At 35.3% G+C, this 144,179-nt stretch overlaps 1 long non-coding RNA gene across 1 annotated transcript; it reads right to left on the bottom strand.

Annotated features, from left to right (window-relative positions):
• Positions 1–55,774: 55,774 nt before the first annotated feature.
• Positions 55,775–116,648, bottom strand: LOC147913004 (uncharacterized). The gene is made up of 4 exons (XR_015549208.1): positions 115,596–116,648; positions 61,382–61,488; positions 59,754–59,865; positions 55,775–56,021 (listed from the first exon to the last, which is right to left on the bottom strand). It is a non-coding gene; the product is annotated as an uncharacterized LOC147913004 (long non-coding RNA).
• Between the last annotated feature and the right edge of the window lie 27,531 nt (positions 116,649–144,179).

The following is a 144,179-nucleotide window of genomic DNA, read 5'->3' as shown; positions in this document are numbered from 1 at the left end:
GAGGGTAGAAAAAGACAACTGAGAGAGACCCCGCAAAGGAGAACAAGGACTTTGCTGAGTTCACGGCAGCAGTCCACAGAAGGCAGTGTAAAGACCAAGATAGCCTTGAGAAATCCCTCTAAGCACACAAAGACTCCAATAACTGAAAGCAGCACAAGAAAGGCTCTGGCAAGGCAATAAGATTAAGAGAGACATCCTGAAGTACATAAAGAAAATACCTGAGTCGCTCCGAAAGGTGGCGACTGGGTTGTAAAGAAGAGAGATCACTGGAATTTGGCCAGTACTCAGAGTTCAGTCTTTGCCTAAAAGAAAATTTTGATTCCATCTCAAAACATTTGAGACCAGTGATTAACTGAATCAAGGTAAATTCGAAAAGCAAGCAAACAGAGCTAACTCAACCATAAGTTAAGTTGACTTCTTCTTCTACCCAGACAGCCTGACAGCAGAAGACCTGAAACCATAAATATTTTCTACTTAAGTCTCGACAGTTCTTTTACAGGCACAGAACATGCGGAGAAGCAGAAACACGAGACCCAGGACCAAGAAATAAGATAGCAATAGAATCCGGGGTGCAGAAATTAGAATTAACAGAAAAGGACTGCTACAAAAATGATGTAAATACATTAAATAAACTAGTGGACAATTGGTGCATCATGTGGACACAGATGGGAAACCTTCAAAAGGAACCAAATAAATAAAGGAAGAATTCATTTGATGGGGTTAATGAGAGATAGGGCACAATGGGAAAGAAAAGACAATGAACTTGAAGAGAAGTCATTAGAAATTAACCAAAGTAAAGCACCTAAAAAGAATTAAGAGTGGGTCTGAGATCTATGGGGCAATACCACATGTTTAACATATTTGTAATTAGGGTCCCAGAGAGTAAGAACAGATTAAATCATAATGGACCTGAAGAAATATTTGAAGAGAAAATGGCCAAAAGTTTTTACAGAACTGAACATTCAAATATTTACATATAAGAATATATATTGAAGAAATTTGCTACATATTGAAGTTGTGTGCATATACACATATATATTCTCAGCAAACTTATATATAAGAATATAGCCATATATAAGACTATATGTCATATTGATATATGAGATTACGTCACATATAAGAATACATGTCTTATAGATGTATATAAGAAGATATATCACATGCATATATACATATATGAATATTTTAATGAGGCTGCCTTGATCTGATAAAAAGCATATACAAATATTTACAGCTAACATCAACTTAATTTGAACATATTGAGTACTCTCCTCCTCTGATTAGGGACAGAAATGTAAGTCTACTTCCATCATATCCATTCAGCAGTTCACCGAAGTCTTACCTAGTGCAGCAGAAGACAAATAAATGAAAGGCGTAAAGACGAGAAAGGAGTAGGAAAACATTTTAAATAAAATTTAATTGCATATTTTAGTGTATATTCACATATATGTACACTGGCGTAGGTGTCTGTGTTCAAAATCCCAGATATTTACAAAAAATACTGAAACTAATAAATGAATGCAGCAAAGTCTCAGGATGCAAGGTCAATATAAAAAATTAATTGGGGGCCGGCCCGGTGGCACAAGCGGTTAAGTGTGCATGCTCTGCTGGGGCAGCCCGGAGTTCGTCGGTTCGGATCCTGGGCGTGCACCAACGCACCGCTTGTCAAGCCATGCTGTGGCGGTGTCCCATATAAAGTGGAGGAAGATGGGCACGGAGTTAGCCCAGGGCCAGTCTTCCTCAGTAAAAAGAGGAAGATTGGCAGATGTTAGCTCAGGGCTGATCTTCCCCACCAAAAAAAAAAAAAAAATTTAATTGTATTACTATATACTAAAAGCAAACACAAAATTAAATTTTTAAAATATTATTCACTAAAACATCAAAAATTATCAAAATTATAGCAAAAAATCTAACAAAAGACATGCGAGACTTTCACACTGAAATAAAAAAACCCATGAACAAGAGAAATATTTTAAAACTATATTAATAAATGGAGAAGTATACTGTGTTCATGGATTGCAAGTATAAATATCGTTAAGGTATCTATCCTCCCTAAAATGATTTGTAGCTTCAACAAAACTTTATAAAAAATTCCAGTAGGCTTTTTTTTGTAAAAGTTAGCAAACTGATTCTAAATTTTATAGAGAAATGCAGACAATCTATAATATCCAAAACAAACTTAAGAAGCAAGAGCAAAGTTGGCAGACATATTTATTTTACATATTACTGTAAAGACACAGCAATTGAGGCAGTGTTTTATTAGCATAACTGTAGACAAATTGATTAGTGGAACAGAATAAAAAATCAGAAATAGACCATCTCATATATCACCAATTGATTTTCGACATAAGTACTAAGGCAATTTGATGGGGCAAAGAAAATCAATTCAACAAATGATGCTGGATCAACTGGATATACACAAGTGGAAATAAACCTTGAACCCTATCTTAATACTAAAAATCAAAAAATAATTCAGTATGGATCATGGACCTGAACCAAACTAGAGCCATAAACCTTCGAAAGAAAACAAAGGAGCATAAATTTTGGATCTTGGAATAAGCAAGCTATTTTTTGTTCAAGTAAAGAAAAAACACTAAACATAAGAGAAAAAAATGATAAATTTTACTTAAGCAAGATAATTTCTAATAATCAGGGAATATTAAAAATAGAACAGGTAAATCTTACCATAAGAGAGAATACCTTCAGTACCTATATTTCACAAAGAATACGTATCTATAACATGTAAAGATTCCTACCAGTCAATGATACAAACACACACACATACAAAATTATAAATTGTCAAAAAGATCTAAAAAGGCACTTCACAAAAGAAGATGTACTAATGGCCAGTACACACACGAAAATGTGCTCGATAATAATTACAAGATGAAAATTTAAATTACAATACATTGTGATGCCAATTCCTAGAATACGGAAAAGAAAAGGTTAACAATACTAAATATTGCCAAGTTTGTGGAGCAACTGCAACTGTCGTATATTTCTGATGGGAGTATAAAGTGGTATAAACACGTTACAAAGTTGCTTGACACTTGCTCATAAAGTCAAAAATATATCTACCAGATTACCCAGTAAACCCACTCCTATATACTTACATAATAGAAAGTAAAATATAGGTTCACAGAAATTCTTGCACAAGAAGGTTCCTAACAGTTTTATTTATAGTAGCCAAAAACTGGAAGAAACCAAATGTCAACTTGTGATATATTCACATATTCATGCAATGTAATACTGCATAGCAATAAAAAGTACAAATACAGATACTTACAGCCACAGAGATGCATCATAAAAAAATAACATTATGGTGAGCAAAAGAAACTAGACACAAAAGAGCACATGCTACATAATGCTGTTCTATTAATTCAAGAATATGAATAAAAGAAACATGAGTGAACAATCTAGAATGAAGGCAATCGCCTGTCTCAATTGGGATGGTGGTTACATGAGTGTGTATACAATTGTCGAAAATCATTTATGTTCACTGTTCACTTAACATCTGTGCATTTTATTTTATTCATACCTCAATAAAAATTTATATCATTCTGTGACATTTTTATCTCTGACTTTAAATTTTTAAAGAATTTATATGAAAGTGATTAACTATTAAAAGTAACTCCAGACTACAGCAATTCCATTTGGGCAAGATTAAAAAACACCTTCTTATCACTTGTGTGATGGCCTGGACATTTTTTCAGTATTTACATTGCAACAATTATATTTCATTAATGAGAATTCCTCATTACGTGTATCAGTATCTGTCACAGATACTGTGCTGTTTGTCAGGAATGTGGCAGTGATTATGAAACGATTTCCATTGCTTTGGGATATTAGTACTGAGGGGACTCAAGCTATTTAAGGCAATAAGAACTACAGTCTAACAAAAGCAATTATTAAAAAAATTGAGGCAACTGAGGCATGCATACCGATGTTTTAAAATGTGTTTTAAATTATGCTGTTAAAAATATCTTTTTCTGTGATGTAATATTATTTAGCTCTTAATCTGCTTTCCAAGGCATTTAAAATTTACATGTAGCTTAAATAATCTCTCTTCAAAAATTACTCAATTAATTGACCTTCACATGACATTTAAAAAATCAATCCAATAGGGAAAACTTTAGCAAATAATGGAAAATTTGAGAGAAAGAACATTATAAGCAGGTAGATAAGAACATTAATTATATCCTAGATCAATTCAGATAACCAATATGTTAATGTTAATAACATGTATAAAGTGTTGTTATAAAAAATAATACTTATTCTTTTTTAATAAAAATGTATTAAGCTGTGGAACTGAACTAGGTTCTATCTTAATCCATATTAACTATCATCGTCTGACCACTCCCTACACAAGAGTTTTGATAAGGTTTTATAGTCTCTTTGCTGAAACATTTAACTCGTACCAGAGTGCCAGTCCAAAATGTTTATTTTAGTATTTCAAAATTAGCCTTACATACAGCACATTTAATTATAAGTCCACAAAAACAAATCAGTAAAAATGAAATTTATTGGATTTACCAAAGTAATTCAAATTCCTTCAGGTTTTTGTTACAATAGTTTCTGGTCCAATTCTTGAAAAGTACAATTATAGAAATATAGAATTTTGACACAGTTTTACTTCCTTGTAGCAACACTCGGATTCCATTTATCATTTTAATCAAATGGCAGGGAAAAGAAAAGCCAGGGAAAAACTGTTGAAATCGTGACTAATATTCTGCCTTCAACATGCAGTAATCATCTATGTATTTTTATAAGCCTGCATTAGTTTCCTGTGGCTGCTGTAAAGAATTACCACAAACTCAGTGGCCTCAAACAATAGAAGTTTCTTCTCTGACAGTTCTGAAGGCCAGAAGTCTGAAGTCGGCATCACTGAGCTGAAATGAAGGGCCCAGGCAGGGCTGGGCTCATTCCAGAGACTCTGTGGGAAAACCTGCTCCTTTCCTCCTTCAGCTTCTGGTGGCTGCCAGCGTTCCTTGACTTGTGTCCCCATCACTCCACTCTCTGCCTTCATGATCTCATTGCCTTTTCGCCTTCTTGGTGTGTAATCTCCCTCTGTCTCTTTTATAAGGCCATTTGAGATGTCATTTAGGGCCTACCGGAATAATCCAAAACAGCCCTCTCATCTCAAAATTGTTGATTTAATTACATCTGCAAAGACTCTTTTTCTAAATACAGTAACATTTGCAGGTTCCAGGGATTAGAACTTGGACACCTTTTGGAAGGGCCTTCTCCCGCATCCCACTTTCTGCATTCTCTTACTTGCTTTCCTAGGATCACTTCCCAAACAAACTGCCTGGAAGTGAGTCTTGTTGCAGCATCTATTTGGGGGACAAACCCACCTAAGACAGCTAGCTTGGCTCTAACTAAGAGTATGGACAGTTCCTATACATGACTGGAGACCATGCAGAGCGTGAACACAGACACGTAGAAGGTGTGTGGGAGGGAGAAGCTGTGGTACGTTCCCGTCCAATTGTTTCTATTTTCTCCTTGAAATAGGAAGCAAGGGATATGCTGAGTCTGAGGATATGTTTGAGTTTAAAGAAGAGAGGAGAATATTTAAAATAGCCAACTAGAACAGTGGTAGAAAAAGTGGATTGGTAAAATATGGTATGATTTCTGAGAAACAGGAAGGACCTACATGGCATCAGTGATCATTAACCATAAAGAAAATCTGAATTATATTTCCTTTAAATCTAGGCTGCTCACTCTGCCTGGAACACTCAACCATTCACTCCCTTTCTAATATCTACCATCAAATATCCTTTTTAAAATTATGTCAGTTATAACGTTTATAGTTGATGTGGTATGATCTTCACATCCACAAATCCCTGACTGGCGAGAAGAGACAGCAGAAAACTGCTTTACGAGTTGTTTTAACCAACCCTCTTACTCCCTATCACTGTACTGTAACCAGTAGATAAGAAATAACGGGGATATGTGGAATTTTTTTAAGACTTTATTTTTTTAGCAGTTTTAGTGGTTGGTGGGGGGATTTTTAAATCTACCGCAAGGCCTAGCCCCCTCATGAGCTTCAATTTATTTTCTATCTATTTATGTCATTTTTCTTATATTCTTTTTATACTGCCATAAAGGCTGCTGAGAAACTCACCAGTGACACATTCTAAGACAGCAAGTCTCTCCCACAATTTGGAGTTTTCCAATTTTATAGTATAATATCAGTATTCTAAAGGTAATATACTTAATTAAAACAGCATGTTCCACATTAAAAATAAGAAAAGGAATATTAATTTGATATTTAATCATTCAATACACCAGTATTGCTTACCCTCATGTGTTAAATCCATTAATTAAGAGAAGTATAACAATAAATATGGCAAGGATCATCTTGGGTGATGCCTTAATACTAGCAAAGACCAGAGGATACAAGAAATGGAATACATCTTTAATTATGAATTTGTGAAGTCATATATTATTATAAGTTTCTCTTTTGTTGAGGATATTCCGGAGCCATACATATTCTTTTCAGTCATTCCATAAAGCACATACTCTCAATACATTTGGTTAGTCATTGACTGCAGAATAAGTTTGTCTTTAGTGAGATATGAACTTTCACATTTGCTCCTGTTCTGCATCAGCTACTTCCCTTTATATTCAAACACAGTTTTAGAGAAAGTTCTGGACTTTATCAGAAAATGCGGAAACATGCATTATATCTCATTGTACTCTTAACCAATACAGAACTGGGTATAAAGTTTGTCTAGGTTCAACCAACGAAAGATTTTCAGATGTTCTTCGATGTTCCTGAGATGGAAGATGGGTTCCCAAGAAGATTCTCTTGGCCTAAATTCTTCCTAGCCAATGGATTTGATTAAAGTGATAACAAACTACAAAATCCTTCTGTTACAGAGACTATACGCCCCTTGTGTAGCTTTCTCTGCTTATAGATTTTTTTACTATTGTATCAGCTTTTGTTTATTCCTTGCTTGTAAAATTATGATCATGATAATACTGTATCTTTCAAATAAACAATCCTAAGGACGGGAATTGGCATTGGAAAGAAATTCTACAGTACTTATCACCTCTAAAAATGATGTGAAAATAAAGTAAGTGACATGAGTATGTCATCTGCTGTTAAGAGCATATATAATGTTTGATGTTAGTAGATAGTGCTATATTTAAAAATTATATTTGAAAAATCTGGTTTTCTATTAGATTTTAAATTAACCACCTTGTGTTTTACATTTTTCTTCACGGCCTTGGTGCGTAAAACCAAGAACTCCATTCTGTGATATTCACAGAGGAGTTAATTATTCAGGAAGATTGTAGTTTGGGCCTTATATTTGTCTTCATAACAAGCTCTATTCTAGTTATAATTTTTAAAAAATCAATTGAATTTACAAAAGCATTTTAAGGTTCCAGTTTTCGTGAATGTTAATCTCAGAATTATTGCCAGAACATAAATTATGCACATAGATAGATAGGACGTAATTAGTTGTATTAATTTGGCAAGGGCTAATTGTTCTCACTGTTGTTGCAGGTTCAAAGGAGACTGGGTAAATGTCACTGTTAGGACTTAGGATACTAAGAATATCTAAGTTCAAAAGATAAAAACTGACTCCCTGTGCTCCTTGAATTGACCCTCCACACCTTGTGAATATTTAAAACAGCAAAGGTAGAGCTATTTAGTGTGTTTTAATCTTTTTCAGAGAAGCCCCCTAAACATTAATAATTCCAAGAAGTCACAGTATAGTAATTTTATAATTACACAGTTATAAATTATTTCATATGATGTTAAGACTCGGTTTTAATATTTAACATCACAAATAATTGTTCATGGTTCATTGCCCCACAAAATAATAATTTTAGTTACATAAAGGGAACTATACATTTAAATAATTGTGCAAATGGATTTCATTTAATTATTTCTAAAACAGTTCAAATTCACAGCTCAATTAAAAGGTGATGGATTGCACATAATTTGTTCCCTTTTTATGGATTATAGATTAGAGATAAAATTACCTCATGAGGCTTTTTTTTCCCACCTGTGGTTTCACAATCTGTTATTCTAAATGTAAACTGATTGAACCCCAAATTCCCTTTTGTCACAGCAGGTTTCTGGCTTTCAGTGTTTTTCTGCTTGTATAATTACATATTTTAAGAAGATATGTTAATCAGTAACCATATTCAGGAGTCTCAGGGTACATAGGAGAAATTTCTTGCAGATGCTATATTTTAACCATTTCAAAGTCAATACTCACAGTTATAGGCTGAGGTTACTTATTTGGTACAAAAGCCAGTTCCAAAAATCTTTCATTCACTCATTTGCAATCATCTAGTCCTATATGATCTTACACAGAATCATACAAATTTTTAATCGGAATCAGAAATCACGTAGTACCACCAACTCATTTTCAGCAGAAGGAAATGGAGACTCAGGTTGGGGGGAAGGAGCAATTGTGTTGATAGAAGATTCTCATTTCAAATCCTAAATTTATCACTTACTGGATAGCTTACTCTATTGGTTTCTCATTGTTCCTGTAACAAATAACTACAAACTTAGTGATTTAAAACCACACAGATTTATTCACTTACCGTTTTGGAGGCCCGGAGTCCAAGATCAAGGTGTTCCTTCTGGAGGGTTCAGCAGAGAATCATTTCCTTGCCTTTTCCATCTTCTAGAAGCCACTTTTATTTCTTGACTTGCAGTACATCACTCTAACTTCTGGTTCTGTCAACACATCTCCTTTTTCTAACTTTGATCTTCTTGCCTCCCTTTTATAGAGAACCTTGTGTTAATATTGGGCTCAATGGATAATCCAGGATTATCTTCCCCTCTTAAGATACTTCACTTAACCTGGTTTACACAGTCCCCTTTACCATGTAAGTTAACAGACTCACAAATTCCACAGATTAAGCCTTGGATATCTTCGGGAGATCATTATTCAGCCTACCATGATTATTTCACATCATCCGTGAAACAGGCATGAATGCTATGGGGCTATTTTGAAGCTCCACAACACTCTCTCTCCATTAGCACAGCTTTTGATCATTTCTCATCCGGACTATCGTATTAGTGTAACTGATTTTCCTATCTGTAGTATCATTCCTCTCTAATCCAGACTTTATTTATACTACAGTTATAAACAATTCAAATGTGTTCATGTTATTCTCTTGCTTAACACATTCAATGGCTCTCCATCGCTTGCTTTAAAAAGTCCACATTCCTCGGAACAGTTTCTGATCTCCTTCACGACAAGGATGGAATCCAGCTGTTCAGATTGAATTTCATCACCTTACCCTACGATCCACATGCTAGTTAGCTTATCCTAAGTGCAGCAAGTTTCTTTGAACATCCAGACCTTTACATAAGTTGTTTCCTCTGCTGGAAATTCCCTTAGCTAAACACTTTACTGTCTAGAAAAGTTCTATTCATCCTCCAAGACTTACTCCATCATATCCTCCTATGTAACAGTCCCTAGAGTAGACCTCTACCACACTTGGTTTTTATCTCTACTATTGCATTTATCGCGTGCTATTGCAATCATAGTACATTTTCTTGATTGTACACTCTAAGTTCTTCAAGAGTAGGGCCTGCGTTCTATTCATCTTTTCACAGTCCCAGTATCTAAATGTTTAATCCAGTCATTATTAACTTTTATTCTCTGAATTTATCCCCCACTTCCATCACTCACTCTTACTTTTGGCTTCAATTATAAATTTTCTTACTTGATAAGACAAGTATAAGGTATACTGATAGTGCTGATCTGAGAAAAAGAGTTCTGGCCTAAGCAATTAACATCCTCTAAAACAAAACCAAATTAGGTGAACCCAATCAAAGTGGTAAGAGTCTATAACCAATTTCACGGTCTGCCTTTAAATCCCTAACAGTTAAAACAAAATGACAGCAATAACGGGCCCACCGCACTCTGCCCAAATGCACAGAAGCTGCTTCCTAATCCAGCCGGAGTTCTCATCTCCTCCCTCCTCCTTAACCACGTCCTAGCTTCCAACACCACCACGTCCTACGCTTAGCTCCATTTAATTCTTTCTTTCTACAGTCATGTAGACATGATGTGCCTAGTGTATAATAACTCATTTTCGGTGGCAGTGGAACAGAGTATTCTTTGCAAAAGCTGGAATAGAGACAGTAATAGACAAACAGGAGCCCTGGAAGCGATGATGGAAACTGTGGTCATTCTTACACTCACCTACAGAAGTTACATCTGCAAACTATACGTTTCTGGTATAAAGAATCAAAATGACCAAGTAGGGAAAAAAACTAAGCCGTTTATTAGAGACACAGGTCATTTAATATACCTCTAATTTTCAAAAAGATAAGCAATATATGTCATAGCAAACAGCCTAGAATGTCCAAAAGACTGAGAAAAACATCCCAGGGAGAAACCTTCACCCTTCTTTTAGGAAGTTTGTCGGAAATTACATACTAAGGTGCAGAGGAGAGGATCTGCAACATGGAAGATTGGTAAAGAGAGGTCCTACAGTCAGAATAGGGAGTGTGCGTGTGATTAACAGAGCTGCACTATCTTTTCTTTGATAATATTCGCCAGATAACGCTTTTTCCACCCTTTTGGATTAAATTACTTTGAGCTAGGTTTCCATGCTTTGCAATCAAAAAAGCACACTCCACTTCATCTATTTGTGGATTAACAAATAAAAAATTCCTACTAATTATATAATTTAACTACATAATTAAATATATATTTCTCAATGCCATTTTCACGTAAAAACCTATTTCTAAAACTGTGATCTCTATTTTTAACTGTGATCTCCACAATTAAAATATCATAACATTCTCTTTTATAAATTTGAAAGTTTATAGATTGATAAGAAATCCTTCAGCTCTGACAGTGAAGTAGTTCTACAGCTGCATTTAGTCTGTTAATAATCTTATTGACTGCATAAACTTCATGATCAATACAGAGAAGGGCTGATGCTTAAGTATGACTGGTGGCCCATGAACTAATGCTGGTCTCGAAATCTTCTTCAGAAACTCTTTCAAAATAATCCACTTCCTGGAATTACAATTTACTGCCTAGAGACCATAGTTTGGAGACTGACATATTCCATGTAAAAATGTAAAGAACAGGTAATTATATTAAATGAACTTTCTTTGCCAAAGACATAAATAGCCCGAGGATAACATTTCTTAAGCAATTTTCAGCTTTTGAATTATTGGAAAATTCTGTAGTACTGCAGATTGCAACTTGAACTGCTTGCCACAAATCTTTAAAAAGAAAGTGTTTGTCTTTGCTCAGCTCACAGTTGAATGAATATGAAAGACAAAATGCAATTATATTTTGCACATCCAAGGGAAGGATTGCTCGGTAAAACTTTCCATGTTAGACTAAACTAAGTAAAAGTACTTACAGCTGTATCAAATTCTACTAACAACCAGCTTAGGTAAAGTTAGATAATAGACTTGTGCATGAAAGTTTCTGCCATGGAGTCAGGTTCAAGTGACTAGACCCTAGTGGATTGTGGATTAAACTAATGATCTACGTCTTTTCAGGAACCTTTTTCAACGTTTCTATATATGCTGTGACCAAGAGGACAGAAACCTTCTCCTCAGCGTGACTAAACCTTAGACAGGCTTCTTTTTGGCTCTCAGTCCCTCACCTCCCTTTTCTTAGAGCATTTACTTTAAAAACTTGCAATTGCAAAGTCTTTCTCGAACTCTTTGAAATATAAATCTTCTCCCAGCCTCTAGGCAATTTTAGAACTCAGAATGCCTTTCTCAAGGACCTGGGAGCCACCCCTCAGAAGTGTAATCATCTAAGGAGATACTGCCCCTAACTCTCAATCTCCGCGGGAGTTTGGCAGTTTACAAGGGACACGTAGCCAACACTGATGGTCTAATCACATTGACCAACCTACTCTAATATCCTCCAGGACTTTTCCATTAGCTCACCCTAGGGTTAAAAGATCTTTTAGCCTTTTATTTCAGGGGAATTGAGTTCAATGTCTCTTCTCTCTTACAACAAATTTGAATGAAGAATTCCTTGCCTGGTTAACTCTTTATAGTGCAATTTTTCTTAGGCAACTGAAGAAGCCCTACTATTTTCAACTTCAGTGAATGCCTCCACAGCAATAATGATTGGGCTAACTTGGATGATCTCTGGCTCCATGCTTTTTTCCTCCCTCAAGCAAAATGATATGTCTAATGGTTTTTAAAATTGATCTATAACTTAGTCAGCAGCTCAAAATTTTATTTTAGTGATTTTGAATAATATTTTTTTTAAAGTTACTGCTTTGGGGAAATTGAAATGCCCTTTCTGTGGATGCATGGAACAACCTAAAGGAACTATCCCCTGTTAACTTGTGTTCAGGAAGTTCAAAATTAAAACTTCACCCCATGTACTGATGCAATAGTGTGCTGCCAAAAGTCACCCTGGAAGTCCAGCCCTGAGTACAAACATATGCCTGGCTGACTTGAATTTTTAATTTCTTTCATGCCCTTAGTTCACCTTCTAGCTAAAAGTGCTAATAAACAGGAAAAAATTAAATGTAGGCATTAAGATAAGGAAAAAGAGCAAGATCTGTGGATAAAATAATTTTCAAATAATAGAAGTTCACTACATTTAAAGTAAAAAATAAGTGAAACTAAAAATTAATATACATATTAATTTCACACAAATTCATTATTTCACTTGTCTTTTTTCTTATGCAAATCTGTATCTTTAGTTAAACAGAAGTATACATTTTATGAAAGCTTTAAAAAGTTAAAATCAATTAAACCAACTTAGCTGAGGAAAGAGAATTCCTTGGAATTTGACTAAAAATATCCATTTTTTTTGTTTAATTGGAAAATACATAATTTAATTGCTACACAGCCTAGCTTACAGTGAGAATTCAATAAATATTTTTTAAATTAGTATTGTTATCTCTATTATCATTATTAATTACGGCATTGAGATGTCAAAAAGTAGAACCCAAGTTTGAATTTTGGCTCTAACCATTACTTACTTGGGCCAGTTGCATATGCTCTCTGACCACTTTCCTCTTCTACAAAAACATGTGCTCCTTTCCAATCTTTGTATCTAATATAGAAATAGCACTGAATCCTTTAGTCGTGAAGGGAGTTAAAAATAAAAATAAAAATAAATTATTATTAAATGCTCTTCAAATTCCCTTTGCTTCCACTTTGGTAGAGGGGCTTTAGCACATTTCTTCCTCAATTTCTTCCTGATCTACTCCAGGCCACACCCCTCACACCTCAATGTGGCGCTAAGGTCCCTGTAACAGCTGGGCTGGCCCCAGATATTATCTTTCTTCTCTCTTAACCATAAGTAGTAGTCCAACTTCTTACATAACAGAGTAGAGTCAGAGAGAAAGAGACAGAAAGAGAATGAAATGGAGAAATTATACTTAAAATACTTGATTGTTAAAATTTATATGAATTTTTTACTATATTCTAGTGTTTCTATCTAGTAGGAGAAAAAAATTCTCTGGATTCATATATACACAGACACAAACACACCCCCACGTACACATATGCACACACTCAATGCTTTACTAAATAAAACGGAAAAAGGAATAATTTTGGTATAAGACCTATGTCAATGTGAGATTTGGGACAGAAATTCTTTGATATTCTGAAGGCAAGATTCCTTTGGAAAGCTGAGTGAAAGAAACAAGCTAACTGTGTTTCATGCATTAAGCACATTTTAGAGATTTGAAGTTGAACCCTTCAGGATTGAATGATCTTATGATTTATGTTCTAAAGTTGGAAAATTATTGCTTAAATGCAGCAGCAACTTTGAAAAAGGAAAGAAATGCTAGCTAAATAAAATGTAAAATATACAAATATCAGAGTTGTAAATTTATATGTATTGACTATATCTAGCCTTAAGCAGAGAAGCAAAAAAAAATACCCAAAAAGGAATGTTCCATAATCCACATCTTTGCCATGACAAATATAGATGCTAAATCAATTTTTTATTAATACTGTTGACTTTCAGGGTTCATATGAGATGAAGTACTTTCAATGAATGTCAGATAAGTATTACTTAATATATGTGCCAATTAGTCAAATAAGTGATGTTATTGCACCTTGTCCTTTTGGGGAACAAAGTTTCTGTAAAGAAGTTTCACATTTAAAAAATTATGTCTGATACACACTTGACATTTCTGTCATAGAAATAAGCATGGAAGCAATGGAACACTTCAGGACACAGTATTCCACCAATATTCAAGTGAATTTGGTCGGGAATAAATGGGTTGGAGTCTCCATAGTTAGGAACTTGCAATACCTTTGCTGCATGTATTTTTAAAAACAGGTAGCATTGTTGCTGTAGCTACCTACACGGGAAGATGAGTTCAACAAAATCTATTCTTTAGAAATAAATAAACAAACAAGAGGGACAAATGGGTTAGAAATATAGGTTATGTAGATAACTCAAGTGAAAGTTACTACACATTCCTAAGCATATTTTTTGTTAGTAAATAATTTCAGGGTATATTTTAACCATTCCACATGAAAGTTTCATATGTAATGTCTTACAGAAAAATTATAAGAGTAGTGGTTTGCCACATAACTTGAGTTTATTCACCAGCAAACTTCACAGGGTCCTCCTTGTTTGTAGCATTGACAGAATCTGTAGCAACATTCGCTTCCTTTCGGGGCCTGTCTCAATTCTTTGCAATATCTTAGACCATTCAATCAGAGATTGTAAGAGCTAATAAGGACCTTAGAGATCAAATAGTCCAACCAGTTCAGGCTAGAGTTAGGACAGTAATGTAGAGAGATTTAGGCCCAGATTAATATAAATAGTTTGGGGAAAATCTAGAAAAACCCACAAGGTATATGGACTCCTGTTCCAATAATATCTTTAGGGTGTTACGCTGTCCCATTCACCCTGCACTCTTGTGTATTTCTCACTGAAGTCTTTTATTGCTGCAGAAAAGAGACTGGTGACATAAACAGTTGTGGGAAGCAGTCTAACAGTTCCACCACTGCCCGGGAAAGTTGATCAAGAGCAGATGGAAGTATGTCAAGCACTAAAGCTAAGTTAAATAAGAAATGGGCAAGAGGCTGTTAACAGGATACTTTAGTCAGTTTAGAAGTTCTTACTACAGAGAAAACAAAACAAATACAAGAATGAAAATGAATACAGATAAGGAAGAATAAACATTCCAGAAGAACTACTTTTCTAAGGCAAATAATTTCAAGGAAATCATTCTAGCTGTTTAAAGAAGGGTTAAATAAAGTCAATTCAAAGCACAAAAATTGTAACTTGGAAAACCTCAATGTTTTTAAATGGATTACTGAAAATGTGTCAGCAAGCAAAAATGTGTCCTTTGCAAAATAAAGAAAATGGATCGCATAAATAATGAATGCAACCCAATGCCTTTACCATTACTATATGAATATGTTGCTCTAAAATATTGAGTCGAAAGCTGAAATTGAATGAAAATATGAATATTTAAAATACAAAACATACTATATTTAATGATACAATGCTTTTAAGAGTCATATATGAACTAGTCGAAGTGATTGTATAGATTGATATAATAGAAATTTCACTGCCCTGCATGTCACGAAACCTATAATCTAAACATACCTATTCAGCAAATGGGTTTTATGCCTTGAGTAATCACTTAATTTCTACTAGTTTCTGCTTTTTATTTGCCCATAAAAGTGCCTTACTTTTATTTGGTGCTCAATCTATACCAAAAAACACAGGGGAGGCTAGAGTTCTGGTTTATAAACAGTGTGCTGAGGAGCCCTGTGGCACCTCAGAAAACTCATAGAGACACCACGGTTTACTTAAATTTTTGAGGGAAGAACAGCTATATCTTTCGCACACCACATAAATTAGTATTATTATATCCTTTGGACATAGCTACTTTAAAAAGAAAATTCTTAGATATTTCTTTTGGTTAGGGGGACTGTGAGAAAACTGTTGAGACACTAAGAACCTAGAAGGTTTGGGAATTTGGGAAGTATATGATTTTTGCAGTCCTGTCCAAATCTAAACCTGGGTGACTAATTAAAAGTGGATTTAGTTCTTTGAAATGCAGTATGTCCATTTTAAGTGGGAAATTTGCATTTATTCCTGAAGCTGGGAAATTAACATTTCCTCAAGAAATGTTATATTTCTCAATGCATATTTCATATTCCTCAAGAAACAAGATCAGAGTAGTTCTTTAAAATTATTAACATAAAATTAAGAAAATATGTTTCAGGTAGGTAAGATCTAAGGCATATTATATAGCCAAAGAATCATTGCAATTGTAACCATAAGTTAGAATGTACCAAATGTCATTGGCCAAGACATTTCTAGTGCAGACAAAAGTAACCTTATTTTAAATAAAACTGTAAAATGAAAGGGGAAATGTCAATATACAGAGCAGTTTATTTATTTATTTTTGTTGTTGTTCAAAATAATGCCTTTATTATAAAATATTTCCAATCAGTTTTGCTCCGAAACTCTGCCCATGCTGCTAGGACTCCTGTGGGTGACACAGCACCAGTGAATTGAGAGGTTGGAGGTTATGTGACTCCTTTTCACCTTGCAGTTGCTTTGGAAATTGTTTTTTTACTTAATGTTTTTAAATTAACAGTTTATTTTATTTCCAGCTTTACTGAGATGTAATTGACGTATAATAATGCATAAGTTTAAGGTATAAACGGTAATGATTTGATACACATATAAACTGTGAAATAATAATAAGTTTACTTAAGGGGCTGGCCTGCTGACACAAGTGGTTAAGTGTGCACGCTCCGCTACAGGAGCCTGGGGTTCACAGGTTCGGATCCCTGGTGTGCACTGACGCATCGCTTGTTAAGCCATGCTGGGGCGGGGTCCCATATAAAGTGGAAGAAGATGGCTGCAAATGTTAGCTCAGGGCCAATCTTCCTCAGGAAAAAAGGGGAGGATTGGCATCAGATGTTAGCTCAGGGCTAGTCCTCCTCACAAAAAAAATAATAAGAAGAAGGTTACTTAAGACCTCCATCATCTCACATAATTACCATTTTTTATTGTGGTGAGAACATTTAAGATTTACTTTCTTAGCAACTCTCAAGTATACAATACAGTGTTGTTAACTATAGTCACCATGCTATACATTTGAACCCCAGAACTTAGTTGTCTTAGAGCTGGAAATTTATATTCTTTGATCAACATCTCCCATTTCCACCATCCCACCTCCATCTCCTGGCCACTGCCAATCTACTCTGTTTCCATGAATTCAGCTTTTTTAGATTTCACATATAAGTGAGATCATGCAATATTTATCTTTCTCTGTCTGATTTATTTCACTTAGTATAATGCCCTCAAGTTTCATTCACTTTGTCACAAATGGTAGGATTTCCTTTTTGTGTATGGTTGAATGATATTCATGTGTGTGTGTGTGTGTGTGTGTGTGTGTGTATGTGTGTGTGTGTGTCTGTTTGTATCCCATTTTCTTTATTATTCTTGCATCAATGGACACAGATTGTTTCCATATCTTGGCTATTGTGAATAATGCTGTGATGAACATGGGGGTGCAGATATCTCTTCAGGATACTGATTTCATTTCCTTCGGATATATACCCAGAAGTGGGATTCATGGATCATATGATAGTTCTATTTTTAATTTGATGAGGAATCTCCATAATGTTTTCCATAAAGGTTATACCAATTTACATTGACATCGACAGTGAACAAAGTTTCCCTTTTCTCCACATTCTCCCTAGCATTTATCTCTTATCTTTTTGATAATAGAAATCCTAAGAGATGTGAGGTGATATCTCATTGTGGTTTTTATTTGCATTTCCCAATGATTAGTGATGTTGAGCAAGTTTACACGTACCTGTTGGCAATTTGTATGTTTTTTTTGGAAATATGTCTATTTATAGGCCTATTTTTAATTGGATTATTGGAGAGATTTTTTTTTTGCTAGTGCATTGTATGAGTTCCTTATATATTTTGGATATTAATTCTTGATCAGATACATAGTTTGTAAATATTTTCTACCATTTTGCATCTTTCCCTTTGATCATGCTGATTGTTTCTTTCACTGTGTAGAAGATTTTCAGTTTGATGTAGTCCTACTTGTTTATATTTGCTTCTGTTATTTGTGATTTTGGTGTCATATCAAAAAAATCATTGCTGAGGTCCATGTCAAGGAAATCTTTCCCTCTGCTTTATCCTTGGAGTTTTAAAGTTTCAGGTCTTATGTTTAAGTCTGTAATCATTTTGACTTATTTTTTGTGAGTGGTGTAAGACAAAGTTCCAGTTTCACTCTTTCGCATGTGGATATCCAGTTTTCTCCATACTATTTACTTATTGAAGAGACTATCCTTTCCTCATTGAGTATTCTTGGCTCCTTTTCAAATATTAGTTGACTGTATATGCATGGGTTTATTTCTGGACTCTAGATTCTGTTCCATTGGCCTATGTGTCTGTTTTTATGTTGGCAACATACTGTTTGTTTACTATAGTTTTGTAATATAGTTTGAAATCAGGAAGTGTGATGCCTCCAATTCTGTAGTTCTTTCTCAGGATTGCATTGGCTATTCGGAGTTTTTTGTGGTTCCATATGAATTTCAGGAATTCATATGAAATTCCTGGAAATTCAGAAATAAAATAGAAATGTTATCTATTTCTGTAAAAAATGTCATGGGACTATTGATAGATATGCATTGACTATAGATGGCTTTGGGTAGTATGGACGTTTAACAATAATAATTCTTCTGATCCATGAATATGGGACATCTTTCCATTTATTTGTGTCTTATTCAATTTCTTTTATCAATATCATATATTTTGATATATAGATATTTCTCTTCCTTGGTTAAACTTACTCCTAAGTATTTTGTTGCTTTTGATTCTATTGTGAATGAGATTTAAAAAAAAATTTTTTTTTCAGGGGCCGGCCCGGTGGCGCAAGCGGTTAAGTGCACGTGCTCTGCTGCGGCGGCCCGGGGTTCGCCGGTTCGGATCCCGGGCGCGCACCGACGCACCGCTTGTCGGGCCATGCTGTGGCGGCGTCCCATGTAAAGTAGAGGAAGATGGGCACGGATGTTAGCCCAGGCCAGTCTTCCTCAGCAAAAAAGAGGAGGATTGGCATTGGATGTTAGCTCAGGGCTGGTCCTCCTCACAAAAAAAAAAAATTTTTTTTTCAGATACTTTATTGTTAGTGCATGGAAATATCACTGATCTTTGTATACTGATTTTGTATGTTGCATCATTACCGATTTGACTTATTAGTTCCAACAACATTTGGTGGAGTCTTTAGGATTTTCTATATATTAGATCACGTCATCTGCAAACAGAGACAATTTTCTGTCTTCCTTTCCAATTTAAATGCCTTTTACTTCTTTTTCTTGCCTAATTGCCCTGGCTAGGACTTCTAATACTGTGTTGAAGAAGAGTGGTAAGGAGGAGCATTTTTGTCCTGATCTAGATCTTAGAGGAAAAGCTTTCTACCTTTTACTGTGTAGTCTTAGCTTTGGGCTTATCATATATGGCCTTTATTATGTTGAGGTACATTCCTTCTATACCCAATTAGTTGAGAATTTTTAATCATGAAATGATGTTGAATTTTGTGAAATGCTTTTTCTGCATCTATTAAAATGATCAAATTATTTTTATTATTCATTCTATTAATGTAGTGTCATATTTATTGATCCGCATATGTTGAACCATCTTTGCATCCCACGGATAAATGCTACTTGATCATGTTGTATGATCCTTTTAATGTACTGTTGAATTCAGTTTGCTGTATTTTGTCGAGTAGTTTGGCTTCTATATTTATCAGTGTTATGGGCCTATAGTTTTCCTTTCTTCTAGTGTCCTTATCTGGTTTTGGTATCAGTAACGCTGGCCTTGATCAATGAGTTTGGGAGTGTTCTCTTCGATTTTGGAAGACTTGAGAAAAATTGGCATTATACTTCTTAAAATGTGTGGTAGAATTCACTCATGAAGCCATCTGATCCTGGGCTTTTCTTTGGTGAGAGGTTTTTGATTACTGATTCAACCTCATTACTCTCATTGACCTGTTCAGATATTCTATTTCTTCATGATTCAGATTTGGTAGGTTGTATGTTTCTAGGAATTTATCCATTTCTCTAGGTTGAACAATTTTGTGGCATATAATTGTTCATATTAATCTTTTATGATCCTTTGTATTTCTGTGGTATCAGTTATAATGTCTCCTCTTTCAATTATAATTTTATTTATTTGAGTCTTTTTTTTTTCTTGGTTATTCTAGTCAAAGGTCTTTTAATTTCGTTTATTTTTAAGAAACCACCTCTTAATTTTGTTGATCTTTTCGATTGTTTTTCTATTCTGTATTTCACTTATTTCTGCTTTAACTTTTATTATTTACTTCCTTCTGCTAACTTCATGCTTAGTTTGTTCTTCTTTTCTTAGTTCCTTGATTGTAATATTAGGGTATTTGTTTGAGAGCTTTCTTTTCTTAATGTATGCATTTATAGCTATAAACTTTAGGGCAGCATATAATTAAAATGCTTTTAAAAATTAAAGCTGTTTATATGCAATAAAAGGGGAATACAGAATTCAAATAGAAGTATAGAAAAAGAAATACTGTACTGACCATGCAATGGGCCTAATACTCTTGATAATTGAAGTAAATATGAAGCCCAGTGCAAAAAGCATTAATAATATTGATAATATAAGAAGTATGTTTTGGCCCCAATGTTAATTTTGAAAAATAATCTGTAACACTGTCCAGAGAGTTATAGCTTAGAGCAGAGTTATGCCAATGCCTCTGAGAAATTTTTGAAAACATAAACCTGATAACAGAAGACAAGAATAAGTTTTATATCTCAGGCAGGGGCAGTTTAAAGACAGATTCTCTATAGTCCCTTTATTTACAGAATAACGTATTGACTGATATATTGATAGTTTAATTTAAAATTATCTCAATGATTATGGTCTAAATCCTGCCAAAATTTAAAGTCAGATTGACACTACTCAAAAAATTGATATACCTTATATATGTCGAATAATATCAAGGCATAATCTGAAATCCACGTTAAGATTACAGTTACATGCAAAACTGTGAAAATATCTTAAGCTTATTATAGATGTTCTAGGTTGAAATATTTTTTTAAGGGAAGATTGCAAAGCCTATTTTACTGATGGAGTCTCAAAGATGACAAAATAAATAAATGTGTTTATAAGCTAGTTATAAAAGTAATTACGTAATCAAGAGTGCCTGTAGGCTTTGATGCTCACATTTCATCTCTAATAATAGGAGTCAGAAAAAAAGAAAGCATTTTATATGGAAATATACAATTTTGCCATATTTTTACATAGAGCTATATTTAAAAGAATTCACGAACAATAACTGTGGTATCTCTATGTCACTGCCATTCCTTGAGAGAGAACATATTTGAATGTTCAGAAGAAAATGCTCTTTGCTGTTGATATGGAAGAGGGGATTGATCTCTTGAGTTTAGAAATAAAAAAGTCTTTTGCAAATGTCTCAGTCTTTATGTATTTGAACATCATGGCAACAAAAGCAATAATGATTTGCAACTCTTGTATTTGACGTATTGATTTTTAATGATGAAATGTTACTTGTAATATTGGGATGAAAATATATGAGTTTAGAGTATATGTTTCCTACTATTTTTACACTAAATTATGTGAGCCCATATGGTATTTGCACTGGGCAATGATAGTGTAGGATCTTTCCATTTATTTTTAAATATTTTGCTCTGGTATTACTTTTCGCCAATTCCTTATTTTCCCAGTGGAAAAATTGCAGGACTATTTTGATTAAGGTTTTGCTATCTCATTGTATTTTACTTAAATCAATGAGAATAATGAAAGATTATATAATTATTGTTAAAGACCTATGCAAAATAATGGAGCACAGCTAGTCTTAACTGATATTGTAATTAAATGTTCTGCAATTATTTTATTTACATTATTCTTCAGAGACTAGAAAGATTAGTCTATTATCATGTCAGCATTATAAAGACCTCCCTCATAAGGAGGGAGGCATGAATGAACATGACATTCTTAAACTACTTCAAACTGTTAGAAATGGCCACATTAAGTGTTGTGTGCTCTTAGAGGAGGGCAAAAATACCAAGGTTGAAAGTAAGTTAGCCCTATCCTCAGCTTCCGATTTTTAGGTTAATGTCATCATCACTATGTGCTTTCACTCAAGCTATAATGTGAGAATCATTATCAACACTTCCTTTTCTTTTCCTAATTTCAGTCTAATGTCATTTTGTAAACACTCTACATGTAGTTGTTGCTTAACATTTGTATTAGCTTCAGGAGCTACAATAATGCCACTGAACAGATATGCTACTCCGATATCTAACATGTACTCAGTCATTCCTCACTTTATTTCTAAATCCTGACCTTTTAGTCCATATTCTCCTTTCTTTTTAGGACTATTGGGTTAGCTCTGCCTGCACTTATTGATCCTTACCTATCATAAAATCAATGAGTCCTACACATTATTACTGATTAAATCTTTTTTGTGTGTGTGTGAGGAAGATCAGCCCTGCACTAACAGCCATGCCAATCCTCCTCTATTTTTGCTGAGGAAGACAGGCCCTGAGCTAACATCTATTGCCAATCCTCCTCCTTTTGTTCCCTTTTTCTCCCCAAGGCCCCAGTAGAAAGTTGTATGTCATAGGTGCACATCCTTCTAGTTCCTGTATGTGGGACGTGGCCTCAGCATGGCCGGACAAGCGGTGCGTCAGTGTGTGCTGGGATCTGAACTCGGGCCGCCAGTAGCGGAGCACGCGCACTTAACCGCTAAGCCACAGGGCCGGCCCCTAATTAAATCTTTCTTGAATATAGTTCTGATCATCTCATTGACCTTAGAAGAAATGTTCAATAACATTTTTTTCCCACCAATGTAATAACTCATAAACTATTTTATATTTATTTCTCAATAATATATAAATTTAATATAATTTAATAATATCTTAAGATATAAGATTAATAATCTGATAGAAATAATAACCTATGTGTGTGGGAATCCTACAGTATAGAAATCTTATGATGTAGGCTCCTACGGCATAGGAGTAATAGCCTATGACAAAAGAATAATAATAATATCTTATTTCACAAACATTATACTTTCTATTCTCCTGAATTTTTAAAACCCTATGCCTTTGTTTTGCTGTTCTTTTGCCGAGTCCAGACTACCACCTCACAGTCATAATATTCCATCAAAACTCTGTAAATCAGGATGTTCTACAGTTGATACAAAGAGTAAGCTACCAACAAACTATTGTTTTAATAGATAACAACTATAAACTTAGACTAAGTATTTGTACTTAGTCTGGAGGGAACTCAAAACTTGGAGCAAGTTACCATCATGAAATGAATTTCCCATTTTTATGGCTTTTCCTTGAGAGAAGACAGTTACAGCAGCTACAGCATAGAATAGCTAAATCTTCAACAGAAAGCCTACCTTCTTCCTGTGGCAGGAACCAGAGAAGAAGTCTGGAACAACCAGGGCCATCTGAGATTGAGGGAGGTATTCTGGAAAAGACATTGCCAAAGAAGGGAAAGCTAAATTCTGTGCATAAACATTGCTCAAATTTCTGGTAATCTCTGAACCACATATGTGTGAAGCAGATTAAAAGCCACAGTCCACTGCAGATGTTACTGAGTTTGAGGTTTGAATATAATGAAATTAATCATTAGCAAACACATAAATATTAACATTATTTCAAGTACTATAACAGAATACCAAGTCTCAATAACATAATACCCAGAGTGAACTAAAATGACCCGACATGAAAAAACAGAGAAAGGTGAACACTTCTCAAGAGAAAAGACAACAGACTCCAATCTTGAAATAAAGCAGATGATGGAACGATGACTATCAGACTTGGATACTTCAGCAACCATTTTAACTCTGCTCAATGTGTTAAAAGAAGATACACTCCTAAAGAATGAAAAGATAGGAAATCTCAACAGAGAAATAGAAAAAAATCTATGTATACACACACACACATACATATATATGTATATGTCTGTATATCCACAAACAAAACAAATGAAATATTAGAAATAAAAAAATAGGAGCCAGCCCTGTGGAATAGTGATTAAGTTCAGTGTGCTCTGCTTCGATGGCTCAGGTTCACAGATTCGATCCCAGGCGTGGCCCTACACCACTCACTAGCAATGCTGTGGTGGCAATCCACACAAAAAATAGAGGAAGATTGGCATGGATGTTAGCTCAGGGCGAATCTTCCTCAGCAAAAAAAAAGGAGTATTGGCAACAGATGTTAGCTAAGGGTAAATCTTCCTTGGCAAAAATAAATAAATAAAATATATGAAATTAAAAAATAATCATACGGACTTAACAGAAGATTGGGTATGTCAGAATAAAGAGGCAGTGAACTTGAAGACATATCAGATAAAAATTATCTGATTTTACTGAGAGATAATAACAAATATAATAAAGAATATGAACTAACACTCAGGGCATGTGGGGCAACATCAAAAAGTCAAACATACAGGTCATTTAAGCCCCAGAAAGAGAGGAGAAAGAATATGACAGAAAAATATTGGAAAAAATAATGGTTCTAAACTTCCCAAATTCAGTGAAGAAATAAAATTTATGATTCGAAAAGTTCAACAAACCCCAAACAGGATAATTACAAAATATATTTAAGGTATAAACACATAATAGTCAAACTGCAAAAGAAAGAAGGGGTGTGGGGGGGAGAGAGAAAGAGAGAGGGAGGGAGGGAGGGAGGGAGGGAGAGAGAGAGAGAAAGAGAGAGAGAGAAAGAAAGAAAGAAAGGAAGGAAGGAAGGAAGGAAGGAAGGAAGAAAGAAAGAAAGAAAGAAAGAAAGGAATCTCAACAGCTAGGGAATTAATCTACATTAGAGGGAAACAACAATTCGATTGATCAGATTTCTCATCAAGTGCAATGAAGACTAGAATACGGTGGAATTACATATTTCAAATGCTGTAGGAAAAAAAAAATCTGTAAAGCACAATTTGTTATCCAGAAAAAATATTCTTCAAATATGAAGACAAAAAAATTTTCACATAAAGGAAATTTGTGAAAATCTTTGACTCCCAGATTCACAATAAGAGACATGGTAGAGCAAGATCTTAAGAGGAAAATAAATACGAGCAGAGTATGGCTTAGATTTTTAGAAAGGAATATATAATATCAGAAAGAGTACGTATCTGAATAAATATAAAAGCCTATTTTTCCTCTTTTAAAATGTATGTGGCTGTTTAAAAGCAAACTCTTAACTACAAGTTGTGGGGATAAAAATGTATATAGATGAAATTCATATGCCACTTGTGCATAAAGGTTGGTTGGGGAACAGGAATAAAGGACCTGTAAAATTTCCATTTTTACTTGAAATATTATATAAACTATAAGTAGAATCAAATATCATTGATGTATATTGCAATCCCTAAAGCAACCACTAAACACAAAAGGTTAGAGCTAAAGGCCCAATTGTTAAAACAACGTAATACTCTAAAAAAAAAAAAAAAGTCCAATGATCCAAAAAGGAGCCTAAAAGGGAAAAATTGAGAAACTAACAAACAAAATACACAGGGGAAAAACTGATAACAAATACTAAGAAGAGTTCAAATCCAATCTAATCAACAGTTGCATTAAATGACAATAGTCTAAAAGGTTTAAATAAAGCAGTTAAAATTAGAGATCAAAAAATGAGTTAAAAAAACAAGCAAGACCCCAAATTGCTGCCAATAATATTCACATTTTAAATAGAAAGACACATATAGGTAAATAACAAACGTACGTGAAAAGATATTTACTTACATTAAAACAGTAAGTAAATACAATGGAATGCTAATCCATGATAAAAAGAATGAATCGTTGATCCATATAACCACATGGATGAACCTGAACATGATTATACCGACTCAAAGAAGCCAGACACAAAATAACACATAATGTCTAGTCCCACTTACAGAAAATTTTTGAAAAAACAAACTAAATTAGCCTAATAGAAGCAGATCAGTGGTTGTCTGCCGTGGCAAGTACAAAGAGGAAAGGATCACAAAGTGGCAGAAGGGATCTTTTGTGGGTAATGGAAGTGGCCACTATCTTGATTGAGGTAGAGTTTCCACAGATATATACAGTTGTCAAAACTGACCATCAAACTGTAAACTACATGGATTCAGATGTTTGTATGTAAATTATACCTGAATAAAAATGACAATTTAAAAATAAATAGCTAAAAATTTTTTAAATTATTGATATTTATTGTTAAACCCAAATTTCACTCTCAAAGACTAATCTGATTCCCCAGATATCTGGAAAGACTCCTTCCTCCGAATCCCTTTAACAGCTGTTATTATTCTTTTAATATTTACCTTCCTCTATATTTTGAACAATTTTTTGAGTCTTATCTGCCCTATATCCTACCCCATGAATATACATGGTAGCTGTTGAGAACGGAAACTACTTCACCCAATTTTATGTTTCTTCAATGATTAGCTCTTTAATTTTGCTGATAATTGGTACATAAAAACTTTGTTGGAGCAAGTGTTATACATGTGCAAATGTATACGTGTGTGTGTGTGTGCGTGTGTATTTCCACTTGTCAATTTTTATTGATTGTATAGTTTTTGGTGAGTTATCAGTTTAACCAGGGTGAGAAGTAATAAAGCGTAAAGTGAGGCACAGCATGCATGACTGGCTGCCTCTGTCTTGGTTTTACTTTGCCGATGAACTACTCTTAGTGACAAAGAAAGAATAGAGGATGGTTACAAAACTGGAAGATAAAAATATTAATGAATAATTCTTAGAATCTTGGTAACACGTAACAAAGAGAAACATACCCTTCACCACTACATACCTCAACCACACCAAAAGAAGGGCAGATTCCACATCAATGTCATATAAGTAATGTTTTCTTAGAGTTAGGGTGATTTTTCATGCTCCCAAATCAATATTTTTGTCTTTATGTTAATTCAGGGGCTTAATAACAACGCCACTCAGTGACAGATGGAAGATAGGCAACAGTATATTCCATCCTAGCATAGAAAATTGCCAGCAGAGTGATGTCACCAAAATGGCGGGGTAGGAGACTCCAGCCTCCATGCCCCAACAAAGATGAACCATGAGACAGCTATCTGTGAAGAAAAATTCCAGAGTCCACCTAAAAAACTTCAGCAACATAGTGGAGCAAAAAACTTGAGAATAACCACACAAAAAGTGAAGGCAGAACAGCTTCATTTTGCCTGCATCATCCTATTCCTCAAACTAGCATTGCTCAGTGACAAGAGAGGACTCCCTAGCTAGAAAGAGTTGCCCTCACCAAGAAAGAGAGGTGAGTGACCAGTTTCCCCAGCCTTTTAAGGCACCATATGAAGGAGTCCCTTCAGTTTTACCCTACCCAGAGACCCGCAAAGCTGAGTCACATAGAGATGGCTACAAACAAGGGAGAAAAGCAGGGGCTACTAATAGTAGCCACACAGTAGGAGTGACTGTAGTTCCCAGCGATTGGCTCCGCAGATGATCCCAGTAGCTTTAGCCACCAAAGAAACCAATGGCCAGAACAGCCAATGCAAACTCCCTGCAGGTTCACTGCTTTTTACCCCATGGGTATATGCATTTGTTGCCACCCGACTCACTCCCCATTTCCTCCCCTCCTACGTCCACCAGCCAGCTCAGGCCTCTGCAGCTGTGCAAGTGAAAGATACCAGCCTAGATCCCTGCATCTGACTCCCACCACTGTGTGTGTACTTAGGGCTAGCCACGCCACCTGTGCACTTGCATGCTGCAGGCCTGATGCCTGTCACTGGCCTCCATTGTCATGTGTACACCTGTGACAAGATCCTGCAGCCACAGAAATGCACATGGATAGCCGAGCCCCCTCTCCCCCATCTCCTGTCACTGGCCTGCACCACTTGGTTGACCTGACACTAGCTCTCTGAACTGTGCACCTGCATGCCTTTGGCCTGACTCTCAAGACTGGCCTCCAGTGCACCTGCAGTTGGCCCCAGCCCTTGCTGCTTGCCTTGGACTTCACCACGATGTGTTTCTGCCACTACACAGGCACCTACCTGCAGCTGGCCCGCAGAGCTGGGTGTGTGCAACCTCCAGCTCCATCCATCACTGCTGCCTTCCCTGCACCCTACTGTGGGAATTAGATGTGAACCTGAGGATCCTCAGAGCCCTTTAGCCACTGTGGACCCCCATAGCACTCACCAAGGATACACAGCTGTTAATGCTGTGGACCCTAGTGGCCCAAGGTGATGAGTCACCACTCGTCCCCCACACCAGGAACCCCCACATAGACCCACACTTGTCACCCTGTTCCATTAGACCTGGGGTCACAGAACACTCCAGCAGGCCACCACCTGCAGATGAAAGTCTGTCCTTACTCAAGTCACCCCATAAAGTTGTCCTTGAGAAATAAAAGTGAGATCAAGACTTTCCTTAATAAACAAAAGCAGAGGGAATTCATCACCACTAGACCTGTCTTACAAGGAATTCTGAAAGGAGTTCTTCAAGCTGAATTGAAAGAATGCCAATTAGTAACATGAAAATATACAACACACTGGTAAAGGTATAGTATATTTAGTCAGATCTGGAAAAATCTAATAGTCAGATTTGGAAAAATCTAATAGTATAATATGGTGGTGTGTTAGTCAAATTTGGAATCTAACTATAGTCAGATTTGGAAAAATCTAATACTGTTATATGTCAGATTTGGAAAAATAGTCAGATTTGGAAAAATCTAATAGTATAGTATAGTCAGATTTGGAAAAATCAAATACTGTAATATGATGGTGTGTTAACAACTTAACTATAATATAAAGGCTACAAGAAAAAAGTATTAAAAATATCTGCAGCTACAATAATTGTTTAAAATATACAATATAAAAAGATGTAAGTTGTAACATCAAAACATAAAATATGGAGGTGAGAGTAAAATGGTAGAGTTTTTGTGTGGGATCAAAGTTAAGTTAGCTTAAAATAGAAGGGTATATATACAAGATGTTTCAGTAAGCCTCAGAGTAACTACAAAACAAAAACTAATATTAGATACAAAAAAGATGAAGAGAATCAAAGTGTACCACTAGAAAATCATCAATTCACAAAGGAAAAGTGCAAAAAATGAAGAAACAAACAAAAGAAATAAAGAAAAACCTGAACACAATTAACAAGATGACAATAGTAACTCTTTACCTATCAATGAGTACTTTAAATGTAAATGGATTAAATTGTCCAATCAAAAGACACAGAGTGGCTGAGTGGATTAAAAAAAGAAGACGACTCTACTATATGCTGCCTACAAGAGACTCATTCCAGCTTCAAGGACACACATAGGCTCATAGTGAAGGAATGGAAAAAGATATTCCATTCAAAGGGAAACCAAAAAAGAGCAGCAGGGGCCAGCCCCGTGGCTTAGCAGTTAAGTGCGCGGGCTCCGCTGTTGGTGGCCTAGGTTCGGATCCTGGGCATGCACCGACGCACCGCTTCTCCGGCCATGCTGAGGCCGCGTCCCACATACGGCAACTAGAAGGATGTGCAACTATGATGTACAACTATCTGCTGGGGCTTTGGGGGACAAAAAAAAGGAGGAGGATTGGCAATAGATGCTAGCTCAGAGCCGGTCTTCCTCAGCAAAAAGAGGAGGATTAGCATGGATGTTAGCTCAGGGCTGATCTTCCTCACAAAAAAAAAAAAAAAAAAGAGCAGGAGTAGCTATTCTCATATCAGAAAAAACAGACTGAAAGTGAAAAACTGTAACAAGAGGCAAAAAAGGTCATTATATAATGATAGAGTGGTCAATTTATCAAAAAGATATAACAATTGTAAATATGTATGTGTACTCAATATCCAAGCACTTAAATACATTAAGAAAATACTAACATATCTGAATGGAGTAACAGAAAACAATAAAATAAGAGTAGGAGACTACAATATCCCACTTCCAATAATGAATAGATCATGCAGACAGAAAATCAGTAAGGAAACGTTAGAGTTGAACTATATTTAGACCAAATGAACTTAAAGACATACACAGAACTTTCCATCCAAAGGCATCAGAATACACATTCTGCTCAAGTGCACACTGAATGTTCTCCAGGGTAGATCATATGTTAGGTAACAAAAGAAGTATTAGCAAATTTAAAAAGATTGAAATCATACCAAGTGTCTATTCATCATGGTGGTATAAAACTAGAAATCGTTAACGTGAGGAAACTGGAAGATTCTCAAATATGTGGAAATTAAATAACATACTCCTGAACAACAAATGGATCAAAGAAGAAATCAAAAGGAAAATCAGAAAATATCTTAAAATAAACTAAAATGGAAATACTACATACCAAAGCTTATGGGATGCAGCCAAAACAGTTATAAAAGAAAAGTTTATAATGTTAAAGCCTACACTGAGAAAAAAGAACGATCTCAAATAAACATCCTAATTTTACATCTCAAGGAGCAAGAAAAATAAGGACAAACTAAGCCCAAAGTTAGTAGAAGAAAGGAAATAACACAGATCAGAGCAGAAATAATGAAACAGAGTCCAGAAAACAATAGAGAGATCAACAAAACTTTCTGTAAAGAAAAGTAACATTGAGAAATCTACAGGTAGACTTACCAAGAAAAAAAGAGAAAGGTCTCAAATAAATAAAATTGTAAATGAAGAGGAAGTGCTATAACTCATACCACTGAAACACAAAGGTTCATAAAAGACTACTATAAACAATTATATGCCACCAAATTGAACAACCTAAATGAAATAGATAAATTCCTAGAAACATATATCCTAGGAACTCTGAATCATGAAAAAATAGAAAATCTGAACAGACCAATAATGACTAAGGAGATTGAATCAGTAATCAAAAACCTCCCAACAAAGAAAAGTCCAGGACCAGACAGCTTCATGGATGAATTCTACCAAACTTTTAAAAAAGATTTATCACCAATACTTCTTAAACTCTTCCCAATAACTGAAGAGCAGGGTATACTCTCAAACTCATTTTATGAGGCCGGCATTACCCTGCTACCAAAGCCAGATAAGGACACTACAAAAATTTATAAAACTACAGGCCAACATCCTTGATGCATATAAATGGAAAAATTCTCAACAAAACACTAGCAAACTAAATTCAACAGCACATTGAAAGGATCTTCACCATGATCCAGTGGGATATATCCCTGGAATGTAAGGATAGTTCAGAATATGCAAATCAATAAATGTGGTACACCACACTAACAGAATGAAAGACAAAAATCATATGATCATCTCAGTAAATGCAGAAAAAGCATTTGACAACACCCAACATCCTTTCATGTTTAAAAACTTTCAACCAATGGGGGATAAAAGGAACACACTTCAATATAATAAAGGCCATATATTACAAACCCGTAGCTCACTTCATACTCGATGGAAAATGTTGAAAGCTTTCTGTCTAAGAGCAGGAACAAGATGAGGGTGGCCGTTCTCACCCCTCTTATCAAACATAGTATTGAAAGTCCTAGCCAGAGCAACTAGCAAGAAAAAGTAATAAAAGTCATCCAAATTTGAAAGGAAGAAATAAAATTGTCTCTATTTGCTGATGATCAGAACTTTTACATTAAAAATTCTAGACCCTACCAAAAAACTGTTAGAACTAATAAAAAATTCAGTAAAGTTTCAGAATATAAAATCAACGTAAAAAAAACAGTTACATTTCTGTACACTAACAGTGAACTATCTGAAAAAGAAATAAAATTATACCATTTACAATAGTTTCAAAAACAATGAAATATCTAGGAATAAATTTAACCAAGGAAGTGAGAAATCTATACATGGAAAACTATAAGACATTGATGAAAGAAATTGAATAAGAGACAAATAAATGGAAAGATATCCAGTGTTCATGGTTTGGAAAAGTTAATATTATTTTAATGTCCATACTACCAAAAGCCATCTACAGATTCAATGCAATCCTTTCCAAAATTCCAATGGAATTTTTCAAAGAAATAAAAAAAAATAATAGTAAACTTCATATGGAACTAAAATGACCCCAAATAGCCAAAGAAATCTTGAGAAAGAATGAAGCAAACTTGAAAAGAAGTTGCATCAGGATTCCTGATTTCAAACTATATTACAAAGCTATAGTAATCAAAACTTCATGCTACTGGCAAAGAGCAGATACACAGACCAATGGAACAGAACTGAGAGCCCAGAAATAAACCCATATTTGGCCCACTAATATTTAACAAAAGAGTCAAAAATAGTCACTGGGGAAAGGATAGTCTCTTCAATAAATGGTGTGGAGAAAACCAGATATCCACATGCAAAAGAATGAAATTGGACCCCTATTTTATACTGCCCACAAAAATTAAGTTGAAATGGATAAAGCACTTAAACATAAGATCCCAAACCATAAAACTCCTAGAAGAAAATGTAAGGAAAAAATTCCTTGACATCAATCATGGCAATGATTTTTTTTTTTGATATGACACCAAAAGCACAAGCAATAAAAGCAAAAATAAGCAAGTAGAGCCATATCAAACAAAGAAGCTCCGAACAGCAGGAAAGAAAAACAATCAACAAAATGAAAATCAACCTACTGAATGGGAGAAAATATTTGCAAACCGTATATCTGACAAAGGATTAATAACCAAAAAATATAAAGAACTCACACCATTCCATAGCAAAAGATAGACATTCTGATTTAAAAAATGTGCAGAAGACTTGAACAAACATTTTTCCAAAGAAGACACATGAATGTCCAAGAAGTAGATGAAAGGTGCTCAACATCACTAATTATCAAAGAATGCAAATCAAAACCACATTGAGATATCACTTCACACATGTTAGAATGGTTATTATCAAAAAGACCAGAGATAAATGCTGGCAAGGATGTAGAGAAAAGGGAATCCTGGTGCAATGTTGGTGAGAATATAAATTGGTACAGGCACTATGGAAAACAATATGGAGGTCCCTCAAGAAATTAAAATAGAACTACCATATGATTCAGCAATCCCACTTCTAAATATTGATGAAATCACTATCTCCTTTTGGGGGGTGTGGGAAATAGGAAGATGTTGGTCAAAAGGTACAAACCAGTTATAAGATGAATAAGTTCCAAGGATCTAATGTACAGCATGGTGACTATAGTTAACAATACTGTATTGTATACTTGCAAGTTGCTGTGAGAGTAGAGCTTTAATGTTCTCACCATAACAACAACAAAATGATAACTATGTGAGGGGATGATGTGTTAACTAACCTTATTGTGGTAAACATTTCACTATATATATATATCTATACATCACATATATATGTATATCATATACATGTATCATATCATGATACATTTTATATATATACATGTAATGTATCAAATCATCACATTGTACACCTTAAACTTACACAATCTTATATGTCAATTATATCTCAATAAATCTAGAAAAAGAAAAGAAAAAAATATTGCCTGCAGACTGCTTTAAATTATGAAGGAATGAAGTATTTTGAATAGAGAGAAAAAAAGAGATTGCACCAGCAGATGCTGTACTAGGTAAAGTCATATTAAGCATTTAAAATTCTGCTATTCAACTGCCCTAGAGAATATCCCCACATCTTATAATGGAAGATTGAGAAAGGTATGTTAGCAGTACCTACGTGTAGATTAAAAAAAAAAGAAAAAGACCAATGAATCCAAATTCTTTTCAAATAGCAAATATTAGATCTGAAAGGTCTAATAGCCTTTAAAAAATGACTAAACAAGAAATAAAATGTAAAGCATTATGAATAGATTATGAAATGTTGCAAAAATGATCATTGTTCTGAAGATATAAAAAAGCGCAAAACTAAAAAAAATTACTCTTACTAAAGAGTAAGAGCGAAAGGGATAATTCGGCACATGTGTGTGGTGATGGGTTGTAATCAGTATTTGGGTGGTGAACATGATGTAATCTATGCAGAAATAGAAGTATAATGATGTACACCTGAAATTTATACAATGTTATAAACCAATGTTACTGCAATAAACAAAAAATTAAAATAATAAAAATAAATGAATAAATAAAAAATAAAATAAAAAAAGAAAAACATTAAATTATCTATTTTCTAAAATTGAGCTGACATGAGCTGATAGTTTTATTTCATGCCTGAAATTGATGACACATTCAATTTTTTAACACTAAATAGTTACAGACAGCAGAATGAAAAAAGATTTTATATCTCCAAGATCCTTGTAAAATATTCAACAATACTTAATGAATGTTACAAAATATGAATGGTATATAGTAAAAGCATAAATTAAAGACTAAATATATTAATTTAAAAAATAATTGTTAAAGTCCCTAATAAGAAGATAAACCTCTGATTAACTAAAGAAAATTTTAAAAAGAAAGAATTTTAAAAAAATTTTAAAAACCTAAACACATTGGAAATTATAGGCCAGGCAAATGCCATAAATAAAAAGAAGAGGAGAAAAAGTTAAATTAGAATCCAAGAGTATTTTAAAATTTATGAAAAGTGAAATCTAGAGAAAAGATGGAAGTAAAATATTTTTTTCTTTTGTTTTGTTTTTTTTGTGAGGAAGACTGGCCCTGAGCTAACATTTCTTGCCAATCTTCCACTTTTTTGCTGAGGAAGATTCACCCTGAGCGAACATCTGTGACCATCTTCCTCCATTTTGTACACAGGACGCTGCCACAGCATGGCTTGATGAGCGGTGCATCAGTCCACGCCCAGGATTCGAACCCGTGAACCCCAGGCCACAGAAGTGGAGTGTGCGAACGCAACCACTACACCACCAGGCCAGCCCCTAAAAGTAAAATACTTTTGACCCCCAAAGATTCTAGCAATAGAAATTAAAAACATTTTAGAAATGCAGAGTAATTTAATAAAACATATAATTTGGTTATATAATCTCCCTATACAGGTGCTGTCTATCAGGGTTTAAATAAACAAGTAAAGGAGGGCACAGAGAATTTAAAACCAATATTCAGTCGAGCCAAAATGCAAAATTATTGATAAACTATTTCAAAAAGCTGAGAAATAAATTATTGATAAAAAATATTTTTACTTCTACAAGCAAAAACAATCTCTAAATAGTCATAAAGTACTACCACATGTTGCCCTAAGTTAGGCTACATAGAAAGGCAGATATTCCAAAAAATTAACAAATGGACTAAAAACAGAAATAAATCAACAAAGCTAAACACTGACAAATCTAACAACATCATAAATTATTTTCAATTTATAGTAGCTTAAATTTATGTTATAAGTACTAGTACTTAAAATAAAAATTTCTGATGAAATGAAAAAGAGAATTTCTAATCAAGAAGTAGAAAAATAGTATTAGGAAAAGTTGAGAAATTAAAAATATGATCAGTAATGATTTAAAAATATACAACAGTAGAATTGATAATTAAGACAAAGTGTTTTAAAAATTAAAATTAGTGTGATTACTTAAAAAGTAAAGAAATTGTTAACTACCAGGTCTATTGTAGTAGATTTGAAAGTCTGAATCAAAAGCTTTTGAAAATGCAATTTTTCATAAATTATCATGTCTTAAATGTTCCCTATCATAATATATTATAAAAATGTCATAACTGAAACAAGAAGAGATAATGAATTACATAGACCAACCAAAATGGGAGAGAGAGAAAATGAATCCTGACCAAACACCATACTGAGAGATTTTATTGGAGCATTCTGCCAATCTATTTTATAGAGTGAATTATCCTCATGTTACACAAATTATTTCAGCGCATAGAAAATGATGGAAAACTCTTCGAGGGGACCTAGTGGTGAGTCCACATGAAGGATATGTCTGGACTATAAGTCTCCCAGACACAGTTACACAGGTAAGCTGCATGTGTTCAGATGAACAATGCTAACATTGAATTAGTATCTTGCCTCACTAAATGTGTTCCGATATGTCTTGTTACAGACGGGCAGGTCCCAGGAAAGATCCTATTAGATGCTCTGATATTTTGTGATAAACAGTCGATAAGTAAATAGCTTCAGTGAAACCAATTTTAAGTGAAAAATCTATTGAAATCCGCATCCACTTCTCCAAGGGCTGAATTATTTCTGAAATATTTAATGGAATGTGAAAATAATCCACAGATATCCATCAAGACCAACAATGACTGCCAGACTCTAGGTGATCTATAGATTAAGCAATAAAGCCCATAGATCAGGGAGTTCATGTGGAGGTTATGTCCAGACTCTGAACCTTTAAAGGAACATGTCCATATGTGTAAATAAGATTGACTATATACAGCAATGTGAATGGGTTCAGAGTGAAGTATAACACTGATAAGTATCTCAGTGAGTACACCTAAAACAATACTGCTGCCACTATAGCCATTTCAACGTGGCTATTACGCACTTGAAATGCAGCTTAAACCACATTAAGATGTGCAATAAGTTTAAAATACACACCTGATTTTGCAGGCTTACTATAAAAGAAAGGAAGAAAGGAAGGGAGGGAAATATGGTATTGAGGGAAAGAGGGAGGGAGGGGGGGAGAAAGGAGGAAGAAAGAGAGAGAAAGAATATTTCCTTAGTAATTTGTATATTGATTACATATTAAAATAATAATATTTTGCCAAGTCAGGTTAAGCAAAGTACATTGCTAAAATTAATTTCACCTATTTATATTACTTTTTTAATGTTGCTATTAGGCAAATTAAAATTAGGTAAGTGAATCTCAATATATTTCTATAGGAGATCAGTGCCTTAGAGACATTGGTCACTAAATCAGAGATTCCCTCAGAGTTTGTCAAGTTTCTCAAGATTCTCTGCCCCCCTCATCCACATCTAGCATGCATGCTATATGTAGACTTCCTTTTAATACCTTGTCTCTAGTCTGACTTTCTACTTTTAAGTCTCAGGATGTAGATCGTTAGCTGAGCCAATAAGTGTGTGATTTGTATCAACTCCAAGTGACCCTATCCATACGTGTCCCTTATGCCCTAGGGGTGAAGCATTAATCAAATAAAATTCCAATTTAAGTCTATGGACTAGATTCGGTTAAAATTGTGTTTTGAAAATCTTAAATAAAATACTAACAAGTACAACTTGGTCATATGAGAAAACACTTATCAAATGTTTCAGTAACATTTCTCTCATATTGGAAAGATGGTTACATATTAGGAAATCTATTACAATTATGAAATCAATGGAAAAACTATTTAAAGATTGATCATATCATTAGTTATCAGAAAGACATAAAATTCAATATGTATTTCCTGATAAAGTTATTAAGATTAGAAATAGACTACTTTCTTAGGTATTGAAAATAACATTTATCTCAAACAAAATGGTTCTAGCATAATGAAAGCTGAAAAAATAGAAGTATTTCCATAATATCAAGAATGAGAAATAAACACCTACTTTCTCATTTAATACTTAACATAATCTTAGTCGTGATTGCCAATTAAATAAGTGAGGATATATAAAACAGAGAAAAAATTAGATCCAAGTAGGAAAATTCGTTATTACTTGTGGATAACATAATAAAGAAATACAACTGAAGTATTTTATGATAAATGAGTATTCAATGGTAGCTACACATAAGTTAAATATACAAATATCAATAGTTGTCATAAATTTTGACAATAACTTCTTTCATTCCTCAAAGTAACAAAAAATTAATATATGGGAATGATTTTAGAAGAAAGGTAAAAAACTTTGATGAAGAAAGTAAAGTTAAAAAAGAAAAAAAGAAAAAAGAATATTGCCATTGACTGCATACAGGTCTTCGAGAAATAGAAAGTCCTGTCTACTTAGTGAGTAGGAACATATCATATTATAGAGACATAAATTCTTGCCAAAATAATTTGCATGTTGATGAAAATCTAATAAAATATCCATTTGTCTTATTTTAAGTTAATTCTAAAACTTTTCTGGCAGAATAATGGGGAGAATACCCAAAATAAATACGGTACTGAAAAGAATTAAGCAGCGACTTTCTTTACCACATGACAAAACACGTCATGATAGTTAATTGGCTTTGTCTGGCAGAGATTACTAGTTTTCCTTCCAAAAATTGTTCTCTGATTCTTGTTTAGCACCAGGAATTTTATTTAGGTACATGGTCGTTCAGCTTAATATGCAGTTCACATCTTCTCTTGTAGCTAGACCTGTCTCCGTGACCAGATTCTGGCCAATGAGTTTTAAGAGGTGAAATGCCGTTCCTGGGTTGTGCTCTTAAAAGCAGGAAGCTCGGCAGCTTTTCTTGGAGACAGTTGTCTTAGACTTCCAGTATGAAGCCATTTGCTTGGGATGGTAGAGCAATAAAACAGACAGCCTGGACGTCCAATATCATAGAGATGGCGTATCAGCTCTGAGCTGCTTACGCAAGTACCATTATAGGAGTGAGCAATAAATTTCTCTATTTTAAAAACCTCTGTTATTTGGCCTTTGTAACTTGATGCATTATCTTAATTAATATAGAGTGACATTAAAAAATGAAATAGCTTAGCTCAGAAGTTTAATATACGATAAATACAGCCACATATATGTGCGGTGAGATGTTTATTATAGGGAATGATGTTTTTAAAATAAGCTGTTTGGCAAAACAAGAAAGTTGAGTCCATATATCATATCATACACCATCTAAATTCAGGTAAACAAAAAGTTAAACATAACATATGAAACAAACAAGATAGAAGATAGCAAAGTTTCTTTAGCTATCAAGAGAGAACAGTTTTTGTTTTTATTTTAAATACACAGAAGGAATTAAATATACATATATCTGATTTCATAAATATTAAAATTTGTTGCATAAAAATCATATACGCAAAATTAGCGGACAGAGAAAATAGAAATGTCCCAGCAATCACTAATATCTTTGCATTATAAAAATAGCTGCTTATTATATAGAAACTCACAAAACAGGAGTCAGAATCCCTCTACGCCTCCCTATACATATAGAAATCACCATTTACAGTAATTTCAAGGACAATATTTTAACGATTCTCCAATAACATTTGCTTTGGAATAAACAAATAGTTCACATTAAGGATCATATGAAAATATTGTTTGATCAGAGAGGAAAGAAGATAATGAGTTTTATGATTAGTTGGGCAATGTGAAAATGACATATCATTAAGTTAAAAAAATTATAAAATGTTAGAAAGAACTTCAATATTGTTTCATTGTTTTCAGAGAAAAAAGGCAAAATGGTAAATGTATGCATAGTCTATGTTTGCTGCATAAAATATCTGATTTATTTATTTGCGTAAATACAGTTGACAGTGCATATATTGCATTTTACCATTTAGCACTTAGTATTCCTCTGGATGTTTTTAAATCTTTTGGCATATTAAAAAATCAATTTGTATAGAATCTCATTATTTACCCAACAGTGTATTAAAAGTCTTCATATTTAAGCTAAGTCAATAAACATTATAAAATAAATTTTTACCAAACAAATTTGTAGAATAGGAAAGTTTATTTTTCTGTAAGACATTTTTCTGTTAATATTGTCTATTTGCTTAAAACTAGGATATAACTGAAACTAATGCATTCTTAAGGTTGATATTGAAATTATTATATCCATATTATCAGTAGCAAAAATCTTTGAGTGAAATGGTCAATATTTTTCCAATAGAAAAAAATACTAGAATATGCCTAATGTCTAACATGCTCCAAGATCATTGTGTTAAAGACCTATCTTCCTACACTTAAAGCTAAGTGGGAGCAAATTTTGTTGCTTTTTAAAAGAGAGAGACAAAAGATAGAAAGATGGTCAGGGAATAGCAATTTGTTTTCACTTGTGACAGAGAGCTAATACAGACTACTATAATTCAAGTTAGAGGTTCGTACATTAACACTCTTTTTTAAAATCAATGTCTCCTCCGCTCCCTGTTCAATAAGTATTTGATGAAGAAACAGATGACTCAAGGAAGGGCAGGAGGGAATAAGAGCAGGGGAAGGTGGAGGAAGAAAGCAGGGATTCATTTAACAACCACCTAGGAATACTAAGAAAAACAGTGAATTTAACTTTAGCTCTGTTATTAACACTAGTAAATATTAACCCTATTAACACTAGTTACTGGCCATGGGGGCACTATCTTCATTTGTTTAGTGAGGATACATGGAGTTTTTTTTTTTTTTTTATTGTGAGGAAGGTCAGCCCTGAGCTAACGTCTGTTGCCAATCCTCCTCTTTTTGCTGAGGAAGATTGGCCCTGGGCTAACATCCGTGCCCATCTTCCTCTACTTTATATGGGACGCTGCCACAGCATGGCTTGACAAGTGGTGAGTCCTTCCACCCCCGGGATCCGAACCTGCAAACCCTGGGCCGCCTAAGCAGAGCACTCGAACTTTACTGCTAAGCCCCTGGAGTAGTGTATTAGAAACAAGCAGAACCTAATTTTTCATGTTATCTCAAAAAAACATTTGAATTTGTTACAATTTGTGTCAGAACATCTCATCATTTACCTCTTGGGGGGAAACTTTTTGAGTTAATAGAAAACATAATATAATTTTCCTTTAAAGTAAATTTCAACCTTCATGGAATTGTCAGAGAGGTAATCTGAGGGCATTAGTAGTTCAAGAAAATATGATGACTTGGTCCAAAATTTCTTTAAAAATTACATATTTCTTGAAAAACTCTGAGCAACAAATAAGTCAGTCAGTGCTCATTAGCAAGGATTTTCTTATTTGTCCTAGTGTTTTTTTCTTTGAACATTATTCTACTAATTAATAGCATTTCCTCCTTAATATGTAAAAAAAAGTAAATACACCCATTGTTTTTCTTCTCAGAAGTACATTACCTAAAATCTTATTTCAGCTGGTTATTTCCACTAATTAGTCTTCCAAAAATCTGAAACAATTTTCATTTACTTACAAACTTATAAAAGTAGTTCTTGAATATTCTCCAAGATCACCATATGAGTACTAAGCAAATGGCCAAGGTTGCATAAAACAATACAACTAAAAATTCATAAACAATAACAACAACAAAATAACTGTAATCCTACTTTAGGATGCATTTTCCCCACACTTCCTTTCTATTAGATAGAGTTTTATAACTCATCAGTCTTTTCTTTCTTATAATGCAAATCTTAACAAAAAAGATATTTTACTTTTAAAACAGTGCTGACTACAATGTAAATAATTCATGCTTTTTAACTATCAAATTCTCTTGTGTGAGTAATTATTTCACGTATTTTTTCACCCATTAAAAAAGTCTAAAAGATGCCATATTTGATCATATCCTTGTATCATCTAAAGAATGTACGAATTTTATCAGCACCCAATGAATGTTAATAAAAGACATAGTTGGCACTCAAGACAGCAAAATCAAGATGCAAGGAAGTCAGTGGAAAAAAAGAGATGATTTACTTCGTGTATAATAAGGGCCAGAACTTATAGTACTGATTTTCAGAGCATATTCCATTAAATTCTCACAATCAACCAATTAAATTACTCCTCTAATGGGTGGAGAATAATTATCTTGCCCATTATCACACAGTTAATATGAAGTAGAGCTGAGATTCAAACTTACATTTATTAAATTTCACTCTCTCTCATAGCGTGTGTGTGTGTGTCGATATATATACGGACTAGATGCCAAACAACAATTTATTTCAACCCTAAATAAGAATTGATGCATACAGGATGAATGGCTAATACTTTACATTATTTTTAAATATTGCACTATTAACTAAATTTATTTTACAGAAAATTATTTGAGCCTCATTTAGAATCATTAGCACACATTGTAACCATTGTGTACTTTTACCCTGTACCATATTTCCCAAGTTTCTTATTAGCTATGTAGAACTATTGTAAAATTCAGTCCCGTTGGATTGATAATCAAGTTTATATTCACCCTAATCACTGCTTGGATTGCTAAAACGTTACCATGTTCCCTACAAACTTCACCAGTCTAAATGGAGGGACTCAAATTATGTCTTGTCCCATTTAGTTTATTACAGTCTCAGAAAGAATTTAACAGCGTTGGGAAAAAATATTTTCTGTACATGTGCAAGCATCTTTATGGGTCAAGCGTCCTTATTAAGAATACCTGGACTTAGACTCTGCTGCACCATGAGATCTGATAAGTAAGATCTCGTGACGGTGATGGGAGGCCTCAGATGCAGACCACTTACCAAAATAAAATTTCTCAGAAGAATCTCGAATCTCAGAAGCCAAACCTCAGTTTAAAGCGAGATCCACAACTGAGAATTCTGACACACTTCCTAAGACTACAGATTTTACCTTCTTTTACTGACAATCAGACATTTTTCTATGATGATGATATGTACCAAATATAACATTTTGCTAGATTAGGTGTAATGTATATCAGAAAATAATCCGAAAACCAAAGGATAGAATTTTTATGCAGTGAATTGTCATTTTTTTACATGTAATTGGCTTTAAATGTTAACATATATTCTACATTTTAGAGTTGACAACAGGTTTCTTTTTCACAAGAAAATGTTATTATTTATTTATTTTTTTTTGTGAGGAAGATCAGCCCTGAGCTAACATCCATGCTAATCCTCCTCTTTTTGCTGAGGAAGACCGGCTCTGAGCTAACATCTATTGCCAATCCTCCTCCTTTTTTTTTTTTTTTCCCCCAAAGCCCCAGTAGATAGTTGTATGTCATAGTTGCACATCCTTCTAGTTGCTGTATGTGGGACGCGGCCTCAGCACAGGCGGAGAAGCGGTGCGTCAGTGCGCGCCAGAGATCTGAACCCCGGCTGCCAGTAGCGGAGCACGCACTTAACCACTAAGCCACGGGGCGGCCCAGAAAATGTTATTAACTTTGCTCTGGGGCAGACTTACAACGTCAAGGAATTTGTATTTCTATATAAAAGTTCCTTAGATTAAAGATATTCATGCATATATAATAAAGATATAAAATAATGACAAAATAGTCTATGAAAAGGACAATGCAATTATATATTTTTGTCTCATTTTTAAGTATCATTAAGTGAATAGAATGATATTATGTTTAGTTTATGTTCACTTGATGAGACTAAACACCTGTCTGTAAGCAAACAACAGATGACACTGAGCCATTACGTTAGATCAGCAGAGACGATCACGTCTGTTTTCATAACTGACATCATGAAACTCGAACTACAGGTTTAAACTGAATGAGAATGATCTGTATCAGCAAGGACCGGGTGAGAGAGGAGCAGGAACAGCTTCAATCATAACCAAGTGAGTGTATTCACCTAATTTTTCAATTAAAATTTTGTCAAATTATATTACAGCCCTAGCACCAGCCCTCAGAAACTACCGCTTCATTCCACAGATAGTTGGTCTTTCTACAAAAAGATTTTTCACATCGTCCGTTAACATAGTAACTCCCACTATTAGCACGTGCATTTGACTCTTGATTAGTTCAAACGTTGACTATATTGCATGGATAAGTTGGGGGTGAAGGGTTGAGAGAACAGGGAGCCAAGGGGAGAAAGAGATCTCGTCTCTTATACCCTGAGAGACAAACAGTTTCCTTTAAGCAGCGGTCAGTAAATTGTTTTGGCCATCATACCCTAAGTAAAAACTGTAGATTCACATCCTATTCATTATATTTATTTGTCAAGTAATTATGTTTACTTTATCAGTAATAAATATCCAACGAAGAGTGTCCATACATAGCAAGATTCACGATGAAAAAGAGGATGTTAATTCATATTTCTAAAGGTTTTCTTGATCATTTTATTTTTCTTGACCCATTTTAATTGGAGATTATATACCAAGATCAGGAGAGGTGTTATCTCTGTCTGCTTGTTGTAACGTGTATTTGTATAATCAATGTTAGCTTCTAGTATTATATTCATTTCAGCTTTTTATCACAGAATTTTTTAGCCACTAGTCAGTATTTTAGTTCACAACAAATTTTGTTGTTAGTGCCCTGGAACTGATTCCAACTCCTAGTGACCCTGTGTACAGCAGAGCGGAACACTGCTCCATCTTTTTGCACCATCCTCTCATCTTCCAGGGCCATGTCAGACAATGCTCCACTGCTATTCATAGGGTTTTCAAGGCCAATTTTTCTGGAAGTGGGTGATCAGGTCCTTCTTCCTGGTCTGTCTTAGTCTGGAAGCTCCACTGAAACCTGTCCACCATGGGTGACCCTGCTGGTGCTTGACATACTGGTGGCATAGCTTTCAGCATCACAGCAACACACAGCCGCCACAGTGTGACAACCCGTAGAGGGGTGATGTGGTTCCCTGACAGGGAAAAGAACCTGGGCCACAGCGGTGAGAGTGCCAAATCCTAACCCCTAGACTACCAGGTCTGGCTAGTTGACAATAAATTACATGGCCCTTCATCTACTTGCCATGCAATGATAAAAAACAAAGATCTAATGAATCAGCTCCCTCAATAATGTACAACTCCCACATTTCCCTTAGGATACTCCATAAATAGTATGTTTTTTGTGTTATTCTGAAATTTGGACCCCAGCATGTAGCACCACGAATTGTCTTATAAATATTAATAAAGGCTTTTATTTTACTTTTTAGAAAAAAATGTAAATACCTGAAATTCACTGGATTGTTCTGAAAATCCTGAGTTCTTTGTACATCATTTTAGAGACCATTACTCTGGAGCCAAGACAAACTACTGCTGGTTTACTCATTTATCTATTCAATAATTCATTCATTCAACAAATATTTAAGTGTCTTCTGTGTAATAGGCACTGTTCTAGGCGCTGGGAATACAGAATTTAAAACAGCTAAGATAATTTTCTCTCATGCGGTGTCACTCTAGTAGGGAGGTACAGATGATAAATAGGTACGTGTGGTAAATATGTATATATATCTTCCAAATGTCAAAAGTCCATGGATAAAAATAAGGCAAAGAAGAGATGTTGGGAGTGAAAGGGAGGGTGCTATTTAAATAAGAAGACTGTAATAACCTCATCCAGCAAGTAACATTGGAGCAGAGCCTGAAGCAGGGAAAAGAGGGAATCATGTGGTTCCTTTGAAAACAAGCATTTCAGACAGAAGAAACAAAATGCCAAGCCTCAATTGTGTTTGGTGTGTTCTAGGTAAAGGAAGAAGGGTAGTGAGTCAGAGCAGTGGGAGAGAGACAGGAAATGAGGGCAGAGAATTTGGGGAAGGAGGTGAGGTCAAAGGCGAGTTTGCGGGAGATTACATGGAGATTCGGGTTTTACTCTGAGTGAGACAGGGTAGCAATTGGAGGCACTTCAGAAGAGGGTGAAAAGATCTAAATTAGATTTGAAAAGGATTACTTCAGCTACTGTGTTGAGAATCATCTGTAGAGCCAGTGCCAACGCAGGCAGGAAGTAGGAGGCAGATGATGGTAGCTTGGCTGAAGGTAGTTGTGATACAGGGAGAGAGAATTTTTCAGATTCAAAAGTAGAGCTAATGAGAAATGCAGATGGATTGCCTGTGGGGCATCAAATATAGAGAAAAATCAAAGACGGCTCCAAGGTTGCTCTCAAGCTATTTGGCTGGAGATATAAATTTGAGAATTGTTAGTACGAAGATGGAATTTAAAGCAGTAAGACTGAGTTAAATCATGTGGATACTGGGTAGAGTTAAAGAAGAGAAAAAGTCCCGAGACAGAGCTTTTGAGTACTCAAATGTTTAGAAATATAGGAAAGAATTAGGAACTAGCATTTCCCATTTCACCTTTTCTGTTTGGAATTGATAACCTTTTCTTTCAAAAAAGTTGGTACTTCAGAACCCTCAGCGTTAAACCTTCCCTTCCAGCTCACATGCTATGGCTCTCCATTATTTTTGCCGTTTTTTTTTAATTGACATTCTTTATTTTTTAAAATAGTACTGGATTCACAGAAAACTTGAGTAGATAGTACAGAGTTCTCATATAACTCTCACCCTAACAAACAATTTCCCTGAATATTAACTTACCGCATAACTGTTACAATTGTTAGAAATAATTAACCAACACTGATACCTTATTGTTAACTAAAGTCAATAGTTTATATTAAAATTTGCTCTTTGTGTCTTAATGGTTCTTTGGGCTTCAGCAAATGCCTAATGATATGTACCCACCATTACTTTATCACAAATAATTGTCTCTAATCATTTAAAATTGTAGTTTTTATTTCTCTTTAGATTAATTTAAGAAATTATATTAATCGCATATACACTAAATATCAATAACAGCACAAAAAGTAACTGAATTTTTGTCAACCCTGACTATTGTTCGGTATAGATCTCATCAGTAGAGGAGTATGTGCACTAAGTAAGCGCGGCTCAGGAATGAATATAGAGACTTCTTTACACTGTGTTCATTGTTTGTAGGGGCAGACCTTGATCAGACTTCTATAGTCCTATAGTCCTATATATCTATATGTCTATTGGCTATAGTTTGGCCCACTAACTATGACAGGTAAATATGCTCTAACTGTAGGTCATCCTCATTCCTTAGAATAGAAATGTTCTTGTTGTGAGTCTGTTATTGGCTATATGAGTAAGGAAGGCATTGTAAGTTATCCTCTAATCTTAAGACATTAGACAAAGCACAATTCTGATATTATTCATTAAAATTGGTTTGTGACAAGTTCATTTTCATAATCTTGAAGCAAGCCTATGGCACTTCATCCAAATAAAGGAAAATAACTGAACTGTAGAAATCTAAATCTTAAAGAAGCTGATTTTTTTCTAATTGTCTGACTTACTCTGATAAGGTCACATAACATTGGATTCTTTATTTAAAAAAAAACTAGGGTCTGGCCCAGTGGCGCAAGCGGTTAAGTGCGCACGCTCTGCTGCGGCGGACCGGGGTTCGCCAATTCGGATCCCGAGCACGCACTGCCGCACCGGTTGTTAAGCCATGCTGTGGTGGCATCTCATATAAAGTAGAGGAAGATGGGCATGGATGTTAGCCCAAAGCCAGTCTTCTTCAGCAAAAAAAAGCGGAGGATTGGCATCAGATGTTAGCTCAGGTCTGGTCTTCCTCACAAAAAAAAAAAAAAAAAGACTATATTGCATCAATTCAAAAACTAGGATCTATTGTGAGTAAAGATATACCTTTTTTCCTACATCTTGTTTTTCTTGTAATCAATTATAATATACATTCAACAAGACACTAAACAATATGCAGATATGAAAATATAGACAAATTTTATCAGAGGTCAAGAACTTATAAATATATAATACTTTTTCCATTGCAAGTTATGTATGTTAATATTTTATATAATATAAATGATTTTAACCATAGGTAGGTAAGAAAATTATAAGGAAATGTCAACAAAGATTATTAGGAATTCCTCATTATTGTCATTTTTCAGCACAAACTCAAAACATTATTTATTAAGAAAAACATGGCTTATGGTCTTAAGAGTGTTCATTTAAGAAAATGAAAGAAAATATTTCCTACATTTCCCTTTTCCAGGTACAGTAAGATTTTAATCTTATTGATAAAACTGGTTATGTTAAAAGTTTGAGAATATGACTTTAGTCATCAATTTAAATATATTGTCTAGTGCTCTAATGACAAACTCTTGAGATTTTTGAACTTCATCTTTTATAGGAATCGTGTCCAGCCTACACTGGATGAGAGAAGCCCTGTGGAACAGTGAGGAGTGGCCCCAGATGTAAATATAGAGTTCTTTTTAATTTTTTTTTGTTTTTTGGGGTTTTTTAAAAATGCTGTCTTGACTCAGTTGTGAGGCCTTGGTCAGTCCCCCTACTCAAACAGCTGGTTAAGTCCACACCCAGCGACTACGCTCACAATGCTATCACACACCAGACTATTATGCACCCACCCTAATCACTCCTGGAGCCTGGTATCTGACAACTGGGAACAGCCTCTATCCCACGAGCCTGCAAAATTATTCGAATAAGCTAGTCCATAGGGAGCCCATGACACCTAGCTAACCCCACATGGCTTGCCATCCATCCGCTGCCCCTACAGCTCCTGCTTGCTGTTATCCTGCCCCCAGGCGCAACCCCTTGTGTGGCCCTGCCTGGCAGCCTTCTCTCAGAGAGTTCTGCCTTTCATCTATTCAAGTGTCATGGTGCTATGTCCTGCCATCAAAAGAATCTTTAAATCTTATTAAACACTAGACACTTTGATTGAAGTTTTGAACCACTAGTAACTGTGAGACTTTGGGTAAGTTATGTAACTTTTTGATATCTCTTTTTCACAATCTCTTCTGAGAAAGATTAAATAAGTTCTTTCTTAAGTCTCTTACTCTTCTAATCCTCATGAAATTATTTTATGTTGAGCAAGTACTTCCAATGCTTCTACCAAAGCAATTGTATGATTCTAATAATGGAGGAAAAAGAAGAAATGAACATAAACTCTTGCCCCACAATCAAAATTTTTGGAAAAACATCTTCAAAATAATGGGGATTTATCACATTTCCCCATCATATTGCAGTTAAATTACTGAAGTTTTGTTTTCATAGTTGTATAATATTGACTTCTTATAAAGCACCAGTGAAATCCAGGACTCTGATTAGCTCCCCGGCCATTACAAAAGACTGCCACAGGTGTATATTCACCTTCCTAAGCAAGGTCCTTTGTGGATCTTCTTGCTTGTCCTTTAAAATGTCTTGTGTAATATTATCATCAGCATCAAACCGACCAAGATACAGAGGTTATATATGCTTTGCTGTCTTAAGCATTAAAGGAGTTAGTCTGCAATGAAAGCTTTGCTACTCAAAACTTGGTTGATATTAACATTTCCAATGAGCTTCAATAGAAGCAACTCTTTGTTGTGAAGTGAATTGCACAGAAGGCAACACAGCCTTATTGAAAACCTTAACATACCCACAGCGTCTTGTCTTTCAGGATCACCATTTTATTAATATAGCTATGTATCGGTTTAGGTTTGGCTTCTGTATTGTCTTTACCGCCTATATTTGAATAGTAATCTAATACCAAAGCCTGGAACAAGTTTTAAATTTAAATATTTTAAATTTAAACACACTGTTTAATATCATTGTGCCCTTCGATTTCCAAGAACTCATTACCTAAAGTATTGATAGATAATGGGGGCCAGAATTAAACAAAGACACTACTAAGAGAAGATTCTGAACTATATACTGGCTTATAGATAGGGAACTGGCCAGAGTCCAATGCTATATAAATGCTGTGCAATATTTTGTCTAAGATTGAAGACCTTGGATGCCTAACATAAAAAGAAATAAAGCCATCTCCGTGAATAGCAGGATATCCAGTCAGAGTGTGCACACACACACACACACACACACACAAACACACACACACACACAAAGCAAGAACAGGAATGTTATATGGACGAAGGAAGTTGTAGAGCAGGAGATGAATTCAAATCACAATCTATTTTTCCTGTGAGATTTTTTAAGCAATTAATTTTAGAAAATTATAACTTGAACTATTTTATAAAATTTCTTGCAAAACCCTTCAGAATATGTGAGATGACTATAAAAACATTTTTTTCTTTTAGAGTAAACTATTTCAATGGTTTTCAGGACTGCATAGGCTAGGTTGAAAAGTTTTAATATTTAAGGCTGAATTCCAAGTCTTTTTTCTGCACCACCCCCATGAAAATCACATATAATTTTCCTAAGAATCGCCACAGATGTCATACCCCTAAGTTTTCCCACCAATCCCCACACCCTGCTTCCCCTACCCTTCCTTCTACTAAGTGTATGTCATCCCCATTACTCATGCCTGATGAAATTCTAATCATCTTTTTTTTAACAAAACATCTTCCATGAAAATTCCCTTTCTTCCCATAAGACTAACTGCAGCATTTGTCCTAGTACCAGGCACATGGTGTGCAGTGGATAAATGTCTGTTGAATCAATGAATCCATTCATTCCAGGGACTTTGTTCATGCTCCAAGTAGAGGACTTAAAACACTGTATTGTGATTTAGAGTATATATTTATAGTGTCTGCATTGTTTGTGAGCATTGAGGACCAAGACTGTGGCCTATTCAGCTTGTTTCCTCCATGTGTATCAATGCCTAGGATATTATGGCACCTAGTCACAACAGATTTACTTTATGACAACTGGCAATTTGCTTAACTACTCAGAGCTTTAGTGTCCCTCATCTTTATTCATCTATATGTAAGATAATAGTGTTACATATAATTGAATAATCTTTAAATTTGTATCCCGTTCTAAAAATCTGTGAACTTAACACTATCATAAGTTATTTGACTTCAAGTCAGAAAAAATTGTACGAGTTAAAAAAAGAAATTGTGTTAATAATTGAAGTAGTTAGAATTTGGTCAAATGATCTCTATTCTTTTCTACTGTAAAATTTTGAAAACTGTAGGTAAATAGCTTAGTTGATATAATTATCTTGTACTCAAATTCCTGTGAAAATAATATACTATTTGTTATTGACCTATGCAGCATTTTTAGCAATTCCATGATGAAGTGGATTAAACTGAAGTGTGGAATATCACCACATCATTAATGGTCAAATGTCCTATTGAAATTATGGCTTTTCCAAATATAAAATTATATCAGAATGCTCTATCTATCATTTATCTCTATCTATCTATCTATCTATCTATCTATCTATCTATCTATCATATAGTGTCCATTTATATATTAATTTTTAACTCAAATGCTGCAGAACATAGATTATAGGGGGAAAAAACTTCATCCATTGCTCTCAATATCAGTCTCTTCAAGGAATGATGTAGTTTCCATATGTCTTGATAATCTCTGGAAGATTATAACCAACTTGGATCATATTTTTTCTCTGTTTCACGGGCCTATAACATATTTTTATTTCCTTAGGTACATGCTTTTACATAACACATTTTGCAGATATATTAAAACAAACATATCAATTTTTTATTATAAATTATTTAGTAGGAAAAATAATATGTTTATTTTTAAATTCCAGTCTTTTGGGTCTAGTGAAATATTTAATTCGCATCAAATTAAAGAGTTTACTATTAAAATTCGTGCTGTATTTCTCTACATATTTATAATTCAAACATTTGACATCTTGAACTATTTATTCTCCGTTATTTTTGTGTGTGTGTGTGAGGAAGATCAGCCCTGTGCTAACATCTGCCAATCCTCCTCTTTTTGCTGAGGAAGATAGGCCCTGGGCTAACATCCATGCCCATCTTCTTCCACTTTATCTGGGACACCGCCACAGCATGGCCTGACAAGCAGTGCGTTGGTGCGCACCCAGGATCCGAACCGGCGAACCCCGGGCCGCCGCAGTGGAGCGCGCACACTTTACCACTTGCGCCACCGGGCTGGCCCCTAGTCTCCCTTTTAATTTTCATAAATTTCTACATTTCTTTTTACATTATTCTATTTAATGCATTTCTGTAATTTCTTTTTTCTTTCATATATTTGTATGTGTATTACTTTTAGTTTACTTCCTCCACCTCTACCTTTCTGTTATAAGATAAAATGTCTAATTTCAAAGCCCCATACTACCTCATATTCTTTGTTGATATGTCTTTGAAAATGGGTATCTTCTAATTAGTTATTTTTAAGGTGACAGGCTTAAGCAATATAAATTATTTTAATATTTCCCGTATTTCATCTGGACATTCATTGTTAACCTTATTTTCCATATAAATCCATGTCATCCCAGAAGGGTTGTTAATATTTAGGTACTGACAGATTTCAACTCTCTTGCTATACTGAAGCAACAGCATTTATTTTTCAATGTAGTCAAATCTATACCAGAATAAAATAAATATTCAAATGTTTATCAACATAACTACTTCAATAGTCCAATCTTGGATTAGGACTGAGGCAAATCATCACATGATAAAATAAAATATAAAAAGTAAGCCAAAGATCACTAGCAAAAGAAGAAATGTCAAAAAAATAATAGAGGGTAATGCTTTCCCTTTAATTAATTAAATAATTACCTCATTCCATTAATTAAAATGCATAGAATCCTTATCTAGACACCAGTATTAAGCTATTTGAGAATCCAAGACCCAAGGTTGGACCTAGGGGGATATTTTGAAGAATATGATAAAATATGACTTAATCACGCCAAAGAGCACTTCTTTAATAAGAAGAGAGTATTTGTAACTCATGTGCTAAGTTCTTTCCCTCAGAGAGTACTGGCCATATACACCCTAATTTTGAATCTGTAACCCAAGATTCTTTAGTGTGATCACTCTCTTTGGTAGCACTGCATTTTTTTTTCCAAAGACTTTAAACTTATTTTAGAATAAACAGTCTTACACATTACAAGAACTCTTTTTTTAGTATCTTTTCCCTTATCCAGGGTTCAATGAATATACTGAATTTCATCCATTCCTTACACTTTGTAACTTTTTTTACTATCAAATCTTTTATTCTATGTTTATAAATAGACGAAGCAAGAAGAGCCTCTAATGGTACCTTTGTAAACAACTGTGACCCATCCCCTATGTTGAGTAAAATAAAAATTGAAAGGGTGTAATTAGTTTTTAGTTAATCCTTTAATTATTTGAAAAACCTTAATTGAAGTTGTTAGTATTCCTAAAATTGACTTGTAAGAACAGCTAAACTGGTCCAGTACCTTCGTTAATTACTAGTTAATTGATTATTTAAAATGTATGTATTGGTGCTGAACAATGACATATATTGTTTTCATGGGTGTCTATATTTTCTCCTTATACTTCCTTTACATTTTTTTTTTCACAAGTATTTATTTACTGTTCAGTAAATACTTCTTTTAAATCTCAGTGTGTTGCATTTAAAACTACTTAAAATGTTGATATTTATCCGTAAATTTTCTTTCGTTGATGAAGCACTGTAAATCATACTATTTATGCCCTCTGGGAACTACCCAACATTTTTGGTTTTCCTACTTTCAAAGCACATTTTCTGTTTTTGGGTTATAATTTCACAGAGTAGCAAACATTTATGGTTTACAAAACAGAACGTTGTGACCAGGAAGCAGTTGGCATTATTATTAATAATTGCCTGAAACCCTGATAACATAACTATAGATTACTAGGGAAAAAAGCATGTCTCTCCATGAAATAGTTATTTTTCAGTTTTTTTAATCCCGTAGATAAGAAATAATCGGAAATTTTTGTAAATAAATATGAATATTTGGGAGCAAAATACTTGTTTGCCTGACTTTATTACTATATTAAGGTGAATAAGTAGCACGTACTTTAGTGTTAAATTTAATGAGCCTTCTGCAAAAGTGGTTCAGAACAGTCATCTGTTAATATGTAGAAGGGATTATGGGACTTGAAGTTTACCTTCTGCTCTCACAAATAGTATATTTTTATGTTAAATGCATATTATATTTTTCAAATACCTGCTAGAGCCTGGGATAAATGTCTCTTTTTTTAAGTCTTTGATTACCAAGGATAAAAACTCATGCCAACTTATACCAAAAAGAGAAAGTCAACAATTGAGAGGTTGTAGACTAACGTTTTTGTATGAGACCAAACACTACACACTAAAATAGGTAATTTTGTGAAATGAATGGATGCCTTAACCAACCTTATTGTGGTAATCATTTTGTAGTATATAGGTATGTGTCTCAAATCATTATGTTGTACCTCATAAACACCCGCAATGTTTTATGTCAGTTATATCTCAATAAAGCTAGAAAAAAACTCTCATAATTTGTAATGTCACATATCACCTCTCTTCACATTTAATTCACCAGAGCAAATCAAATGGCAAAACCTCGAAGTAAGGAGTCCAGGAGGTATAATCCCTCCTACAGGAAAGGACAAAGAACATTCGACAGCAATAAAAAAATCTATTATAATGTTTATAATTTTATTGTGGTTAAAGGAACATGGATTATATTATATTGTTATCTTGAGAGAGCTGAAACTTATTTTGTAATCAAATAAATTACATTCAACTACATGTGAATTTGCTCTTATTGGTGCAGAATATTATGTGCATTTTAGATTAACTAGATGAAATCTCACATAACCTTGCTGTAGTCATTTATTGTGTTCTGAAATGTGTATTAAAATATGAATATATATGTGGATTGGTCCAACTTATAATAAAATTATGACTTTTTTACATTGTATATATTTGTATATGCAGAGGCCATATTTGTTGATATCTAATATATATGCACTTATTTCTATCATAACATTTTGTGTTTTTAATTTGCCACTTTTTAAATTATTGTGTTTTCATTTCTAATCTTCTCTTGGATTGACAAAATGTTTTATTGCTCCCTCACCTTTTTCTTTAATCTTTTGCTCTTTGGAAGCTTGGAATTTTCTTTACATTACCTTTCTTTCTTTCTTTTTTAGATTTTCCCGGGCAGGTTTATTTTTAATCAAAGAGGTATGTGTGTGTATGTACCCATTCCCCCTTTCTTTCTAATCTTGAATTGGAAATTTATAAGTGTGACTGAGAAGGGGCAGTTCTTACGGAGAAAGCCATAAGAATCATCTATCACAATCAATATAAATTCTTCCTAGATGGAGATAATATTACCCTAGGCCTCATTTATTCCTACAATGTAGGAATATACCATCCCATCAAGATTAAGAATAACCAGTAATCTTCTTAGGGAAATCTGCCTTAGATGGTTGCGGTAAGGATAACATATCCCTATTTTACAGGTAAGAAAACTGAGGCAGGGAAGGATTAAGCAATTGACTCAAGGTCCCACAGGGTTTGATGGTCCCACCTAGATGGTTTGACACTACTCAGAGACTGCCCACTCCATCCTTCTTCCATACAGCTCTGCAGGGGGCCAAAGCATACTTCTCATCTGTCTCAAGATGGCCTAAAGTAGAGGTTTCTGAAAATACTGTCCAGTGTTCTACACCAGACAATTCTTGATTTAGATGCTTGCTGTACTTTCATTTTTGACTCTAAGCCTTACAACGAATGCTGGCGACACACGCTTAAGGTGTCCAGATAGAGGGTGAGTACATATGGACTTAGGCAGAGAGATTTGCATGGGCTGTGTTTTCATCAGTATTTATGGGTAATGGGTTTCTGTCCCAACAGGAGGTATTTGTAGTTACTGTTTCAAAAAATTGAAATCATTACTTAAAAAAATAACCAGTAATATATATACAATGAGACTAAAGACATAAATAAAAAACAGCAAAAATAAGAAAAAGAGATGAACAACACAAGGAAATGCAATATTTGATTTTCAGACATTAAAATAGCTCTGATTAGTTTATCAAAGGATATAAAAGACAACATTGTGTATTCAAGAAGAGAACTCTGAACAAACAAAAAAGAATACAGAAACAAGTTAATTTTAAAACTGAATTTAAATATCTGAACCTAAGAATCAAAAGATATATTTCAGTTCAGATTAGGTGCAAAAAAAGATAATGAGTGAACAAGAAGAGATCAGAACAAAATATCTAGAATAATGCAAGCAGAAAAGAAGGGTGAAAAACACAGAAGACAAAGTAACAGATAAAAAGAATTCAGGAGAAGGCCTTATATATACATAATGATGTGGATGAAGAAGAGGAGAGAATGGGGCAGAGGTTTGGAAAAGTATTATCTAAGAAAGTTCAGAAACGAGTGAACATCAAGCCACAAATTTAAAAACCAAAGAGAACCCCCAGAAAAACAATTTAAAATATAGTCACACCTAAGGACATCATGATAAATTGCTGAAAATCAGAGATAAAACAATCCTATGGACCGCCAAAAATCCAGATTACCTTCAAGGAAGAAATAATTTATACTGATGGCTTATTTCTCAGTAGACACAATGGAAACCAGAGTATACTGTAACAACTTTAAAATGCTGAAGAAAATGACTGCCCACCTAGGATGCTAAGCTCAGCAAAAATATGCTTTTCAAGAATGAAAGTTAAATGAATACAACTTCAGATAAATAAAGAGTAAGAGAATTTGCAACCAACAGATCCACAAAAAAGAAGATATTAAAAGATATTCTTCAGACAGAAGAAAAAGTGTTCTAAATGGAGGGTTCAAGATGTGGGAACAAAGTACAATAAGTATGATAAATATACGGGTGCACGCAAATTTATTTTGACTGAATAAAACAATAATGCATCATATAATTCATGGGCCAATGTGTGATATCGTCCATAAAGATTTATATAATGAGTAATGGACAGGTACTTATGTGCTGTTTATTTTCCAATCTGTGCGCATGAACAGTCTTCACAGCTTCCGGGCAGCATCTCTTAGTTTTCTTTATTCTCAAATGTCCCCCTCTTGTCTAATTCCAATCGTGTCACTCCAAGCTAAGACCTGCAGGAAATAAGAAAATGGTGCAACACTAATACTTGCAATACTATGGCTCCTTGGAATCTGTTTGTACTGAAACAATGTAAACCTCCTCGCATCTACATTTCCTTAATACCAATTACTTAATGCTGGTACATTTTTACTCATGATGCTACGTCATCTATGGTTCTGCCTGTGAATACTGGCTTTCATGACTCTCTCAAAGATTACTATTGAGCTTGCTTAATGCTGATCGCATATGCAAGTCTCATCCAGAAGGAAAACATAAATAATAATTTGTTCTCTATTTATGTCATATTTACTGTTTAGAACTTTATAGCATAGACGTAGAACACACTATGAAGCTATCTTGTAAGATAGAAATATTGTCACCCTTCAGAACAAAGGGCACGGATGCTTATTGTTCGTTATAACAGGTCTGTGGTCCCTGCGTGTGTAGGTGTCCTCTTGTCTTCTTTGTGCACCCTGCAGGAATTGGAAATCAGTCAGGGAATTGACATAAACATTTATATACTCATGCTGCACTCTGTGCTGTAATAAAGATTTTTATCTCTGACCGAGGAGTCTTGTTTTATTTGCCACCATCCTTCAAATAGTAATAGACTAACTTATTAGCTCAAAAGTAGAATAAAATGTCAGACTCTTCCAGATCGTGACAGTTTTCTTTTGAACTCTTCAGGCCATAGTCGCTGCATTCCTGGAATGAGATCTCTTTCGATGTTGACTACAGCATTGCCTTCCACACTACCATCAGTGGGGAGGATAGACAATGGGGCCATGGACTGTGATAGGAGCAGTCCTTTTAGTGCAATAATTGTCCTTCACTTTTTTAGCGACTCTTATGAGCAATCCGTGAGAGCTCAACAGCATCATATAATTTGGAGGCAAGTGAGGAAATTAATCAGAAGGGCCTGCTGACATCGTCAAGCAGTATTTTTAAAGACTCTGAGAAGATCTAGGCATGGCCACTCCTAATGGACTGTCTGACCCTGTGCTGCAGAGCACGAGGAAGGTATAGGGTGACCTCCCTATGTGTCCGTGCTGGCATCTACAGGGTAGAGAATGCCTGCAGCCACTCTCACCACTATCAGGAGCTGTAAACCAGAGTTGGCAATTGAGTTTAAACATGGATAGGCAAGAGCTGATAAACGGGCACCCACATACAGCTTAAGCCCAAGATTACCTTCACTCCTTGGGTCTAGGGTTCTGGACCATTGGTAGTCCACAGCACTGAGGTCATCCTGTGTTTGACATGAGTGAGGGTCATCCAAAATCAGTGTGTCAGGTTAGTCTAGCAGCCCAATCCTCCACAAGCTCAGACAGAAATACCATATCAGCTGGCAAGAATGATCTACACTCTAAGGCACCCTGTACCACTAGACATAGCCCTAGGGGCCTGGGGCAACCTTGTAGACATGAGTCCTGCAACTTAGATACACTTGATTGACCCTAGACACAGATGTAGGTAAGCAAGAACCCTGAAGAGGAGAAACTGGGATCTGTGTCCACTTGAGACCTGGTCCTGTTTGAGGTACCCCACCTGGAAGGCACTGCCAGCTCCCGTGAGTCCCAGGCAGAGTAAAAGCACTTAGACACTTTTGAGGAAGGCACTGCAAACATGAGGGCCCTTGAGGTACAGGGCCAAGGCAGGAACCCACTTTCCTGGGTCTAAGAGTGGTATTGTGAAAAAGCTAAATCCTCATTTTCTATAACATGAAGTACTAAGAGAATAATTAAAACAGTAAAAGAGAAAAAGAGAAAAGAAATCAATAAATAGTAGCATAGCAAGTTATTTAGAAATATAAGGTAAATAGCACAAGAAGCAACTAAACGTCATTCAAAGTAGTTGCCTCTTGAGAGTAGAAGTTGGAGGAAGAAAGAATATGAGATGGAGAATGCTCCTTTTCATAAGTTTAGTTTTTTAAAAAAATTTTATATGCAGTTGATAAAAGTTAAATATCAATTCAAAAGTCTCAATATTCACATGAATATAATTTCAATTAATAATTGGTGGCTCTTTGTCTTGTTTTTGGCAAGAAAAAATGAAATGATTCTAAGGTGGTATGTGAATCTTTATGTCGAAAAGGAAGGAAAGACTATCAAAGTTGCTTTTAAAGGCCACACTAAAAAAGAAATAACCCTTATTTCAGAAACACAATTGAAATATGTGCACATTTCATCAAATGTCCAAGGGAAGGATGACTGTCAATTGTACATTAATAATTAACAGGTCAATAATCAATAAATATACAAGTGGTAAGAGGAGAGAGAGAAGAGTCAAGGAAAAAAAATTGTAATATTCTGAAAAGCAAGTGTATACTTATATTATAATAAGTAGTACAAACTGTAACTGAAATGGAACTTCTTGATGTGATCTGGAGCAGTTAAGGAAAATCCCAGAATAAAAGAAGCAGCTTCAAAAAGGATAAGATGTGTCATATTTTAAAAAGTATTTTTCTTATTATTCACAAAGGTCATTTTATTTGTGAAACATTTATACAGCTGGTCTTCTTTATATCTTTCTTAGTTTTCATGCTCCATAAATTCTCTGCCATATTTGATACTGTTGTTTATTCCAATCTCTTCAAGTTCATCTGACTTTGCTAAGAATGCATTATTTTGTACTTCTATTTCCTTGGCATCTTTCATCCTGTTTTCATTACTAGACTCTAAATGTCCTATTTTTATTTTGTTTTCTTCTCTGTACATTTCTTGCTTCAGTGATCTCGTCCTTTCTCTTTTTTAATGGTCATCACTTCTAGCCAGATGACTCCCATATGTATATTTAAAGTCTGACTAAAATCCCTAGTACATACAGAAGTGTTCGAGAATACTGTAGAACAGAGTAATTATTTAATGGATACAAATTAGTGAAGGCTAAGAGTATTAGGGCTAAAATGTAGATATGATGTTATAGGTAGAACTGTTTCTGAGTGAGTCATTTTCTTCCTATCCCAAAAGCTCACGTTTTAGACAAATAGATTATCTATAACTTCACAGTTGTCAACATTGCTTCATCTGATTTTTGGGGGATGGTTTTTATAAAAATCAATTTGATTCATGATTGTAACTGTTACCGGACAGTGAGAAATAAAAAAGATATAGATACTTCTTGTTGAGTGTCTATCAGACTAGGAGTTTATCATCGATTAAATTATCTAAACCCTCAAAAACTTTGAAAGATAGGTATTTCTAACTTCATTTTTTTACATGTGAAAAACAGATACTAAGAGAGAATTGTTTGTCAAAAGTAGCAAAATTTGGAAGAAACAAAGACAAGGATGAAGGCCACCCTTAAATTTTCATTTAAAGTATAACATCCTACTTCCTCTGATCTAAAAAGAACAAGTTTCAAAAAGGTTATTACATGAATAATGTACTAATTATCATTTTAAACTGTGACACCTAATTACCTAATGTAATTAAAGGCATATATTAATTTGGCCAATTCTTATTCTTGAAATTAATGGAAAATTAGATATTTAACATATAATTATGTGAAAATTATTAACCTCATTCTTCAATGTCTTTCCTTTTAGGAAAATCTCTGCATATTGATTAACCAAACATATCAGTGAAATCTGTAATGGAAAATAAAAATACAATAACTGACGTTTGTATAAAAGTTTGTAGTTAACCAAAAGTCTAGTTGTTAAGATCTTCACACTACTAGAAGAGAATACATTCATCAGGATAGGTTGATATCTATAACACACAATTCCAACTTCACAGTACCTTTACTCATGTTACGAGGTAGATTACAGGGAGTTTCAGCCCCTTGCAGTCAAGGATAAGATGGTTTCCATTTGTGGTACCACCAGCTTTTATGTAGCCTCTAAGATGAACCCTAAGGTGGAAGAGAAAATAGCAGGCAAGTGGAGGTTGGCTCAGTCCACGAATCAGGGGAGTAAAAGGGCTTGATCTAACACCAGCAATTTCTGCCAGTCCACTCTGGGGCCACCAAATAATCACTTCATTCTTTATTCCACGTGTAGAGCACACTCCTCCACAAGGGAGAAAATCGAAAATACCACCATTCAGTAACTTCCTTCAGCTACGGTCCAAGATCTCAAGGAGAACATGCAGTACTTTCTCCTGCTAAGTCAAAATGGGATTCCTCTCGGTTTGCTCAATCTATGAGCCCCCCAGATCTCACTAATATACTATGGGATAGAGGGATAGAAGAATTGTCATAAAAACTTCAATCAGAGAGGAGGAGATGGGAAGGTTTTCAGCAGTTCCACAGAATTCCTGGGATCTGTAGGGGTCACCACTGGGTTCTTGCCCTGGCAGTGGGGGACATTCTCTGATTAGCAATGTTTCTGTTCTTTGAAAGGAAGTCTTTTTCCATTTTTTTCATGAACTCTAATGCTGCCCTTTAGGGAAGGGAGTGCCTCTTTCTTGACACATTTGAAATTGATCTTGAATGCCGTAGATTTTTTGAGTCAGAATTCTAGAAACTGGACTCATAGTTTCTTTGACAATATACTTCCCCTCAGAACTTAATGGGCTTCCCATCTACTTGTTCTCAGTCAGTTCCTGGTGCCAGTAACCATATATAAATACCTCTGTAGGCATATTCCTGAAATCTGCATCATTTATTTGCATCCTTGCCCAGCATTTATCTCTATTAACTTAATGGCTCCTACTTTGAGGCTATCTAATTTGAGGGGAAAAACTAAAAGCCTGGATCTTAATAGGCCTTTGCTGTTTTCTCAAACTTATTTCCATTTTCTTTTGCTTAAAAGCACACAAATTTTCTAAGACTTCAAAACCAGAAATTCGCAGAGGATTTTCTCCTCTGGGTTCCTTTCACTTTCTTATTGCACTGTCTGTCTCCAAGCTTATCTCCTTCTTGCCAAATATAGTTAATAACTGTCAACACTAACGTTTTAATTCTTGTCAACCGTTTCTCCTACAGCTCACAGCACAGACTTTCTTCCAGGTTACTGCATGTGATGGTGTCACCAAAAGTTTTGCTCCAATGTAACATGGATCACCAATTTTCCAGCTTTGAAAATCAGTTTCTTCACTGTCCAGTCTCTGATCACAAAGCCGATGTCATGTAGTCAAAGTTTTTGTTACACTGGGAGACTATTCTTGGTATCAAACCTGTATCAGTCAGGGAATGCTAACTGCTTAAGACACCCCAAAATCTCAATGGCTCATCCCAGTAACTTGCTCTTGTGACAAACCACTGTGATTGACAAGGGGGCTCTGCTCAGCAGTCATTTAGTTATCCTACTTTCTTCTATCCTGTGGGACCATTATCTTTAGTACATGATGTTCAAGATTGCTATGAAACGTGAAGGGAAAAAGAGAAATAGGACACATAGTACACAGCAGAGATCCATGGGCCACACCTGGCATGCGTGTACATCATTTTTGCCAAGATTTCATTGTCCAGTACTCAGTCATATGATACTGATCTTATTTAGGATGAATGGGCTATTCAATTGATCTCTGTGCACTGGAAGAAAAAGAAAAGAAGGATATCAGTGAACACTGGCAGTCTTTCCTATGAAGAAGTCTTAGAATCTGCTTCATATTAGTTATTTGAAAGTTATTTGTTGACTTCAATAGATAAAGTAAAAATAAGCAAAATCAATTACTTATGTTATGGGTTTTTCCTGGTCATTTTTTAAAACTTCTCTGCTTAGAGTTTTTATAAAGTATACCTTCTTCCCAGCTTGTCTTTTATCACTGGGCATTTTAGTGTAGCAGGACCCTGATTATACAGGGACCCTCTGGAACTCCAGCATTCTGTAGGACTGCTCCTCTTCCAGTGTTACCTGTGTGGCTGTCTTTATAGTTACCTATGTGAGTGGAAGGCACAACCACCCACTCAAATGTCCAAGAGAAGATTAGGGTTTCTTTCTTAGCTCTTTCTATTCATATGCACCAAATCTCATTAATCACTAGGTCCTCTTTACTGTCCCTCACTAATAGCTCTTGAAACCACTCACTTCTCTTATCCTCTCTGCTGCAATCTCCTAACTGCTCTCCAACACCTCCGCCTCCACTCCTGAGCAACTATGCAAACAGGATCACACTGCTCCTCAAATTGCTGCTGCTAACCTCAAGATGAAGCGTGAACTATTCAGCATAGCATTCACATTATTGTTGTGTGTCCAGACCCCAGTGCGCTCTTTATTTATTATCACTCCCCAAATTATATTCAAACCCCTGGCTATTGCTCCAAGAGGCTGACTTTTCTCTTTCTTTTTACGCCCACATTTCCCGTATTTCTACACTGTATTTTACTTGTCTTCTTGTTTGTCTCCTCAATAAAACTTGCCAGATCCTTGAGGACAAGAAAAGTGTTTTATTTATCCTTTCATCACCAGTCCTTAATACATTCCCAGGCACACTGTAGGCACTCAATACTATGTGCTGAATGATTGAATGGAAGCAAATATTAGATTCTAGCCGCTTTCCACCTCACCTCCATCAGTCACCCATGTATTGCAGGGCGTAGTGGACACCTCTCTAACACAGGGCTCTTTATAAACGTCCTCAAAATGCACTGGATGCACAGTTTGCCTAATGCACATAGCCCGGAAACGAGATTTAAGTACCGCAGAACCTCAAGGGCATTTTGAAGTATATATTTGGACCTCAGACTAGAAAGTATCTATATCAGTGTGTGACAGCCGCTAAAATAGAAACTTCATGGCAGGATCTGTTAGCAGGCAGAGAGAGAGACATTTTTGTTCTTTGTTTCTATTGAAGAAGAGGAGAGGGAGATGAGAGGGCTCCAATACTTGAAAAGAACAGAGATTTTTCTACCTTGCTTTTTGCGCTTCTCCCTAAAAATGATTAGTGCACATTTAGAGGCTAGCGAGCATGCGGAGTAGCAACTGTGGATAATACAAAGGGTACGTCTGAGCAGGCAACCTGCATTTCTAGAAGAGAGGTATATTGCTAAAGAGCCATCACAGCTGAAAACCAAATGGCGCTGGTTCTGAGGTTGGTTCTCAAGGTCGGTTCTGTCTGGGCTTGTTTTATACAAGTTTCTGAACCCACACTCACCATCAACACACATCATCAGAGCAAACCAACACAAAGCAGAGCACAAATTCAAGTCCAGTACGCCTGAAGGTGACCCACAGTCAGTATTTTTAAATAAGTATCCCAGGTGATTTTAATGTAGTTGGTTAAAATCTCATTTAAAATATGCTGGTGTCATATATACACATGTGGATGGAGTTAGCCTGGTGGGGTGGAAATATCCCAATTACTAATTTCTTTTTTTTAGGCAAGTATGTACATCTCAACCTTAAATGTCCTTTTAGGCTCAACTTTATTTGTGACTTGGAATATTCTAAGCACATTGGTCACAAAACACTTGATGATTCTTTCTCCACAGTTCACCAACTTACCTATTTCTCACCAGAACAGTGATCTGTCTGTGAAGGAAGGCAAGGTGCTCATTTCACTTGGCCAGAATATTTAAATTTTTGTCTCTTAATGAAGACTGAGAAAGGGTCGTAATTATACCAAATAAAGTATCTCCCTGCTTACAAAGGCCAGCTTCGGAGAAGCAGAGCCAAGTGGGGCTAATTAACACTACCTTCTCTATCAACCAATACAGAGCACATTACACTTTTTATCAGCCAGGAATTCTGAGATACTAATCATGAATTGCCTTCTCTTTTTCCTATTTTGCCTTTTGCTGAATGAAACAATTCAATCACTGAATTTCCCTTTTTTAGTGACAGAGGACAAAAAAGGAGCATAATATGCCCCTCCTCACTTTTTCCTGTTTCACATAGAGAATTGTGTATATTGATTAACATGTTCTTTTTCAGAGTCTCAAATTAAGGTGTGAATCACCAAGACAAGGATCCATTAGTTATCAAATACCAAATTATAATTAATTTTTGATTCTTCTCCCTTTAATGAGTTCAAATGGAATAATAAATTATAAGTATCTGAATTAAGACATGGTTAACTACCGAGTATCAAATTTGCAGATTACGCATGGCAAATATTTACTGAAGAAAAAAATACTGGAGAAATATGAGGGTGGATTTGGAGTCAGTTCCTTTATTCACAATTTCATCTTCTCTGAGCTAAACAAAAACAATTGTAAAGTTAACCTACTGGCACATGTGTTCCAAGAAGATATATTAAATTTTAATATTTTTTCTTAATCCTTAGAAAAGCTCTGAATAATTCATAGAATAAAATGAGGGTAAAGTGAATGGATGTTCACAGGTTGGCTTTTCTACTTTATTCGTTTATTTATTAAACATTTCTTGAGCACTTGCTGTGTGACAAACTCAAAACCAGATTTTACTGAAACAGAGATGAATTGGGTATGGAATTACCCTCTTGAGATTTCAGTTCAGTATAATTTCAGTAATTCAATTTAGTACAAAACAGTGAGTAAGATGAAGTTAAGCAGGTGCTACAAGCAGCATTTTGAAGTCCTTGTTCCAGGTTCTACAGTGAGGCTTCATTATACTTTCCATTAAATTTTTTATTGATATAGTTATAGATGCACATGTAGTTGTAACAAATAACACAAAGAGATCTCTTGTATAATTTTCCCAGTTTTCTCCAAAGGTAATATTTTACACACCTGTAATATAATAGTATAACCAGAGTATTGACATTAATACACATGCAGTCATTGCGTGTTTATTAAATGCTATACAATTTTATTACCTGGTTAGCTCCATGTATCCAATGCCGCAGTCAAGATTCTAGACAGTTGTAACATCACAAGGCTCCTTCCTGTTGCCCTTTTATAACCACATCACTTTCCAGTCCACTTTTCATCCCTAACCCTTGGCAGCCACAAATCTGTTTTCTGTGTCTATAATTTTGTCATTACGAAAATGTTACATAAATGGAATCCCATAGTATGTAACCTTTTGAGATTAGTTTTTTTAACTCAGCATAATTCCCTTGAGATTCATCCAGGTTGTTGTGTTATTTCCTTTTTATTGCTGAGTAGTACCCCATGGTATACATGTACCACAGTTTCCTTGACCACTCTTCATAAGTTGAAGGATACATAGATTGTTTCAAGCTTTGGCCTATTACCAAAACAAAACTTCTATAAACATTCCTGTGCAGGTTTTTGTGTGGGCATAATTTTCATTTCTCTGAGATAACTACCCAAGAGTGCAATTGTGGAGTATATGATTGGTACGTGTGTTTAGTTTTTTCAAGAAACGACCAAACAGTTTTCGAGTGACTTCACAATTTAAGATTCCCTATAGCAATGTCTGAGTGACCAGTTTCTCTGCATCCTCACCAGTATTTGGTGCGGTCACTATTGTTATTCTAGCCATTTACGATGGGTGTGTAGTGATGTCTCTTTGTGGTTTTAGTTTGTAGTTTCCTGATCGCAAATAATGTGCATATATTTTCATGTGCATATTTGCCCTTCTTTTTCAGTGAAAGTTCTATGCATGTCTTTTACCATATGCTAATTGGATTTTTTGTCTTGTTATTGTTAAGTTTTGAGAGTATTTGTATTTTATTCTAAATAGTGTATATACTAGATAGTGGTCTTTAGTCATCTATGTGGTTTGCAAATATTTTCTACCAATGTTCAGCTTGTCTTTTCATCTTTTTCACACGAGCTTTTGTGGAACAAGACTTTTTACATTTTGATAAGGTCTAATTTGTCAGTTTTCTCTTATTGATAATGATTTTGTGTCAAGTCTAAGATCTCTTTGCCTATCCTCAGATCCTGAAAATGTTTCCTATTTTTTGTAAAAATTTTACAGGATTTAAAGTCTGTGATCCATTTTAAGTTAAATTTTGTATAACATGCGAGGTTTAGATCAAAGCTCTTTTTTTTTGGCCTACGGATGTCTAATTGCTCCAGCATTATTTGCTGAAAAGTTTATCCTTTCCCTATTGAATTACTTTTAAAACTTGGTAAAAAAAAAATCGGTTGATCATAAGCAAGTCTGTTTCTGGTTTTCTATTCTTTTCATTAATCTGTGTCTATCCTTCTAACAATACCTCATGGTCTTCATTACTGTAGTTACAAAGTAAGCTTTAATATCAAGTAGAATGATTCCTCCCACTTTATTCTTCTTTGTCAAGACTGATTTAACTATATTATGGCCTCTGCCTTTGTATACAAATTTTGAAATATGCTTGTCTATGTCTACAGAAAATCTCATGGGGATATTAATAGGAATTGCATTGCACATATTGATCAATTGACATGTTTACTATGTTGAAACATCCAATCCATGACCAATCTGTGTCTCTTCACTTATTTAGGTCTTCTTTTATTTCTTTCATCACCATTTTGTAATTTTCAGCATGCAGATAGATCTTTAATATTTTGTGAAGTGAATACCTAAGAATTTTATTTTATTTGGAGCAATTGTAAGTAGTATTTTGTTTTTAAATTCTTAGTTCATTCTCAGTAAGTAAATATACAATTGATTTTTGTGTGTTAATTTTGTACCCCACAACCTCGTTAAACTCGCTTCTTAGTTCTAGGAGAATTTTCGTAGATTTTTTTGTGGATTTTCTACATAAACCATCATGTCATCTGCAAATACAGACAGTTTAATTTCTTCTTTCCAATCTGTATGCCTTTTATTTCATTTTGGCCCTATTGAAGTGGCTAGCTGAAGAAAAGTTTTGAATGAAACTGATGAGAGTGAACATTCTTGCCTTATTCTTGATCTTAGGGGGAAAGCATTCAATCTTTCACCATTAAGTATATTAGCTGCAGGATTTTTTTTTTTAATGTTTTGTATCAAGTTGAGATAATTTCTGTCTATTGCTAATTTGCTAAGATTTTTTTTATGAATGAGTGCTGGAATTTGTCAATTTTTTTTCTATCTAGATTGATAAAATCATATGATATGATTGATTGCACTGATTTTTGAATGTGGAACAAATATTTCATACCTTGGTCATTTGTATTATTCTCTTTACACACTGCTGGATTCTGTTTGCTAATATTTTGTTGGGGATTTTTGCATCTAAGTTCATAAGACATATTGGTCTATATTTTTATTATTATTTTTCTTTTTCGTACTGTCTTTGTCTGGTTTTAGTATCACAGTAATACTGGCCTCATCAAATGAACTAGGAAGTTTTTCATCCTCTTCTATTTTCTGGACAAGATTGCATCATCAAATATGATTTATGTAACGTGGAACAGGACAGTTTTTTATGTGCTCACATTACTGTTCTATTGATATTCCTTCTTCTTTCACGATGCTATAAGATTTTTTCTTTTATCATTACTTTTTGCGTGAACTTCTTTCTGCCCATATTTAAAGGTAAGTCTGCTAGTGACAAATTCTTCTGGTTTTCCTTCATCTGAGAAGGATTCTTCATTTCTGAAGGATAGTTTTAGTGAATATAGATTTTGTGATTGACAGGTTTTTTTCTTTCAATGCTTGAAAATTAGTGTGCTACTTCCTTCTGGCCTCCATAATTTCTGATGAGAAATCAACTGTCATTTCAAGTGGTGTTCTCCTATAAGGAAAGCATCATTTCTCTCTAGCTGCTTTTGAGTGTTTTCTTTTGTTTTTATAAGTTTAATTATGATATATGGATAGAAGTGTTTGAGTTTATCTTGGATATATGCATAGAAATTTTCTCAGTTCCTTAGATCTTTGGGTTTGTGTCTTTCACTAAATGTGGAAAGTTTTCAGCCATTATTTCTTCAGTAACGAAGAAATTTGAGCCCCACTCTCTTACTCCTCTCTTTATGGGACTCTGATGATAGGACCACTGGATTTTTTGTTTTTTTCATTCAGGTCCCTGAGATTCTTCATTATTTTTCAGTCATAAATAAATAGCTGGCTACATATTAGGATATTGTACTTGTAGGGTAAATAGATACAATACTGATTGTGCTTTTAGCACTAATTTATTTGCATCATAAAAACCTACTAATTATTTCAAAATTTGTGATGCTAACCTTTACTGCAAAGGAAAAAATAAACCAGTCCATAGATATATTGGAAGTGCCTCTCCATTGGTGAAAACATAAACTGAACTTAATGTAAGCTTTGAAAGGATAGGGAGTGTAGTAAAAATTGCTAGAGAGGAAGAAATTTAACAAGTGATTTAAGCCCTGGATTTGTACTAATTAGCTAGACGACTCTCCCTCAGTTCCACTTTCTTTCTGCCCCACTCAGAGTCTGCATAGTAATGACGAAGGTGGACTAGGTTTCTAAGGTGAACTAGACACTATCACCCTAAAATGTGGTCTTATTTTCACAGTAAGCCTAGTTTGGCCACTTCCCTCTTTGTTCTCATAGAATCTTTCACAATCCTATTATGGCATGCATTAAGTTGCACTTAAGTTTTTATTTGGTTTTCTGGTTGTTTATTTATTTATTTTTTTTGTGGGGAAGATCAGCCCTGAGCTAACATCCATGCTAATCCTCCTCTTTTTGTTGAGGAAGACCAGCTCTGAGCTAACATCTATTGCCAATCCTCCTCCTTTTTTTTTTCCCCAAAGCCCCAGTAGATAGTTGTATGTCATAGTTGCACATCCTTCTAGTTGCTGAATGCGGGACCCGGCCTCAGCATGGCCGGAGAAGCGGTGCATTGGTGCGCGCCCGGGATCCGAACCCTGGGCCGCCAGTAGCGGAGTGCCGGCACTTAACCGCTAAGCCACAGGGCTGGTCCTCTGGTTGTTTAGAAGTCTATCTTTTCACTAGGATAAGAGCTGCTTATGAGCTAGGCTGAGTCACATTTGTGTCCACATCACGGCCACTTTGCATAGTGCCTTATATATAAAACCTGCCCTGGAAGTGGGGGAAAAATGAGGTGAGGAGGAGAGAAGGGAAGATGGGAACCAAGAGAAGAAGGGAGAGAGAGCAGGAGAGGAAGAACAAAAGTGAGAAGGGAGAAGTGGAAAGGGGCAAAGTCGAGCTTCTGGCTCCTCCTTGGGCGTCAGCCCTTTCTCTTGCTGGTGGAAGTGGGTCGGAGAGGGGCAGAGAGAAGTAGTAATGGAAGACTTGCAGGCCGGGATGGGCGGGTTCCCAAATAACTGTCGGTGGGGAGTCCTGGGTAAAGACTGGGGTCTCAGCACTTTTTGGATTTGTATAGAGTTCAGTGGGTTGGTGCCCCAAGTCTGGGCTTCCCCTCGCCTGCCCCCTGCACGTTCCCTAAAATCACCGAGCCCCATTGTTTGGTTGCAAACTGAACTCAGCTGACAGAGCGAGGCATCCGGCGCAGGCAGAGGTAAGCGCTGTCTGTAGTTCAGGAGCTGTGGGTGGGTTTCATTTTCACAGGATTGATGATTCAGACACCATGCTACTTCTCAAGATCCTCCCCTTAGGTACCTTAAATCATCTTTAGAACAAAGTGAAGTATAAACAAAACAAAACAGCAACAACAACAAAACCCTTCCTAACGAATGTTGGCTGAATGAAATGCTGAATGAAAAAATATGGAGCAAAAAATGTGTGATGATATCATCCTACATCCTCCTACATCCTCCTATCATGATATCTGATTTCATCAGACACAAGAGGGAACAGGTAAAATAAGCCACTGTTTAATAAATAGATACTTATTATTTGCATATCCTTCTCTTCTAGAATCAGATTCTTACCTAAGTCAAGATCTGAGATATGAAACTTCTACTCTTACCATAAAAACTGAATTATTACCATGAATTGGCACATATTTCAAACACAGAGCAAACTGGTTAGTAGAACCTATCCTTTAGTATCTAAGGGGAAAAATGTGAAAGAAATAAATAGACTTACTATCTTAGCACATATTTACAATATTATACTCTAAGGATAGTAGCATCTCATGATTGTCTCCCCAAAGTTATTTTTGGTATTTAAATCAATCTGGAGGCAGTGGATATGCCCATGGATTTAGAGGTTCCTGGAAGATATACTAGAAAAAGCTGCTTAGAATAACTAAATATCCTGGGGTGGGGAAGCCATTCTTCATAACCCAACATAAAAAAACTGGCCAGTGAGTGGTAGATAAGGAATAAACAGTTGATGACATAAGATAGTGTAAGAGAAAAATGCCATTTTTTTCCTTACTATCGCTCCCCACATTTTTGCGTTACTCCTTTAAGCTAAGCTTGGCAGTTGTCAATTTGGTTATAACTTTAGGAAAATTAAATGCAACATGCAGTAAGTTAGCACTGGAATCCGTAAATCTGCTATATATTTCACATGTCAAGTTTTGGAAAGTGCTCAATGTCAAGCAATAAAATTTTGGTTTTAAAAAAGAGAATTTATTTATTCTTCTAATGGTAATTCTAAATACTAAAGACTTTTGATAGTTATCCTGAGAGGAACAGAGTTATAGAAACTAAGCATGAATAAACCTCAGATTACTTTTGGTTCACAAAACATAAACTGTTTCTGCCAAAAATAATAATGAATGCTATAGAATTATCTTTAAGTTTCTTTAAACTTCAAACCCAGGAAAAACAGAGCATCAGACTTTAAAAGTGGGAGTCCATTAGTTAACCAGTTAAACTTGTAGTTGGATATTCTTAGCAGTATCTTCTGATGGTTATTTATTACAGCTGCAAGATGTGTCAAAGGCTCTTAGGGCATGAAATATGATATAAGTCTGACAATACGTAATTTATATAGAAAATACTTCTAGAGAGAACAAGGAGAAGGATGTTTATAGAGATGATCTTGTGTGACAACAAATATATCTTAAAATATTTGAGATTCATAGCAATTTTCTTCCCATTTCAAATATTCCATTTTTACTCTAGTGCTTGCTTTTAAAATCATCCAGCTTTTCTGTGCTTGAAAAAGCTAAAGGCTACTAATGTGAAACAGGAAGACTTCAGAAAACATTATTTATTATGCAAACAAATGTGTTATCAGCAAAGTATGGTATAAATGAAAATTAAAAATGTCCAAATGAAATTTTGCTTCCCCATTGTGAGAAGAAAGCTGCAACGAATTCTAGAGAAATATGACTTATTCACAATGAGAACGGATAAATTAATCAAGGTGTAATTAACTGAAATTTGCATCAATTAAGTGACTTGGAAGGCACTCAGGTACTCGATAGGAAAAAAGCCCTGTTACATAATCTACTGAATTAATATGGTTTTCCTTAAATATGAGGGGAACATTTTATCTTTAAGAAACAGTTTTAAAACAAGCTTGCAGTTCTTTGGAATTAAATGGTTCAAATTCACTAAAGTTGTTCTTTTGGTAGTTTTTTTCTAATATTTTTCCAAGAAATTGTGTAGGTGTCCTGAAAACAACAAACCTGAACGCCATCCTGGAGGACACTTGTAGAATTATTCTTTTTTCTGGGTTGTGGTTAAAAGCGATGGCAGTGACTAATCCTGATGGATGTTTTAAGAAAATTTCCCTGAGAGTCCTCACTGCACTTAATGTTTTGCTATTGTTGAAGTTGTTTTCCATTATACTACATAGCATCCTTTTCATTAGACTCCATGAGAATGACTCCTTTAAGAGTCAAGAATAGTTGCTATTATTCTACTGAACAGCTCATTTTGTTTTTGTATTTTGGATTCTGTGGCTCTTGCAAGTATAAAATGGCTTTGTAACTTCCAAAGAAATAGCAAGGATAGGTACTCTCTAAACAGATACAATTTTAACAAAAGGAAGGTTTAGCTAAAATGCAAGAGAGACATCTCTGCCAACTGTAAACAGAGGGAAAAGCAAAATCGTGAGGGGTGGAGGCCACCAGGCACAAGATTAGCCAGTTTGGTCTCTGCGGAATGACGCCCAACAGCGGAACAGGTCCAGCTCACCGTCGGAAGAAAAGAGGCTGAAGAATTTATTAGAAAACTACCGCCTTGGGTAGGTAGCTGCCAAACTGCAACAACACGGACGCAGCCTTACAGTGAAGAGCTGGACCGGGTCACCCCCTGGATCAGGTGTCACAACATCACTCTGGCCTGAGACCCAAACTGCCTTCATAAAATGTGGTTCTGACCCTAGACTAGAAGCCGGCATAGCTGGGCAGGAGGAACTGCAAATTCATAATACAGAGTAAGACTGGCAAATCAGTAGGAAATTGATGATAAAAGACTCACAGAGCGGCCAGCCCGGTGGCGCGAGCGGTTAAGTGCGCGCGCTCCGCTGCGCCGGCCCGGGCTTCGCCGGTTCGGATCCCGGGTGTGCACCGACACACTGCTTGGCAAGCCATGCTGTGGCAGCGTCCTATATAGAGTGGAGGAAGATGGGCACGGATGTTAGCCCAGGGCCAGTCTTCCTCAGCAAAACAAGAGGCGGATTGGCAGATGTTAGCACAGGGCTGATCTCCTCAAAAAAAAAAAAAAAAAAAAGACTTTCATAGAATTAGCCACAGTACGCTAGCCTCATAGCAACAATAACAATAAACAATAGTAACAATTAAGATGATAATAATCATGAGTTATTAAAAGCACAGGACTGTACTACGTCAGTCTGGATGTAAAGCTATTCATAAGGCACTCCAAGTTTGCTCTGGTCATTTGTATTTTTACAGGAACCCCTTTGGTTCTTTTCATTTTCTGGTTTTATTACATGAACCATTGTCCCAGAATGGGATATTGGAGTTAAGGATTTCTGAAGTGCAACAGCTCCCAGGGATGGCAAGATCCCAATGCGACTCTGGCTGTGGGGGGATGGAGTAGAATGTAGGTGAAGCTGCTAACCGTAAGGAGGTCCAGGAGTAAGGAGGCTAGACTGTTGGATGAATTATCTGTGACGATGATAGACTCGCTCATGGTGATGACAGAAATGTGAACGGAGAGGAAAACCACAAATGAAGTGCCAATTTTTCAATGACTAAGCTTGAGTTACCAGGAGGTCAGAACATGACAGTGATGAAGAAGAGAAGCCAAGTTCTCCTCGGTTTCTAAGTCAAATGCACTTTTATTAGTATTCAATAATTTCTTTATTCATCCACTCATTTACTCAAATTACGTAGTGGGAACCCCTTAAAAGTGGTTCCTATTTTTGCCTCCTTGTCGGACCATTTCCTTCATGCTGTAGCAATTCTGCTGTAGTCTTCTACACTTGACAGAATGCCCCAGAATTTATTCATTTCCCCTCTAGTCTTCACTATTTACTCACCTCTTTTGTAATCTCTTTATTGTTGTGTCTGTAAACACCATCTCTATATTGAAGACCACTCACCTGAAATTCACACTTACGTGCCCCTCTGATTATTTGACATTAATTATATTATTTAAATGGTTAATAATATTTAAGAGAAATCTCGATATTAACATGCGCTAAACTGTACTCCTCATCATCCTTTCAAATCTTCCTGCTTCAGTCTTCTTCGTATCCGCAGATGGCAATTCCATTCTTGGAATCTGAAGAAATAGGCACTGAGTGATTACATAGTTAGGTAGACTCATAGCTGGTTCAATGACGCGAAGATTTCGTAAAAATAAAGTTATGTTTCCTACTGAAATCATAATTTCTCTTCCCACATACAAATTTTCTGTGCCTAATTCTAAACACTCATATTAAGTAGTTGTTTAATTGTGGTTGTTCTATGTCATTTCTAGGTAAGGAAAAGTTATGTAACAGCTGCCAATGGTCATGACAAAAAATGGCCACAGACCTATTTCGACAGCTATCATTCTGCTCCCTTGTGAAAATTTTTAAACCATACCCTTAGGCTTTAAGGGAAAAGTCCAAGCTCCTTAACATGAATTTCAGTGCTCTGTGTGACATCAGTTAAATTTATCTTTTCAACCTCATTTTGTAACTCTTTTCTTTCCTCCACTATGCTGCCCCTTAATCCTGCTGATTTTGTCAATTTTCTGCTGTCATGCGATGATGTAAAAGTGTGGGGAGGTTTTGCAGCAGCATTCCAGGATCGTCTTCTTTGTACTTGTCAAAAGGCCATTCAAGGAAGTGGCTTCCTCATGCCCAGACCACAGCCAATTAGTGTGGAAAAAAAAAAAATAGATTATTTATTTTTAAATATTTCTCAATATCCAATGCAATATTTTGCATATAGTGTTTTAAAAATACATATTGATTTTAATATATTATTCCATTTTCCTTTTTTCTAAAACAGATACCCCCCTCATTATTTGTAGACCTAAAAATAATGAGATGGAAAAATTGAAATCCCAGGTCGGATGCATGGCTCCAATTTTTGAAAATACTACCTCATGTTATTAAGGGTTCTATAGACTTATGCTTTTTTGTAACTGAAAGAAATAGGAATGACAATTACGATAAGCCTCAAAAGGATTTCATAAAAAATAACTATTGAAGCTGCCATAATTTGATGGTATTGGGAGACGACAGAGATAGAGTGTGGCTGATGATTGGCAGGGATAACTGGCAGCTCCAGGCCAGGCGTTCCATCATGTCAGAGCCCCTGCAGGAAGTAGGCATCAAAATCAACAATCACTTTTATATACAGTACTTTATCATTCAAAGACATCTCTCGAAGTACCTTCCAAAACTGTACAATGAATGAACGAAACAGCTCGCAATACCAAGCAAGAAACGGAAAGCTAAATAGGGGAAAAAAGTGATTCTTATGGATTTGACTGAAGAGAACAGAACATCTTTGGGCATGCTGATTTGGAGAAAAAGATGCTAACTAGTCAAGACATGAGGCCCCACTGTGGGATGTTTGCTCAATGATCATTTCAGTGGAACTATGCAAATACCACTAGGAGGTACTGAGGTTTAGCAGAGAGAGTTCAGACAAACAAGTAGAAGAAACTTCCAACACTTTCTTTTCAGGTCACAGAGAACAGAAGGTATAATGTAAATGAATCACCTAGAAATTGCTATGACCACTCTACATTTGTTCTTCTGGAAGAGCAAGCTGGAGTTTATAAGGATAGCAAACAAAACAAAAGGAAAAACCATTGCCTATGACTTTATTTACATCTTAGAAATAAAAACAGCATGGTTAAAGGGCCTCTAACAAAATAAGTACTCTCTCCATATAATATTTAGTAATTGTACATGTTATTGGTGACAAAGAAGATACTTCTGTTTTCACGGTCCAAATTGAGCAATTTAAATTCAAATCTATACAAAAGAGCAAATCAATGATTCTGTCCTTAGACTATTGTATACTTGCTTTAGTGCAAGATTTCTCAATCTAGATATTATCAACATCTTGAGACAAATAATTCTTTGTGGAGGCACAGGGAAGTGGGAGACTCATCTGTGCAATATAGGATGTTTAGCAACATCCCTGGTCTTTTCCCATTAGATGTTAGTAATAACTCCTGGATGATGACAATCAAAATTGTCTCCAGATATTGCCAGATAGCTTTTTTGGGGGGGAGGTGGGCATGAAATTTCCCTCTGTTGGGAACCATTGCTTTAGTGTCCTAGAATATCAGTTATGTGGTGCTATTCTTCTGACATCTCAATTGTGGGACTTGCTACTGACGTTCCCAAGTCATTAATATGGCCAATTCTATCAGCACATTTAGCTTATCACACCATGCTGTGATAGCCCACTTCCTAGCGTGCTGCCTCACCTGGATGTAAGGACTGTGAAGGCAGAATGGACATCTCATCTCCATCGCTGATAATAAATTCCCCAAGGACGCACAGGGCGTGGCACATAGTACTTAAGCAATAATCAATAAATATATATTTAGGGCCGACCCAGTGGTGTTGTGGTTGGGTTCACTGTGCTCCACTTCAGTGGCCCAGGTTTGTGGGTTCAGATCCCGGGCATGGACCTACACACTACTCATCAACCCATGCTGTGGAGGTGTCCCACGTACAAATAGAGGAAAATGGGCACAGATGTTAGCTCAGGACAATCTTCCTCAAGCAAAAAGAGGAAGATTGGCAACAGGTGTTAGTTCAGGGTCAATCTTCCTCACCAAAAACAACAACAAAAAAAAGATAATTAAAACAACAACAGCAACACAGCAACAAAAAGTATACATTTAACGAATTAATTACGTTCTCTGCTACATATAATGAGTTCAAGTACAAAAATTAAGAACACAACATGGACAAAATAGTTTGTAAATGTAGGCTTTATTTGTTTTATAGAAAAATAGCTTAAGGCTCTGATAAGCAGCATAGCAACTAAAAGGTAATGCACGGTTATGTAAAGGCTGAGTCTAATGGCTGAATTTATCATCTCTGGTTGCTAAGCAGAAACATCATATCACCCTCCTGAGGCAAGGAGGTATTAACTCAAGCCTCCAAAATTAAATAATTTCAATAAAAATAGATTGGTCATACTCATGCTATTAGAGAATGTAGGAGTACACTGTTATAGGCATATTAACCTGTTTTATAGTGAAACTCACAGCATCACTGTGGGGCCACTCAAATCATTTTGTCAAGATTATAAAACATAGTCCAGAGAGAAGTGTTATCAGTTTAATGTAAGCTTGCAAGTAAAAAATTATAGAACTATCTGTCTTCTGTGAGGTCTTAATTTCCTTGGTTCGTTTAGGGGATAAGAAAAAAAAGGAATAGCACACATTTTCTCTTATAAAAATGTAAAATATAGCTACACAGTATAATGCCTTATTTTGAAATTGTACTTCCAGTACAAAAGTTAATGGCTATGAACTCCTTCTTTTTCTATAGACCTGTTTTCTTTTTTCTGGGTTGAATGAAATCTTCAAGATAAAGAAAGAAATTTTTTCTGTCTGTTGATGATAACTGAAAAAGATTTCTCTTGCAGAGTGTATAGTCCCATGGATTACGCTTCTTATATCGCTTAATTTGGGCAGGTGAATCTATGCTCTTTATTCTTTTCTTCCTCCTAATAGTTGTTTTAGGCATGTGTGGCTAACCTTCTCATTACAACAATATCTTTTCCCTGTAAGATTTGTGGACTTTTAGGGAGCTGGCCCGGTAGCATAGTGGTTAAGTTCGCGTGCTCCGCTTCAGCAGCCGGGGGTTCACAAGTTCAGGTCCCGGGCGCAGACCTACACACCGCCTATCAGGCCATGCTGTGGAGGCATCCCATTTAAAGTAGAGGAAGATGCATCTCGAGTCAAGATGGCAGCGTAAGCAGACTCGGAACTCACCTCCTCCCGTGGACACAGCCAATTTACAACTACTCGTGGAAAAATTACCCGAGACAGAACTGAAAACTGGATAAGAGGAACTCCTGCAACAACGGACAATCCTAATTGAGGTAGAAGAGGCAGAGAATCACTTCTGGAGAGGAAAAACGCCGCCTTCACAAGCCGCCAGCTTCACGGCCGCCAGGAGCAGCCCACAGGTACGCAGCCTCCCTGGAGGCGCGGGGTCCTGAGCCGGGGAGCGCCCCCGCTGTGGGCATTCTGTGGACCCAGCACAATTGAGACCAACAGCATAATATCTGACTTTGCCTGCTACTAAAACATTGGGGAGCACCCCCAGAAAACCCGGTTCACAAAGAAACTAAAACTGGCTCTTAAAGGGCCCGCGCGCAAACTCACCCGTTTCAGAAAGCATCCTAAAATCACCAGAAAGAAAGGTGCACAGTGCTGGGGTGAAAAGAGACCCACCTAATAGGCCCTGAGTGCATCTCAGTGAGAGATGAGACCTCTCCAGGGACTGGGACATTGGCGGGGGCCATTGTTGTGGGCTGGTGTGGGCGTGCTGACACAGATGCCATTGAAGTTCTCCCTGAGGCCTGCTAGCCCAGGGTCTGCCCCACCCGCTAGAGCACCGATCTAATCCAGCTCAGCCAGGGCAGGCAGCCCACCCTAGAGACTGGCCCCACCCAACAACAAGCCCTCAGGCAACTTGTGGGCCTGCATAGATTGGTGACTGGATTCTCTGCAGCCTGGCAACTGAGCTGACTTGAGTGGGGCAGGGTGTGCACAAGGAGCGGGTGGAGAGTGTGGGGCGGTGGCGGAGTGTGGGGCTTCCGCCGTGGAGAGACTGGGTCTGCTTGGGGAGGTCGGGGCACATACATGGGGCAGGACTGTGTTGACTGTGTGTGTGGACCTGTGGGCGGCAGGGCTTGTCAGCTGCAGAAGACTTGTGCTTCTCAAAGACCCACATACGGGGTTTGCCCCACCTTCCAAAGCCTGAAACAATTGGGCGCTCCTGTGCCTGAGGCCAGCCCCACCCATCTGCAATCCTCAGAGAGCTGACAAGAGACCTAATAGGCTAGAGGCTTATAGCAATTGTAAGGCCCTGAGCCTAAGAACCTGCCACACTGGGGGCCTACTCACTTAAAAGAAATACTGCAACACAAATGTGGTATTAGAACTTGCAGCCAACTGTGCTGGGCTCCCCACACCTGATAAAGAAACTGAAAGGACCACAACAACTACAAGCAGCTGAGCATTACAACAGCTGGCCAGGAGCATAACTCGGCCTCCCTGGGTACCTACAGGGAGAGCAAACAGGCCACAACAGAAGGACACACGTAGCCCACATAGGGGTCTCCCCTGGAACATTGAGAACTGAGGGAAGCACACTGGAAGCCTCCTAAGGCATCACTTACATAAGGTCACCTATCCAAGAGCAGGAGACGTAGCTGACCTACCTAATACGTAGACACAAGCACAGGGAAAGAGACAAAATGAGGAGGCAAAAGAATACATTCCAAGTAAGGGAACAGGACAAAACCCCAGAAAAGGAACTAAGTGAAACAGAAATGAGCAACCTACCCTACAGAGAGTGCAAACTAAGAGTGTTAAGGATGCTCACTGATCTGGGGAGAAGAATAGATGAACTCAGTGAGAATGTCAACAAAGAAATGGAAGATATAAAAAAGAACCAATCAGAAATGAAGAATACAATACTGGAAATGAAAAATTCATTAGAGGGACTCAAAAGCAGAGTAGAGGATACAGAAGAACGGATCTGTGAGCTGGATGAGAGACTAGAAGAAATTACCCAAGGTGAACAGGTAAAAGAGAAAAGAATTAAAAAGAGTGAGGACAGTCTAAGGGACTTCTGGGACAACATCAAGTGCACTAACATCCGTGTTATAGGTGTCTCGGAAGGAGTAGAGCGAGACTAGGGGGCAGAGAATCTATTTCAAGGAATAATAGATGAAAACTTCCCTAACCTAAGGAAGGAAACAGACATCCAGGTACAGGAAGCACAGAGAGCCGCAAACAAGATAAACCCAAAGAGGCCCACACCAAGACACATCATAACCAAAATGTCCAGAATTAAAGATAAAGAGAGAATCCTAAAAGCTGTAAGAGAATGTCAAGTTACATACAAGGGAAACCCCATAAGGCTATCAGCTGACTTCTCAGCAGAAACCTTACAGGCTAGAAGAGAATGGCACGATATATTTAAAGTGCTAAAAGGAAAAAATCTGGAAGAAATGGATAAATTCTTAGAATCATACAACCTTCCAAAACTGGATCAAGAAGAAGTAGAGAATTTGAATAGACCAATCACCACCAAGGAGATCGAAACAGTAATCACAAACCTCCCCAAAAATAAAAGTCCAGGACCAGACGGCTTCCCTGGGGAATTCTACCAAACATTCAAAGAAGACTTCATACCTATCCTTCTCAAACTCTTCCAAAAAATTGAGGAGGGGGGGAAGCTCCATAACTCATTCTACGAAGCTGACATTAATCTGATACCAAAACCAGACAAGGACAACACAAAAAAAGAAAATTACAGGCCAATATCACTGAGGAACATCGATGCAAAAATCCTCAACAAAATACTAGCAAATTGCATACAACAATACGTTAAAAAGATTATACACCATGATCAAGTGGGATTTATTCCAGGGATGCAGGGATGGTTTAACATTCGCAAATCAATCAACGTAACACACCACATTAATAAAATGAAGAATAAAAATCACATGATCATCTCAATAGATGCAGAGAAAGCATTTGACAAGATACAGCATCCATTTATGATAAAAACTCTGAATAAAATGGGGATAGAAGGAAAGTACCTCAACATAATAAAGACCATATATGACAAACCCACAGCTAATATCATCCTCAATGGTGAAAGACTGAAAGCTATCCCTCTAAGAACAGGAACCAGACAAGGATGCCCACTGTCACCACTCCTATTTAACATAGTACTGGAAGCCCTAGCCAGAGCAATCAGGCAAGAGAAAGAAATAAAAGGGATCCAAATTGGAAAGGAATAAGTGAAACTGTCACTATTTGCAGATGACATGATTTTATATATAGAAAACCCTAAAGAATCCACCAGAAAACTTTTAGAAGTAATAAACGAATATGGTAAAGTAGCAAGATACATAATCAACATACAAAAATCAGTTGCATTTCTGTACACTAACAACGAAGTAGCAGAAAGAGAAATTAAGAATACCATCCCATTTACAATTGCAACAAAAAGAATAAAATACCTAGGAATAAACTTAACCAAAGAGGTGAAAGATCTGTACACCGAAAACTATAAAAGATTGCTGAAAGAACTTGAAGAAGACACAAAGAAATGGAAAGATATTCCGTGCTCTTGGATTGGAAGAACTAACATAGTTAAGATGTCCATACTTCCTAAAGCCATCTATAGATTCAATGCAATCCCTATCAAAGTTCCAACAACGTTTTTCACAGAAATAGAACAAAGAATCCTAAACTTTATATGCAACAACAAAAGACCCCGAATAGCTAAAGGAATCCTGAGAAAAAAGAACAAAGCTGGAGGTATCACACTCCCTGATTTCAAAATATACTACAAAGCTATAGTAACCAAAACAGCATGGTACTGGCACAAAAACAGACACACAGATCAATGGAATAGAATCGAAAGCCCAGAAATAAACCCACCCATCTATGAACAGCTAATCTTTGACAAAGGAGCCAAGAACATACAATGGGGAAAAGAAAGTCTCTTCAACAAATGGTGTTGGGAAAACTGGATAGCCACATGCAAAAAAATGAAAGTAGACCCTTACCTTACACCATACACAAAAATTAACTCAAAATGGATTAAAGACTTGAATGTAAGACCTGAAACTGTGAAACTTCTAGAAGAAAACATAGGCAGTACGCTCTTTGGCATCGGTCTTAGCAACATATTTTCAAGCACTATGTCTGACCGGGCAAGAGAAATAATAGGAAAAATAAACAAATGGGACTACATCAAACTAAAAAGCTTCTGCACAGCAAAGGAAACCATCAACAAAACGAAAAGACAATCTAACAATTGGGAGAAGATATTTGCAAACCATACATCTGATAAGGGCTTAATCTCCAAAATATATAAAGACTCATTCATCTCAACAACCAAAAAACTAACAACCCAGTTAAAAAATGGTCAAAAGACCTGAACAGACATTTCTCCAAAGAAGATATACCGATGGCCAACAGACACAAGAAAACATGTTCAAAATCACTAACTATCAGGGAAATGCAAATCAAAACTGCAATGAGATATCACCTCACGCCCGTCAGAATGGCTATAATTAACAAGACAGGAAACAACATGTGTTGGAGAGGATGTGGAGAGAAGGGAACTCTCATACACTGCTGGTGGGAGTGCAAACTGGTGCAGCCACTATGGAAAACAGTATGGAGATTCCTCAAAAAATTAAAGCTAGAACTACCATACAATCCAGCTATTCTACTGCTGGGTATTTATCCAAAGAACTTGAAAACACCAATTTGTAAAGGTACATGCACCCCTGTGTTCATTGCAGCATTATTCACAATAGCCAAGACTTGGAAGCAAGCTAAGTGCCCATCAAGGGACAAATGGATAGAGAAGATGTGGTATATATACACAATGGAATACTACTCAGCCATAAGAAATGATGAAATCCAGCCATTTGTGACAACGTGGATGGACATTGAGGGTATAATGCAAAGTGAAATAAGTCAGAGGGACAAGGTCAAATACCGTATGATTTCTTTCATTAAGTAGTAGATAATAACAACAATAAACAAACACATAGGGATAGAGATTAGATTGGTGGTTACCAGAGGGGAAGGGGGGCGGGAGGAGGGTGAAAAGGATAATTCAGTACGTGTGTGGTGATGGGTTGTAATTAGTATTTGGGTGGTGAACATGATGTAATATATGCAGAAATAGAAGTACAATGATGTACACCTGAAATTTTTACAATGTTATAAACCAATGTTACTGCAATAAACAAAAAGTTAAAAAAAAATAAAAAGTAGAGGAAGATGGGCATGGGTGTTAGCCCAGGGCCAATCTTCCTGAGCAAAAAGAGGAGGATTGGCAACAGATGTTAGCTCAGAGCAAATCTTCCTCACCAAAAAAACATATATATATATATTTGTGGACTTTCAGTATTTTCATTTTCCTTATCTTTATATTTTTCAGAAGTAATTGAAACACTGCCTTAGGAGGGCTAAAATAACAGAACCCATTTTTAAAACAATTTTGTTTGGCATTAAATAATTCACTGATTTGTCTTCCTCTTAATTCTTCTTTAGTTATATTTGTCTCCAAAAATCCTTTTCATGTCTTTATACCATTTTTTAGCTAAGAAAATTTTAGGTGGTTGTTTTTCCTTTATTATTCAAAAAGTTGCCTTCTATTTTTTTTTCCTCAAGAGGTAATTTGTGAACACTTGTTATAGTGTGATTTTTTTTGTGCAAATACATGTTAAATATAGTCTCTGTCTTTCAGGTGGTTATATCTACTAGTTTATCTAATAGTAAAAGTATAAACGTAACAGCTTATATTTGTCAAACATCCAAATGTGCCAGACACTTCTGTGGACATTTGACATATGTTAACAAACCTGGAAAATGTTGTAGCCCCTGCAGCGTTATCTTTCTCCTGCATTAATATACTAGAATTACTTATAATGATCATATATCATTTGGCTTAGGCCGGCCTGCAAGTTTGAGCCACTTTGGTCTATAATGGATCTTTGTAACTTCATAAAAGCAGTAATTAAATGTCAATACCTGGCCTTTCATCCACAGTATAATGCATTACCTACCCCTGCTACCATCTCTACAGATCTATAGAGAATGAGGTAAGGTTAGGGGTTGTTAGTTATCTAGAAAATATAATGTCTATCTGTTTATTCACATGCTTTTCTAACTTTATTATATATGCCAAGCAGAAATAGTAATGTTATGTTTAAAGTGACTAGAATACATATAAAAATTATGTACAAGCAAACCAATATTAGAAAAAAAGATTATGGGAGCCACAAAAGAATTGTATGGAAGACAAGAAAAAACCCATGGAAACACAAAGGAGGGAGAAATGTCATGGGAAAGTCAGGCAGACTTCACAGAGGTGGTGATATTGGAGACAGACATAAACAATACAGGTGAGAAGTCTCTAGGTGGGAAAGAGAAAGAAGCATGAAGATACAGTGAGAATAAAATCATGGGAATGATTTTATTTAAGAGTTCATGGCCAGTTTTGGTGACGAAAAGTAAAAATTCTCCAGGAACAATTACAGGCTATAAAGTCCTAAAATTTAGTGGGTCCTTAGTATGAAAAACCTTTTGCAAAACTTCAGACAAAGGAAGTGACATGATCAGATCAGTGTTTTAGAAAGATAAAATCAATGGTAGGTTTGATTGGAAATCAACAGGGTTCTAGAAGAAAATTAAAGAAGGATGACAAATAGTGAGTGAAATGAACACTTGTTGCTTGCCCATCCACTGTTCCCTGCTTCCCACTTCCTAATAGTAAGTACCCTGTTGTTCCACTCCATTGTGCAACACCAGGCAGTTTGTATGGAATTCGTCCCTGCCTGACTCCGCGAGTATGCTCTGACTAGCGGAAGCCCCAACTTCCCTTGCACGGCAACGTTTCCGAGAATAGCTATGTCCCAGGTTTATGCCAGCAAGTGTGTGGCACTTCCTTAATCTCAGTGATTGCTTCTTCATGATCAAATCCAACGAAACTCCGGACTTTTGCACAATTATGGTGTGAAGCAGGATTTTTTTCTCTCTCTTGACGTGAAAGAGGATATATGCAATCCTTCAGCCTGAGTATGAATCTTATACCTAGATGAGCTCAGGATCACAAGAACTGCTGAAAAACTGAGTCAAAAACCTCATCAACCCATATCTGAAGACTGACATTTTAAGTATTGCTGTAGTCTTGAAATAAATTATGAGTTCATGGACAAGATAGATCAATAGTACACTGATTCAAAATTCTATGTAGAGATTTAAAATATTTGTACCAACTGTCTGAATGTATAATAGTCAAATCTTGAGTTTATGAATAAATATAGATACAAATATTATCTTATTAGCTCAAACATTGTCACTGAAGTAAGACTTTTAGTGACGCACTGAATAAAGGAAGTACACTTCACAGAAACTTCTTAAAGTAATGTAAATCCATTGGCCCACCCATACACATTCATGTAACATACATGACATACACAAACACACAGATACACACACAGATTAAAGCCCAGGGAAGTCTTAAACCTATTTGTCTATCATCTCCATGTTTGATTGCTCTGACATGCTAATATTGGTGACCTTGGCTGTGCATAAGAATTATTATTTTGGTCCAAATTTGCCTTTCTGGTAGGGCTTTCCTTCTGAGGTTTTTAAGATCCCAATATGTATTAATTTTAGTTCAGAATGTTTATAGATAATCCACTGTACAGTGGGTTCCAACTACAGAAAGTAATTTTAAGAGAAGAAAGGTCCAAAGATGAATAAATATAGATACAAATTAGCAACAATTATTGCAATAAGAACAGCATGTTCCAGACAAGATGTCTAACAGAAACTTGTGATTGCTTCCCTTGAACCCAATCTCAGCAATACCAAAGATGGAAGAGGTGGTTCAATAGATCGCAGAAATCAACTCAGAAAACCCTGGGAAGCAAGAACGCAACTGAATCCTGGAGTGGAATGAATGTGGATCCTAACGTGAGGGTGGGCCAGGGCCACAGATATGGGGTGCATTCAGTGGAGGAATTCTCCCAGCATTCCCCTGGGTGCATGGTGGACCGTTCAGTTGTTTTTTCTGCATGAGTGTGGGGTATCACCAGGACAGTGCTGGGGCGGGAAGCAAACGTTGAGTTTACAAAGACGCATTTGTCCTCAATGATTTTCTCTTCCTCTGGTTATCCCCGGGCCTAGGCTAGGCAAGTCGAGAGACAGTGACAACCATTGGGACAGTGCAGACACACTTGCAGGGTTAACAAGTGATTTCCAAAAGGGCAGACTTCCCTGAGGGGTGGCACAGGCCACAAGTGGTTGACTCCAGATGACAACAGTACATGCCCTTCACACCAAAATGGACTCTGCCAGCACAGTGAAAAAGGAAAACTAAAGTACCTAGAGAGCTTTCTATGACAGGAAAGTAGAATCATGCTAAGCAACACCAAGTGCTGGTGAGGAGTTGGGAAAAGGAGAAAATTCATGCACTCATGGTGACACTGTCCCACTCCTGGTGGCACATAACTAGTGGAGCTATGTTTGGAGAGGAGTATGGAAGTAATTGGTGAAATAAGGATATGTATATCCCATGAAATAGCATCTTATTCACGGTTTATTTTCAAACAGTTCACAATAGACAGACATACAGGATGTTGATTACTATGTATTTTGTAGCAGCAGAAAATTGTAGGTGTTTCTATGTACATACATGTACATAGTGTATACATATATATATACGTCTATATACATATACATGCACTATATACATATGAACACGTATATTACATGGTATTTATTCATTTTCCTAGTGCTGAGCTTTTAAGTTACCTATATACTTAGTATATACAAATATATATATGTATATATGTATTTAGAAATATATATATTTATACACACTTATAGTGTGTGTATATATATGTATATATATATTAGAAAGTAATGCCTAAAATTATATATGAGACCATTGATGTACCTTAAAAGTAACTTTCAAAAAAAAAAAGTACAATTCAAGAGATGAATATCTAAATTAAAAACATATAGACAGCACCCTATGTATTTTTTTAAGGAAATATCCAAGTTGAACTGGCAGAACATACACTACATGGATTGAAAGGGACATCTATGAGTGGGCAAAGGAATAAAGTTGGGAGAGATGGATTATGGTGAGAACAATAAAATATCAAGTATGACTACATCAATTATGTGCACATAAACACAAAGACTGAAACCAAACGTAAAACCAAAATCAAAACCAAAGGTAAAGGTAAAACCCAAGAGCCATGGGAGCTCATTAACTTCATGGATGTGTGTCTTTAGAGAACGGTTTACCTAATTTTTGAAACTTTTGAATAATTAATAAAGGTCTATATAGTTTTAATAAAACAGAAAAATATTATGTGCTAAGAGATGGAGTCACAGTGAGACCAAGCATATCTGAAGATCACCTAGATATTTAGCTAGAGCGATACTGCAATGCAATATTCTACTGCTAACCACCCAGGTTAGCACTGAGTCTGCAGGTCTAAGGGCACAGTCCCAGCAAGACTGTCTTCATTTCAGACAACAGTCACAAGTTCAGGGGTACACAGGCCACCCACACTTCTGACCAACTGGTTACAAATTCATGGCTTCCCATGACCCCTTCGGGTTTGATAATTCTCTTGAATAACTCATGCAACTCGGGAAAGTACTATACTTTCAACTAGTTTTGTTATAACGGATACAAATCAGGACCAGACACAGGAAGAGATAATCAGCAAGTGACAGATATTTCTAAGCAGAATTGTGACATGATTAGTATGTCTTTAGGAAGGTATTTGTTAGGAGTATGGAAGTTGGAGTAAGCTGGGGAGACTGGTGGCATACCTCCAAGTTAGTAGAGCATCATTATAATTAAGGGGAGATAATAAGGGACTATCAAGGGGCATCAAAAGAAAAAGCTAAACACCTGAGACATTTAAGAAAAAGAATCAGAGATTCAAGATGTTACGCTGATTTGAGGATACTACTGAGATTTCTACCTTGGGAACAGTTGAACCTCACATCAATGTGTAGATTTGTTCTAAAAAGAGATTTATGCATAGGTCAGAGAAAAATAATTGTTTCATAAGTATGTGGGCAAAATTAAACACCCTGCATTATTGATTTGAAAAATATTCTTAGATGGATTTTGGAGTTAACCTGCTAAAAGAGTTGTACTTTTGCTATGGGAAGAGCCAGGCACACAACAGCATATATGACAAAGATTTTTTCCTATCCATGCTGAGGGAGCTTCCTCTTGGGATTTTGCTTTGTGTCCTGCCAGCTTTAGCTTCTCTCTATTGTCAGCTTCTGCTGAAGGACAGGCTTTACGGACAAAAAAAAAAAAAAAATTGTATACCAAACTTAAGTGACCAATAGAAGCATAATACAATCATTTTTGAGCAGGACCATAAGATTCTTTTTAGTGGCTTATAGCCATGAAAGTGTTCTGCAGGAAAAGTAACAGTGTTGCCCTTTCTTAGAATTCTATTAGCAACAACGCCAAGGCTGCATTGCAAAGGATGTAAAGAAGGGAATTCTTCCTCACCTAAAAGGAAAATCTAGGATTTGAATTCTTTTTGAGGTATTATTTGAGCCCTGGATGGAAAGTTTTCTTTTTCAAAATCGTGAAGAACATAATAACACACTTAGCGTATAACAGCTGCATACCCCCATGCTGAAAACGGATGCATTACGCAGCTTTGGAGTGCGAATGCATGTTTATCAGAAATCAGTCCAAAAACAGAGAATGTTCCAAGAGCCAGACAGCTGGCAAGAGCCCTGGGAGAAAGGATAAGGTTTCCTTTGGGAATAAACTGATAACCAGTTGGCGGCGATGGTGGGGATACGTAGCATTAATATGCTTAAAAATATGTTGTCCTGTTGCGCTTTTACCAGCTAATGACACAAACGTACCTGCGAATCAAATCAATGCTCTGTGCTCATTTCATGTCACAATATCTAGACTTTATGCAAGCAAAAAAGAGAGCGTGCATAACAGTAGCATTTTAACTCAAAAATCAATAATTAAAAAAAATTATAGAGAGGAGTCTTTATAGCACGGAACATGTTTTCAGATGTCTTTTTAAAGGTTTTGTTTGTTCCTGAGATTTAAAGACATTATAAGAAACAAGGATTCTCACTCAGAGGCTTTAATTCAAGTTTCTCCTTTGGGGATGACTTCCAGGACATAGCCGACTAGATAAAGCCTCAGCATTTCCTGCCTTGTGCTTTCCTAACTTTTCCTCACGAGCCTTGATAATACTGTGCCACTGTACTAATTACTCAGTCTCTTTAAACACCCTTTCCCAGGACTTTTAACCACAGATTGTAGCAATGTAGAGAAAATGAAATTTTCAATACCAGTTTAATGTGGGTGTGACAGTACCAAAGCCACTAGAAGTCATTTTTCAGGATTTATATTAAATTTTAAGAGCACTCCCTGTGGTTATTACCAAATCATATTATCATGTTAACTAAAACAGACACATATAAAGGAAAATAAAGCTTTTTTCCATGGTCTGAGCATTTCCTACATTTTGCAAAAGTCTATTTACTGATTTGATTGTTTATTTTAAGCAAAGTTCATACACATTCATAATTCTAGACCTTTTTTGGCATTTGTTACAAATATTTTCATATGTTGGAATTTGACATTTGATAATTAATTATCACTTAACTGCATATTAGAAGTTAAGAAGAACTGTATGAACCACGGATGGCAGGCTTCCTTTACAGAGCCAAAAGTAGAGCAAGAGCTTTTCTACTATCTTTTGAGTTTTAGCATTCAGTTTCAACGTTTATTCCATTTCAATGTTTATTCCATGTCAGCATTTTATGACTTAATTTACGATTCTTGATGTTCCCCAAACATCTCACATACGTTAGCATTGTGCCTTTGTTTACACTGCTAGTCACCTGACAGAACATCCTTTCCATCTGGTAAAATTCCATCATGATCTAGACCAAACGTCACCTATTCATTGTGAGATTCCCTCTCACCAGCCTCATCTCCTGCTTTTAATTTCTAACAACCAAAAAAGTTATATTTGCTGTTATGAAAAGGAAAAGGAACAAGTGTACTCTTACCTGCTGGGTACCTGGCTCTCTGATGCACGTGGTCATTCTTATACCTGAGGCTCCCCAAGTTTCTTGTGGTTAGGTAACTTTCCCATGGTGACACAGAGAGGACATAAAGGGGCCAAAATGTAAATTGATAGAAAATGGAACAAGCTTATGCTCCTTATATCTGCAAGAAGAATGTAATTTTGATTTACTTAGCAAAATTGGAGGTTACTAATTGAACCCATTTTGCTCTGATACTGTTTGTTGGTTAAAGGGTTGATAATAAGTTTGGCTCTCTCTTTTTTCCTTAACCCCTGAAACTGGAAAGGTAAACCGATTTGGTACTTCCTTAGAACATGACAGATCACTCCAATACTGTCTTGTTTAGACCACCCTGGACTCAGCAGATAAGAGTGTGATAAGATTTATGGTTAGCATTGAAATTAGTCTTTTGATGGACATGTGGGGAAGGTGTAAAATGTCCCTTAGTTCTTTAACAATATAATCTAGCCAAAATTATCTGAGTTTCCTGCATTCCTATATTGCTTTGTTTATAAACCCAGATCTCCTTAATAATAAAATAATATGTTGATTTTCTCTGCCAGTGTGCCTTCTCTTTGCATATCCCTCAAAGAAACATTTTTGGAGGAAAGTTGATTGTCAAGATAAGATTTGTGAATTTCTGCATTCTTTGGCCAAATACCATCTAAAAGTATTTGAACACCATCATTATTTCCAACAGGCCCACTATTTAATGATAACACCAAAATGCATTTGCCCCTGTCTTGTGTTATATCCATTGTCAGATTGTTGAGGTCTTACTGATTTTTATATTCCCAGAATATGGCATAGTAACCAACAGATAAATGCATGAATCAGTGAAATTGGAATTGAAGTAGAATATATCATCAGGCCAAATTAACAAATTATACATTCTGTCTCTATCACTTATTAAGTATGTAGATGATGTATATCTAATATAATGCAGCGTTCTTTATGAGAGAAGATGATCTATCTAGTTTCCTTCAGAAAAGTGTATTTGAATAGCTTTTCTGCCAGTAGTGTAACCACGGGCCCATTTAGAGCCAGTTTGAACAGACCCCATCTCATATCAACAAAGTGATTAAGGATTGTCTTTCAGAAAAACTGCAAAGTCACACAGCCAGGGCATGCGCAAAAGAAGAAATCATGACCTGAATGGACCTCGGAACCAAAGGGCCTCCTTCCACGGAACCCAAGGACCGGGACGTGACCATAACTTGAAAGCCGGACTAGTATCAGAAGCGAGGGGTCCCTCATTCAGGAAAATCCGGTGTTAAAATTCCTTCCCAATTTCATCATAGATGTTTAGAACCTCATCATAAATGTTTAAAACCTTACCATAAATACCTGAAGCCCACCAATCGAAACCTGTCCCACCAGCGTTTCCGCATGCCAACCTGTTCTCCCTAACCTCTTAAATTTTGTCCCAAATCCTGAAACAGAGAGATCTGAGGGCACACCCCCCATCTCCCTAGAGACAGATCTTGCAGAATAAAAAGCTGATTTCTCCCCTCAAAGGCTGGTGCCATAATTAATTGGCTCGTTTATGTACATTGGGCAGAGAACCCCAATTTTGTGCAGTAAGAGTAGTGTGGATGAACTGAGCCCTATGTATTCATTCCCTTGTTCTGCTTGTGGCCAGTTGCAGGTATTTATGAAACACATGGGTAGAATATGGTACACAGTGTAAATTCATGGAACAGAATGGCTGCCTTTGTAAGAAGCTTGCTGCCTCATATGGGGAATGAACCGCTGACCTTGCCTTGATTAACACCAAGCCCTAATGAGCTGAAATAATGGGCCCAGATTGTTACACCAGCAGGTATCAAATCTAATTTAATTTGGCCCTTCTTTGTTTTCATAGGACTTATTTTCAAAAGTGCGATATTCAGGTACATATATTTCACAAGATTCCTGGTATAGTCCATATTCACGTTCTGGTGGTTGAGCCTATAAGGTGAAATTCAGCTTATTAATCACTTCATACTTGTTTAGTTCAAGTAGATTAGTGAGTTGCTGGTATAAATGGTATCTTCAGGTAGATATAATCCCATAAAAGATTTCGTGGTTAGTTGGTCAGATACCAATAGATCAAGAAAAAAGACACATCTTAACAATATATGAGGCAAGTAGAAATTCTGATTTTGAAAATAACTTGAGAAAATTAACTTAAGAAAACAAAATATAATAACAGTCATGGGCTGCATAACAACGTTTAGGTCAACAATGGACTACATATATGACGGGAGTTCCATAACCTTAGTACTATACAGCATACGTGTATAGTTGGCTCTACCATCTAGGTTTGTGTAAGTACTGTGGGGAAGGGAGAAATTTTTGTCTACCCTTCTCGCTTCTTCAGGCTGGTCTAAAAATTAAATTGCCGTGAGACAGATTAACAGGAGAAAAACAACAAAAAAAGTTTAATGACATGTATACATGGGAGAAACCCAAGAAAACCAAGTAACTCACCAAAATGGCCAAAGCCTTCACTTAAATACCATGCTCAGGTAAAGATAAAAGAAGATATTGGGGGTGGGGAGAGTCAGAGACTTCAAAGGGAAGGAAGGCAATTCACAGGTATGTGAAAAGGAGCAAACGTTTGGAAAACCAGTGTTTCTTGGCCACACAGAAACAGAATACAGAGGGAGCCAAACAAACAGGCTTTTCTAGGTTTCTCCCTGTCTACACCTAGTTCATGTGATGCTAAGGTGATAGCTCACTTCCTGAGACAGGTTTTTTTATCTGAACTCTTTTAGGCAGTCAAGGGGAAGGTGATGTGGGGGAAGAGGGAGAATCCCTTTCTGCCCCTTCCCTTAAGGTTCTTATGGCTGGCCAAATAATTAACAAGACAGGTTAGCAGGAGAAAATAATACCAAGTTTAATAACATGTATACATGGGAGAAAGCAGGGACACTGCGTTTCTCAACACAATAGCAGAAATTCTCGTCTTAAATACCATCTTCAGCTAAGGACAAAGGAGGATGTTGGGGGTGGGGGGTGTCAGTTACAGGAGATTACCACTAAAGCACAGTAAACAAGAGTAAGGTTATTTTGCAGATTTAAGGCCTCATTTTCCACATTGATAAGTTTCTAGAAATGAGGTCATCCCCCCTCTTCCCAATACAGAGAGGGAGATACCTTTACAAATAGAGATTTCCCTTATAAATGTAAATGTTTGTCTGGCAACTCCCTGCAGGGCCATCCAGAGAATGTGGCCAGAGAGACAGAACTTCCGATAAGATGGGCTTGTTGGTGCCTTTCCTATTGTAACATCTATTTTACATTATATTACAGCCATCAGATAGTAACTCCTTCCTGGAACAGATCTTCTATGTCAAATTTTTTAGGCAGTTAGTGGGGGAGGTCAAATGTCTGTCAGAGAAAACAATCAAGGTAAAGAGATATATTTCAAGGTGGCCAAATCTTGATCTCTCACAGTAACAAGAAAAACTTTCTGAGTCTTTTGTTTCTTAAAAATAATCAGCCTAAAACAATCCTCAGGTTAAGGGACACATTTCGGGGTGGCAGATTTTGTTCCCCTTTTGTACACTCCATGATGTTTGCACAACAACAAAATCACCTAGCCACACATTTCTCGGAATGTATCCCCCTTGTTAAGCAATGCATGACTGTACTCAGTGACGTCAACGTTTCTCAACTGCTCTCAGGCAGCATAAAACTCTGAAATCATTTAGTCCAAATCATTACCTTACCTCACCTCACTCAAGCAATTTGTTAAATACATACCCATATATACATATATACATGAAACAACAAAACAAGTCCAGTGGTGCCAAACTATTGCACCCCTTTGGTCCATATATGGAAATATGGCTCATGGCCTGTGTTTGTACATTTTATGGAAAAATAGCCATGCTCATTTATCTATTGTCTATTGTTGCTTTCGTGCTACAACACAGAGTTAGGTACTCGCCACAGAGACTGTATGGTCCACAGTCTAAAATATTTATTACCTGGCTCTTTGCAGAAAAAGTTTGCTGAATGCTAAACTGGTCCATTAGTAGATACGAGCTGACTAAAAATTTAAGTTGTCACTTTTACCAGGCTGACTTATTTTGTCCCTGTGATGAGAAGTGCATAAGGACGTAGTCTCAGGACTCAGTGCCAGTCTCTGCGCTTCCTAGATGGATAATTGTTTAAGTTCTTTTGGACTTAATTCCTCTATCAATAAATATATTCTATTGGGCTGGATATTCTATAAAATATGTTCTGCACTCTAACGTTGTAATTTTAGTTTTGAGAATTTTAAAGTAGTATTTTATAATTGTCCTAGAATATGACAATCTCCCCCAACTCACTATGTCTTTGACAATTCATCCTTTGCAACCTGGACAGAGGGTTGGGGCATTATCACTAACACCCGACAGCTAGAATAGATCTGGGAAGCCAAGTGTAGCGCTTCTGAAGTGTGTTGTGAGAACCAGAGGAGCAACCTGGATGCACTAAATCAAATCAGGCTTTATAAGGGGAGGGTATGGCCTACTGTCAAGTTCTGCAAAACTCAAGTCTCTTCAGTCATTATGGACCTTGTATACATTCTACTCATATTTGTTAGTGATGTCCATGGATGGACTGTCATACATTCATCTCCCCTAGACTGCCCTTACTGTCCCTGGCTGTCCATGATAGAGATCCAGCTGTCTTTCTGTGAACTACTTTGTCACAGAACTGCAATATTCTATGTCCTATTCTATGTCCTATTCTAACTCCAATATTCTATGTCCTTTCTCTTACAGATTCACTAAACCTGTAATATAGGATTTGCATATTTTCCTTCATTTTTCATGTCTCCTCTTAACAGTGGAATCGTATATAATTAATGGAGATGAGGATATACTAATATAGTAGCAAAAGAAGAAAGATACTCAGAAATATCATTTCATTTTAATTATTTTACGCTTTAAAAGATTTATCATGGGACCCTGAATTCCCTGTGAGCCTCCATATGAAGACTTTTACTACTTACAGGAACCAAGAATCTTGATAAATTTTTGACTATTGTTTGGTAATTTGGCCACTGCAGTTCATCTTGTGACATTATCATCTTATGTATTTTTGCATTGAGGAAGAATTAAGAACACATATGAAGCCTTGTCTTTGCTTATGTATTCCCTTCTTTCTAACCTTTTGTTCAATATCATTAAAATTTGTCTTTTCCTGAGCAAAGACTAATGAGATTTAGCTCTGGAAGGATCCCAGCAGACCAAGTAAAAACACTCAAATTTGAGGGCACTATTTCCACCCTGTTGGAGATTCCACTGTGGAGTGCGCCCAGCCTCCAATTTTCTGTACCAACCACGAAGGAACATTGTTAGCTTGGTGATCAGGACAATATGAACACTTTTTTTTTTTTTAAACTTTATGCAGAGAAAGTAAAGCAATATGCAATCTGGATAAAATTTAAACATGGTTTTTACATTTCATTTAATAAGAAATCAGTTTCTATCTTTTGACATTTGAAAATTTCTGGCTCATTGTGACTAAAAGAGTTAAAGGACAATCTGGCTCAAAGAGTCTGCCATTATATTAAATGCATCCCAGAAAAGGTATTCATCAAAGCATGCTAATGGCTTTGCTCATAGAAGTTTTAATTTTGATACTACATTTATAGGATGTGAAATTATAACAATTTTTAAAATATGCTTTATTAAATGAGTAAACTAATTTATTTCACCATTTGCTGTTAAAATCCATCGATAAGATTAGTTGATTTCTTTTTTCCGCCCTGGCTAACCCAAGCCTTAGAGTTTAGAAAGAACCATAAACCAGCAGCTCAGCTTTTCTATAATTTTCAAAAAAAAGGTCATAATAAATGTATGAGATTGACACCTGTGTCCCAGATGCCCCTTGAGAGCATAGACTAAGGCTGTAAACAGTAGCAATAAAACATGGGTATTAATGAGAAGCATCAGCATAGAGAGTCTGTACAAACAGCTGGTCACAGAGAAATGGCAAGGGAGATAAGATGGGGAATACCAGTCAAGGACAAAACCACAGGATAAAACACTGGAATGGGAAGAGGTCCAACTCAAAAAAGAACCAAGGAGTTCATGAAAATCCAAAGGTGTGCAAGTAAAGCCAAAGATCAGGAGAAAAAGAGAATAAAACGTCAAACAAAAATTCAGGGAAAGCAGATGATTTAAAGAAGGAGTTTGGTTAAATATTTAATGATTAATTCCACGTTTATATTGTTTAAACTTGCAAAAGTTTTAACACAGTTCGTGCACGTCACCCACGGATAGTAGGGACTTTGTGTATTAGGAAAGATTTTTTTGTTTTTATTTTCAATTGCAAACAAAGAGAATGTATTGAGTCTTACTTGAAAGTATGAAATAGCTAACAGAATTTAGGGAAAATCTGAACCACCAGTGTGTAGGATGGACAGTGATAATGGAGTTCCCTGATCTAATCTGGGTAGCAAAAAGCCATGAACAATTTTTTCAGTGTGCCACCATTACAATTACTTAGATCCACACATTTTCATTCTAATGTAATGTGAGATTCAAATTCTCTAAATCAAAATTTATATTGGTCTATCCTAGATCTTATGCCCACACCATGACCAACACTTTGATTGTCATTTCAAGAAAAATGTTATTTATAGCTCCCTAAGGGAAAGTTAGGGTGATATTATCAAAAAATGAAAGAACCAAGGGTTGCTACAACAAGAAATACAAAAGAAATAGTAACTCTTGATATTAAGACGGCATTCTACCATAATCAGAATTTTCTCGAGTCCTTGACCTGCTCGTAATGCAGCCTCGTATCAATAACCTTCCAATAACTTGGAAGATTCTGACAAGGACGAAAGAAGCTCGTTTCTGCATAACATAACTGTATCTTTTTGTTTTGTTTTGTTTTAACAGTTATATTGAGGTATAATTGATACAATAAAAACTGCACAGGTTTAATGTATACAATTTGATGAATTTAACATATGCACACACTTGTGATACCATCACCACAATCAAGGTAATAAACACATCCGTCACCTCCAAAAGTTTCCTTCTGTCCCTGTATGTGTGTGTGGTTTGTTTTTTGTTTGTTTTGTTTTGTTCAAAAATTAACAAATTTTTGAACAGACAGCCACTTCCTGGATCCCATATCTTCCTCCCCATCCGATTCCCGGTTAGTGCCCTCCAACTCTAGGTCTAACATGGACAGTAGAAAATTGAGTGGAAGAGACATATGGTGCCTCGATCTAGAGTTAACGCTCAGTAGACTCTGGAGACTTTGAGGTTCTCCTTCACAAAGGACAAAGTGGAAATACTGTATATACATATATATATGTATATACATATATATATATGTTATATAGTGTTGAAAATGATGGGTGGCTGTTTATTTTTTTATTTGATGAAGGACTCACGTGGCTTATATTACAATGATTGGTTATAGTAGAGCAATTAAAATTAACACAACAAAAATCAACACTGTTAATTGGAGATCTAGACATTCCACTAATGTGGGATATAGTCAAGCACTATGTTTAGCACTAGTTCTGGTTCACATCTTACACCCATCCATAACTCTGATTTACCAGAGAGGAGAAGATTAATTAGAGAGACAACAGAAAACAATTTGAAATTCTAGATTTCAAACTATCACAATGATTATTTTTCTCATATGCATGATAACTGTCACTAAAAGTCTGCAATTTTTGCTTCCTTCTCCTTTACTATATATTTTGTCTTCTAAAGTCTAAATAGAATCTTCTTAATTTTGAATGTGAAATGCTTAATAAGATAAAATCCCAGAGGCATTTCTAGCTAAGAAAATTTTATGGTGCTCACAGAAATATCATGATGCCATGTAGGGGCAGTGGGCATGGAGTGTGGGCAGCCTCCCTATCTTTGTACGTAAAGCCTGCATACATCAAAAATGGAGACCCACTATAGAGCATAAAGACATGGGAAAATATCTCAATTTGCCAATTTTTGGTTCTGTAGACCATTTCACACTTTTCTTCACATATATTCTCAAGGCTGAATAGAGGCATTATTATAATATACCATTCTCTTAAATAACGTAGGATTGTGTGTGTGTGTGTGTGTGTGTCTATGGGGTAGGTTTGAAAATTTAAGAGAGACAGTGATTCAATACTCTGGTAATATAATCTATATTCTACACACAATTTTAATATGATAATACGGAAGATCAAATCTTACAAGAGTGGTGCATAATTTTCTATTTTACCTTGGTTGATTTTTATAAATCCAAATAATTTTGACAAATTTCAGTTTAAAATGCTTCACGAAATATATTATTTATTTCCTAATCAAGGCAGCTACTTTTATATTGAATTATACGCATATTTAATGAAAACTTAATCGTTTCTCTTGCCTTTACAAACATAAACTGCTTACTGTCACGTTGCATTTCACTACTTAGTGCCTTTTAATACACACATTCGCTTATTTCAGTGAATATCCAAAGATAAAAATAAACGTCTGCTAATTTCTCCTTGTTTGCTCTTGTTTAGACAAGCCAACTGCGTGATCCTCTAATACCCCGAGTCATACACGGGGAAAGCTTATTTTGCAGATGTTGCTGATATTTTATGTATTAGAATAATCTCCACAGCCAAGAAGAACTAAAGTGTTAAGGCAATTAAATTCTTAATTTCCAGTCCAAATATTTTACTTCCCTATAGTAAACCCTGCTTATTAAGTATGTAGCACATATGGGCAGAAATAATCCTCTCTAATCCAGGGTTCTCTAGTGTTCTTACTTGACCATTTTCATTCTGCTAATCAAAATATTATAATAGGCAAAACTAGATATTCCTATATTATTATAACTGGGGTGGCTTAATAATTAGTCATGTTATAATATTTATCAAAATGATAATTATTAAGAATTACACGAATAGGCACATGCTCTGAAATGCACACACATATATATTTCATATATATATACACACAGAGAATAATTTATATGTTAGCATCTATTATTTACAGATTTACTATGTGGTCTGATAACAGTTTTCTAACTGGTACAATCAAAAGAATACTTTGTTTATTTGAGAGGTGGAGGTGATGTCCGAGGCTGGATTCTCTTAAATCTAAAATTCTGGGACTCTAATTTGAGTATTCTATTATGTTCTAGTCTAAATGTCTGCCCTCACTTCTCTGAGGTTATTAATGTATTGTTTTAAGCCCTTAATGTGACCTGCTGAGTATTTCTTAGCCTCTTTTTTATGCACTTGTAAAGAAAAATGCAATATTTGTGATTCTGAGGCTTTCTGTCTCTTACTTGGACCTGTTTCTATGTCATTTCCAGCAACTGAACTATTTTACCATGGTTAAGTACTTTACACTTTGTTTACAAATAAGAATCAAAACTTCTTTTGGAGATGAACTACAAAACAAATCATTTCAGCAAGTGAATGAGGCTAAAAGGATCCATGTGATAATGGATTTGAGTTGGAAACATTAGTATAAATTCACGTTTAGCTTAATATAGATACAGGTGACTAGTGAGAGACACACTTATAATATGTGGTATACACAGGTTAGTATAAATACGTATTTTTTTTCTCTGTCCATTGAGAGATCCTAAAAGAAACAATGGCCCAATAGCAACAAGCACATCTAACATAAATTTATTGGTTTCTAGTACCGTTCTCCAGTGAAAGGAACCGGCCGCCTCAGAAAAATGGCTAGTTCTAGTGCTGGGGCAAGCAATACACAAGATGAGCTGGAGCATCTGGTAGTGTCAGAAAGTAAAGGGTGCTCAAAACACACACACGCACACACACGCACACACACACATCGATGGGGGTGTGTCAAGGCACACAGAAGCCAGCTGAAAGAGTTCCTAACGGCAAAGTTGTGACAATTTGAGCCACAAAATAAAGGAGGTGATACTGGGTTGTAACCAAAGGATAAAATAAGTAAATATCAATGAGTTCATACTGATGTACATAAACAATCAAATAAACAAATAAATGTGGAGAAGAGATAATTCTGCCATCCAGAAGAATTCCAAATAGTTAACGTAGCAAATCTGTGCTGAAGGAGGGGGAGTATAACTCCCACTTCTAGGAGTCGACTGAGTATAGCAACTTCCTTCCAAACAATAACAATACACAAAGGGAGCAAAAGGAGTGACTTTACAGTGGAGAAACCTGACAAACACTACCTCAGCCAGGTGATCAAGACCATTATCAAATTATAATCTTGTTGATGGCGTGTACCCTTGATATGATGAGTTGAAATTGATATTTTACCTTGGATTTTCCCAACAACCCACAACCCAGTCATATCTTAACAAAAGCATTAGAAACATTCCCACAGGGGAACATCCTACAAAATAACTGACCAGTACTCCTCAAAACAGTCAAGGTCTGTTGTTTGTTTATAAATAAACTATGGAGTGTACTTAATAATAATGCATCAATGTTGCTTCACTAATTGTAACAAATGTATCCTACTATAGTAAAATGTTAATAACAGGGGAAACTGGGTGTGGGGTGTATGAGAACTCTTTGTACTTTCTTCTCAATCTTTCTGTAAATATAAAATGAAAATAGTCTATTTAAAACAAACAAAAAAACAACAAAGAAAAACAAACAAACACATCATTCCCCAAAGTCTACTCTCAACAAATCATCCCATCCTTACTCCCTGCCCTCGCATAGCGTCATGGTACTTCCTGTGACGCATCATATAACTTTCTTAGTGAGCAACACAGGTGAAATCTTCAAGGGCACTGATAACATATACTAGTAATATATGGGAGATAATTGGAAACTGATTTGACTATTTATCATCATTGTTTTAAATATCATTTATTTTATTTAAATTTTAATAACAGCTGTGCTTAACAACTGGACCACAAAGTATCTGAAAATTTGACAAATGGCTCCATCTCCGAGAAGTTAGTACAAGCTGATTTATGAAGCTGGTCCTTGCTCTACATTTGTGGGAACTGATCCATGTCAATCTGATGCCTGTTAGTGTCTGATTAATTGTCCGCATTACAGATACTAACCTGGAGTCAGCACCTCTTCATCCCCGGGACTCTTCAGTGCCTCTGAGACCAAAAGTGACCTGTCCCTTTCGTTCTACAGTAGAATTTGTCTCGGTTTGCTTTGCCGCCTCTTAGCCCACCCAGGGCCCTTTCTCCACACGCCTCCCAGCCCTCTGCTCCGTCCCTGCTTGACGGTCAGCCTCCCTCTTGAGCCAGCCCTCTCTCTGTCCAGCAGCAAAAAGTGTTCAATGAAACTACTTCAGTTCTTTTTTTACCCTGTTCCATTCCTGGCCTTGCTTTTGCTTTCTGACCACTAGTCTCAGAGAATTAAGTCTCCGCTTTCAGCAGAGTCTCTCAGCTCAGGTCTCTGCAAAAGTCCACAGCGAGTATTTGGTCAAGTGGTGCTCCCGCCCGCCTCCAAACTATCTACCTGGTCTGAAACGAAGCAAAGTGTGAGAGTGATACACAAGTCCTGCGTGTATATAAATTACGTCAAGATGAAGCAACCAATCTTAGCACGTATGGAATAGCAAAGTATATATTTTTAAAAATCCAACATGAGAATTTTTAAAGTATGAGAAGTGATGAGAAAAAATAGAACAGACCCATAGGACCAGAAAATGTTTGCAGAAGGAGATGCCGACAGTGAAATCTATTTCAATAGGCTTTCTATTTAATAATTAGTAATATTCTTACTTATCTTTCCCAATAGACTGTTGTCTTCTTTAGGATGAAACTCTAGATAGCAAAAATCACCTACCTCAGAATTTGGAATATAGCAGGATCTTGACACATGTGGGTTAAATGAAAGACAGAAGAGAAAGCAAAGAAGAAAGAGAATCACTCCTCATGGTATATTTCCCTGTGCTGTGATAACCACCATCCTGTAAAGTTCCAGACCAACAACACTGTAAAGCAGAGCTACCACGAGGCTGTGATGAGCAACAGGGACCGTGTCTGTTTTGTTCACAGTTGTATCTTCTCCTTCTAACACAAGGCATGTACCCAACAAAGATTCAGTAAATGAATAACTTCAATATAAACTAGTACAAGAAGCAATATATAAATATTAATTCTTATGAAAAACCAGTCAGAGGAAAAGAAAGGATTCAAATTAGATTCACTTTATTTCCACTGAGTTCTTAAAGTAGAACTCAATTAATCCAGGGAATTTTAATCGCATAGACAGGGAGCATTGTGTTTTACTCACTTAGTGAAATGTTTTATTGATAATTTTTGACAGAAGACCTGACTCCTATTCCACTCTATATAATTGAAAATTTCTAATGAAGTATAGCTTTACAGAGCAATGAGAGTGATGGGCACAGTTTATAGTTTTAATATTTTAATATGGTTTAAAAATGAAAGATATTCTGACAGGTGCAGGTCACACCAAAAAGACAAAAAATAACAAGTTTTGGCAACGATGTGGAGAAAAGGGAACCCTTGTACACTGTTGGTGGGAATGTAAATTGGCATATTTACTGTGGAAAGCAGTATGGAAGGTCCTCAAAAAATTAAAAATAGAGCTGCTATATGATCCAACAATTCCACTTCTGGGTATTTATTCAAAGAAAACAAAAACATTAATTTGAAGAGATATAAGCACCCCCATGTTCATTGCAGCATTATTTACAATAGCTAAGATATGGAAGCAGTCTAAGTGTCTGTTGATAGATGAATGGATAATGAAGATGTAGTATATATTATGCAATGGACTACTACTCAGCCATAAAAAAGAATGAAATCTTGCCATTTGCGACGATATGGGTGGACCTGGAGGATACCATGCAAAGTGAAATAAGTCAGAGAAAGACAAATACTATATGATTCCACTAATATGTGGAATCTAAAAACCACACAAATGCACAAATAAAACAAAGCAAAAACAGACTTATAGACATAGGAAACAAAGTCGTGCTTACCAGAAGGAGAAGCAGCTAGGGGGCAGGTGAAATAGGTGAAGGGGATTAAGAGGTACAAACTTCCAGTTATAAAATCAGTAAGTCTTGGGAATGGAGTGTACTCCATAGGGAATATAGTCAATAATATTGTAATAACTTTGTAGAGTGACAGATGGTAACTGGACTTATTGTGATGATCATTTCGTAATGCGTATAAATATCAAATCACTATGATGTACACCTGAAACTAGTAAGATATTATAAGTCAGTTATACTTTAATTAAATAAATAAATAAATAAAAATGGAAGATATTTATAGACTGCTTATCTCTATTAAAATTCACCACTCTTTAAATATGATTTGGGAAACTAATTAGTCTTCATTATTTTCCAAAGAGAAAAATTGCTTACAATTGATGACAATTATGAGATGGTAACAATCGATGAGATAGGTAAATAAATGAAGTATATTCTTCTTGAAGGAAGAGTTTCTTCCTCTTACGTAAAAACATGTGGTCTCTCACAATTTTCAATGTATGTTCTGTTCGGAGCTCAAAAACATTTTGATGAAGTGAAATTGAATTCAATGAGATAAGCAAAGGCACCCAGTAAATATATGTCAGATCCATTAATTAGAAGAAATTCTTCAATTTTTTGCCCTTCTATATTGGACTACTAGTTCCTGATCTTCAGGGTAGACAACAAAGGCAAAAATTGATTAGATATCCTGTATCTGCATTTCCTTGGGAAAATTGTTATCTTTTAATTAAATCCACTTTAATCGGGAAGAGCTCCTCAGTCTTCTTTGTATTTCAAGACACCACAATTTTTAGAACTCACAGGACAGTAACTTGGTGGTATGTCCCTCAATTTGGGTGTGTCTGGTGTTTCTTCATTATTAGATTCAGAGTATGTATTTCTGGCTTAAGGAACATCAAAATACAGTCCATCCTTCTCAGTGCATCGTGTCAGGAGGATCATGATGGTAATTGATTCTATTACTGGTGATGTCACATTTTACCTATTCGCTAAAGTAGTGTCTGCCAGATTTGTTCTCTGTGAAGTTACTATTTTCTCTTTGAAATTAATAATTAATTTGTGAGACACCAGACTGAGTCTACATAATTATCCTGTATCTCATCAAACTTTCACCTACATGTTTTAGTATTCAATAATAATTATTGACATAAAATGACTGATGTAAACCTTTAACATGTTTGTGTGTCCAAGACTAAAACAAAAGTGAGGATTTAAGACAGTGATAAGTATATAAATAACATATAACAGTAATTCTTTTTAAAAAATGATGTCCTGGGTTGATGGGAGATGAACTTAAGTTGGGCATGTCTTAGCAGGTAATAGATGAGCTGACAACTGAATGACAATAAGGACACAATCACACAAAATCTAGGACTGGAGATTTCCAAGCAGAGAGAACAGCCAGACCAAAGACTATGGAAGGAAAGATATTGGCATGTTCAGCCAATAGGAAGAAGGTTGTTGGATGAACCAAAGAAATTGGGGAGAAGAGTGGAAGTTTTGACTGGAGATGCAGGAAGGCCAGATCATGCAAGACAGGCATTGTAGGCCTTGGTAATAATTATGAATTTTGTGCAAAATGCCATAAATGGGCATGGGGGCAGAGGAATGATATGGAAAGTATAAACTGCTATATATTGGGAAGTTTTTCCTAAACTTTTCCTAAATACCTATTCTACCATTGGATTTAGCTTAACTTCAGGAAAATATTTCTTTAAATTTAGACATTTGCACCATACAGAGTCATCAAGAATAGACAAATTTGTGTAATATAATTTGACCTATAAATATCAATAAGGGGGCCGGCCCGGTGGCGTAGAGTTTAAGTGCACGCGTTCCACTGCTGGTGGCTGGGGTTTGGATCCCAGGCGCGCACCGACACACCGCTTGTCAGGCCATGCTGTGGCGGCGTCCCACATAAAGTGGAGGAAGATGAGCATGGATGTTAGCCCAGGGCCAATTTTCCTCAGCAAAAAGAGGAGGATTGGCATGGATGTTAGCTCAGGGCTGATCTTCCTCACAAAAATAAATAAAATAAATAATCAATAAAAATTTGGAGAATCAATGTGTTCATGAGTTAAATAATCAACGATGAAGATATAGGTAATGGCAACACAAGTGAAGAAAAGTAAATGAAAAAGAGATAAAAAGACAATTTTCAGAACAATCATTTTTTAAAACCTTTTCCATTCTAGATCTGGCAGAGTGTCTGGTAATTTTACTGTTCTTTTTTGAAGTTTCCACAGAGACACATATTATAAGTTAATATAAGATAAAGTGTGACAGGTTCCCATATATCCTAATAGCTATCATGCTTTCCTGGGTCATCCAAGGTGAGTCTATTCTCATCCATCATATGCTTCACAAATCTAGGTCATAGTTACTTCACTGCACAGTGGTGTTCTCTCTTGTCTGGTGATGATATATTTCACAATTAATTGGAGGGATATTATCAGCTTAAGTGAAATTTTAGAATTTCTGATCTGGTGCACCATCCCAGGAGAAAAGAAAGCATGTCATATTGTGTAGATAACTTTGTAATTATTTCGATTTACCATAGCACAATCTTTACAGCATGTAGCAATTACCGAGCATGACCACAAAATAATGTCCTCTTTTCCCGCAGTTCCTCCAGCATAAATCAGACGAGAAAGCCTAGAGTTATCATAACTTAGTGTATAAATTAAATAAGGTCTTGCATCAAATTTCCAAAAAATTACATAGTATGCACGATATTTTGTATATTCAAAAAACTGTCCAAACCAAGGTCAATCTTCAGGGATTTTTGCTCTTTTCTTTTTAGTACATAACCTGCTTGTTATAAAACAGCAAAAATCACACAGCTCAGCAGATAATTTAGATTTTGCATCCCAAGAGAAAATATGCCATTGATTTTTTACATCTATGAAAACTGGTTTTTTTCCCTAATTAGATATTCTGAGTGTTTTATTGAAACTTGACTCCTGAGCAAGAAGGAAAAAAAGGCAACATTGCTAAGCATGAGCAGGATAATTGTGGAAATCCTTTAGAAAATATAACCAAATCCCCTTATTATTTGACTTATTTTTACTGAACTGGGAAAAAAATCACTGTAGGTGATTCTGTGAAGAGTATTCATACCTTATCAGCAAAGCAAAGCTGAGAAAGGCAGACAGACCCAATTCTAAAAGACAAGTCTGATTTTCTGACCTTCAAGGTGGAAAGCTGACTTGGCTATATCTACACATGAAAGTCCTCCTTATTAGCCAAAGTAAGAAATATCTACACTGCGGGGAGAGACCACGAAGAGTGCATCAAGCATAATGCCCTCCCGTCGTTCCTCACAAGGTCAGTTATCTGAAAGAAAAATAAAAATTGTGGTGCTTCCATCAGCTACGCATAGAGACAAAAACATGTCAGCGAGGCAAACAAACACTTCAAATCCTACAAATTTCTGTAGACTAGTTGGAAAACTACTAGATTTGTAATTAATCAGGCCTGGATCCAGATCCTGATTCTTTCAATAGCCCAATGTGCTAGCTTAAGCAAATGACTCATCATACAATGTGAGGTCCAAACAACCACCTCATTGTTTGTGGTCCAGACTAAAGGCAATGTTGTGTAAAATGTGCTTGCAAGTCAGTAAATGTTCAATTTAATGTTGCCCTCCCGTCTACTTCATTATGTTAGGTGTTTCTCCCACAGCAGAAATGAGAGAAACCAGCACATCAAGTTCTGATTTTATTTCACAACATCTATTGAGTACTCACCATGGCAAGATCCGTACTAAACGCTGAAGACAGAAAAAGATGGGAAGGATAATACTAAAATAGAATATCATTTATGAAATGTACTGAAATATCACACTCAAGGTAAATTTGATATAACACATTTATGGTTTCTGGCCTTTCTCAATCTGATGAATAAAGCATCAATGCCCCTCTAGTTTGCTCTATGTGTTTGTGACCTTTGACCAATCATATTTCAGTTTCTCTAAAGGCATGTGATTCTTTCATGTGCCAGTCTGTAATTGTAAGTATAAGGATTCTGGAGACAGATTGACCTTGAATAAAATCCTGTCTTTAAGTGGTGATGACCTTGGGCAATTTAAACTTTCTAAGCCTTGGTTTCCGCTTCGTTAAATTGTTGAGTATTTATGTAACCTTTGGATTAATTGAGATAATGTACACAAAGTCTTTAGAGAAGTGTGAACACTTAGTAATTCCTAAATAAATATCGGCTACTATTATGTCATTGTTACTGTTATGTCCTATAAGGACATGAGAAAGAAAAGAAAAACATAAATTTTTTGGAGGATAATCTCCAGGGAAGATTTTCAAAATGAGCTTTATTTACTTTTTGCAAGAACTAAAATAAAAATTCTTGGAATTTGCCCAGTATACCATTGCATTATATGTGGGGGGAGAAAAGAACTGCAGCAGAAACACAGGGGTAACTCTTTACAAGTATGTCTTCCCTAAAAATTACACCCGTAGTATTAATAGAATTCCATAGAAGTAGTATCTACCCAACTAATGAAAGGTATATATCATAGAAAGAGAGGAGTAAAAAGAAAATTAAATCCTTCCCAATGTGATAGTAGCAACAAAACTCCCTCAAGTTGTTTTTTTAAATAAGCAGTAATGTTGTACAGATTAATATTCATTTTTATAACCAATAAAACACATTAGATTTGACTGCAGAAGAAAGACAAAAAATAATAAGGTATCGAATAATAGAAATTTAAGATTCCTTTGCCACTTAGAAGAATGCTTGCTGATAGTGATTAAATTCCTATGTTTTGTTGATATTGAAAAGCACTTTCATGACCTAGGTTGGTCTTCACAATAATACTATGATAAAAATCAAGTTATTGGAAATTGTGTTGCTCAACACAAATGGCTGGTAAATAGCGGAGTTTGGCACTTCTACTTAAGGCTTCTAGTAATAATTCCATTTTTTTCCTGTTAATGCTTTCTGCTCAATGCATTTCCTATCCTAGGAAAATAAGATGGAGAATAAAAGAAGATTTTTATGTTTCCTGTTCTAATAACTCTATCCTGAATACACCTTGATATTTCAAACATTATATAAATTTTTCTTAAATTAATGTATAGGTGATTTTCTGCAGAATTTAAGGGAGTTCAAAGGAACAGAAATGGGTGATAAGCAGTTTAAATGCATTCATTGTATATTAAAATAATTCTATATGTTGGAACAAAAAATGTACATGCTGTTTCACTGGCAGGCTAATTTAGTGTCAGGGATAAGCAATAAGAAATTTTCTGATTCTGAATATGTAGAAATATTGGTAGTCTGGTTTCATTAATCTGGTCATGTAGCATTTGCCCTCAGAACACAGTGCAAAATGTGGTATTTCTTCCAGAAATTTGTGTGAGTTTCAAAACATGCCAGAATTATCCCTGATATTCTGTGATTAATTAAACATTTAGCTAAAAAGACCTCTTATCTATATTTTATCCCAGCCAATGCAAACTCTGTTGTTATAGCACAACAAGGCCCCTGTAACTAAGCTGTGGGTGAGATGCTCCGTTTCGCAGATAGCCCTGAGGCCTGGAGGATGATACAACTGAACTATTATTGGCCACATTTCTCAAGCTATAATCCGTGCTGCCTACACGTAGAGAGAGTTTCTGGCACCATTAATTGTATCTTATCTCTGAAAATATTCTTTTGGAATATTCAACACAGCTGGAAGCAAGATGTAATGTCACAATGTCAGAAGAGTCATAATAGGGCTCATTCTAAAGTGTACGCCATGTCAGGACTAAAGTTCGAGACAGGAAGTTTGAAAATGTTCTTAATAGAGCACTATCCCTTTTCGGCTGTGTTATTTGCTGTCAACTTTTCTCATGCAGAAAGAAAAAATGAGCTGTGCTTTACTCACCTTTCAATAATATCGCTCACCTTTGGAATCATATTAATACAAGTATGTAGCAAACACTATTGTTTTCATGGTACTTTGTCTCCCAATTATCCAAGCTGTTTTTCCACATGTGGTTATCTAGGTTTTTAATCTTTTCTCTTGGCTTCGTGGGCTATTTTAAATGTCAAAGAGCAGAATCAAAGACTAAGAAATTTGTAATATATTTTTTCCTCCTGAGGGGCACAGAAAAGGGCTGATAGATGAGAAGACTGGAACTCTTGGCTGAGTAAGGTCCTGTGGTGACCTGTGTTACAAATTTTTCAGGACTGCAGAGTCCCTTTATGCTCAAAGGAACAGAACTTTTCTTCACATAACTAAGGGTCATTTTCTATATGAGATATCTGAAATGTAAAATCTTCCTGCTCTCATGCTTTCTATGGAAGATAATTAAATTTAAATCAGATTCATCTTGGACCATATGCAATGATGTTTCATTACAGAAATATAAAATACTCTTATTTGGTCATGTTTAATACAGAATTATAACATTTAATCTCCTCTCATCTATTTTTAATATTTAGAAATTGGACACTGAGTTTAAGAGAGTAAGATTAGGTAAAAATAACCTGATGAATAGTGAGATCATTGATATATAGCCTCTAGGAATTGTAACTGAACTAAAATATGTATCTGAAATTTCACCTGCAGAGACAAGCCTCATATTCCATCTGTTTGTCTCACAGCCCTTTAAACTCAGCAAACCGAAAGTACTCTCTACTGATGAATCTCATCTTCCTTTATTCTCCACTTCAAATAGTAGCGCCCTTATCCATCCTAATATCCAAACTGGAAACATGAAAGCCAATCTTTACTCTTCTCTCTCTTATTTTTCACATTTCATCATTGACTAATCTTGATGTATATACCAAAAATTCTTCAAAAATTAAATCCATCTGTCATCCCTCTTTGCATTAACTCCTCGTTTTTCCACTCATCAACTTACTTGATCTCTTTGCTTTAAATTCTACTCCCCTCAAATAATTTTTCATACAGTCCATACGTCTGTCTAAAGTCTGAACCTATCAGTCATTCTCCCTCAAACAGTGCTTAAAGGCTACTCATTACCTAAAAGCATATTGTATTCTTGGTGTCCATATGCCAGTGCATCCATAGTGAGTCTCCTGTGTAGACTGACCTCACCATGTATCCTCTGTGCAATCACACTCTGCATAGAAGGCCTTTTTGTTAACAGCCTAGCCACCACTTCCTCCTGGTTGCAAACTACTATAGAAATAAAGCTAAAATGCCATGGCAGATTTACAGAAATCTCCAGTGGTGGATAATTGATGAAGTTAAAAGAGGATGTTGAGTGTTGTCTTTGTCCATTTGGGTGCTATGACAAAATACTACATACTGGGTAGCTTATAAACAACAAATATTTGTTGCTCATCGTTCTGGAGACTGGAAGTCCAAGATCAAGGTCCTAGTACGGTCAGGTTCTAATGAGGGCTCTCTATCTCGTTGCAGAATTCTCACTCTGTCCTCACGTGACTGATGTAGTGAAGGAGCTCTCAGTGGCCTCTTATTTTATAAGGGCACTAATCCACTCATAAGGATGTCACCCTCATGACCTAATCACCTCCCAAAGACCCCATCTACTAATACCAGCACATTTCAGGTTTAGAATTTCAACATATGAACTTTGGGGATACACAAACATTCAGATTTTTGCAAGAATCTATGGAAAAAAAAGTTACAAGAAGTTAAAAAAAAGACCACATTAATTTCCTTCCAATATGGTGAACGAGAAAAAACTGCCATCTCCCTCCCTAGAATGAATCCTAGAGAAACCGTTGAAAGAGTGGACATGGATATGAAGAGATAATAAAACACCGTGAGGAAATCTACAAAGGTTCACTTGAAATGTTGTGGGGTGAATGACACCAGCCTGGAAGGGAGGGTGGTGGAAAGGAAAGGGTAGATTGGAAAAGGAGATATTAGTTTGTTATGCTTTTCCCTTTATCACCTTGAGATATACATTAATTTCCTCTTTATCAAGGAAATTGCCTTCCCTAAAGAATTGTTTTTATTTTACAGTGCTTAAAATAATTTTTACTTACCTACTTTTTACAAAAGACATTAGATATATATATAATATCCTAAATCTAAAGTGCTGATGAGGAAGGGCAATATCAGATCAGCACAAAATTTTATTAGCACAAGAAATTCATGAATATAGGTGAGAATTGATTAGTTGCTTCTGAAATTTACCTCTCCATTCATTTCTCTCAAAACCCTCAGTTAGCCCTCAGTTAGATTTCCATAAATGATTACCTGCTAGATGAATTATTCTCCCATTATAAACAGAAAACAGAATGTATTATACAATAGCTTTCAGACACTGGGTAGCAAGCAGTGGAGGGCTCTGGTGCTTGAAAGAAGAAATCCTCCAGAGCAGAGCCAGACAACTGTCCCAGCTTAATACTTGTAGGCAGCTTCCTGGAAACTGCACAGGGAGATAGAAACAAACAGAGCCTGGTAGTTGCACTCAGTTAAAGAAATAGATATATGGATTCAGAGAGGGTGAAGTCACTAGAAATTGTGGAACAGAGTAATGTGAAGAGAGGGATGCCGGAAAGAGAAGAAGTCAAATATCTGCAGAAGAATACTCTTAAGGATTTAGCTAAGTAGTGATCTCGACATGCTTGAAAAGAAACTATCTGAGACCAAGGAAAGACCACTGGAAAACATTAGGTCAAATAATTCCTAGAGCTTACAAATGGCTGGAAGTAGTCAGTGTTCTTAACAGCCAGAGTGAAGAGAACTTATAATTCAGGGGACATTGGATACATTTCTCAAAAGGATATTATCACAGTAGTGGAGCTAAACTAGTTCCAGCATAAATGCTGCTCTCAATGGGTTATGCCAATATGTATAAGCAAAGCTCAAAAGGATCAGACTAAGCTATGAGTTACTTAACTGCACATCCAACCAAAATTTAATGTTCATTAGCAAAGAACACTATCCAGCACCCAAGAATATAAAATGCACAATTTCTGGCATCCAATTTAAATATTATAAGGACTGCAGAGAAGCAGATAATTATTACTTATCCAGGAGTAAAATTCTTCATATAAACATATCCAGAAATGTGAGGGATATTGGATTTAGTAGATAAGGATCTTAAATAGGATATTAAGATATCTATCTATCTATCTATCTACAAATAATATGGTCAAAGGTATAATATACTACTCTTCACCAAAGAACTTGGCTGTATATAATATCTTAGTTCTAAAGTGCTGGTGGGATTTGAGAGGCAACATCCAATAGCATATTTACTAAAAGAGGGAGCATTGATGGGGCAAATAGTGGGAGAAATTTAAAAAAATATTAACGAGACTTGTAGAGATAACATAAAAAAATATACTAGATGAGACTAACAGCAGATTAGACCCTGCAGAAGGAAATCTCACAGAATTTAAAGTTGTTGCAATAGAAGCTATTCAAAATGAAGTACAAAGATTACAAAACACAATAAATATGAACAGACACTTAGATAAGGGACAATATCAAGTGGTATAACATATAGGTATTTGGAATCTCAGAAGGAGGGAGTTGCAGAAAAAAGTTTTAGTCATAATGACTAAAAATTTTCCAGTTTAATGAAAAAGTATAAAGTCATAGATTCCAGAGTTCAACAAACCAAAGCAGAAGAAATGTAAAGAATATAATACCAAGGCACATCACAATAAAATTGCTTAAAACCAGTGATAAAGAGAAAATCTTAAAAGCAGCCAGAAGAAATAAAAAGACTTTATATACAAAGGAACAAATAAAAAAAATTACAGTATACCCCTTGGTAAAGTTTACGCAAGTAGAAGACACTGGAACAGGATCTTAAAAGTACTAATAATTAGGAAAAAAAAAATCTGTCAAGCTCAAATTCTATATCCAGAGAAAATATCTTTTGTGAATGAAGGCAAAAACTCTCAGAGTTAGTTATTGCCTTTTCCAAATGCTGCTTCTTCCAAAGTTTGATCAGTGAAATATTGATTGAAGGATGTGCCTGGGTTGGCCACAAAGAAGAATGATGAGCAGTGGTGTTGTGGTGCTCAAGGCTCTCTATCCTGGGATTCACGCCATTTCCTTTTCTCAAACCACTGGCACTAATAGAAACCAGGACCTCAGCATAAATCTTTCCACGTGACACATTACCAGGCAGAGCAGGTGACAATCTCAGGAGAAACTGACTTTACAGACCAAATAAACAGACATTTGAAGAGTAAAACTACCTCAAAGAGTTGTTCAAAAGAAAAAAAGAAAATCAACACAATGGAGAACATACATCAATGAACTAAAATTAGTAGAAAGGACAGACCTAGAATTAGAAATAAATGTAATAAAAATCTAAGGAAATAGAGAGAGATGTTACAATATCAAACAAGAATAAGAAATAATTTTTAAAAAGGATCAGGATAAAACAACATGGGAAGTTACTTAAAATAAAGCACTACGTAGATGAGCTAAACAGTAGTATATATACATAGCAGATCAGTGAGGTAGATGATTAGATCAAGGAATTCAAGGAGGAGTTAGAAAGAGATAAAAAGGTATAACATATATTAAAAATATAGAGGATATAAAAAAGAAGGGTCAATTTCTTGGTCAAAGATTTCCTAGAAGAAGAAGAGAAAGAAAGAGTGGTCATGGTGAAGGAGATACTAAAAAAAAAAAAGATATAAAATTCCCAGAATTAACCAAAAAAAAATTTTTTTTAAAGGTAGCACTGGTTACACTAAGGAATTGCGTGTTTCCTCCCTTAATCAGATGGTTAACCTAAGGGATTACATGAGTCATCAAACAATAGGAAAGGACATGGTTTTATCTGAAATTTCAAGGATTACAATAATATTCTAACAAATAATATTATGCATTGCCAGTAGACCATACTTTTTAAAAGAGTTATCTGCCACTCACATATGTTTATCAAGATACATTGGTGCATATATTGAGTACACATGTATTTATCATTTTCTGCCTTGGTGAGAAAACTCAAATATTCTGAAGCAGACAGATATTAATTGTAATTCCTAAGAAAACTGGAAACCTGTCTGCATTTCTAGTGTCTTACACAATGTTTTGAACAAAGTAGGCAGTTAAATATGTTTGCTATTGTATAAAATTATAATTCTATTGTTCCTATGTCAGAATAGTTATACAAATATTTATAAAATAAATGAAGTAAATAACCATAGCTCCGAATCATTGCTTCCTGAGTAACTGTAGAATAGTCACCAAAATATTGAACATCATATTAATGGATTTGGGATTATATTCTAATCTATTTTAAAGGCCATAACAGACTGTATTAGTCTCTTGGGTTTAATTGCAAGCAATTCTACAATGTATTGCCCCTGATTCAGGGTTATATGGTATAAAAGCTCATATACTAGTCCTATATTTTTGAAACACAGTGTTATTTTTCCATATTCCCTAATAATTAATTTATTTCTCACTGAATACTATAACCTTTTATAGAAAGCCTACAAAATTCATTTGTCCTTTCCTAAAATGTAATTTATCCATGTAGTTCCAGGTATTAATCACATCATGAGATTCTGGAAGAGAAACCCTTTCTCTTTCTTGCCTTCTCTTTATTTTCTTCTGTGTGAGACTAACATTTGTCATACTTCTCTAAACTTCATTTTAAAATTCTTCTATCACAGTTCAGTGGAGATCTATAAATGTTATATGGAGACAGGTGGGAAATATTGACCTGAGAAGAATTTGTGATAGAGAAGTAGGTGAACGAACCCAAACTTAACTACTAGAAGTAGCCAAAGTAGCAAATCCAGAAGAATTTGCAGGTCATTTAAAATTGGAGAACAGGAAGAAGAGGACTTGAGGTGAGAGAGACAAAATTGGAGATAAAATCTTCAGAATTGAGAGATGGGCTATATTCTTTTCCCAGGACGGTTAAGGTATGTAACAGTATAGGAGGATATGACGAGGGAGAGTTGATCTTTAACTCTACCAGGTGACAGTGGACATGTTCTGTTTCTGGTGTTCCTGGTAATAGGATACAGTCTTATAGTAATCTCTATAATGAGAAAACTGCATCATGTTAAATAAACAATGAGAGAGCTCTACATTGGGAGAAGATATGAGAAGGAATTTAACAGTAGTGTGCAATGCAGAGAGAGGATGAGAGTATGACAGGAAAACATGTTTCTGAATAAATTTTTAAAAAGTGAACTTGTATCTACATGCTTCAGAGAAGAAAGCAGAACGCTTCTGCGTCCTGATGACCTGTTCTTACAACACTGACTCTCATCAGAGTCAATGTTAAGTCGTATACCCTATAGTAATTTAAATGGGCTATTGCCTAATCTACTCCACAACACGGCTGCTTGAAATGGAATTCGGGGAGTCAGGAAGCAAGAATGAAAGGAAGAAGTCATTGTTCCTTGGCTCCAGGTAGGAGGGGCTGAGCTATAAATAGACCTGCTCTTTGCTGCTATTATCTTGGATTTGGGGTTACCTAGAGATGAGAAGAAAAGGATTCAACACATGGTATGTTGGTTCTTAGTGTACACAGTATTCAGAGTTTCTTTACAAAATTGTTTCTAAAACAATAAACTAAAAATATGGATGAGTAAATAAAATATATTTGCTTGCTTTCTCCCAAACACATCCCATAAATTAATTTCTTTTTACTGATGAAAATAATCTAACTTCCAATAAGAGAACTTTTCCAAACCTCAGGAAAAAAAGAGGGAGTCCTTTCTTTTCAAATAATATAATTTGGAGCATGATAGGAAGTGAAAGAGTTGGGGATAATCTACTTAACTAAATTATTTTCTTTCATGTCGGTGAGATTTTATTATGCTGAATCCCAAATTCATCAATCATGAGTAAAAATTCAGTTGCAAAGGAAGAGTTTATCATATTTTAAACTCATATAAACTTAAGGAACAAAGTGGTTATTGAAGCAGTTTGACAGATTTCACTTTGTGAAAGAACATAAGCATCAAGTTTGTATTTTCAGTGTGCACAGCAAATATTATAAAAATTCTTTTTGACATAAGTAGGTGGCATGGGGAGACAATGTGCACTCAGTCTTTTTTTTAACAACTTTCAGTCAGCTGGTGTTAAGAAATATCAATTTAAGCTGTGCTTATCATTTCTTGTGAGTCAATCACTAACCCGTGTGTGAAAAATACTCTCCCATGGGGGCCAGCCTGGTGGCGCAAGCGGGTAAGTGTGTGCCTTCTGGCAGCCCAGGGTTCGCCGGTTCGGATCCCGGGCCCCCACTGACGCACCGCTTGGCAAGACATACTGTGGCGGCGTCCCATATGAAGAGGAGGAAGATGAGCATGGATGTTAGCCCAGGGCCAGTCTTCCTCAGCAAAAAGAGGAGGATTGGCAGATGTTAGCTCAGGGTCGATCTTCCTCACCAAAAAAAATAAAATACTCTCCCATAACATGAAACCTGAACATTCCTTCCATTGTCTTTGTGAAAAGGCGACTCTATTTTTAAAAAACATATACACAACTCATTTGGAGAAACTTTACTGTCAACTGAAAATAAAACATTTGTCTTCAGTCAAATATGAAAAATTAACAGAAAATCTTTAACAGCTCCAATACTGTAGTGTATGTTTGTTCTTTGAAAAAATAATGTTTCCCTAAATCAAAGATGAGACTTGCATGTATGAAATTTGACAGTATTCTAATACTTTCCATTACAATATCCAAGATCCTTACCAAGTCAACTATAAATTATATTTAAAAATTCTGAATGAAAACAAATATACACACACACAAATACACACATATTTTTAGAATAGATTATTTTCAGCACACATTTCCCCTTAATAACAAGCACATACACTCTTTCTTACCTTCATCTCTCATCCATGGGGGACTGAGGAGTGAAGTTTAGGGAATTTATGAACTTAGAATTTTGAAGTTTAACTTTTGTAAATCCATTGCAATTAAATAACCATTTTGGGGCATGACTAGTTTCCTCCTCACACTTCGTAGCTTGTATCATCTTCCAATCTCCCAGAGTAAAATCCAACATCATTCCATTCTATGCCTCTTCAAGGTCAATTTACCTACCACTTTCACTTTACTTCCAAATTTATTGAAGTAATATATGTTCATTGGTTCTATTTTTTCATCTTTCAATTGCTTCAGTATCAACGTAGTCCCTGCCTCTCTGTTGAAACATCTCCTTTAGTAGCCTGACAGTGTCCTATTTCCTGAATCCAGTGGTGCTTTCTTGTTTCCCCCCACCTTGACTTTGAAATAGCAGGTGACAATTGCTTCTGGATCGATAAAGATTTTGCCTCAAAAACAACAGTCCTTTCTAGTTTTCCTCTTACTTTCCAGAACTTTTCATATCCTTTACTGGTTTATTTTTGTTTGTTCATCTCAAATGATCTGGTTCATTTTCTGATAGCTTTACTATAAACCACAGCTGCTCTAGCCTCACATTTTATTAGTAGATCGTTGAGTATTGATTTCTGGTGTGGGCGAGGCAGGCTTCCACATTGCCATTCCAGCGCTAAAATCCCCACACCTCTTCTCTCTGCTAGGTCCCAAACAGAACCCAAGGCTTCTTGGCTCAGGAGAGGCAAATAGAATAGAATTGAGAGAGGAGGGGAAAGGCATACAGACCAGTCACCACGATCCCAGAATCTCCTTTCTTTACTCCTTGTGAGAGTCCTCCAGCTCACTTCTCTCTTTTATGCTTGTCTTTTCAACTCATCTGCATTCTCCACATGGCTGCTGGGAAGCTATTACTTAAAAAGAAAATGAAGAATAAGAAAAAGAAAGAGGAGGAAGTGGAGGAGGAGAAAGGCGTATCTTAGAAAACTGCCGCCCTCTATGCCTCATCTCAAAGCCCTGATCAGTTGCTACTGATAAAAGAGCCGGAAAAACAAATGGCCATTAAGTCTCAAAGTACAGAGCTTATCTCTTGAATTCTTGGTAATCTTACAGATGTGTTTTACCATCTCCTCCCCCAAGTCTTCTCATTCCTTATGCTTCTCCAGTTTTTTCATCACTGTTCTGCCTTTACAGAACTATCCCTTTCTGTCCTCAACCTGGACAGTCTCTCGGTAACACTTGGTGTGTCTTTTACTCTCCTTATCCCTGCAAGAAAGCATTAGCCACAAGTTCCTATGTGCTCTCAGAGAATTCTGCTTCAAGTAGGTATTCAGTATGAGCTCAGCGAATGACTGAATAAAGGATGGTAAACTTAAAGCAAATGGAGATGATACTTTGAATGGGAAAGTAGTTTAACGTAGAAGGTGATTGCCATTATATTTTCTAAGTGGGATAGAAACAAAGCTCTTCCAACTCCCTTTAAAAGTAGTCAACAAGCATGACTCACATATAATTCAAATAAAAGTGTGCAAGTAAAGCATTATTGCAGTTCAGTCTTTGACGTGTCAGGTTTCATGAGGTGTTAAGAATTTGACAAAACATTTAAGCATGTATACTCAACTTGCAAACAATTTGTATGTGATGTTAGTTGAAATTTGAAGTAAACATTCATCCTCATAGTAATATAGTACGAACCAGTATTTTATATAACTGATCTACTTGTAAAATAAAATAAGAATTTCTCATAGGTACATAATATGCTGGTTAGGGCAATTTTTCATCAACACCTAATATTTGTAGGTAGATTCTAAACCTTTAAAAATACGTTGGAATTATATACAGGAAAATAAATATATCTGAGTAGAAATCACAATGAAGACCCATCTTCCACTTTCATATGTTGTTAACTTAGGAGAACGTTCAGTTATTCTTTCTCTGCCAAGAGATTAAGAAAGACTTCATTAAAGACTGAATTTGAGCTCTGGGAGGTGTCATCAACTCAGCAATATTTTTGCTGAGTCATCAAAATGCACACAGCAAAAAGCATTAATTTCCCCTTAAACGTATTCTTGAAAGCTGTGCTGTTTCAGAAACAGAAGCAAAGTCAGCTGAAAAAGTACAGTCAAATTCATCTATAAGTGGAAATATATATTAAAAAAGTCAATTTTGAGGATGTTGTTATTTGTTATAAGACACAATTTAATCCAACTCAGTTTTTGTTAAGGAAATTTAATATATTGCTCGACTAGGTACCTTTCACCATTGAAATGTTAGTCCTGTTCCCACTGTTCCCACTGTTGGACTTAATCCTTTGTCTCAGAGGGTTTAACTAATGTATTACAAAGCGCTGACTTGCAATATATAGTAATAAATATCTTTAAAAGGACAAGGCAGCCAAACCTGACAAAGTTGCTCCTTGCTGCAAATTTCAAAGCTATCCTTGCTTAATATACAAGACAATCAAAATCTGATTTGTACTAGTAGGAATGAATCCCTTCTAACGCATAAATTACAAGACGACCCTACCTATTTGCTGCAAATTCAAATGAATTGAGATAAATAATACTTCTTGTGGTTCTTGATTACTATTTTTTTTTTATTTCAACGTCCTTAACAATCCAAACCTAATTAATTTTTATGGCCTCAAAGACTGACATGTTAAATGGTATAATTGCAACAAGAGGGGGCAAGTTTAAATAAGTTTCTCAGCATCCAGAGGAAACACTAGATCATTGACATAGGTCTGCAGCCACAAAGTCATCAAGATCATTCCCATGGGCCTTGACTCTAAATGCCTCATTAATATTAAATAACAAGTACTGATTTCTGAAAATTCAATGTCCATCCTTTAGAGATGATGCTCTTGTGAGATTACAGGTACTGTTTTCCAGACAAACCCTGGGTCCAAAGGAGTCACTTCAAACCTGGGAAATCCATACACATATAAGCCTGTAGATAAAATATTTTAAGTAAATCTTTTGCCATTTCTCTGTTTGACCACGATTACAAAGGTCTTTACATGAGTTTTAATACAGACATGTAATATATAATGTTCAATGTGATGATTTGACTGATATAAGTGAAAGGGTGTATAGATTCAATCTGGTAAAATGTGTACAGTTTAGAATTTCCACATGTAACTAAACTGTCTCTCCCCATCTTTTTTTAAAACAAAGCTAAATATTCCAGAGCTATCTTCCTTTTTGTTTAATGAAGTAAAACCTAGCATGCTACTTAAAACATGGAAGGATTTCTTCAAAGTTTAAATAGCAAATGAGAGCAATGCAGACATTTTAAATAAGACATTTACTTGACTTGTTTTATGCTCAAGCCCTTTACTATTTTGAAAAATTCTATATTGTACATATTTGTATTAAAAATATGTAACTTGTCGCATCAAAATACATTCCACAAATGAAAAATAGAACTTTTGAAATATACCTTAATTTATGATTTAGAAAGACATCGAAGAGAAATTACTTTTTTCTTTCCCCAAAAGCAAAAAGCTTAGTACTATTAAGGTCTCAAAATTGTTTTATGTTTTATTTCACAGTTCTTTATTCTGGTTAGAGTTCTTTAGTTATGTTTCATGATAGCCTTTTAATCTCTTGTAAAGACTATCAGTGAGAATATACAATCTCAAGATAAAAATATTTGAAATTATATCTTTGTTCATATAAACTGGAAAATATAATTTGGTTAAGAATGTGTTTGGTAACTTTCATTTAAACCTTGGAAATTTCTACAGAGTGGGTGATCCATTATTAACTCTAACCAAAACGGATTATTCTGTTATTCTTGGCTGCTTTGTATATAGTCCCTTTTCTTTGTAGATGTGGTTTTAGCCTTGTTATTATGTAATTACAATTGTGAATAATATTGAATAATATGTATATATTATATATAAACTTTTTCACATTTATTTGTGTGAACAAAAGTGTACTTACAATATCGCATTTCAATAGATGTAAATATACTGAAACTTATAATGAACAAATCATTCATCTAACAAGTATTTGTAAAGTACATTCTTTGTGCTCAGAGCTGTTCTTGGCAGCACGTATTTTCAGGGGATCAGAATGTGTCTTTTCGTCTTGGTTGTGCTTATTTCCAGAGTGATGAATTGACTTTAGTTCCACCTCCTTGCTCCACCTTCTGATTTCACCCTCTTCTCTACTTCCCTTAGGATCTGTGAAGCTCTGGCTATATCATCTCTCCAGAAACACCATACATGTCTTTAGAGCCTGTCTTTATCTTATTTTATAACTTGCTTGCAATTTTATACTTCCCGAGTTTCACTGGCTTCTGGAAAGAATTGCGCACGTTGAGATAGCACACAGTTTTACTTAACATCCTTTAACATCTTATGAATATATAAACCAAATTAGATCTTACCTTTGTCTTCACTAAAATTTTCCCTAACTTAATTTGCTTAAAATTATCTTAAATTTCAAAAATTTTGGTATATGTAAATTGAGATTTATGACCTACTTGTATGTCTTCTTTTATTAAATCTAATAATCAGTATATAACAAAACAACTCATCCTCAGGAAGAGGTAAAATTTATCCTGAAGAATATATAAGACATAGTTGCATTTCAAATTCTTAATTCTTCCTGCCTTAATATTTCATCATGACTGCTCTTATTCTTTTTATATGTTCTATCAGTGATTTTCTCTTTTACTTTATTTTTGCAATTATTTCTTCCAATGCTATCTGTTTTTAAGAATATCTGGCCAATAAAGAAACAAATATGTATTAAAAGCTTAGTGGCCTTTTGATGGCCCCATTGTACAATTAAAAAAGAAAGAGAGTGAGTTAATAATGACAATAGGCAGGAATTAGAAACAACTAGATCTATTTATTTTCCAAGCAGTTATCGCACTGAAATTATAGTGCCCCACTTTGAGAATGACCTTCTTTAATTCTTCCTTTATAAAATCCAGAGCATTCCTCCAAATAAATATGTTCATACACACACACAATAGACCCGGTTGTACAATAAAGATTCAGTTATCTCAAAAACATTTAAAAATATTATTTTATTAAAGAAATGACATTAAAAATGTTTAGCACCACTGTGGCACTGACTCAGACCATTCAGAACAGAGGCTTTAACACAGCTGTACCGGTGCAAACAATCCTGGTCATCTATATAAGGTAACATTTACTGCACCCTTGTATGTTAATGTAAAAAATAAGAAGATAATGTATGTCTACTTGTAAGCACTTTATTTTCCTTTTTGTAATCATAAAATGAATCATATTTTTTCTGCGATATTTGTCTTAAGTCATTACGCACCTTTCTGCCTATGAAACAGTATATGGCCAGGACTTTTCATAGTCAAAGCAACCACGGAAATGCTGAAAGAAGTGGATGGAAATGGTAGAACCATTGGTTCATATTCATCGGGTGTTGATAGCGTGTACCTGAATGATAATTCTATGTAACCGTTCCTTTCAGTTCCTGAGTTAGAGAGAAACGCTGGAATTAAGAGGCTAAAAGTGATTCATGTGCAGGATTCTAAAGCTTCTACCTCCCCCCAAAAATAATAGTAATAAAAAATAAAGCTTCTACCTCCCTTATGCTCTGGTATTTTCTAAAGATAGAAGCATACACATGGATATGATGTTAATATGATCACACATAAATTACACTACAAGTAAGAGTTTTATTTTATCTTATTTAAATATAACTATCTTGTAAAAAAATTAACTAGTAAATATTCAACCCACATTTATAAGTTTGTGTGTGTATAACACATAAATATACACGTACAGCTATATAATATTTGTTAAATGCAAACAATTAATTACATCTTTACAATTAAATATAAAACTTCAAATAAAATAAGTTTAATAACTATGCATAAAATTAGTAGAAAGCAATTTCAAGAGGAAAATATGTCTAGAATGTTTTGTTTCACTTTATGCAGAAATATTATGCATGGAAAAGCATTGTTTTTAATTTCAGGAGTATCTCATGCATTTTATTTCTAGTACGTGAATTCCTAGTATTAAAATGATACAATTTTAGTGATAATTAGGCATTATATTAATAAAGATAATTAATTGTGACAATTACTTTTTTAGGTACTTTCTCTTAAGATACTATATAAAATCTCTTCCACTTATTCAATCACTGAACTAATGTTTATTGAAAGTCTACTATGTACGAGGTAGTGTCCTACATACTTGGGGCACATCTGTGAACAAAGGATCCAGTTGTCGTGGAGTTTGCTAGCAGAATAAAAAAAGAAGACGAACAAAAGCTGACCCATGCCCTCAGACCATGTGTGGTCAGAGTGTACACTCGGGATTAAGGTGGTTCATTCATTTCATTAAGGATGGTGACTTTTTCCTTTTATCTTTTAATTACTCCTTGTGGATTTTTGAGAGAGAGCATCTTCACTTCCCCATCTGTGACAAGAAGTTTAAAAACCACTTTTGCTAACAAAAAGTAAAAAGTATCCTCACTTAGGTATTAACCAATAGCAACTGTTACATTTCTCATCACTGACATTAACAAATTGCAAATATTTATAAAAAGCAAACACGTTTTCTGGATTTTAATTTTTAAAAGCCCATCTTCAATAGTAAAACAGAGAGATTTTTTTGAGATATAATTAATTTTGCACAATGTTCTTATTTTTACAGAAAACATTTGTTTCATCAGCATAATTTTGTGTCATATTTCATATTCACATATTTATCACATATTTATATTCATATATTCACACGTCCAGCCTAAAGTGGAATGCATTATCCTGTGGTGAATAGATCTACATTTGTCTCCAAAATAAACTTTTGTTTCTCATATAGAGATTTTATCCTTCATGGGCAAATGGAACATGCACCTGTCTGGGAGGTTGTGACAATTTTTACTTTACCTTGCAAAGGGCAAAGTACAATCTGAAATAAAATTGTCAGTTCTTCCTTTGACTGCCTTATAGAACATGTATAATAAACATAGAAAATACTAACTAGTGTTACTGATGATGAAAAACTGACAGGATCTCATATTTCTCTCCATGCTATCGATATTCAGAAAATTTGAAGAGAGACAGAGACAAGATGAAAAATGTAAAATGAGAAAATATCAGTTTTATATGAATGACTTTATTCAACGTTTTACCTCTTAATTTCCACTCTTGTAGTTAAATTAATATTTTTGGTTAGGGAAATAGATGTTTTTTAAATACAGAAAAGCTTAGTGGACGATTTTTTCTCTTTGATGCTCATGCACAATAATTTCTCCAAGGCAAACACCTAGAAACAGATTGCTAATCTTTTTTTTTTTTTTATTAATATGTTCAAGACTATTCGATATGCTCTGCTTTACATATTTTCAAAAGTTTGTGTTAGCATTTTATATGATTTCAAATGTGGCAGTGTGAAATGGATGCTCATCTTTTTTATATTTCTGATTACTAAAGGTTTGGAAAAACTTTTCATGTTTTTGGGTCATATGTTAATTGGCTTTTCTAAGATAAGATGTGATAACAAACCACCTCAAAATCTCAGCACTTAGGATTGATTTTTGTGCATGGTGTGAGATAAAGATCTGTGAAACAAAGATCAAATCCCGTTTTATTTCATATGAATAATAAGTATCTTATCATCATTTCTTGATAAGGGCATCTTTCCTCCTCTGTGCTGAAAGGAAACACTTCCGACCAAGAATACTTTACCCTACAAAGCTGTCCTTCAAAAATGAAGGCGAGATAGACTTTCCCAGAGAAATGAAAGCTGAGGGTGTTTGTCACCATTAGACTGCCTTACAAGAATGCTGAAGGGTCCTTTCTATTTGAAACAAAAGGACACTAATTAGCAATATGAAAACACATGAAAATATAAAACTCACTGTAAGTATACAGTCAAATTCAGAATACTCTTATACTGTAATGATGGTGGGTAAATAATTTTTAAGTTTAGTATAAAAGTTAAAAGACAAAAGCATTAGATAAACATAGCTATAGTTAATTGTTAATAGATTCACAATATAAAAAATGTAAATTGTGAAGTCAGTAACATAAAATGTCAAGTAAGAACAGTAAAAGTGTACAGTTTTTAGATGTGATCAAGTTAAGTTTTTATCAGCTTAAAATAGACTGCTATAATTATAACATGAGTTATGTAAGCCTCATGGTAATAACAAAGAATAAATTTGCAGTATATAAAAATCTCTTCTATCTAATTATGACTTGAGTTATCTAAGCCTTATGGTAATCACAAAGAAGGAATTCGTAGTATACAAAAATCTCTTATCTCTGTAGTAGACACAATGTATAAAGAGAAAGGAATCAAAATATACCACTGCAAAAAAATCCTCAAATCACATGGGGAGACATCAAGAGAGGAAGAATGGAACAAGGAACTGTAAAAGAGTCAGAAAATATTTAATGAAATCGTAGTAGTAAGTTTCTACCTATCAATAATTGCTTTAAATGTAAATGGATTAAATTGTCAAGTCAAAGACATAGAGTGGCTTAGTTGTAATTAAAAAAAAAAAAAAATCAAGATCCAGCTATATGCTGCCTGCCCATCTAAGGAAACTCACTTTAGTTTTAAGGACACACAGAGGCTGAAAGTGAAGGGATGGAAAAACATATTCCACGTAAACAGTAACCAAAAGAGATTAGACATGGTTATACAAGGATACTACAAGAAAAGAAAACTACAGGCCAATATCACTAATAAACATAGATGCAAATATCCTCAACAAAATCTAGCAAATCAAATTCAACAGCACATTTAAAGGATTATACATCATGATCAATTGGGATTTCTCCCTGGGATGGAAGTGTGCGTCAACACACACAAATCAATAATTATGATACACTGCATTAACAGAAGGAAGGATGAAAACAAATGATCGTCTCAATAGATGCAGAAAGAGCATTTGACAAAATTCAACACTCTTTCAGGATTAAAACTCAATAAATTGGGTATAAAAGTAAGGTAACTCAACTTAATAAAGATCATATGTGTTAAACTCATAGCTAACATGATACTTAATGGTGAAAAGCTAAAAGCTTTTCCTTTAAGATCAAGAACAAGAAAAGGATACCCACTCTCGCCATGCTTATTCAACATAATACTGGAATTCCCAGCCAGAGCAATTAGGCAAGAAAAATAAATAAAAGGCATTAAAATTGGAAAGGAAAAGTTTAATTGTCTCTATTTGCAGATGACATGATCTTTTATAGAGAAAACCCCAAAGACTCCACCAATACACTTTCAGAACTAATAAACAAATTCAGAAATATTTCAGGATACAAAATCAATATACAAAAATCTGTTACATTTCTATACACTAATAATGAACCATTGGAAAAGAAATGAAGAAAACAATCCCACATACCACAATACCAAAAATAATAAAATACTTAAGGAATATATATAACCAAGGATGTGAGAGATCTGTAAACTCAAAACTATAAAAAATTGGAGAAATAAATAACTGGAAAGATATTCATGTTCATGAATTGGAAGACAATATTTTTAAAAGTCCATACCAAAATGATCTACAGATTCACTGAAATCCTTATCAAAATCCAATGGCAATTTTCACAATAAATACAAAATACAATAATGAAATTCTTGTAGAACAACAAAAGACCCTGAATAGCCAAAGCAATTGGGAGCAAGAAGAACAAAGCTGGAGACATCACACTTCTGATTTCAAACTCCGTTACAAACTATAGTCATCAAAATAGTTTATTACTGGTACAAAAACAGACACATAGACAAATGGAATAGAAGAGAGAGACCAGAAGTAAACCCACATATATGGTCAGCTAAACTTCAATACGGGCACCAACAATGCAAAATTGAGAAATGATCGTCTTTTCAAAAAATGATGTTGTGAAAACTGGATATCTACATGCAAAAGAATGAAATTTGACCCTTATTTCACACTATACATGAAATCCACTCGAAATGGGTTAAAGATGTAAATGTTAAAACTTAAAACTGCAAAACTGCTAGAAGAAAACAGGGGAAAATCTCCTTGTCATTGGCCTTGGTGAGGATTTCTTGGATGTGACACCAAAGCACAGGAAACAAAAGCAAAAATATACAAGTGGGATTACACCAAACTACAAAGCTTCTGTACAGGAAAGGAAATAATCAACAAAAAGAAAACGAACTCTGTTGAATTGGAGAAAATATTTGCAAACCACGTATCTGATAACAGAGGGATATGCAAAATATATAAGGAACTCATGCAACTCAAAAGCAAAAAAACAACCCAATTAAAAAATGGTCAAAGGACCTGAAACAAACATTTATCCAAAGAAGAAGACATACAAACAGCCAACAGGTATATGAAAAGGCCTTAACACCACTAATCATCAGAGAAATCCAAATCAAAACCACAATGAAGTCACCTCCCACCTGTTAGGATGGCTGTTGCTAAAAAAACAAAAGATAAAAAGTGTTGCCAAGGATGTGGAGAAAAAGGAACTCTGGTACACTGTTAGTGGGAATGTAAATTGGTACAGCCATTGTAGAAAAGAGTATGGATTGTCCTAGAAAAATCAAAAATAGAATTACCATATGATCTAGCAATCCCATTTCTGGGTATTGATTCAAAGATGCTGAAATCAGGATCTTGAAGGGATATCTTCACTTCCATGGTCATTGCCACATTATTCACAATAGCCTAAGATTTGGAAACAACCTAAATATCCATCAATGAGTGAATAAAGAAAATGTGGTGTATATACATGCAATGGACTATTATTCATTCAGTCTTAAAAAAAGAAGGAAATCTTGCCTTTTGTGACAACACGGATGAACCTGGAGGACATCATACAAAGTGAAACAAGTCAGAACAGAAAGATAAATACTGCATGATCTCACTTAAGTTCAGAATCCGAAAAGTCAAACTCATAGAAGCAGAGACTAGAATGGTGGTTGCCAAGGGCAGGGGGATGGTGACATGGGGAGGTGATGGTCAAAGGGTGCAAAATTTTAGTTATACAGGATAAATATATTCTGGAGATCCACTGTACTATACAGTACCTATAGCTAACAATATTGTATTGCATACTTAAAATTTGCTAAGAGGGTTGAACTTATGTTACCTATACTTATCACAAAAAGAAAAACCACAACAAATAATAAAGAGGGTGGGAGGAAGCTTTGGGAGGTGATGAATATGTTTAAGACTTGGTGGTGATAGATCCATGGGTGTATACTTATGCTCAAACTAATTGAGTCATATATGTTAAATATGTACAGCTTTCTACATGTCAATCATATCTCAAAGTGACTTACAATTTTTCAATCAATATTATTTACCACATCAAATAAAAATAAAGAAATAACATGTAATTATCCGAATAGATGCAAAGAAAAGCATTTGACAAAATCTAATGCTCATTTATAATTTTTTTAAAAAAAGATATCACAGCAAAACAGAACTAGAAAGGAACTTTCTAAGTCTGATGAAGGGCATCTGGAAAAATATCACAGCTAACAGTACTTACTGGCATGAATCTAAACACTTCCTCCCTATGACTGGGAAGATAGCCAAGTCCTCACTTCTCCTCAGCATTGTAATGGAGGTCCATATCAGTGTGAAAAGGCAACACAGAGAAGTAAATTTTATAAAAATTAGGACCAAATGAGTATCTTTATACAGTCATGTGCCACATAAAAACGTTTCAGTCAACAATTGACCACAAATACAATGGTGGTCCCATAAGATTAGTACCATACGGCCTAGGTGTGTAGTAGGCTATACCATCTAGGTTTATGTAAGTATATTCTATGATGTTTGCACAATGACGAAATTCCCTAACAACACATTTCTCAGAACGTATCCCCATAGTTAAGCGAGGCATGACTGTACACACTCAACATGCTTATTACACAGAAAGTCTTTAGGAATCAATACAAAATTAGAATTAATAAATCAATATAATGAGGTCCTAGAATAAGAGGTCAATAAACAAAAGTCACTCGTATATACTAGCAGCAAACATCTAGAAAACAAAAATTTTTTAAATACCCTTTAAAATAGTTTCTGAAAATATGTAACAGTTACAATAAATTTAATGTAAATAGTGCAGAGAGAAACTATGAGAATCTTAATAAAAGAGAGAAATAACATGGTTTGCATTGGAAGACTCAATATTAAATGAAATCCCTCCAGAAATTAAAATATAGATTCATAATCAAAATAAAATATCAATAAAATTTTTTCATTTTTTGAAGAAATTGATAAAAGTATATTCTAAGTTGAACAGGGAAATGCAAAGAAAAGTCAAAACTATTGTGAAAACAAGAGTATATATGGAAGACATATGATACCTGATTTCAGAAAGCACTATAAAGCTATGGAACTTAAGAAAAAGGTTTTGTCAAGATCATTGGAAATCAATGGAAAGAAATACAAAGTCCACAAAAATGTTATATACAAATACACACACAAACACCCCATATACATCATATATATATAGTATACACATATATATGTATACATTCAACTGATATGTATGTATATATGATATATACAATACATGTTATATATTATATGTACATAGAAACATATATATACATACATATATATTCAACTGGTTTTTGACAAAATTCTCAAAGGAATTCAGTGAGGAAAAAAAAAGACAAAAAGTGCTACAACAACCAGATAAACCTATAGAAACACTGAAACTTTACTCTTCGTAGCATATGCAAATATCATTTCAAATGGATCATAGATTGAAAATTAAAAGCTAAACATAGAAATCTTTTAAAAATAAATGTAGATTATGAAAATATCTACATCAGCTTACAATAGGCAAAAATTTCTTTGAGATGACATATAAAACAAAGACCCTTAAAAAAAGATAAATTGTCTTCCTTAAACTTTTTAAAATGAAGAAAAACTGTAAATCTAAAGAACCATCAATGAAATAAAAAAACAAGCCACAAACTGGAAGAAAAATATTCCCAATGCATTCATCTGACAGAGGACTTCTGTCCAAAGTGTATAAGAACTCTTACAAGTCAGTACGGAGATAAATGGGCTGGAGAGTGGGAATTGGCAAATATCTTGACACTTGCCAAAGAAAGAAATGACATTTCGCAAAAGGTAATCTGAAAATAGCAAATAAACACAACAAAAGATTTTCAAAATCTTTGATATAATTAAAATCAAAATTAAAACCAAAATGAATTACCACTTTACATAGACCTGAATGGTAAAAATTAAAAAGACGGATAGCAAAAATTGATGAGAATTTGGAGCAACTGTGTACTCGTGTATATCGATGATACAAACGTTTGGAAAAATTTGGTAGTTTTTTATAAAGCTAAACAGATACCTACTCTCCTTCACTGTCTCCCTCCGTCCCTCACTCTCTCTCTCTCCCTCACCCCCCCCCACTCCCTCTCTTCCTCTCTCTCAGGTTTGATTCTGTTACTTTGATTCCCTAGAGAGCATTTACTACACATCACATTTTATGTATATTTAGCCTAGAAAATTTGACTTGAAAAGAATATTGCCTTTATTCCTAAAAGAGAGGAAGTTACTTAGGATCATATTTGGGGCAACTGAGTTCTGCATTTGGATTTTAAAGTAGAAAAGAGTTATGTCCTAAACGGGAAACCTAATTCACTGCTGGTGGGAATGCAAACTGGTGCAGTCTCTATGGAAAACAGTATGGAGATTCCTCAAAAAATTAAAAATAGAAATACCTTATGATCCAGCTATCCCACTACTGGGTATCTACCCAACAAACCTGAAATCAACAATCCAAAGAGGCTTATGCACCCCTATGTTCATCGCAGCATTATTCATTGTAGCCAAGACATGGGAGCAACTCAAGTGTTCCTTGACTGATGACTGGATAAAGAAGATGTGGTATATATACACAGTGGAATATTACTGAGTCATAAAAAAAGACAAAATCATCCCATTCACAACAACATGGATGGACCTGGAGGGTATTATGTTAAGTGAAATAAGCCAGAAAGAGAAAGACAAACACTGCATGATTTCACTCATATGTGAAAGATAAACCAACACACAGACAGATAGAACTGTGTGGTGGTTACCAGAGGTAAGGGATGTGGGCGGTGGGCACAAGGGGTGAAGGGATGCATTTATATGGTGACTGACAAACAATAATGTACAACAAAAATTTCACAATAAAGAAAAAGAAAAGAAAAAAAAAAGAGTTATATCCTTATCTCGTATATCAGTGACAGTATAGTAAAGATCCGTTGCCATTATCTTGAAGGTTCAAACTAACCCTGATATTTTTGAGAGCTTTGAATCATTGGAATTGCAAAAAAAATGAAGACAAACAAAATTAATTACAATTTGAGTGATTAGCTTTTGAAAACATCTTTTTCATTACAGATTGTTGACCCCTTGAGTAAGCAGACTCTATTAAACAAATCCAGGCATTTAGAGATTTCAATTACATTCTAAATAGTTTGTGTTGTGTTAAGCCAATATTACAAATATTCCATATTTGAGTTCAAAGGCCTATGTTTGGGCTCAATATTAATTTCCACATATTTATTCTGCACTCATTCATGTTCTTTACTATTACTTCCAGCAGTGAAGTTCTTATATCTCAAATAGAAAAAAAAAATTCATATTACCAAATTGTTAGTAAAGGAATTTTTAAATTAACTCCTTGAGCAGAAAAAAAATTGGTGCTTCTAAGTTTCAGGATACAATTTATATTCCAATGTAAAAATTTACTTTGAAGGTAATGAAAATAGCTGTTTTAAAATGTTTTTATTTTATTTAATTTAAGGAAATAAAATTTTCTTAAAATGACTCATCATATATCAGATGGTCCAAGCTATGTTTCACTTTATATTTTACTTCAAACATTAAAAATGTGTTTCCTGATTCCACAAAGAAAATCAAACATTTATTATGAAGTCAGTCAGCAAGACATTGCAATTAAATAAATATAGTATAAAAAATTAGGGTGAACAATTTTACTAGGATATAACAGAGCTCTTATTTAGAGTTAAGACAAATCTGGATAGAAATTCTAGCTTTTTCCTTTGAATACTTGGAAATGTTATTTTACCTAAGTCTTAGGGTACTCATTTGCAAAATGAGGATACAGCATCATTCTTTAAGGTTGTTTTCAGGCCCATTTTCTTATTTGAAGAAAATAAATGGTGAAGTGGCTGGCACAAATTCTGACATGGCACAGGAGCTGGATAAATAGGATACATGAGGAGTAGTACAGTTGTAATATGAAAGTCATAATAATAATGATGAAAGAACACACAGAAAGGCCGGCCAGTGGCGTAGTGGTTAAGTTCCCGTGCTCTACTTCTGGTCTGGCTGCCAAGCTGTGGCAGGCGTCCCACATAAAGTAGAGGAAGATGGTCACAGATGTTAGCCCAGGGCCAGTCTTTCTCAGCAAAAAAAAAGAGGGGGATTGACAACAGGTGTTAGCTCAGAGCTAATTTTCCTCACACACACACTCACACACACACAAAAACGACACTGTACTTCTTTGCCTAAGCTTGTAAACATACAACTATAGAAAGTACGAAAAGCTTCAATCACACCTAACGTTTCCGTTATCATTAATGCTGTTTTTCTAATTCTTAAAACCGCTTCTCCAATCCCGCCAATATATTTCTATAAGTCATAAAATATCTGCTCTTCAGCACAAATCTCACCTTCACCATAAAACTTTTCTCGGTTCACACTAATATCCTTTTTCTAAGCTTCTACCTCATACTGTTTATAGCTGCTTACATACATGCCCGCCTCACTTATAAGATTATAAACAGTCTTGGCAGAAATTAATATTGAACCCAAACATAAGCCATTGGAATTTTATAATATTGACATAACACATTATAAACTGTTAGGAACATAACTGAAATTTCTAAATGTTTAGATTTGTTTGATAGAGTCTGCATATTCAAGGGGTCGATAACTTACATTGAAAAAGGTGTTTTCAAAAGCCAATCGCTAAAAACTGTAATTAAGTCTGTTTGCATTCATTTTCTTGCAATTCTCACAATTCAAAACTCTCAAAAATATTGGGCTTCGTTTGAACCTTCAGGATAATGGCAATGAATCTTCAATATACTGTCACTATACTTCAATATACTGTCATATATAAGGACATAACTCTTCTTTCCCCTAGAACCTGATTTCGTTCAGACACTGGGTCACCCCTCGTAACTGAGGGAAAATAGATCCCATCGGCAGCTCCAGGAAGAGATGCTGGCTAGTTTCAGCCAATTAGACTACGCATTCCCCAGGTGACTGCAAAGCTCAGCATGGAGGAATAGGACATAAATGGGTCCAGATTAAGGGAAGATTTATATTACACATTTGGGCAAAATGTCTTTTTCTGTCTTTCTCTCCTGTCTCTCACTGTTTCACAAGAAAAATGAAACATTGAGCCCGAATTGCCGCTGGTAGCGGTCTTATGATCACGACGAAGGCACTATGAGAACCGCTCACTTTAATGGAGTACTGCAGAGCTGAGAGACTGAGTAGATCTGACCCTAATTACATCAACAAGCCACTGACCGCACAATGCCAAGGCCCTTCGGATTTCCAATTTGGTAGAATAATAAATTTCTTTCTTGTATAAGAAAGTTTGTGTCATGATTTTGTTATTTCAGCCAAAAGCTTTGCTCCAGAGCCAGGCCACAATTAATCGTTTGCCAGAAAGAATAAAATCCTCCTTGCCTTAAATAAAATAGAATTCTATTTCTTTCCTCATTGCAAAAATCTATGGTTAGGCAGTTGAGGGCAGCTCGATGGTATCATTAGTGATTTGCTTCTGTTTACTGGATGCTCCATCTTCTTTGCGTGATTTCTGTCTTCAAGATCATGTGATGATCTGAGCTAGGTGCAGGACCTCTAGCAAGCACGTACACATTCCCGCCTACCGTATAGGAGAAGCAAGTTAGGAAACATGGGCACTACTTGTAGTTGAATTAGCTCTCTAGACAGACCTTCTTGAGGTCTACTAATATATGTACTTTATTGGCCAGTAATTGATAACCTTGCTATAGCTAGTTGTAAAGGAGGACAGAAAAAGTGGTCTTTATTCTGGATGTTATTGTCTCCAATGCAGTTCTTTCACTCAAGAAGAAAAGGAGAAGAGGGACTGGGAGACAATTAACCACTCTGCATGGAGATAAAGGTAATGTAATTTTAGGACAATGGTTCCTGACATTTTGTTTTTGATCACCAGAAACACTTTTTAATATCAAATAGTTTAATAACCCTTAATATGGCATAAATAGCTACTGATAACGTGGGCAAATTCATTTGTGAATACTTCTGAGTAAACGCTCAACTCCTCAAGCATCTGAAATCAACAGGGTAGTCATTCAATATGCTAAAAAGAAGGTGCCAGTACTCCACTGCACTGGTAATATTAAAAAATAGATAATGTTTTAATTAATCAAGTGAAAGAATAATTATATCAACAACAAAAGAAAAAATACCATTTTTTAGATGGTAGGACACCCTTTGTAATAAGGTCATATCACAACATAACTTTGTGGAAAGGCAGACAGGGGTATAGACCTTGAAGTTCCAATGCTTTAAATTATCTTTATTGGAAAGAATAAAAAAACATTACAAAGGAAATTGGTATCTGGAAATTTTTTATATGCCTGAGTTATAATCTTTCTAATAAAAGCTCTAAACACTATCGACATTTTCATGAGACTCTAGCCTTGCTAATATGATTTTAATAATAGCTGGCCTCAGGACTGGTATTGAAAATAAATCCTGATTATGTTACAGCTATAACATTTGTTCACATTGCATTGATTTACATATTTCAGGAACGAAAAGTACTGTATTTCCATGTATTTTTACTGCCACTGGATTTTCTAAAGAAATTTATTTCACATTGCTACAAAAATTGAGGCTGCTATTTCCTTAGCTAGAATCTAAATGTTATTAAGCTGAGAATTTAACAATTGGAAAAAACAAAAAGTTTCTTTGAGTAAAGGAAAAGCTAGTAGTCCTGACCACTGTAATTGTTATCATTATAAGAAAATTTTTGTTTTACCAGCATCTTTCAACCAGTGGCCTATTAATCCTGAACACATGGCAAAGAGGCTGAAAGTGAGTACTTTCCCATTTTGGAGATGAAGTTCATGAACTCTGAATGCTGCCCTCAATTGATTCAACTCATTATTTTCTGCTGTTATTTGAGTTCCCACATGAATTAGAATCTGGAATCTAATAATCAAGATGCCCGGCACAATACATTTCCCTTAAAACAGTTACAATAATACAGTATTTATAATTTTCAAGTACAGTGGATGCAGTAATATATATTTAAGGAACTTAAGGCCTTTGCTAGATAAGAAAATTATTTTTGATTTGTTTTCTGGGTAGACCAAGAACAAGACAATTAAATCACATCTCCCAGGACCCAAAGTAGGTCTGATAATTAGAGAAACACTTTTAGGGTTTGAAAGGGGGCCATGTGTTGTAAAGAGAACCACTTACTGATTTAGTACTTGTCTAGCTATCAAAAAATGAATTCAGTTCCTCTGTCCTTGTTAAGGTCTCTCAAAACTCAACTCTTTCTCTGCATCTTCCTGAAAAATACATCAGTCAACACTATTATCAACTTTTGTTGGATTTCTCTGGTAACTCCTGATCTTGACTTACCAGCAGTTCACTTCCCACTTAAAATCCATTCCTTCTCTGTAGCCAGAATGAGCATTATAAAGCAGGAATGTGATCGTGTTTTTGTTCTGCATAAAACTTGAATGGCTTCATTGTCCAGAATGAAGTCCAAACTCCCTAAGATGTCACCAGATTTGTTCCTGACTACACCTTCAATCTCATCCCCCACTTTTCACTGCTGCAATACCAAAACACTTTTCATATCTGTACTGCACTGCACTCTCTCAAAATTCTTGGGTTTTGCATCTGTGGCTTCCTTTGCCTTAGGTATATCACAGTGCTTCTTGGACTAACTCACAAGGATCGGGCATTATAAGACTGTTTGGTACATGAGTGAAAGAATGTCTTTCTTAATTTGTAATCTTGATTTAAAGGGAAGAAACATCTGTACATTTGCATCCCTATATATTTGAGAGGCTAGGCCTTGAGATACCCTCTTTTTCTCCCTGTATGTTTCAAGATTAAATCCAAAAGTGAAAACCTCAAAGCAAAATTGAAAGATTAAAATAGTTACAAACTTTTAATTACCTAAAGTTGTCTGCTAAATTTAGCCTAAACCTTAGATATTCTGCATTGAAGGGAAAATCCACTTATTCTATTAGTGAGTTAGGAACGTCTAGTTGGTTTAATCTGCTGTCAATAGTATCTCAGTTTTATTGGGTAACTATGAGGTCCTCATGACCTAGTGAGTGGGAGTCAGTCAGTGGGTCAAAAACCCGGGGAACATATGACATACACAGATTTACTCCTAGCTTTACAGAGATGCTGTTCTCACAGAAGCCGTATTGAAGGTTACAAGCACCTTAGAAGTGAGCCCTGCACTGGAGCTTGAGTTTGATGGTCACATGTACAACTGTGGTCCTTTAGATGGAAGCATCTCCAGGCGGTACATGCGATAACCAAAGGAAGAGAGTTGAGGTTTGTAATAAATGACCATTCTTGGAAACATTACCAATAATACAAGACTTTTTAGTGTCTCCTCTGTCCTCTGTTCAGTTATAGCTTGAAGTCAAGGGAATTCATGGCAGTAGTGCATCTTTCCACAGAATCTCAGTCTCAGTTATTCATTTACTTACTTACACACTCACACACACATACACACTTTTTTCTGTTTCTTGGGTAATTTGAAAACCTTAATTTTGTCCATCATTTTACTGCAGAATAATGAAGTCTTTCTTAGACATCAAATTTTGGAAATCACTCACTAGACTAATATCGACAGCTTGAAGATGTGACTTAATGGTGGCAATCTCATGATAAAACTTTAATGGATGAGGAGTTGCTTCTCATGGGTGAGCAAAGAACATGGTTTCTTGAGATGGAATCTATGCCTGGTGAAGATGTGGTGAAGATTGTTGAAATGACAAAAAAAGATTTAGAATACTACATACACTTAGTTGATAAAGCAGCATCGGGGTTTGAGAGGACTGACTCCAATTTTGAAAGAAGTTCTACTGTGGGTAAAATGCTATCAAATAGCATCACACGGTACAGAGAAATAATTCATGGAAGGAAGAATCAATCAATGGGGCAAACTTCCTTGTTGTCTTATTTTAAGAAATCGCCACAGCCACCCTGAACCTTCAGCAACCACTACCCTGATCAGTCAACAGCCATCAAGACAAGACCCTCCACCAGCAAAAAGATTACGACTCACTGAGGGCTCAGATGATGGTTAGTGTTTTTTAGCAATAAAGTATTTTTTAATTAAGGTACGTACATTGTTTTTTTAAATGTAATGCTATTGCACACTTAATAGACCACCGTGTAGTGTAATTGTAACTTCCATGTGCACTGGGAAACCAAAAAATTTGTGTGACTCACTTTATTGTGATATTTGCTTTATCGTGGTGGTCTGGAACCAAATTCACAATGTCTCCGAGGTATGCCTGTACTGCAAAGGAGACCCAGCATGGCTAAGCTCCAGGTAATAGTATCAGAAACAGCGGCTACACGCTGGTTGAGTTGATTCCTGATATATTCGTTTTATATATGTCAGTTCTTGGTAAATGGAAACTTTATGCATTCTTTACCGCATTTGTATCATTACAAATCTTGCCTTATTGTGATAGAGAAATCTGGAACAACATCACTACAGCTTATGTGAGTTATGATGCACATAAAAGAATACATTTCTGTTTCACATTTAATGCAAATGGATAAAAAATGCATTATAAAGAACGCCCATGGTAGTCTTTTTTGTAAGACAACTACAAATCTCATTTTAGGCTACCATTTCGTGTATTACGTCTGTTTATAGTGTTTCATCAACATTAGAGCTCATGCTTAGTCGTCAAACCAGATAAATCCCCTACAAAACTTTAAGAAAAAAAATGTTCTAAAGGTGGACATGCAGATGTCAGCAGAGGAAGAATGTGAGGCATTTAGCACCTGAAATTAAAATCAAAATTTTACGTTCGTTTAAAACCACCAATAAATTATGGCTTAAATGCATTTGTGATTTTCTCATCCATTCCTTTATTTAAAAAATGGAAATTACAGGAAAAAGGCCAGGGAGAATGTGAACCCTATGGGGACAGGCTAAATTTGTTTTCCATCCTCTATCACGTGCATGTACACGATGCCCACAGCACAGGAGCATTCAGCAAGCACTCATTGTCGAATGAAATAGGAGAATTATGGAACCAATTCACCCACTTCTTTCACAAAATAAGTTGGAAGATAAATTAATTTGTTCCAGGGGACAGTGGTGATGTAATTGTGAGAATACCAAGCACAGATGCTGAGTGCTTATTCCAAGGTGCTATTGAGGCAGTTAGCTACCCAAATATTATAACTCATGAAGGCCTTCAAAATGTAGCTTTGAACAGCAAATCCCCTGTTCGATTATGCAAGATGAATAAGCTCTAGAGATCTGTTGTACTGCATTGTACACTTAAAAATTTAAGAGGGTAGATCTCATGGTGTGTTCTTACCACACTGAAAAAAATGCTTTTCGTTTTTCAAGTAGGTCTCCATTGTTTACATTATATTAAATAAATAATTTAATTTTTAAGAAATTATAAATAAAAGGGTAGCTTTGAAAAAGACTCTCAATGGAGTCACGAATGAAGAAGGAGACACCACATGGTCTCTTTCTCTGGTGATCTACCTGTTATTACTGACATCGTCTTTATATTCGTTGGGATTTGAGTCAGAACACTATGAATTGTAGATCCATGTCTTTAGTAATTAAGAAAAGGCCCTTCACTTGTCCCTAATACGGGACTGATAATGCAAACCAGAACTTTGAGATATAAGGGTCTTATAAATTTTAAAGCATTATGCATCTTTAGCTTTATATTATTTTAATCGTGGAAAGAGTATTGATATTGATCAATATAAACAAGGCCTTTTAAGGAAAGACATGACAAGTGTACACTCTACAAAATGACCCTTTTTATTTACAAGAAAGCCAAAATAAAATTATGCTTATATGAGTGATTTTTACCTTTTCAACATATTATTCTCTATTGAAGACTCAGTCTGCTGATCCTGTACCAGAATGGATTGGACTTTGAGGTGAGTGTTAATCAGGCCTTAGAGCAGAGCCTATCCCATCCTAAGCAGTCCATACAAATTTGTTGACTTATCTCACTTAGCATAATATGTTCAAGGTCCATCAATGTTGTTGCAAATGGCAGGATGTGTTCTTTCTCATGGCTGAGTAATATTCCACTGTATGTATATACCACATCTTCTTTATCCATTCTTCTGTTGATGAGCACTTATATTGTTTCCATCTTGGCTATTGTGAATAATGTTGCCATTTGCGACAACATGGATGGACCTTGAGTATATTATGCTAAGTGAGGACGGACCTTGAGTATATTATGCTAAGTGAGGTAAGTCAGACAGAGAAAGACAAGCACTGTATGTATCACTTATAGTTGGAATCTAAAAAAGTCAAACTCATAAAAACAGAAAGCAAAATGGTAGTTGCCAGGGCATGGGGGGTGGGGGGACAGAACAGGTGTTGTTTAAGGGTGCAAACTTTCAATAAGTGGTAAATAAGCTCTAGAGATCTAATGCACAGTGTAGTGAATACAGACGATATTGTAGTACAATCATCAAACTTGCTAAGAGCCTATAAGTTAATGATTCAAACCACTAAAAAGAGTCATTATGTAACCTGATAGAGGTGCTAATTATTGCTACAATGCCAATCATATTACAATATATAAATGTATCAAATTAACATTTTGTCCACCTTAAATTTGCACAGTGTTATATGTCAAACATATTACAATAAGAAAACGTGAAAAAATAAATTAAAAAGAATTTGTTAATGACAAGTGACAGCAAATCTCAGTAGTGACAGATGAGTAAAACAAATCCCCGAATTATAGTTTCCTCTCTAATATGAGAAATCTTGTTACAGCAGAATAGGACCACAGAGAAAGGTTAATAATTTGAATAACTAATAACACCAAGACGTAATAGCTACATGTAGCTAGATGTTTCTCTCTTTCTCTCATTTTCTCTGTCTCTCTTTCTCTCTCTCTCTCTGTCTCCATCTATATGTGTGTGTTTGTGTGTGTATATATTTGTTTATATATCAAAGATTTGATTTGCTGTATCATAGGTTATACATATGTTACTTGCTATTGCCAATTTAAATTCCCAACGTAGTTATAATTGCTCAATATTCTTGTTAATTTTCTCATTTTAATTTTAGTCATCTGTGTGACTGTGTGGTGGTATTTCACTAGGGATGTAGCATGTATTTTCCTGAATGACTAATAGTGTTGACAACATGTTTATGGTTTATTGGAAATCTGGATATCTTATTTGTAAGTTTAAGTTTTCCTCCTAATTGGTTACTCTTTTTAAAAATTGATACAACACATCTGTATACATTCAAAATTTGACTCATTTCTCAGATATATATGAATTTGATTTTTCATCTCTTAACGGTATCCTTAATGGAATGAAGTTCTTAAATCTAATGTTATCTAATTTATCATATTTTTCCCTTTAAAGGTAGTGCTTCTTGTATCCTTATTATGACACCTTTGCCATTTCAATGTTTATAATCTTTTTTTAGATAATTTATTGTTTCATCTTTCACATTTAGATCTACAATACATCTGGAATTGACTAATTTTTATAGGTTAAAAAAACTCTTTTTAAAATTGAGGTAAAATTTGCATGCATTTGAGATGCATAGTTAAGTATACAGTTAGATGAGTTTTGAAAATATTGTATAACAAATAGCTTATCAAGCTATGGAACATTTCCATCACTCTGGAAAGTTGACTGACTTCCCCCTCCCAATCCCTGCTCTCCCGAGACAAACACCATTCTGATTTCTAGACGCATGGGTTAATTTTTTCTGTACCTGAACTTCATATAAATGGAATCTTACAGTATCTACTCTTTGATATCTGAATTTTCTTGCTCAGCATAGGGTTTTTGAAATTCATTCATGTAATTATATGTTTCAGCAGTTCATTCTTTTTATTGCTGAGTAGTATTTTACTGTATGGGTATACCAAAATTTTCTTCATTCTCCTATTTGTGAACAATTGGGTTGTTTCTAGTTTTTGACTATTATGTAAAAACCTACCATAAGCATCCACGTTTAAGTATTTTCATGGCATTATGGTTCCATTTCACTTGGATTACTATTTAGTTTTGCATTTGATAGGTCGTAGGGTAAATGCATGATTCACTTTATCAGAAACTTCCAAATAGTTTCCAAAATGGCTGTACAATTTTACTCTCTCAAGAGCAATCTATGAGAGTTCCAGTCACCGAGATGTACTCTTTTAATTTTCTTAAAAGCCATTCTGGTGAGTCTGAAGTCTATCTCATTGTGATGGTACTTTACATTTCCCTTATGTCTAAGAGTTTTGAATATCTTTCCATGTGTTTGTGGCAATTGTGTATCTCCTTTTGGGAAGTGTGTGTTCAAGTCTTCTGTGCATTTCCACTTGTGTTGTTTTTCCTTTTGTTATTTATTTGTTAAAGTCCTTTATCATTCTGAATACATAATATATCTGATATATATATTTCAATAAATTCCTCCCAATCTGTGGCTGAACTTCTTATTTTCTTTAACAGTGTATTTTGATGAGCAAAAATTTTTATTTCTGATAAATCTTATTTTTCATTTTTTCCTTTATGTTTAGGAGCAATTGTGTCATCTCTAAAAAAGATTTGCCTACCCAAGGAAATGAAGATATTCTTCTATATTTTTCTTGTAGATACTCTATATGTTTAATTTTTACTTTTAGGTTTATGATACAATTCCAATTATTTTGTGCAGTGTGGGAAGTAATGGTCAATCTAAATTCGACTAATTTTGTGTTTGGTGTGAGATGGGTATATAGATTCATTGTTTTCTATATGGATAAGTAATTATTTTATCATCTTTTGTTGAAATACTTATTTTTCTCCCTTAATTACCTTGGCATAATATGTAAATCAATTAATTATACAAGTATGTATATTTCTTGACTCATTTTTTTGTTTATTTCTTCTATAAATCTATCTTGATGACACGACAAAGCTGAACTTTTTAGCAAGTATTGGAATTAAGTAGTTTAAGTTGTCCAAATTTTTTTTCCAAGATTTTTTGGCTATTCTAAATACATATACGAATTTTAAGAAAAGCTTGTCAATTACTATCAAAAAATTTGCTAGAATATTGATTGAGATACATTGAATACATCGATCAAATTGAAAAGAATTGGTGTCCCAATAATATTGATTATTTCAATCTGAAAACCTAAAATAGCCCTTTTTTATTGATTTTTTATTCAGTTTCTATTAGCAATATTTTATAGTTTTTCAAAGTAGAGGTTTTGCATATCTTGTGCTTCATTTGTTTATAATTAATTTTGTTTTATTCCTACTTTAAACAAAATAATCCATTATTTGGATATACTATGGATTTTTTTTTTTTTTTTTTTTGGTAAAGAAGATTAGCCCTGAGCTGACATCTGTTGCCAATCCTCCTCCTTTTGCTGAGGGAGATTAGACTGGGCTAACATCCATGCCCATCTTCCTCTACTTTATATGTGGGACACTGCCACAGCATGGCTTGATAAGCGGTGCGTAGGTCTGCACCCAGGATCCGAAACGGTGAACCCTGGGCTGCCGAAGTGGAGTGTGTGAACTTAACCACCAGGCCACCGGGCCCGCCCCAATTGATTTTTGAATACAGATCTTGTGCCTCTTTTTTAAAGCCACATATTTATTCCAGGAGAATTTTGTGGATTCCTTAGTACTTTCTATATAAAATGTGGAATTGATTATGTGTGTGTTGTTAGAGAGATCATACTTTTTTTTTTTTCTTTTGGCCAAGGAAGATTCTCCCTGAGCTAAAATCTGTGCCAATCTTCCTCTATTTTGTATGTGAGCCACCATCACAGCATGGGCACTGATAGACAAGTGGTGTAGGTCCACACCTGGAAACCAAATCTGGGCCACCAAAGCAAAGCATGTTGAACTTAACCTTTAGGCCACCAGGGCTGGCCCAAGAGATATACCCTTTGTGTGTGTCCCCATGTGGATATGGAATTGACCCAGCATCATTTATTGAAATATTTATCCTTTTCTCACTGCATGGCAGTTTCAATTTTTAATAAATTACATGACTATGTTCGTATAGCTCTGTTTTCAAACTCTCTATTCTGTTTCATTTATATAGATACATATCTTTGCATCTATACCACTCTGTCTTATTTTGTATAAACTTAGAATGGGTACTGATACACTATACATCCTTCTTTTTTGTCTCATTCAAAATTGTTTTAGTGAATCTTGGACTTTTGCATTTTTTAAATCAATTTTAGACTCGGCCTGTGAATTTCCACAATAAAACTGCTGTGGTTTTGACTGAAATTGCATTGAATATATTTGCAGATAACTGACATGGCTATAATAATGGGTCTCCCGTTCCATCAACATGGTTTATCACTTCCTTAATTTAGATAACCTTTATTGTTTCAATCATGATCATAGTTCACCAGGTAGAGAATTTGCATATGTTTTGTTACATTTGTTTAAGATAGTGATTGTTATGCTCTTTTAAATGGCCTTAATTTTAAATTCATCTCTCTATTTGTTTATGGCTGTGGATAGAAATATGACATATTTCTTGAAATCAAATTTTTTTCCATCAGTTTTGCTAAATTTCCTTATAAATTATAATAGTTTTTCTATAGATTATTTTGGATTACTTATGTACATAGTTGCATTATCTAAAAATAATTTGTCTTATTATTTTTTCTATGTTTCTTCACTTATTGACTTGTTGCACGACCTAAAATCTCAAATGGAATGTTGAAAAAAAAATAATAGTAGGCGTCTTTATCTCTTTGTTGATCTTATTAGCAAAGCTTTCAATATTTCCCCATGAAGATTAACGTTTGCTTTGTTTTTTAAAAACATTTTCCATTGTACATTTGCACATTCTAATTTAAAAATATTTTTTCTTATCATTTCCTTTCTTTTACTTTGGGTCTGATTTGTTATTCTTTCCTTATCACATCTTCATTGATTCTTAACCTTTCCTATTTTGTTGTTAATAACATCAACTCAAGATTTTTACTGCATCTGAGTTTTGATAATCTGTATATTCATTATCATTTAGGTGAAATATTTTACTAATTTCTTTGTGATTTTCTTAAAAATCATGGGTTATTCAGAAGTGTATTGCTTGATTTCCGAAATTTCTAGTCATTTATTTTTATTGTTACCTAAATTAATCCCACTCTGGTCAGATACATACTTCGTATGATTTTAATTGCTTTATAGCTCAGCTTATGCTCCCATTTGGAAATATTTCCCATGTAATTGAAAACAATATAATTTTTTTATTTTCCTGCTTGTTTGGTAGTTGTAGATTGCATGGTTCTTGATATATCAGACAGGAAAATTTTGTTAGTTGGTTGTTCTTTTCTATTATAAACACTGATTTTTATCTGCTCTATTAACTTTTGACGAACATGCATTAAGAGCTCCCTGACTTTGGATTTATCTTTTTTTTTCAGTCATGTCAATTTTCCCTTTGTATATTTTTAATAATATTATTTTTGGTTGCATGCAAATCTGGAATTATATCTCCACTGTTTAGTGACACCTTTAACATTACAAAATAGTCCCATTTATCTCTAGAAATTCTTTTTGCCATAAAGTCTACTTAAAATCTGCACTGTTTTCTTTTGTTTAACATTTGCATTTGTTAATGTTTTTCATTGTTTTCTTTAAATCTTTCCATATCCTTATATATTTATGCTGTGTAATTAGATTTAATAGAGCTAGATTTAATAAGAAACTAACTAAACAAATTATAATATCTCACACATGCTAATCACACCATATGGATTAGGTGATTAAATTTCATTGAAAATTAATAAAATGTTATGTAAAAATTTTCAAAATCCTAAATATTGAAGTATGACAAAAGTGGTTGTTCTTAGAAAGTAGGGTTATGGATAATACTTTTTTTCTTTTTACTTTCTTATATATATTAAGTATACCTAAGAAAAATACTAATTAAATAGCTGGTATAAATGGTTAAAAAGTCGTGTATCAACTAAATATAATGCTAAACAAAGGTCTGTTTCTCATGATGTAGTGTTTTCTCATTTCCTAGGTACAAACTGTCCTTAACCAAACGTTCTGATTTTTTGTTAATCTCTAATTTTTTTTCTTTATTAGTACTATTTGTTTTGCTTCCCTCCATGCCTCTGACACTGCTCTAGCATCACCACTTCCTTACATTATACCTCTACAAACCACCAAAATCATCCCCTCCTATATATGCAGTAACTTGCTGGTTTTTTTTTTTTTTAACCTACCTTTACTTTTTTTTATCTCTTTCTTCTGCTGAATACAATTCTCTCCCTAACCACTATCCCCGTCATCCTGCCCCCTACACCTTCTCATCCTTATCAGTATGCTCGAGCA

Source organism: Ceratotherium simum, chromosome 31 (genome assembly GCF_057802395.1).
Source record: "Ceratotherium simum simum isolate JZ-2026a chromosome 31, ASM5780239v1, whole genome shotgun sequence".
Classification (NCBI taxonomy): domain Eukaryota; kingdom Metazoa; phylum Chordata; class Mammalia; order Perissodactyla; family Rhinocerotidae; genus Ceratotherium; species Ceratotherium simum.
Note: the sequence above shows the minus strand (reverse complement) of the source record. Positions and strands in the feature narration are given on the sequence as shown.